Source organism: Equus przewalskii, chromosome X (assembly GCF_037783145.1).
Source record: "Equus przewalskii isolate Varuska chromosome X, EquPr2, whole genome shotgun sequence".
Classification (NCBI taxonomy): domain Eukaryota; kingdom Metazoa; phylum Chordata; class Mammalia; order Perissodactyla; family Equidae; genus Equus; species Equus przewalskii.
In genome coordinates this window covers 56,898,473-57,021,519 of record NC_091863.1, presented here as the reverse complement: position 1 = coordinate 57,021,519, position 123,047 = coordinate 56,898,473, and the positions used below count along the sequence as shown (strand labels likewise).

Here is a 123,047-nt window from a genome sequence, read left to right as displayed (position 1 = left end):
ATTATTGAGTGCCTCATGCAAGACTCTGTGGTTGCTGCTTTAAAGAATACAAAGATGAGTAACATATGATCCTTGCCCTCCAAAAATTCAGACTCATTGCAAAGACAAGACATACTCACAAATGAAATACTTTCAGAAAAATATCAGCTTAGTGCAGAAGAAAGAATAAGACTAAAAACCAGGAGTAGAGCTGGGGCCCTATTGGCTATTCCCTTATTTGTGATCTTAGGCAAATAATTTTTCTGAACGTGTTTCCTCCTCCTTGCTCCACCTAACTCATAGGGTTATGTAGTAGTTTAGATAAGTGAGAGAATTTACACATGTAAAAAAGTGTGAAATGCCAAACTCAAGTACCACACAGTTAGAATACCATATTATTATTGTGTTAAACAGTGTGGTTCAGACTATAGATGTGCCCTTTGGTTGCCACCATCACCACAACAAGAAACTCAGGCAAGAATTCCTGGAGGAAAGAGGGCAGTTCCCCTTTTCCCCTCTTATTTACCATTTTCTCCTTTTTTTTTAAATTTAATTTTTATTGAGTTAAGGATAGGTTACAATCGTGTGAAATTTCAGTTGTACATTATTGTTTTTCAGTCATGTTGTAGGTGCACCCCTTCACACTTTGTGCCCACCCCCCACCCCACCTTTCCCCTGGTAGCCACTAATCTCTTCTCTTTGTCTACATTTTTAAATTCCTCATATGAGTGGAGTCATACAGAGATTGTCCTTCTCTATCTGCCTTATTTCACTTAACGTAATTCCCTCAAGGTCCATCCATGTTGTTGCAAATAGGACGATTTTGTTCTTTTTTACAGCTTAGTATTCCATTGTATATATATGCCACATCTTCTTTATCCAATCATCTGTTGATGGGCACTTAGGTTGCTTCCACGTCTTGGCTATTGTGAATAATGCTGCAATGAACATTGGGGTGCATAGGACTTTTGGAATTGCTGACTTCAAGCTCTTTGGATAGATACCCAGTAGTGGGATAGCTGGATCGTATGGTAGTTCTATTTTTAATTTTTTGAGGAATCTCCATACTGTTTTCCATAGTGGCTGCACCAGTTATTTACCATTTTTTTAAAACCACTTTATGGATGTATGATTGACACACAAAAAGCTGTTCATATTTAATGTATACAACTTGATGAGTTTGAAGGTGAGTATACATCTGTGAAGCCATAACCACAGTCTGTGCCATAAACATATCTGTCACCTCCAAAACTTTACTCCTGCTGTTATTTTTTTGTGGTAGGAACACCTAACATAAGATCTACCCTCTTAGCAAATACAATACAGTATTGTTAACTGTGGGCACTGAGCTGCACAGTAGATCTCCAGGACTTATTCGCCTTGCATAACTGAAACTTTGTACCCTTTGACTAACACCTCCCCATCTCCCCCTCCCTCTAACCTCTGGCAACTACCATTCTACTCTCTGCTTCTATGAGTATGACTATTTTATATTCCTGATATAAGTGGTAACGTGTATTTGTCCTTTTGTGTCTGGCTTTCACTTACTATGATATCCTCCAGGCTCATAAGAAGGGACAATTCTTAGTAAGAAAATTGCTCCCTGTCTCCTCCATTCTCTTTCCTGGTGGCCTCTCTCCACACACACATGTATTTATATCCAGACAAAATCAATTTTTACTCAAAGTCAAGGGTAGTCTTTAAAAGTTGTGAAAGGCAGTCGCAAAAATATACCTTGAGGTATGTGGATGGGAATTCCCAATGTCTTCTTCCTACTATTTCCCATTTGGAGATAAAGAGATCTGAATTTGGCCTGGTCTTTGCCCTCAAATAACCTTAGTTGGCCAATCAAATATCTTCCAGAGGCCAGAGGAGTAACATAAATGAGTTAAGTCACCAGACAAATGACAGTAGGGAGTTGCAGAGACTGTGAGACACTAGAAAATGCATGCTCCATATGATGATATTTTTATTTGAAAATTGAGGCAACAGTGAACCTGAACACTAAACCTCAAAAGACCTGTCCACTTACCCCAAAGATCACCCTAAAAAGGCACTTGTTTGCTCTTTCATCTCTTTCTTGGCCGACTGGCACCCACACAGCCTAATCCCTTTCCAACTCTCTACATATTTTCCACTTAAAGAAAGTGGAGCCTGGCAGGGGCAGTGAGGACCATATAGGATAGGGAAACTGGAAACCTGGATTTTAGCCCCAGCTCTGACCCTGACTTCCCACATGCCTATTCCCAAGTACCCCATCCTAAATATCCTGCCCAGCAAGTGACAGTATGTCTTTGAGCCTCAGTTTCCTTAACTATAAAATAAAAGACTTTAATTTTGATCCCTAAATGCCCTTCAACTGAGACATTCTGTATTTAAGCTTGAGATGAGGAAGATGGAGTACTGATAATTCATTTTTTGTTACTGATGCCAGCATTCTCTCCTGTCCTTCATCCTGGGAAGAGCCCAACTTAACTTTGGATTGTCTCAGAGTCAGAGGAGTCAGATTTCACTGGACAAAAAGTTTTTTCCTCTCAACTTTGCCATCACTTGGAGAAGAGGGCTAACTGCTCAGGAGAAGACCAATCAATACCTCCTGGAGCCCCGGCCACTGCAAGCAGAGGAGACGAATTGGATACAGGAGGTGAAAGCAAAGAAGTGACACTTGAGGAAAGAAGTGGTGGTGGCAGCTGCAAAGATCTCTAAGAGATCTTTGGCTTTTGGCCCCCTTTGCTCTGCAGCCATGTGGCCCATATCCACCTCTGCCATGTCTTAGTTTTCTACCAACTTTCACCTGGTGCCTGTTCCAGAGTATTTCATCCTGGATAGCGCCCCCAGCAGGAGCATCAAGATGGTGGTGCTCGGGGGAAGCTGGGTAGGGATCGCTTTGTGAGTATGTGTGTTTGAGGCAGGAGGACAGAGGGCTGTGGAATCTGTGGTCACCTCTCCTCACCACACATTGAACAACTGAGAGGTCTGGCTGATGTGAGGAGGCTGTGAGGGGGAAGGCAAAGGAATTTCACTGGAAGGATTGCCACCAGTCGGGCTGAAGGAAGTGAAGTCCCAGAGCCTGTGGATAGGGCTATTTGTGCAGGAAACATAGCGAGGTAGGGGTTTGGGGCTGAAGGGGAGAGTTAGGTAGTTGAGCCTGGTCCAGGGGGCAGTAGCTGTGGGACAAAGAGTAGTAGCCCCTCCTCTCCAAACTCACTTAACAGATGGCTCAGCTGCCTGGGGGAAGGAGAGCTGCAACTCAGTGGTGCTCTCCAGCCCCAGGAATGCTCTCCGCATGGAGGGGAGATGTGTTGCTTTCTTGAATGCTTCTGTTAGTCTCCCTCTCCTGGGGCTTGGCTAAGAACTTTTAGGAAAATCATCATTCTCCAAGACTTGCCTGTCTTAGGAAGGAATAAAGTTCTACCCAAGATCAAACAAGTCAATCTTTCAACCCAAGAAACTGTCCCCACTCCAAGGGCTCCTGCAGAGAGAAGTCAAGAGGAAGGTAGGGTAGCATAAGGTGTTGTCTTTACCTTGTTGTGCAGCTCTGATGGTCAGCTTCCTCACTCACCATTTCACTGGAGAATATGAAGCCAATACTGGTGAGTGTATCTCCTGAGGCTCTTCTCACTACTACCCTCCTCAAAAAATAGGGAAAAGATGCCTGTGGAGAAACAAAAACTTCCTCTAGTTCCTCCTCCACCTCTCCCCACTCCCCATCCTGGAATTCCTCCAATTTATCACCATTCTTTCTCTCCAGCCTTTGTCTCTTTCCTTCAGATGAGGGCAAAGCATCAAAAGAGGTGAGGCATTCAAACCTGAACCTTCTAAGAGAGGGTCAATCTCCCCAGATCTCCATGGGTCTCCCTCTCCCAGAAAATCTATCCAATGATGTGAATTTAGAGGAGAAAATCTCCTGAGGGAGTAAGGATGAGGTTAAGCAAAAGTATACTTTTTCAGTCAGAATGGGCTGTCTAGGAAAGACACAGTATGTATATATATATATATATATATACATATATTTACATATTTTTACCCTCTGTGTGTGTCTCTATCTGCTATGTGTGAATATGTATCTAATGTGTATATGTGCATGTATTTAAATTATATTGTATGTGGTTATGAGAGAAGAATTTTAAACTAAGTTGCACATAGTATTGCTTTCCTGGCACTCTAGGAGTTATGCCAATCATTTTTCCAGGAAGAGATTAAATGACTAAAAGAATTATTTTTCTCAGATTTTCTAGGTTGGTACCATGGCAAGCTGACAGAAGATGTGCTAGCATTGCCAAGAGACAAGAGACGTACTGTGCTGGAAGCCCCAAGGGCAGCGAGTGGTAGGCTCACTGCAGCCAAGCTCAACCAACCCTCTCCCTTATGAAAGCTTTCTCCTGTGGACCTTGTCACGGTCACACAAAGCCCTGTAAGCAAATGTTCATAACACCTTTATTCATAATAGCCAAAAATTGTAAACAATTCAGATGTATTTCAGCAGGTGAATGGCTAAACAAACTATGATACATCCATACCACGGAATGCTACTCAACAATGAAAAAAGAATGAACTATGGATACATATGATAACTTGAATGAATTTCCACTGAATTATGCTGAGTGAAAAAAGCCAATCCCAAAAAGTTAAATACTATATGATTCCATTTATATAACATTCTTCAAATGGCAAAATTATAGAAATGGAGAACAGATTAGTGGTTGCCAGGCCTCAGAGTGTGTGTGTGTGTGTGTGTGTGTGTGCGTGAGCGGGGCGGTGGGACAGGGAGGTAGCTGTGGATAGAAAAGGCCAACAGGATCCATCCTTCAGGTGATGGGAATGTTTTGTATTTTGACTATGTCAATGTCAGTTTCTGGCTGCAGTATTTTACCATAGTTTTGCAAGATGTTACCACCGGGTAAAACTGGGTAGATAGTACATGGTCTCTCACTGTATTATTTCTCACAACTGCATGTTGATTCATCTACAATGATCTCAAAATTAAAAACTTGATATGAAAAAGTCAATTAATGCATTTCCACTCAATTCTAACGACAGCTACTCTTGCAGCTAAGGACAGGTTTAATGAATGATGCAAAAGAGCAGGGAAAAGGTGAAGCAGGAAATAAGTTGCCAAGGAGAGGTGCACAAGGCTTGAACAATGTGTACCTGTCTTTGAGGCTTGTAAATAGTTTTGGTTTTGAAAATGGAAAAAGACTTCTACATGACAGAGTATAAGTTTGTCATGTTTCTAGGGCATTTATGCTTAAAGCCACTTGGTTAATTAGCAAATGCTCTTTTGGAGTACAACAAGATTTAAGTGGAGCTGCACTGGAAGAGTTCTGTAGGTTTGCCTACTAGGTCTAGACCTGAGCTAGCTTTCAGGGACCTGGAATATCCTGTGAACAGGAGGCCAAGCTACAGACATGTTTATTTAAAGACGGGATTTGAAATGGACAGGGAACTCCGAAATCTGGGATCCTAGGAAGTGGGAGAGGGGAGCCCCAGTAGGTAGAGACAGAAACCCATAGAGAGGGTCAAGTTCCCTACTCACTACCTTTGTGATATAGCATATTCTTCTGATGCACTTTTCCTTATATATAAGTTTTTAAGGCCACTAAAGCCAAGTATTTCAGGATTTGATGAACATATCTGAGATCCTTAAATCCTGAAGTAACTACATGAAAACTGGAGTGAGAAGTCAATATTCATAGTTCCAACATTGCCTCAGCCCTCAATGCTCCTCACAGCTGTATATCTCCTGTCTACTTCTTCCTCTCAATTCTGTATGGTAAAAAGAATGCTAACACAGGTAGCTTTTGAGTGGGCCTGATTTTCAAGCATTGATAAGATGCTTACTTTGGTGCCCACCTTCTATCTCTCTTAGTACCTTGTTCTTCCTTTCAGTGCCCTAGAATCCTAAAACTACACTAATATACAATCGCTCGACTCTACCTGTACACAGACACAAATACACATGCAGACAGACAGACAGAAAGACAGAGAGACACACACGCCAATGCAGGTGTCTAGGATTTTAAAAATATAATGCATCCCTATTTTATTTTATTTATTTATTTTTCTGAGGAAGATTAGCCTTGTGCTAACATCTGCCAATCCTCCTCTTTTCACTGAGGAAGACTGGCCTTGAGCTAACATCCGTGCCCATCTTCGTCTACTTTATATGCGGGACGCCTACCACAGCATGGCTTGCCAAGTGGTGCCATGTCTACACCCGGGATCTGAACTGGCCAACCCTGGGCCGCCAAAGCGGAACGTGCTCACTTAACTGCTGCGCCACAGTGTCAGCCCCTAGACTATTTTGAATTTGACTGTATACTTACTCTACCAATGAGTTTTATACTTTCATATGTTTTCATGTTGTTAGCATCCTTTCATTTCAGCTTGAACTCCTTTTGGTATTTCTTGTAGGACAGGTCTAATGGTGATGTACTTTGGGGGCAGTCTTTATCTCTCCTAATTTACTAAGGACAGATTTGCTGGGTAAAGTATTCTTAGCTGGCAGGGTTTGCTTTCAGCGCTTCGAATAGATCATTCGACTTGCTCCTGGCCTGCAAGGTTTCCGCTGAGAAATCGGCTGATAGCCTTATGGGAGTTCCCTTGTATTAGATGAGTTTTTTTTCTCTTGCTGCTTTCAAAATTCTCCCTTTATCTTTGATTTTGACAATTTTATTTTAATGCGTGTCAGTGAAGTCCTCTTTGGATTGAATCTGTACGGGGAATTATGAGTTTCATGTACCTGGATATCCATATCTGTCCCCAGATTTGGGAAGTTTTCAGCCATTATTTCTTTCAATAAGCTTTCTACTCTTGTCTGTCTCTTCTTCTTCTGGGACTCCCATAATGTGAATATTGTTTTTTTTGACAGTGTCCCAAAAGTCATGAAGGCTTTCTTCACTCTTTTTCATTCTTTTTTATTTATTTTCCTCTGGATACTTTCAAATGATCTTTCTTTGAGTTCACAGATTCTTTCTCCTGCTTGATCAAGTCTACCATTTATGTTCCCTGTTGCATTTTCATTTCATTTATTGTATTTTTCAACTCCAGAATTTCTGTTTAGTTCTTTTCATTATTTCTATTGTATGTTAAACTTTTCATTTTGTTCATATATTGTCCTGATTTCTTTGAGTATCTGTGTTTGCTCTCTTGTAGCTCACTCAGTTTCCTTAAAACAATTATTTTGAATTCTTTGTCCAGCAATTCATAGATTTTCATTTCTTTGGGGTCAGTTACCAAAAAATTATTGTATTTCTTTGGTGGTGTCATGTTTCCATGACTTTTTGTATTTCTTGTGGTCTTGCTTTGATGCCTGTGCATTTTATGGAGGAGTCACTTCTTCTAGTCTTCTAGACTTTACAGACTGGTTTTGTTGGGAAAGACTTTCACCAGCTGGTAGATGTCAGGCTGGACGGAATGTCATGGATCTGGTTCCAGGAAAGGCCCAGAGCCACAGTCCCCATGCAATTCTGTCATCTGAGGACACTTTCAGCAAAAATTGCAGGTGCCTTCAATGGCCAGGGCTGCAGGTGTCCATAGGCATGGTGAGTGCTGTTGGGGGTCTTTGGTGGTGAAGTCTGCTGGGGACCTCCTGATCTCTTGTTCTCCCATGGGGAATGTCATGTCCTGGAGAATTCCTCTTGGTGCTAGGTCCAGCTTGTGGATGCCCTTGTGGTAGTGGTACCAATGTCTAATGTGCAGGTGTCCAGGGAGCAGCCTTGGAGCAGGAGTCTGGAGTGCAGGCACTCATGGAGTGATAGTGGCTCTGGGGTCCAGGGTGCTGTCTTGCTTGCAGAAGAGATGGCCCTGGTGCCTGAGACATGGATACATTCTAAGTGGCCATGGATCTGGGGTCTGGAGCACAGATGCTTGCGGAGAGACAGAAGTTCTGGGTTCAGGGCACTAGCTAGCCCACACTGGTGGTACTCTGGTGCCTGAGATATGGGTACCCATGGGGCAGCTGCATAGCTGGGATAGTAGCCATGGAACCAGAGTCCAAAGTGCAAGTGCACACAGAGCAGCCATGGCTTGGGGTCTGGAGAATACATGGAACTGGGGGGTGGCAGACCTGGTCCCAGGGCAGCACAACAGCAGCTCCTTGTGGGAGGTGTGCACCAGCATCTCTCTTTCTGGGGAGTCTATTGTGGTGATGATTGTTGGTTACCTCAGTGGTGAAAGATGCTGGTGTCTCTGCAGAGCAGGCTGCTAGGGTCTGCACTGATGAATACTATAGGGTCCTCCACTGTAAAAGTTTCAAGGAGTCCACAGCTCTCACAGGGGCTGTTGAAGTCCTCAGAGGCCAACGCGGCCAGAGTCCTCTGCAGAGCAGGCGACAGAAGATCATGATGGCACTTGCCATGTGACTGATTCTGATAGTCCCCATCCTTCTTTCTTCCTAGCTGTCTCCAGAGATCTCAGCTAAGTTTATCTCCCCAGCAATCCTTTCTGTGTGGTTATTCTCCACTTTTTGCTCCTGTGTGTCGGTGTAGGTTCCTTATTGGACTTCTGAGTCCTCTCAGGGCTATTTTCCCTCATGGACGGCTGGCTAATTGTTGTTGTCTATGGGAAGATGAAGGCTAGTATCTCCTACTTCACCATCTTGCTGACTTCACCTCTGCATCTCCTATTTTAAAACCCACAAGTTTCACTTTGAACCCAAGTTTCCTCTAGCTTATTTGATAATTTGCAGTGGGTATGGTTGATCTTCATACTTGGACAACAGGCTGTGTCATTGCTCTACCTTGCTATCTGTTCCCTGACAAAGACATAAAATAGCACTACACTATTTTTGCTGTAGGGACTTGAGGAACAGGACCTGAAAAAATACCATTGCTTGAAATAAGGAAAAGAACTGCTTAAGAACCTTTGAATTTTGCATAAGAAAAATCTTCATGGAGATAAAAGGAAACGACCTTATACTCACACTGAACTTACTTGGAAGATAACGGTGCCTAGGAATTTTTGTGGGGAGAGAGGAAGGCTTCATTTGGCAGGGAGGAAGCATTTTTCACAGGAAAACCATTTTTGAAGCAACTTTATGTAACACTTGTTTTCTTTTACACTGAGTCGGCATATAGAGCATACAGTACTTTAAATCTCAAAGGGTCAAGGGTTAAATTAGGATGGTTGTTTCACATGTTACAAAATTTATCAGTGTGGGAAAATCAGATATTAACTCTGGTTTGGGCCTCTACAAAAGCATTCTTAGACAAAGTAAGATAGAGTTAGGCTTTAAAAAGATGTATTTGGCAGCTCTGAATTTAAGCTCCTACTTTACTTTTATTCTTCCTGATTTAGGATCTATAATAGGGCTTCATGTGGCAGTTTGGTGTGGTTGGCACCCATGAGATAGGACAAGATTTTTAGAGATAATGTAAAGTAGTGCTTATATCATGGACTCTGGCATTAAGACCAGGTTCAAATGCCAGCCCTTCCCATTTCTAGCTTGTGGGACCCTGGGAAAGTCACCTCATACCCCTGAGATTGATTTCTGCATTTATATGATGAAGATGACTTATAATGCCTTTTGTAAGGATCAAAGGAAATAATATATTTAAAGATTTTGGCATGGAATAAGTGCCCAATATAAGGTGGTAGTCATTATCATTGCAGAGAAAAAAGGCAACACAATCAAACAGCTTGAAGTGATTCTGATGCTGCTGGTTTGATGGACTCACCACTCTTTGAAAAACACTGACCTAAGAGAGCTCATTAGATTGGTAGATATCAACCAGAAAAACAGCTCTATGTGAAACAGTCAAATATCCCAATTTGAATAGGATTAATCTGAGAGGTGATGAGAAAGAAATCGTGTATGGCTCTGAGTGGCAAGTATGGCTACTTTTTTTTCCCCCTGGTTGCCTAGGGTACTTAGAATTGGGACCAGGTCAATTTCTGGTGGATTATCTCATTCAAGGTTAAGCTTGTTGGTTGAATTCCTTTCTCAGAGGTGAGCTACAGTCTCTTCTTCTCTCATCCTATTTGAAAGAGTAAACTTGGATGTGCTGCGGAATCACCTGGGGCTATACTTATGTTCTTATTTTTTTGACTTCAAACATCAATAATTTATTATTTCTCTTGATTCTGCAGGTTGGCGGAACTCAGCTGGCTAGTTCTGATTTATGTGGCACTGTCTGGAGTCACTTATGTAGCTTCTTTCAACTGGGAGCTTGACGAGGGATGGAAAATCCGAGATAGCTTTAGTCACTAGTTTGGTACCTCAGCTGAGGTGGCTGGAATGGCTGGAAGCTGCTGCGCTTCTCACTCTATCAGGGTAGTTAGACATTTCACATGGTGGCTCAGGGCTCCAATTTCTCCATGACCTCCCCTAGTGTTTCCCCAACATTTTCTTTTTAAAAATTGTGATAAAATATACATAATGTAAAATTTACCATTTTAACCATTTTAAAGTGTCCAATTCAGTGACATTTAGTACATTTGAATGTTGTGCAACTATCTCCACTGTCTAGTTCCAGAACATTTTCATGAATTCAACACAAAACCTCTCTCATTGAGGAGCTACTCCCCATTCCCTCCTCCCTCCAGCCCCTGGTAACCACTGATCTCCCTTCAGACTCTATGCGTTTGCTTTGTCTGGATATTTCATATAAATAGAATGATGCAATATGTGGCCATTTTGTGTGTGGCTTCTTTGTATTAGCATAATGTGTCTGAAGATCGTCTACCTTGTAGCATGTCTTAGTATTTTATTTTTTTATTATTGAATAATATTTCATTGTATGTATATACCTCCTTTTGTTTATCTATTCATCAGTTGGTGGGCATTCAGGTTGTTTCCACCTTTTGGCCATTATGAATAATATTCTTAATTTACTTTTCAAATTGTTCATTGCTATAGTATAAAAATACAACTGATTTTGTATCCTGCACTATTGCTGAATTCATTTATTAGCACAGATAGTATGTTTCTGAACTCTTTAAGAAAGCTTTTACATATGTAAGCTCATATCATCTATGAAGAGAAATAGTTTTACATCTACTTTTCCAATTTGGATACCTTTTATATCTTTTTCTTGCCTAATTGCTCTGGTTAGAACTTCCAGAACAATGTCGAATAGCAGTGGTAAAAGCTGGCATCCTTGTCTTGTTCTTGATCTTAGGGGGACAGCATTCAGAATTTCACCTGATTCAGTGTAATATTAGCCGTGGCTTTTTTTTTTTTTTTAAATAAATGCCCTTTATCATGTTGAGGCAGTTCCCTTCTATTCTTGGTTTGCTGACTGTTTCTATGATGATAAAGTGTTGGATTTTATCAAATGCTTTTTCTGCACCAATTAAGATGATCATATTGTTTCTTTCATTCTATCAATGTGGTGTATTACATTGATTGATATTAATATTTTGAAACACCCTTGCATTCCTGGGATAAATTCCAATTGGTCATGGTGTATAATCCTTTTAATATGCTGCTGGATTCAGTTTTATAGTATTTTGTGGAGAACTTTTGCATCTATGTACATAAGGAATATTGGTCTGTAGCTTTCTTTTCCTTTGTGGTATCTTTGGCTGGCTTTGGTGTTACAGAATAAGTTAGGAGGTGTTGCCTTCTCTGTTATTTTTTGAAAGAGTTTGAGAACAATTGGTATTAATTCTTCTTCGAATTTTTGGTAGATTTCACTAGCGAAGCTACCTGGCCCTGGATTTTTCTCTGTTGGGAAGTTTTACATTACTGATTTAATTTCCTTAATTGGTATAGGTTTATTCAGGTTTTCTATTTAACAGTCTTTTTTCATTAAACACTCCTATGGTTGCTCTAAGTTGTTTTTTATAAGATTCCGGCATTCTGAAAAAGTTGATTCTGACAGTTTTCCCCAGCTGAACAGTTGCTTCAGTGGATGGATGAATCCTTGGAACTCCCTCTTCCGTTCTCAGTGATGTCACCTACCTCCCGTATTTCATTTTGAATAGGAAAATTTTCAGTCATGCAACAAAGATGAAAGAATAATACTGTGAAGACCCACCACATAAGTTCTGCCATTAAAATGCTATTATACTTGTTTTCAATCATATAACTATTTATCTATGAATCCCTATATTAACCCATTAACTTATCTTATGCTTTGATGCATTTCAAAATAAATTGCAGACTTCCATATATCCTCTGACACTTCCACGTGTATATCATTAACAGAATTCAATATTCCTTTGTAGTATTTTAAACTTTGATGTAAACAACATATACAATGAAATGCACAATTATTAAGTATACACTGACTGATCTTTGACATGTTTAACTCCATGTTCTTTTTTGATAAACATGAAAACCTCTCCCAACATCCTGACATACCTTTGAAAGACAGCATAAGTGGTGTGTGTGTGTGTGCCGTGGGGCAGGATTAGAGAAATGCCCCAAATACTCTGATGAAGTTCGTAGGATCTTGAGCTAGTTAGAAGATCCTTACAGGGCATGTGGCCCAACTTTTCTATCTGATGATTCTTTCCAAAGTAACCCCACAAAATCCAGCATTGGCTTGCATACCTTCAGGGATTGGCATTTCACAAGATCTGGAGGTATTCTGTTCCATCTTTGGAGCTCAGATTATTCAGACATCCTTATTTATATAGAGCTACACACAACAAGGCTTATCTCTTTCTCCCACTGCAGACAGTCCTTATGAGTTGTAAAGAGTCCTTCCCCAGGTTTCTCTTCTCCATATGTCCTAGTTCATTTAAATGCTTTTCACTACCTTAATGGGCCCCACCAGCCTGCTAATTGCACTCTGACTGCTTTATCAAAGTCCTCTTTAAATGGCACTGCATTGAAGGCAAGGACAAACTCTCACTAAGGAGGACTGTTCGAATTACAGGAAGTTAACTACTTTTCTTTCACTCTTTCTTCTGATACTGCACTTGTACGAATAAGACGTTTTCCCCTTCAACTCAGGCTTTATTTCGGCTTGGTATAAGACCTTGGCTCCTTTCCAGCAATCTGGCTCAGCGTTTCTTCGATAACTTCATGCTGCCATCTGGTGGCGAAATCAGGTAACTTCTACCTTTTTTTGAACCAGTCAAGCAGGGGAGAGGAAGTATAAGTTAGTTAACAAAGTGACTAGCCTGGAAGTAAAATAATCGGAATCTTCTAAAAAGAGGACTTGATTCCTTCCTCCATATAATTCCTGTTGTATGCCACGCGTTTGGGAGCCCAAAGTAGAAGATGTGGACACAGCAAAGGTATAGCCACAGAAAATACGCCTGAAACATCTCCATTTTTGTCCAGCTCTGACTAGCTAATTGACTTTGAGTAAGTCACTTTTTCTTCTAGTGTTCCAGTTTCCACATCTGTAATCCCAACAGGTTTACAAAATGAAGCGAAGCAGCAGTGAAGGCAAAGCCAGGCTGTGAAGAGAAGAAAGTGAAGGGGAGGACTGAGGGCTTGGTGGGGGAGGGGTGGAGTAGTGCCTGAGGGTGATGAATAGCAGAAGAGCGCATGGATGCTCCAGGGCATGCAGGACCCTAGGCAAATTCTTTTCGAGACTCCCTTCCTATCTAAGTAATCCGATTAAAATACATTATAAAATTCATGGGCCCATGTGAGGTGTAGTAATTTAGTAATGAAGATTTAGAATGAGTAGAGAATATATATTTATTTATTGAACAAACATATACTTCTTTATTGAACAGTTCATGTGAAAATTCTTCATAATGCCCATGTACCATCTCTTCTTTTGCAGGTCTAGAAACCATTTCTTCATGCTCTTTATTGTCAAATGCACCACACCTGGCTATTTTCATCTCTCTCATTATGAGAAAAGGTAGCAACACTGTTACTACTTCCAATGCAATAGCTCTTTGGAAACCTGTTTGTATTGAAATAATATAAATTTCTTGCCTCTGCAATTCTTTCAGCCGAAGTGTCAGCAGTGAGCCCTGGTAGTTTAGAGCCTGAAAATGTCCTGCGTCCGATGTGAGTGAGAGTCACCCAAAATCGGCATCTTATCACCATTTTGGCGGCCTAATCTCACCCGATTGATTCCATGCAAGAAGTTACTATGATAGCCAATGGTAGTAATCTGCTAGCCTGCCACCTCCTGAAGCCACGGCCTGACCGAAGAATCCCGGAACAACCAGTTTATGACTTGTCTTTTTACCTTTGAAGGTGCTTTTTTGAAACAAAAGTTTTTAATTTCAGAAAGTCAGATTTATTGACCTTTTGTACTCAATGTTCTTTGAGTTTTGTTTAAGAAAATCTTCCGTAACTCGAGGTCTAAAAAGTATAGAACATTTCCACGATTGTAAAAATTCTGTTGGACGGGCCTAGTTACCCTAATAATTGGTAGTCTGTGCTAAAGACACAACATTAGGTTAAATTTTATCGCGGGATTAGATTCCTGGTGATACTATTAGTTCATGGCCTATAGAGAAAGAGTTTAAGACTGGTCCAGGTGGCCCGATAGTCTTGCTGCTGGTGGTAGTTGGCTTGCTTTTTAGGTCCTGCTGGTTAGTTCAGGCTGAGACCCCAGGGTTAAGGGAATACTACTTATATAACCTTTTTTTTTTTCCCGATGTCTGAGTGATATCAAAACGTTTGTAGCCACTGCCTTTTACAGGTATGGTTGTTATTTTTCAAATATACGATGATCATTACCATAATTTTAAACTCCACACAGATTCCACAATTCTCACTAGAGAGATCTGACACGCAAGGCAGTCTTGTCAACAGTTATTTCACTAAAGTGCAACCAAAGTTATCCAAGTCCAAGGACCTCTACTCTGGGATCCTCATGCTGCCACTAGCTTTTAAACCAAAAGCGAAAAACTCACAATTCCTCAATCTCAATTTACATACAATGGAAGACTCCTTTCCCCCTATTTTTTTCACTAGAAACTTGTGAAAGCTTAAGTTAGGGTAGAAACATTTTAAAGTCATTCAGAATTTTATATATATACAAATTAATCCCACTTCCTCCCCCAAATCTGGAGAGTATAGCAGGTCTTGTTTGTAGGCTTTTGCTTCATAGTTTAATTTTGGGGTGTTCAGGAAGACTCCCGTGGAAAATTATCTTCCAGGCTGAAATTCTATTATTATATTCACTTTGCGTTAAGCATCGTCTTTTCAAGGGTACCACTTTTACAATGCAATATCTCTCATTTGGAATGACAAGTCAGATTAGAGCGTGTCCTTTAAGGGAGACCATTTTGCATACTTTATTATTTATTTGGAGACTGGATGGCATGCTTACCTGATAGTATTTGGGTTAATAGTTATACTTTCCAGTTCAGCTAGCGGGACGGCAATGTACCCTTTGACTTTCTAGGAGTTGTTGTGTGATAGTTTGTGTTGTCTCCCTCAGGTTCTCTATCGTCCCTCTGATAAACGATATAGGACAGTTTATGAGACAAAGTGCTTCTCACTGACATAGCCAGATTTCTGGGGGCAGCTTTAGCTTTTTCCTACTATTGAGCTTTTTCCTACTATTACTGCCAGTGGGTGAACTTCACTACTGTGCTCTTATGATTGGTTCGATGTTGGGGTCATCGGATTCACGGAGAAAGTAGAAAAATACTAAAGATTAAGGATTCGCAGTTTAAAACTTACAAACAGGTCAAAAACAGTACTCGATTATTTCGGGGCCAAATTGGCATTCTGTGAAATGCCTTCCTTTCCTTCCTCTCTTTTGCTTATCAATTAACTTATAAGCACTTCTAATCGCCTGCGATCAGGGGCCATACAAAGACTTCGTGTTGGAGTAGAAAATTTACTGTCTCAGAATCATAGCGTGCGACCTCATGTACGTCGTGTAACCTTTCTGACAACCTATAAAACAAAGGACTAGACCTTCACTATCGCCTTAGGTTATGGAAGGGGAAGTCCCTTGAAGAGGGTTCTAACCTTAATGTATTGCTCCTTCCTAGCTTCTTTGGTTCAAAAGTTTGGTAGGGAAGTTAGACATTCTAGCTGAATGAGGTATTTGGATACTTTATCAACATATCAAAGCTGTACTACTTCAGTCTTCCTATTTCAACACTAAACTAACATCTTTTCATTTGTTATGCTTTTTATGGAGGATTTTAGCATTAGTTACCTAATTTTATTCACTGAACGTCCCTATTTTGTTGAAAACCCATTGAAAACCCATTGAAGTTGTATCTCTTGGACTAAAAATGAATACTATTTCTAGTCTAGTGTTCTTGCTAATATGTTGCTGTTTTCTTCAAATACCCCTTTTTCTTGTTCCTAAGTAAATTTGGGGCCGGCTAAACCACAAAGATATATGGCTTTCAATCTTCTAGGCCACGCCTCTTCTACTTCCTCCACCCCCCAGTCCCCTCCCCCTCACTTCTTAAAGCGCTGCAATTTGCTGCTGCCGCCATATTTTTTCTTTTCCTAGGGTGGAAACTTGGTAACACTTGATCTCTTTGCCCGTGTGGTTCTTTCTGGAACATTTTCCAGCCCCCAACCACCCATTATGGCATATTTCTTTAGAAAAATTCACCAAAATTCCATAAAATATTTTTAAAGTTATAAACTTTCTCCTAGTATTTTCTTGACACCTCCTCCCTCTTTTTCAGGTATTTAAGATATTTTTAGGCAAATTTTCGTTTTAAAGGAATTTTCTTTGGAAATGACTTTTGGTTGACAACTCTGTTTTTTGTGGTTTAGTTTTCTGTTTTCTTCCCTTTTCTGTATTTTGCCCATCGGGGCTGCGGATACCTGATCTTCTTATTATTTTTTTGCCCAACGGGGCTGTGGATACCTGCCTTTTAATTTTTTTTTTTTTTTAATTTGCCCATCGGGGCCACGGATACCTGCGTTTATTTTTTTTTTCCCCCTCAGCCCATCGGGGCCTCGGATACCTGCTTTTTTCCTTAAATTTATTTTTTGGCCCATCGGGGCCTCGGATACCTGCTTCTATTTTTTTTTTTCCTTGCCCATCGGGGCCTCGGATACCTGCTCTCATTTTTTTTTTCCTTGCCCATCGGGGCCACGGATACCTGCTTAGATTTTTTTTTTCATTGCCCATCGGGGGTTTTTATGGATAGAAAATTGTTGGTTTTTGTGGTTCGTTGTACTATCTGGAATGTCTACAAATTTTTGCTGCTAATCGTTTGGTGGTGTGTGAGTGGACCTACGGCTTTGGCTGGGAGATGACTTTGCAGTTAGGCTAGGAGCTTGGTCAGGCTGGGGAGGAAAGATGGCGGCCACTTTAGATTTGCCGCCCAGCTCTGCTGACGGTTAGTTGCTTGTGCTAAGAATAAACGAGTGAGAAAAGATGGATAGCGGGACAGGCAGAGGCAGTTGTATGCGCTGCATCAGCTAAATGTTTACAATGAGCTTATTGGAGGCTCGTTAGGAGCTTTGTATGAATTAGGGTATCGTGAGGTGGAGAAACAGGATGGTCCTGTGTTATGTTAAAAGAGGCTAATCGAAAATGGGAGGGAGGAAACTTAGGCACAGGGTTCAAAATGGCGATTTTGACTTTGCGGCATTGCTCAGCATGGCTGCCTGCTTTGTTAGTGTCCAAAATGGCGGACACAGTTTTGCCGCAGTGTTCAAGTGGCGGGAAGGCCACATCATGGTGGTGTCTTTGTTCTAGTGCGCAGCATGGCGGTGGAAATATTCTGTTACATGGCAAAAGATGGCGGCTGAAGTACATGCCGCAGTATAAAATATGGCGGGCTTTTGTGTTTGCCGTGTGCATTTCCTGACAGGTTTTGCCGCAGGGACAATATGGCAGACCTTGTCATGTGGATATCATGGCAGTTCGTCACGTGGACGTCATGGCGGGGGGTTTTTGCCCGGTACATTCTTGGCGGGCTTTGCACCAGGTGGGCCTGCCGCATTGTTAAAGATGGCGGGGTTTGCCGCGTTTGCCGGGTTTGCCGCGTTTGCTGCGTTTGCCGCGAAAAGTGGGAGAAAGGTGGGGTGGACAGTGTTGGATTGCCGCACGACCCACCCAATCAGAAGGGGTGGTAGAATTGGGAACAACCAATTAGTAGAGGATGGAATTAGACTATGAGTTAGTGTAGCACTGCACTGTGGTCTTTATTCAGCCAGTCAGGTGGAGGAAGCAGAGAGGCCACGTCTCTACGTCGGCTCCCAGTGGGTGGTAACCAAGGTCTTTCCAAGGACATTTGGCCTTTCCACCTCCCTCCCCTCTCACTTGCTCCCTCCCCTCCGGCATTGACTCTTGCAGTGCTGGATAGCTGGCTGTGCGGGCTGAACCTCACCCCATTCCTCTGCGTTGCTGCTGTGGCCTCAGGCTAGTCTACTCCCCCCTGGCTTCTGCTCTTCCGCACTGTGGCCAGGGGCAGTGCTCCATGCCTGCCAAGTATGAATATGGCGGTGAGTCGTGGCCAAGACCAGAATGGATCGCAGATGATCGTTGGCCAACAGGTGGCAGAAGAGGAATCCCTGTCTTCCTCAAGAGGAACACCTACCCCGTGGCTAATGCTGGGGTCGGATTTTGATTTCTATTTCTTGGATGTCAGTCATATATAGTTTGATTATGTGGTTTGCTAGTGTTCGATTTAAGCCTTAAGTGACTATATGGAAATGTATTTAGGGGCTTTATTTGTAGAATTCGTTTCAATTACACTTAATGAGTTTTCACTTTTGGGTCCCTTAAAATTCCTTAAAGTTTCCAATTTCTTTTTTATAAATTGTTTAAACTTTTTTTTTTGGCTTTAGATATTCAAAGTAAAATGATTTGGCACTTAAAACATTTTTACTAACTTTTTTACTTTGAAATTGACTGAATAAACTACTTCCCTTCGGATTTTTGAAGAGTCTTATAGCACAGAAATAGTTAATTGAAAATTTAACTGTGAGACCCTATGTAAATAGGAATATTTGAAGGTCCCCTCTGGTCCAGGCCTTGCTTTGTTCCCATCCTTCATGCTGCACTAATTGATGACATACCTATCAAGCAGAAAACTTTAATTGCTGTGGACTCGTTTCCTCTATTGAAACTTATTATATTGGAATATTAATGCCCACAGTTTCAGTTTTCTATGGTTCCCTGCCTACACGGCCCGCAGCCCTTACAACGTCCCTACCCCAGCCCTCCCCCCAGCCCCAGCCCCAGCCCCTGCCCCTGCCCCTGCCCCAGCCCCAGCCCCAGCCCCAGCCCCTGCCCCGGCCCAGCCCCAGCCCCAGCCCCTGCCCCGGCCCCAGGCCCAGCTCCAGCCCCAGCCCCAGCCCCAACCCCAACCCCAGCCCCAGCTCCCAGCTCCCCCAGCCCTGCTTCTATCTAAAGCAATTTGCATTGGTTCAGTGCTAAAAATAAGTTGGCCATTGCTCATCCATTAGACTAGGTTACCCTATCTGCCTCTAGCCTTGCTGGTCTTCAGTGCTGACTACCTGAGTCATCATTTTCAATTAATGTACACAATCCCGTTTGTCCACTGTCCCATGATAGAACAGACTCTGTGCACCATTTGTGTTAATGTTAGGAAATGTTAATTAATCCAGAGTTTCATATCAGACAGTTATTGTCCATAATTCTAGTTACTCAACATCTCAATCTACTGCCCTTAAGGAAGGAGAAAACATTCCTTTGTCATTGCTGCAGTAATCACAGTCACAATTTTCTGGGCAGTGCTCATATACTGTGCTGACCACCTAAACTCTTTGTACTGAGTGGAATTCTCATTGTTGATAATTCTGCCCATTGGATTAGATCCCAGTCCAAAACCCTTTTACATTCAGCAGGGGGCACAGGAAACCCAAGCCCTGTTCAACAGTAAACGGGCTCAGTCCCACTTGTCATAACCTTGTCCATTAAACAAAGGCACCCTACTTTTTTGCCTAGCTTCTGGGGAGTCCTGCTGTTCTTGGACAATTAAAGTACCAAATTGTTATTGTACATTGTCTTGCTCATTAATCAACAACCCTCCATCCTCTTTGAATTGCTACTAGGCAGTACTGGCTACCTGAGACCATGTTCCTTGAATTATTGAGTAGAACCCTAGTTGTCCGTATCCCTGTTCCTTATACAAGTAACAGCTTCTTTGCACTATAGTAGAGGTGCTCACCCTTAAAGCTCTTTACTTTGGAATATTAATGGATACAATCATTATTGTTCATGGACCTGCCTAACAGATAAGACCCACCCATGCTCTCTCCATTGCTCCTGGGTAGTACTTAGCACCTTGCATAGTATGTAAAATCCTCATTGCTCATGGTCCCACCCATTAGTCTAGGATATTCCTTACCTCTGTGCCATTACTTCGGAGGTGTTCTGATTACCCAAGTTCCCTTCTCTTAAAGTTGATGTGCATAATTGCATATATTCATGGTCCTGTGTATTAAAAAAATGGGATCTCACTCCATCCCACCCTCTGTGGGATACTGCTAACAAGTGCATAATATTAAAAAACTCAGCTCTTGGACAGTTAATTTGCACAGTTGCAGTTGTCTAAAGTCTTGTCTATTTGAAAGAGCCACTGTATCCCATTTGTATGCTATAATGTGGGCCGATCACTCAAGGACCCTTCTCTTTAATTGAAAATGTCCATAATTGCATTTGTCCATGTCCTGGGAAGAAGCCATACCCACTCCCTTTGTACTCCATCCAGGGGCCTTTACTACTCAAGAACTCTGCACTAGGACAGTTTATACACATAATCCTAATTGATTAAAACTGAGCCTTTTGTATCAGGAACCCTGCACAATCTTTACTTTACATCTGAAAGGTGCAAATCACCTAAGGACCTTGTCCTGAAATTGTTCATGTGCAAAATTGATATCCCCAATATCTCTTGTTAAAACAGGGTCCCATCCCCACCTAACTCCTTTTGCATTACTGTAGAGGGCACTTAGGACAGTTAATGTGCTCCTTTACAGCTGTGGTCCCTTCTGTTAGTCTAGGATCCCATCCCCTTCACTTTGCATTATTGCAGAGGGTACCTGAGACTATTAATGTACTTAATTGCAGGTAAAGTCCTTTCCCTTAGTCCAAGATCCCATCCACTACTACTCACTTTGCATTACCATAGGATACAAGGGACTGCTAATGGGCTTAAATGCAGTTACAGTCCCTTATGTTAGCCTAGGATCTCATCCCCACCTAACTCCATTTGCATTACTGCAGAGGGTACTTGGGACTGTTAATGTGCTTCATTTGCAGTTACAGTCCCTTTTGTTAGTCTAGGATCCCATCCTCACCTACTCCCTTTGCATTACCACAGAGAGTACATGGGACTGTTAAGTGCTTAAATTCAGATATTGTCCTTTATGGTAGTGCATGGTTTCATCTTTTTCCAACTCCCTTGGCATTACCAGAGAGTACTGGGGACTGTTAGAGCTTAAGTGCAGATACTATCCCTCATGTTAGTGTAGGGTTCCACCCACTCCAACTCCCTTTGCGTTACAGCAGAGGCTATGTAGGACCTTTAAGGTGCTTAATTGCAGATGTGGTCCATTCCGTTTGTCTAGGATCCCATCTCCTCCTATCCCTTTGCATTACTGCAGAGGACACTTGGGACTGTTAATGGGCTGATTGCATCTGTGGTCCTTTCTGTTAGTCTAGGATCCCGTGCCCTCCAACTCCCTTCGTATTACACAGGAAATACTTGGGACTGTTAATGGGCTTAATTGCACCTACAGTCCCTTTTGTTAGTAGGATCCTATGCCTTCCAACACCCTTTGCATACAGAGAGGATATCTGGGACTGTTAATGAGCATAATAGCAGCTACAGTCTGTTCTGTTCATCTAGGATCCCGTGGCCTCCAACTCCTTTTTGCCTTACAGGGTGGTACTTGGGACAGAAAGACAGAAACATGCTTAATTGCGTCTGTAGTCCCCTCTGTTAGTCTAGGATTCCATGCCCTCTAACTCCCTTTGCATTACACATGGGGTTCTTGGGACTGTTAATATGCTCAACTGCAGCTACAGTCCCTTCTGTTTGTCTAGGATCTCATGCTCTCTAACTCCTCTTGTATTACTAGGTGGTATTTGGGACAGAAAGGTGCTTAATTGCATCTGTGGTCCCTTCAGTAGTCTGGGATCCCATGCCCTCCAACTCCCTTTATGTTACGGGGTACTTGGGACTGTAAATGTGCTTAATTGCACCCACACCCTTGTGTTAGACTAGGATCTTATGTCCTTCAATTGCCTTTACATATAGCAGGAGGTACCTGGGACTCTTAATGTGCTCAATTGCAGCTATAGTCTCGCTGTTAGTCTAACAACCCATGTCCTCCAACTCCCTTGCCTTACTGGCTGGTATTTGACACAAAGGTGCTTCACTGCATCTGTGGTCCCTTTTGTTTGTTTGGAATCCCATGCCTTCCAAACCCTTGGCATTACATGCGGGGTACTTGGGACTGTTAGTATGCTCAATTGCACCTGCAGTCCTTTCTGTTTGTCTAGGATCCCATGCCCAGCAAATCCTTTTGCATTACGCAGGGCGTCCTTGGGAGTCTTAAAGTGCTCAGCTGTAGCTACAGCCCCTTCTGTGCTTCTAGTATCTGATGTCCTCCAACTCCCTTTGTATTACACAGGGGACATTTGGGACAGAAAGGTGCTTGCTTAATTGCCTCTGTAGTCCCTTCTGTTAATCTGGAATCCCATCCGCTCCAACTCCCTTTGCATTACACAAAGGAATACTAGGGACTCATTCCCAAATACCCTGTGGTGCCCTTCAACTCCCTTTGCATTACACAAGAGGTACTTGGGACTGCAAATGTGCTTAACTGCAGCTACAACCTTTTGTTAGTCTTGGATCCCATGCCCTCCCACTCCTTTTGCATTACACAGAGGATACTTAGGACTGTTAAATTGCTCAATTGTAGCTACAGTCCCTTCTGTGCTTCTAGTTTCTGATGCCCTCCAACTCCCTTTGCGTTACACGGGATATTTGGGACAGAAAGGTGCTTAATTGCATCTGTGGTCCCTTCTGCTAGTCTGGGATCTCATTCTCTCCCACTCCCTTAGCATTACACACGGGAGACTCGGGACTGTTAATGTGCTGTACTGCAGTTACAGTCCCTTTTATTGGTCTAGAATCCTGTGCCCTCCAACTCCTTTGGCATTACTGGTTGGTTTTTGTGACAGAAGGTGCTTAATTGCATCTGTGGTCCCTTCTGTTAGTATGAGAGCCTATGCCCTTGAACTCCCTTTACATACACCTGAGGTACTTGGGAATGTAAATAGCCTAATTGCAGCTACAGTCTTTGCTATTTGTCTAGGATCCCATGCCCTCCAACTCCTTTTGCATTACGTAAGGGATACTTGGGGTTGTTAAAGTGCTCAACTGTAGCTACAGTCCTTTCTGTGCTTCTAGTGTCCAATGCCCTCCACTCCCTTTGCATTACATAGGGGATATTTGGGACAGAAAGGTGCTTAATTGCATCTGTGGTCCCTTCTATTAGTCTGGGATCCCATGCCCTCCACCTCCCTTGACATTACACGCGAGGTACTTGGGACTGTAAATGTGCTAAAATGCAGCCACTCCCTTCTGTTAGTCTAGGATCTCTCATCCTCCAACTCCCTTTGCATACAGCAGAGGGTACCTGGGACTCTTAATGTGCTCAATGGCAGCTACAGTCCCTTCTGTTAGTCTCAGATCCCATGCCCTCCAACTCCCTTTGCATTACACACGGTGTTCTAGGGACTGTTAATGGCCTAATTACAGCTGCAGTCCCTTCTACTTGTCTAGGATCCCATACCCTCTAACTCCTTTTGTGTTACACATGGGGTACTTGGGACTGTTAGTAGACTCAATTGCACCTACAATCCTTTCTGTTTGTGTAGGATCCCATGCCCTCCAACTACTTTTGCATTAGACAGGGGGTACTTGGGACTCTTAAAGTGCGCAATTGTAGCCTCAGTCCCTTCTGTGTTTCTAGTGTCTGATGCCCTCCAGCTCCCTTTGCATTACACAGGGGATATTTGGGACATAAAGGTGTTTAACTGCATCTGTGGTCCCTATGTTATTCTGGGGTCTTATGCTTTCCAATTCCCTTAGCGTTACACACAGGATACTTGGGACTCTTAATGTGCTCCATTGCAGCTGCAGTCCCTTCTATTAGTCTAGAATCCTGTGCCCTCCAACATTTTTGCATTACCAGGTGGTATTTGGGACAGAAAGGTGCTTAATTGCATCTGTGGTCCCTTCAGTAGTCTGGGATCCCATGCCCTCCAACTCCCTTTACATTACACAAGAGGTACTTGGGACTGTAAATGTGCTAATTGCAGCTACACCCATCCTTTGGTCTAGGATCTCTCATCCTCCAACTCCCTTTGCATACAGCAGAGGGTACCTGGGACTCTTAATGTGCTCAATGGCAGCTACAGTTTCTTCTGTTAGTCTCAGATCCCATGCCCTCCAACTCCCTTTGCATTACACACGGTGTACTAGGGACTGTTAATTGTTTTAATGGCAGCCACAGTCCCTTCTGTTTGTGTAGGATCCCATGCCCTCCAACTCCCTTTGTATTACGCAAGGGATATTTGGGACAGAAAGGTGCTTGCTTAATTGCATCTGTGGTCCCAAAACAACATATTGGCCTGAGATCCCATGCCCTCCAACTCCCCTTGCATTCCGCATAGGTTATTTGGGACTGTTAATGGTCTTAATGGCAGCCACAGTCCCTTCTGTTAGTCTGGGATCCCATGCCTCCAACTCCCTTTGCATTTCCCTGTGGTATTTGGGTCACAAAGGTGCTTAACTGCCTCTAGGATCCCCTTCTGTTATTCTGGGGTCCCATGCCCTCCAACTTACTTTACATTACACAAGAGGTACTTGGGACTGTAAATGTGCTAATTGCAGCCACACCCATCCTCTGGTCTAGGATCTCTGGTCCTCCAACTCCCTTTGCATACAGCAGAGGGTACCTGGGACTCCTAATGTGCTCAATGGCAGCTACAGTCCCTTCTGTTAGTCTCAGATCCCATGCCCTCCAACTCCCTTTGCATTACACACCGTGTACTAGGGACTGTTAATTGTCTTAATGGCAGCCACAGTCCCTTCTGTTTGTGTAGGATCCCATGCCCTCCAACTCCTTTTGCATTACGCAGGGGGTCCTTGGGAGTCTTAAAGTGCTCCATTGTAGCTGCAGTCCCTTCTGTGCTTCTAGTGTCCGATGCCCTCCAACTCCCTTTGTATTACACAGGGGATATTTGGGACAGAAAGGTGCTTGCTTAATTGCATCTGTGGTCCCAACAACATATTGGCCTGGGATCCCATGCCCTCCAACTCCACTTGCATTCCGCATAGGTTATTTGGGACTGTTAATGGTCTTAATGGCAGCCACAGTCCCTTCTGTTAGTCTAGGATCCCATGCCCTCCAACTCCCTTTGCATTTCCCTGTGGTATTTGGGTCACAAAGGTGCTTAACTGCCTCTGGGATGCCTTTCTGCTAGTCTGGGGTCCCATGCCCTCCAAATTACTTTACATTACACAAGAGGTACTTGGGACTATAAATGTGCTAATTGCAGCCACACCCATCCTCTGGTCTAGGATCTCTGGTCCTCCAACTCCCTTTGCATACAGCAGAGGGTACCTGGGACTCCTAATGTGCTCAATGGCAGCTACAGTCCCTTCTGTTAGTCTCAGATCCCATGCCCTCCAACTCCCTTTGCATTACACACCGTGTACTAGGGACTGTTAATTGTCTTAATGGCAGCCACAGTCCCTTCTGTTTGTGTAGGATCCCATGCCCTCCAACTCCTTTTGCATTACGCAGGGGGTCCTTGGGAGTCTTAAAGTGCTCCATTGTAGCTGCAGTCCCTTCTGTGCTTCTAGTGTCCGATGCCCTCCAACTCCCTTTGTATTACACAGGGGATATTTGGGACAGAAAGGTGCTTGCTTAATTGCATCTGTGGTCCCAACAACATATTGGCCTGGGATCCCATGCCCTCCAACTCCACTTGCATTCCGCATAGGTTATTTGGGACTGTTAATGGTCTTAATGGCAGCCACAGTCCCTTCTGTTAGTCTAGGATCCCATGCCCTCCAACTCCCTTTGCATTTCCCTGTGGTATTTGGGTCACAAAGGTGCTTAACTGCCTCTGGGATGCCTTTCTGCTAGTCTGGGGTCCCATGCCCTCCAAATTACTTTACATTACACAAGAGGTACTTGGGACTATAAATGTGCTAATTGCAGCCACACCCATCCTCTGGTCTAGGATCTCTGGTCCTCCAACTCCCTTTGCATACAGCAGAGGGTACCTGGGACTCCTAATGTGCTCAATGGCAGCTACAGTCCCTTCTGTTAGTCTCAGATCCCATGCCCTCCAACTCCCTTTGCATTACACACCGTGTACTAGGGACTGTTAATTGTCTTAATGGCAGCCACAGTCCCTTCTGTTTGTGTAGGATCCCATGCCCTCCAACTCCTTTTGCATTACGCAGGGGGTCCTTGGGAGTCTTAAAGTGCTCCATTGTAGCTGCAGTCCCTTCTGTGCTTCTAGTGTCCGATGCCCTCCAACTCCCTTTGTATTACACAGGGGATATTTGGGACAGAAAGGTGCTTGCTTAATTGCATCGGTGGTCCCAAAACAACATATTAGCCTGGGATCCCATGCCCTCCAACTCCCTTTACACTACACATGAGGTACTTGGGAGTGTTAACATGGTTAATTGCAGCCAGCATCCCTTCTGTGTGTGTAGTTTCCTATGCTCTCCTATGCTGTTTGGATTACAGCAGCATGTACTTGGTACTGTTAAACTGCTTAATTGGAGGTGTAGTCACTATCGTGGGTTTAGGATTCCCATGACCTTCAGTCACTTTACATTACCTGGGCAGTTTCTTGGATTGTTATGGTGCTTAAGTGCAGCTGCAGATCCCTTCTGTTACTCGAGGATTCTATCCACTCCCTCTACATTACTTGGGAGGGTTTTGGGTCTTTTAAATAGCTCAATTGCAGCTCCGGTCCCTTCTGCTAGTCTGGGATCCCATGCCCTCCAATTCCCTTCTCATTATCACAGATGGTACTTGGGCCTATTAATGGGCTGAATTGCAGCTGTGGTACTTTCTGTTGGTCTGGGATCCTACACGCTCCAACTCCCTTTGTGTTATAGGTGAGCGTGCCTGGGATTATTAACCGGCTAGACTGCAGCTGTTGTCTCTTTTGTTTAGGACCTCACACCCTTCTACTCAGCATTACAGCAGAGGGTATTGGAACTGTTAAATGTTCAATTGTAGCTGTGGTCCCTTCTGTTTTCTAGGATCCCATGTCCTCCACCTACCTTTACATCGCCTGGGAATATATTTGGGATGGTTAAAGTGCTCAATTGCAGCTGTGGTCCCTTCTGCGTATCTAGTTTCCCATGACCTCCTACTGCCTTTACATTACCTGGGAGTGCATCTGGGACTGCTAAAGTGCTTAGCTGCAGTATAGTCCCTTCTGTTAGTCTAGTTTCCCATCCCCTCCCATTCTTTGCATTACAGCAGAGGATACTTGGGACTGTTAAAGTGCTTAATTGCAGCTGTGGTCCCTTTTGTACTCCAGGATCCCATGACCTCCCACTTCCTTTATGTTACTAGGTGGGCATTTGGGACTGTTATGGTGCTTAATTGCATTTGTAGTCCTCCTGTTAGTCTAGGATCCCATTCCTTCCTACGCACTTTGCATTACCACAGAGGGTACTTGGGACTGTTAAGGTTCATCCCATCCTCTCACTCCCTGTTAGTATTACAGCAGAGGGTGCTGAACACCAAAGCTCTTCTTTTGCCCTGTTAATGTGCATAATTGCATTTGTCCCTCTTCCTCTGCAGTAAAGACCTCACTCATTTCCCTTGTATTCAGCAGCGGATGCCCTTTCCTCAAGACCTTTGTACTAGGATAAAGTGAACCATGGTAATTGATTGACCAAAACTATGCCTTTCATTTAAGACCTCTGTACTCTCTGTTTTACAAGAAGGTGTACCTACTACCTCAGTTACTTTTTTGGGGGACTATTTATGTGCAAAATTCCAATGTTCATGGGCCCCCCTGTTAAACTAATATCCCACCCTATTACATTATAGCAGGGGATGCTAGGGACCCAAAGTCCTTCTCTTGGGACTCTTAATGTGCCTGTGCCCTCCTGATAAGCTAATATCCTGACTTGTTAGTATTATAGCAGGAGGTACTGACCACCTGAAGTCTTTCTTTTGGACAGTCAACGTGCAGAGTTGCACTAGGATCCCATCCCCATCACACCTCCTTTGCATCAGGGGTGCTGACCAATCGTGGCTGCTTCTCCTGTACAGTTAATTGTGCATAATTACTGTAATCCCTGCTCCCTTATGTAAGAATAGGATCCCATTTCCTTGCCCCATTTACATTACTGCAGGGTCTTCTGACTAGCCAAGATTCATTTTCTTGGACTGTTACTATGCATACTTATATTTGCTCCTATGCTTGTATACCAGGTAAGGACTCTCCCCATTCTATTTATATTCTAGCAGGAGCTGCCTACTACTAAAGACCTTACACCCTGCTGCAGTTAATGTGCACAATCTTAGTTGTCTTGTACACACTCTCAGTTGTCTACAACTGTGCCTTTTAGATCAGGACACCTGCACTTATTGAAGCAGAGGTTACTGACTACCTTAAAGCCCTTCTCTTGGGAACGTGGATATGTGTAATTACAGTCATCCATGGTCCTTTGAGTTAACTTGGGTCCTTGAGTTTTCACACCCTCTTTGCTTTACTGCATGAGATACTGTGCACTTAAGGCCCCTTTCTCAAACTGTGAATGTGCATAATGATATTTACATTAGGATCCTTCCCCTTCACACTCCCTTTGAAGTACTGCAGGAATTCTGACCTAAGGTCCCATTTCTTGGCCTGTTAATATTCACTATTATATTTGTCTGGGTTCCTGTGCACTAGACAAGGGCAGCTCCTCTCCCCACTTTCCTTTTTTTCCAGCAAGGAGTGCCCTCTCCACAACACTATTACATTTGGACAATCAAGGTGCACAATTTTAATTGACCACACCTATGGACCTTAGATATTAATATGCATAATTGCACATGGCTCATCCCATTTGAATAAGATCTTACTTTCTCAGACCCCTTTTACAGTACAGCAGAGGTACTGACCCCTAAGGCCTTTTTTCTTGGCCTGTTAACATATGTGTGATTATGTTTGTCTGGATTCCTGTACACTAGACAAGCCTCCCCCCACCCCCCATCCCTGTCTTCCTTTCCCTTTCAGCAGGGGGTGCCTCCTCCATTATACCATAACTTTTGGACAGTCAAGGTGCACAATTGTAATTGACCACAACCGTGCACCTTAGACATTAATGTGCATGACTGCACATGGCTCAGCTCATTTGAATAAGAGCCTACGCTTTCAGACCTTTTGTTGTACAGCAGAGGTACTGATCACTAAGGCCTCTTTTAATGGCTTGTTATTGTGCATAATTGGATTAATACATGTTCCTGTACAGTAGATAAGGACACCCCTCTCCCCATTCCCTTTGCCTTTTAGCAGGGCCTGAGCACTACTTTAAGATCCTTATATTAACATGGTACATGGTTTTAATTTACCACACCGTGTCTGTTGGACGTTAATGTACATAATTGCAACTTAGTTCATCCTACTCTGTTGCCCTTCATTTGCAGTATACCAGGGTCATTGACCCCTCAATCCCCTTTCTCGATCTGTTAATGTGCATAATTGCATTTGTCTGGGTTCTTGTGCACTAGACAAGGACATGTCCCCCCACCTCCTATGCCTTCCAGCAGGTGGTGCCCACTGCTAAGATCTTTACATTTGAATAGTTACTGTGCAGAATTGTAGTTTTCCACAACCCTATCACTTCCAGGACTATTGTACCTCGTTTGTTCTACTGCAGGGGATACTGTTTTTCCCCAAGGCTCCTTCTAGTGGACAATTAATATACATAATTGAAATTGTCTATTGTCTTCAGGAGACTAAGGTCAAACCCCTTCAGCTTCCCTTTGTAGTACAGCTGATTGTGCTGAGTAACCAAGGCCCTCTTCTTTTGGACTGATAATACGTGCAATTGCATTTTTTCCTATTCTTTGCACTAGATACGGACCCCACCTACTTCCTTAGCATTTTCAGCAGGCAGTGCCCACTACTTAAGACTCTTTCACTTGGAAAGTTCATGTGCACAAGTGCAATTTTCCAAGCATGTCTTATTCCAGACCCCCGGACCCTCTTTGCTTTAGAGCAAGGAGATGCTATTCACTTAATGCCCTTTCTTTTGGACTTTAATGTGCATAATTGCAATTGTCCATCTCTTCTGCTGGACTAAGATTGCATCCCTCCATACCCCCTTTGCAGCAGGGGCATGTTAACCATGAATAAGTTCTTCTCTTGAGATTATTAGTGTTCATAATTGTACTTGTCTGTGGACCTGTGCAGTAGAAAGGATGCTCTATGTCCCTAGCGTTGCCTTTAGATTGCTGCTGAGGAGTGCTAACTATCATGACCTCAGCTCTTGGACACTTAATATGCGCCCAATAACAATTATCAAAAGTACTGGTCATTAGATATGACCCCTGAATCCTCTTTGTATACATCAGGGGTACTGACTAAGGCCCATTTCTTGGACTGTTAATGTGAATTTTTGCAATTATCTGTGCCTCCTTCCATTAGAGTAGGAAATCATTCCCTTACACCCCCTTTGCATTAATGCAGGGGCTGCTGACCACACAAAACTTCTGGGACTGTTAATGGGCACAATGGCAATTAGCAATGGAATTTCCCTTCCTGGCCTTGTTAGACAAGCACTCCCAGCTCCAATTTCCTGTGGCATAATAGGGTATAAACATTGCAGTGCGCCATGAACCAGTCCGTCAAACAGCGACCCATACTCCCACTCCTTTTGCATTGCTCTAGTGTATAAAATTCCAAATAGTCATGGTCTTAACTGTTATCTTCCCTTCTCCCACCCCTTGCCTGCCCTTGGACCCTCCTTATGGACTATTAATGCTCACAATTTTAGCTGTCCATGTATCCAGCCATTAAATAAGACCTTACTCCCTCACCCTGTCCCCCCTTCACCCCTTGCCCCTTTTTACATTGTTGCTGGGGAATGTTACCTGGGCTAGGCCCTTTCTCTTGGACTTAAAACGTTAACAATCCCAGATGTCATTGGTTTACCCACTTTGTACTGCTGTAATGCCTCAGTTACACTTTCCTTGATCCTGCCCATAAGACATGGACCCCTCTACTTCCTTCTTTGCATTGCTTATGAGTAGTGCTGACTACCCAAAGCCCCTTCGGTGTTATTAATTAACACAGTACTGATTGTCCCATTTTTCAGTCCATCAGCCCAAGATCTCCCTATGACTTTGATGTTGTATGTTTGTGCAGTGTTGACTACCAAAAGCAGGCCTGAACTAGGTGGATGGGCCTTCACTCCTTTTCCTGCATTTGTTAATGATCCCAATTCCAATTATTGTCACATTCTGGGGAGAGGAACCTTCCCTGCCCACCTCTGTTACTGACTTACTGGGCAAAAGGCTCAAGGCAAGTCAGGCCCAAGGAGCTGGATTGCCGCCCTTTAGTTTGGATTTTCAATATACATAAGTATTACTTGAAAATTTTCTCCCCAGGAAGGAAGGTTAGCACTCTCTGCATTCTTCCTTCCAGAGCAGATTGCGCAGCTAAGAATCTCTCCTCTTGTATATTGCTATTGTACAGTGCCAATTGCCAGGATACAACCAAAAAGTTGCTGTTAATTTTTTATTTTTTAAGAAAGACATCTGGTTTACAAGGTGGAATTGATAACCTGGTCATTAAATTTTTGAAGTCTAAAAACCCATTTATACTATGTACCTGATGACCAGTGTCTCTCATTTTAGTAAGGGTGGTGGGTGTGTGGATGGACCACTGTGACTCTTGCTATTTTGGTGTTACCAAAGGAGTTCTAGAGTGGAACTCTTAAGACCAGTATCTTTGGGCTCTACCACCATTTTAAAACCATTCCTTGTTTGGGCTTTACCACCATTCACTCTTAGAAAAACTACCTAAACGTTCTAGTCCTTAAATTTCTTCATGTGGAGCACCAACCATCCCCTACTTATTTCAAGAAGATTGCCGTAAAAAGATGAAATGAGAGAACGTATGCTGAGGTGCTTTTGAAAACCACAGGTCACGTTATAATCTATTATATAAAATGCACCTTGCTTAATTCTGCTCATTTAAAGTAGCCTGAAGCACCACACTGAAGTGAGGACTTAGAAATGATGGGACTAGTTTCCCTGTTTTATATTAAAAGAAAAATAAGCCAATATCTAATTATTCTTCTGGATACAAATTTCAACAGTCAGATAGCTGCCTGGTAAAAATGAATACTATCCCAGCCTCTAGTGTACAGGGTGTTTGGTGGCAGACAAGTATTTAATATGGAACTGCTGAAGCAAATAACTAGTCATCACAACAGCAGTTCTTTGTAATCACTGAAAAAGAATACTATTCCTCCATCGGCCCAGCTCAGGGTACAGTTGGCACTTCTAGCTCCTTGGACAGCTGTAAGAAGAGTCTCTGGCTCTTTAGAATTCTGTAAGTACTACTTTGTAGCTACTAAGTAATCTTTTCCCTGTTCTATTTTCTGTCTCTCAGATGTTACCCATAGAAAAGTCAGAGGGGCCTATAAGTCTCCTTTCCTGTTCCCACCTCATCTGCAATTTATATATATGTGTATTTCACCATATGAGTTAACCAACAGAATTACAGAATTAATATTGTGTACCTGGCCCGATACTAGGTCACACTGAAGTGAGGGGTGGAAATGATATAGTCCTATATAATCTCATCCCTGAGATGGCTGTATTGTTGAGGAGCTAATATAAGCACACTTTAAATAACTAGGAAATGATAAGCAAGTGCTGTCTTAATGTGTATTATAAGTTACAGAGTTTTAAGAAGAGAGCCCATTTGGGTTTGAAATTGATTGGATAAAGTTAAAGGAGGTGGGTTTACTTTTTCTCTTTGGTTCAGGATATGATTAATATTGCAGCCATCTGGGTAGTCCAGTTGGTTTATTTTAACGTCATTTGGTTTTACCTCTTTTGGCGGCATAGCAAGGGATAAAGCATAGCCATTGTGTTTGGCTATATGCTAAGGCTAGCAAATTGTCAATTGTTAAATCTCATTATAAACTTGAGCTTTTTGAAGTTCAAGTATTGGGGGTATAAATATGATTAGTTTGTTCTTTGTACCTTTTTGTTCTGTCTCTGCCGAAGAACAGATGAGAGTAGTGATGCCTTTTTAGTTTGAGATATTTGTGGAACCTATTTGGCAAGAGGGCAATGGAGAAGTCTAAGTTTTATAAGAAAACCCATTACCTTGCTTACTTTGATGAAGTTGAAATACCTTCTTCCCCTTTGTCTTTTTCAACAAGTACCTTGGTAAGCTAAAAAGCTTAGACTCTCCAATGTAAAACAAACACAAAGGTCCAGCTGAAAAAATGTTAACATCAAATTTGAAACATTTTTTGTGCACATCCCTGCATCTTAGCAGGAGCAAGAGGAACCATATTAATGAGCTGGGCTTTTCTCTTACTGCCCATTTTAGTTAAATCCATAATTCCTCACAGTTTGTTCCTCCTTCCCCCCATTGCCTAAAGACATTATTTGCCTGACTAACTGGGGTAATAAACAAATGGTCCTGAGCCTTCTTGGAAACATGGTCTATGCCATTGTTTCTCAAACTGAAGTAATCTGTCAGGATGAAACATCTTTTAAAGGAAAAAAATTTTTTGAGATCCTAAAGAATATATGTTTTGAGGAATAATGACTTAAGAAAGTTATTTGAAATGTAAACATGATTTCTAATTTCAAGATATGTTTGTCAAAGATATACAGTGTTTTATATATAATATATGTAGGACTTGGGGATCCATAAGAATATATCCACAAACCCCCAGGGTTCTTATCACCCCAATTTGAGAAACACTGGTCTACGCTTTATGAAATCTTTTATCGCTACTAATCAAATTATCGTTCAGTACTAACATACAACTATAACTGTTTACTGGAATTTGTTTTAAAGGGATGAATTCTCAGCCGGTTCTGTACCCCCACTTGAGGAAGGATGGACCAATTTTAGGTGGACTGAAGCCTGCGCTAGACAGCATCCAAAGGTGAATCTTGGAGTTGTATTTCAATTCATTGCTTGAAATAAAATCTCTAGCAGTTGTAAAAAGGGATGCTTTGGAAACGTGGGCATCTTCAAAATTGGGATAATCCTTGTGTCAATAAATAGTTATTGGGCCAGGCACTGGAGTCGATAGCAAAACCAAAGACATGATTCCTGTCAAGGAATTTGCTATATGATGGAAGATGCAGAAATGAACGAATCATTATGGTGTTGGGCAATACCATCAAAACGTTGGGACATTCTGTGGGGCATAGAGGAAGAAGAGTAAGGGAAACGTTCTTACTGAGCAAAGTGATGGCAAGGTGTGCCTAGGCAGCACCTTGGTCACTTGGCTCAGGGGATGTGTAAGCCAAGGGCTTACAGGCAGTACTCCAATATTCCTTGCTTTTTGCAAGTGCATTTTAAAGAAGCCCATGTTCTTTTAGATGGAGTGAATCACTATTCTTTTTCATGGGTTTGTGGGCAGAAGGAGATACTGGCAAAATTATGAAAAAGTTCTGAATTGGGAGTAGGAACACCTAGCCTTTGGACCTGGCTCTAACCTTGGATCAAATCACCATGAATCACAACTTCAGTGTCTAGGGACTGCTGATGAATTAAGACAAGGACTTGAATTGAATACCTCAACCCCTGAAAATGACATTTTGACATTTGGAAAATTTTCAATGGATCAAAAAGGAAAGCAGTTAAAATTCTTTGGGCATTTCTCTAAATGGTTATTGTGATTTCTAACTTTCCTCCTTATAGAACCTTAATATATAGATTGGAGGAAATTTTCTGACCCTGGTTTTGTGTATTTTTTCCCATACCCTTCTTCAGCTTTTCTACCTATCTTTCTGTAACCTATATACACATTTCTCTAACCACCTCCCTAAATTATAGAAGATCATAAGACCTAGAGCTGTTATGATTAAGCATTCATAATTTCTTTTCAGGGTTTCTGAGCCCTGGATATCAAATGTATACCTGAATAGGAGTTTGTGACTTGAAGTAAAGAATTAAAAGTTCAGGGCTGGCTCCGTGGCCGAGTGGTTAAGTTAGCGCGCTCCGCTGCGGTGGCCCAGGGTTCGGATCCTGGGCGCGGACATGGCACTGCTTGTCAGGCCACGTTGAGGCAGCGTCCCACATCCCACAACTAGAAGGACCTGCAACTAAGATATACAACTATGTACTGGGGGGTTTGGGGAGATAAAGCAGAAAAAAAAAAAAGATTGGCAACAGTTGTTAGCTCAGGTGCCAATCTTTAAAAAAAAAAAAAGAATTAAAAGTTCATCTGTGGTGGCTGCTAAATTATTCTTATTTGTGAAAGTGTCCTGGGAAAGTTTTCGCCAGCTCAAAGAGAAGCCAACTGATTATCTGAAGTGAGCTGTTTCCCCAAACTTTATAATCTTGGATGGCAAAGAGCACTGACGTGTATGGTTAAACAGAGCTAATACCTTCCTCTGCCTCTAGTCTTAGAAACTGGATTGGAAAAAAACTTGATTTTCCCACTACCATATTTTTAGTTACAGACAAGTAACATTTAACAGTGGTTTCCTTCAAAATCTAACTCAAGTTGGATCTCAAGTATTTGTTTAAGACTTAACTGACCTGCTGAATTTAACAAGTTAAACGTCAGTGGCCATGCACAGTTATATATTGTTGTATAGGTGCCATTGAGTTAACTATGTTAATGGTGTTTCAGGAAGGAGTGGAGTAAATATGTATAAATATGTATGAACTGCCATGTTGAACCAGAAGCCTGTATTTGGGATGAAGAATCTAATCTTAGGTTAAACAAGGATGGGGAAGGATGTTGCCAAGAGATTTTGAAGGCTGTTCTGCTCATATTGAGAACATCACAGAACTCCAGTTTGGTTTTACTGGACATGTTATCTAGAGAATAGAGTTGAATAAGTGATCTTTCACATACTACTGTTAGAGTTTGTTTGATACTGGCATAAAGGTCCTTATGGTAATTTCTGATCAAGCCATACTTGGTGCTTTCCACACCATACCATACCATATATAGTGTTTTCAAGATTGCAAACCTGGCTTAGACCTGCTTCAGTGAGCTCCTATCCTACAGTAAAGGCAGCTAGCCAATTATTAAAAATGGTCAAGGCACTCGTACCTCCAGGCAGTAGTAGCAATTGCTCTGCTACCTTGTATCTTGAAGTATTTTCAGCAAGAGGATGACCTTTAGGCCACAAATTTAGTCAGCTTTTAATAAGGTGGGTATTGGTTTCACCCATATTTTCATTTAGTTCTTTTCTACACTAGCTTAATCATTCTGTGATAGTGCCAGTGCTCGCCTTACAGGACGTTAGGGAGATCAAACAGGCTAGAGAGAAGAGACAGGAGACACCTATATCTGATGCTTCAGGTTAATACTTCCTAGTTTTTTTCTTGTTGAGGTTTTCTCAACAATTATATATCCCGCTGAACCCTGTCTTTCTTCTTCAGGACATTCAAGCATGTGAGACCTGAGGACTGCAGGCAGCTCTAAGAAGCTCCACATTCATCAGATCTTTCCTTCGGAGAATCTGGATAAGCTCCAACTGGTCTTAAGAGGATGGCTTGCAGGCCACCTGGAGAAAAAGGTAGTTTGGGGTGCTCGTTCTTGTGGGAATTCTGTCTTTGGCTTTAAGGGCTTTTAACTTCCTGCAGCTCTCCTTTTTAAAACAGAACATGAGCTAGTTCTTATCAATTCCTACACAGGTTTTTTTTTGGCATATACACATACATTTTAACTTTCAAGAATGAGTTTCATCTATTATTTCATTTATCCCTAAGAGCTAGGTTACAGTGAAGTCTGTAAGGGCAAGCATCTTGATCCCCATTTCATAAATGAAGAATGAGAGATGCAAAACAATAAATTACTTTCTTTCATATCTCATAGCTACTTAGCAGGAGATAGAGAATGAACCTATGCCTTCTGTTTAGTAGGCCTTGAAATTATTTCCACCTTCCTTTGGGAGACTGGTGGTAAGTGCTGAGTAGTACCAACTTATTTGTGTCATAGCCTTGTTTTGGCAGGCTTAATTCCACTGTCACTGTCATTCTCTTGTTTTAAGAAGTTGAGGGTTTGTTAATTTGAAAAACTATGAAATTGCTAAAAGGTAGAATAACAGAGACCCAAGGGCCTGTGTAACTAGATCCCTAGCTTTCTGTACCTTGTTTTTCCTTTTGCATAGATTTGCTTAGCTGTTGTGATAACTGGGGTTTTATATGCCTGTAATAAATCTTGACTTCTCTGAATATCCTGGGACTCTCATGGTGTCCCATTTATATAAGCTGTTTAAGAAATGTACCATGTAGGTTGAGTAGAAAACAATTCTGTTTACCTTGGCAGTGCTCCAGCATCTTACTACTTAACGTACAAATTAAAAGAGGAGAATGATATAAAACTAGGCAAGAGAGAGGCACTTTGAGTTAGATTGATCAGTTCTTAAAACTGAGCAATGTGAAGAAGAGTTCTTACAGGACTCAGAGGGTCAGACCACATCGTAGCTTTTCTAAGTAACTTGATGACTCTCTTCGTTGAGAAAGTGTTAGCTTCTCCTTCTGTTTTCTCTTGATTTCTCACCTTCACTATATTTCATGATCAGAACACTCAGACATTAATAATCTGCACTCTAGAGGATTGCTCATCAGTGGACACTGGAAAATAAAGCACAGTGTGGGAATTTTGGTAATTATTCAGCTCTTAATTGCTCTTGGAGATGAGGGGAAATAATAGAAGGAAAGGAGCTGGAATGAATAGAAAAATTTGCATGTTGCTAGGCTTGTAGCTAGAATATGGAGTTCTACACAGTTCCAAATCTCCACCCCTCAATCCATCTGAAGAAAAGGGTAGACATAGTTTAATTTAACCACTAGTTGCTCATTGGGATAGACTTTCCCACTGTATTGCATTTCAGTAATTTAGTTTTCTTTATCTCTTCTCTAGGTCTTCCTCAGAAGAATAGGCTTGTTGCTTTATGGTGTTAGTGACCCATTCCCTTTGACGATCCCTAGGTGGAGATGGGGCATGAGGATCCTCCAGGGGAAAGGCTCACTACCACTGGGCAACAAGCCTAGGCCAGGAGGTTCTATCAAGATTCTTTCCTGGGCCCAGGTAGGAAGATGAAGTCTCAAGACAGCTACCACACATCAGAGGTGGGTAAGCTGTCCCTAAAAGCATAATAAGTGGTCTTTAATTTTTTTTATGTGAGTCACCACCACAGCATGGCCACTGACCAGTGGTGTAGTTCCATACCTGGGAACTGAACCTGGGCCACTGAAGTGGAGCACACTGAACTTAACCACTGGGCTATGGGGCTGGCCCCAGTAGTCTTTAAGTTTGATCATGTTTTCCAGTATACATTTCACTTAGCTTTCAACTGAGATTGTTTTCATCATTATCAACTGTGTCTGCCAGCTCCTAACTAACCGGGGAAGGAACTGGGTATGAGATGGGTGAAAATGATGATGTGAAGAGAGTAGCAGGCTGCATGAGTTAGGATTTTAGGGTGGCACTATACTATTTGGTGGAGGGTTACAGCTAAATTGTTCTTTCTTTTAGGAGAACATGGACAACAACTGCCACATCTGTGACATTAATCGTGGGCAGATCATCATTCTGGACCCTCTGGTCCACAAAGTCTGCCTTGAGGCCCTGTTGGAGAACTTTGCCAGTCATTTACATACTTCAAGATGCCTTGGGACGTCTGCGGGATAAAACACAAAACAAGTTGTTTAAGAAGATAAATAAGAATTGTATCTTTGTATGCTGTGCTTGCTGATTGACGGAAGCTTCACAGCTACAAATGGGAACCTGACCAGAAATGGTACAAAGTTATCTACCGTCAGGGAGGATCTAAAGAACCAGGACCCTGGATACTCTAGGTCAGTGATGAGAGAGGCTGATTAAGGGGATGTAGGTTGGGAGATGGATGTAACCATTCTGTGTAGTAAGTCCTGATCATACCGGCTTTGTACAGATTAGTATTCATGTAAAGAAATAAGGCTAGATTGATGGTGCTGTTTCCAGTGGGTCACCAAGTGTTAGTAGGCAAGACATTTTCCTATTTATGCCCTAGTTTCCTATTCTGTTGAGTGAGGACGTTGTATTAGTTTTATCTCTAAGGACCTAAAAGCTTCAACTTTGTACATTTCTAAGCTCTGTAGAGAGTGTTTCTACAGCTCATTAATTTGAACCTTCCCCTAAGTCTAGCACGGTACTCAGTTAATACTTTTTTATGGCATTTATATGGTTTCCCTCTTGTTTTTTGTAGCTCCTGATTGTTCCCTTCGTATCTGCCGCATCATCCTTCCCAAAAGCAGTGCATAGAGTGAGAAATTTGAATACACCAAAAGATCAACGTGCCTGACACTCTAGCATTTTAACATAGCAGAATGAAGTAAGTTGTTGATGTTGTAATCCCGTGAGGATCACTTTAGAGCTAATAGGTGTTTGTTGGGGGTTTGTGTGGGATGGGCTATGGTGATCTAACATGGAGGGTGGGGCAAACATGAGATGGGAGGATGATCACTAATCAGTATTATCAACTGAGTTCACTGAAGGAACTCAAAGATATTACGGTCTACATACCAGTTGTGTCACAGAGTAATTTAGTTTCAACTAACCTGTCCTTTATCTTCACTGCCTAGATCCTTTGCCACTCTTAAAGGCCTAAACATATGGAAACCAAGATAAAAAAGAATTTTTGTTTGTTGCTGAGAGAGTGGCCCTTTCTCACCCTCTATTGTGAGAGAATCTATCTGCAGTTAAGATTTAGCGTTAAAGGAAACCCAGTCCCTGAAGCTGCCATTGTAATTGTGAAGGGTGTGAAAATCAAGTCAGTTTTCTAAAGGGATGGGGAAAGGTGAAGCTATATAATGAGGAGATTGATCAGATGCTCTCTAAGGGCTTTTTATTATAATATTCACTCATCTGTGGCATCTCTTTTGGCTCTCTGGAAATCCTTGTAAACAGTTGTAGCAGAATGTTAAGAGGCACATGTTCTGTGTTTAAATCCTCTGCTACTCATTAGGTGGATGGCCTTTGGCAATTTAGAGTCTCTGTTTAGACTTGTCTGTTTGTGAAGGTTAAATGAAATCATGTATGTACATTGCTTAGTATAGTGCCTGACATATGGTAAGTAAAAGGTAACCCAAAAAGTTTTATTAGTTCGTGTGACACAATGCAAACGACCACTAAGACTATCAAGTGGCAGGTAGAATTAGCATGTTTTGGTTCTGTGTAAGAAATTCCTAAGGTAAAAGTTTGTAAGTGGAAGAACATCTATGTTGGTGATTGTTATTGTTATAATTATTATTATTGTCAGTAATATAAGTAGTATTTGTAGTAATGATGGCTTATTGTAATTACTAATGCACTTTTTGGTTTTCTTTTGTTGTCTTCTCTTTGTGATGTGCCTGTTGTGCCCCTCGCTGTATCTTGTTTCTTCTACCTCCTACCCTCTTCCTCTGAATGTCTGCCTTTGCTTATCTCTTTCACTCAAAAGTGTGTATTTCTTTGCTTGTCTGTTTCTTCCTTGAATGTCTTTGGTCTTTCTTCTCTATCTAAAGTGTGTCTTACCCATTTCTATAATTCTCTTGTTAGTTTCTTCTCTGTGTATCTTTGTCTCATTGTTTCTTTTGTTGCTGAGTGGTCTGTGCCTTGTCTTAGATCTCTCTCTCTCTCTTTTCATTTTGTTACTGATTCCCTGTGCTCTCCTAGATCTGGCTCTTCTTTCACTGTTCTTCCCTTTGTGTCTCTGAGTCACATGCTGTGTGCTTTTTGCTCATTACTTGTTATGTCTACCTCTCTTCTTTTTCTCCTTGTGAATTCTGATTGTTTGTCACTTTCTCCCTTTCTTGTTGGTTTGACATTTCACTTTTTTCTGATTCTGGCCTCCTTTCTGCTGTTTCTACTCCTTATCTTGCATTTCTCTTTTCTACATATCCTTTCTGCCTCTCTTGGGCCATTTTCTCTCTTTTTTTCCTGCTTTGTGTGCTTCAGTATCTCTGCTCTTTGTGATTTTCCATTTCAGCATTCATCTCTCTGTTCTTTTGTTTCTTCTCTGCTTTTTCCCTTCTACTCACCTTTGAATATTTCAGTCTCCTCATGAGTCTGTGTCTCCCCTTCTTTGGTTTCATACAATCCTCTCGCCTTGCATGTTTATTGTGGCTGTGTATGTGTGCGTGTTTGTGTGTGCTTGTGACAAAGGGGCTTCCTAACCCCTTCCCAGTAGGTGCAGAGTGTCAGCTATCAAAATAAGTACTGCAGCACTGTTCCTTCTGCCACGCTGCCCTGTGAGACGATCCAAGACCAATAGAAGGCCCAAGGGTCAAAACTGAAGGAAAGCTGAAGACCTAAGATGGACAGAAAGGGAAGGCCCATAATGGGTAGAAGGCCCAACATAGAAGACAGATGGTTTGAGACTTGAGTCCTAAAGACTAAAATGGAAAACCCATGTCCCACGATAGATGGAATCCTCAGGCCTGAGACCGTCAGAAGCCCTGAGAGCCATGATGTGCAGAAGGCGGCCCTTATTGTATAGAAGACCTGGCTGAGTTGGATGGAAGGCTCAAGTCCTGAGTTAGACAGAAGGCTGAAGACCCAGAATATGAGCGCCTGAAGGCCTGAGACCTAAGATACAATGCCTAAGACCTGCGATCAAAAGGCCTTAGCTTGACCACCTAAGACCCAAAGATAGAAGGCCCCAGACAGACTAAAGACCCAAGACGCAAGCCTCTCCAGAGGGACAGAAGGCCCCAGAGAGACATATATATCTCAAGACTAAATCAAGCAGGAAGCTGGAGGCCCATGATCTAAAACCCAGGAAGAATAGAAGCCCCAAGACCAGAGGAATTTCAATGATGAGAACCTGAGGCTCACCTCTTTTCTATTGCTATTCTTCCTATTCTTGGACATTTTCAGTTCTCTCTTTCCAGTTCTCATATCTCCATTTAAGCCCACTTCTTTTGAGATATCATTTTTGATGTTCCTGTTGCCTTAAGGAAACATATCTTTAGATCGGCAGTATTATGCCCGGGCCAATCTTAAGCCAATTTTTAGTCACAGTTTTGAGCCATTTATTAATTTTTTGGTATTTTTTTAAACTTCCATTTCTCTTCATCTCCGCTCCACTTGAAAGAGACATATAGATGACACTGTATTTCAGTCTTCCCTTTTCCTCAGAAGCTCTAGGCTGACGAGAAGAGGAAAATATCAGGCTGTTGGGGGAAAAAACAGTGCCAGGCTATCTAGAGAAAATGTGAAGAGATGCTCCAGGCTAATGAGAAGAATTAGACAAGAAATACACAGATGTCCCAGCCTGCTAAGAAGCACCAACCAGCAACACCTTACTTCTTTGAGCTTGGGTGAGCAGGATTCCTGGGGTTTGGGATTCCTAGTGATGGTTACAAAAAAAGATAATTGGGCCTGGGACAGAGTGAGGCCCCAAGGAGACAGCCTGAACTCCCTGCTCGTAGTAGTGGCCTAATAATTTGGTAGACTTTGCCAACCCTGCCCCTGGGTTTAATACCCACCTCTAGGCTTAAAGGTGAGAGAACTTGGGAATATTTAGCAAGTTTAATCATTTCCTTGATTTTTTTCCCCCTTACCATGAGGGAAAAAATTTAAATGATTGAGAATATATATGAAAGCACCAAAAGACACAGAAAAAAGCAAGGCGTTCTCATTAATAGTGTATTGACGGCCATGCACAGCTAACATTTGAAAGTGTACTGTCAATTGTGAAGCGTTATGCAAAGCAGGGCTCATCACACCCTTTTTGTAAAGGGTAAATGTGAGATGGTAAACATTTTAGTTCTTTGTGGGCCATATAGTCTCTGTTGCATCTTTTTACAACCTTTAAAGAGACAAAATTATTCTTAGCTTGCGAACCAAGTGGATTTGGTCTGTGAGCCATAGTTTATCACCATGGATGTAAATGCCAGGGACTGTATACTGAATAATATTAATTTCTTTCTGTTCACCTGTCCCTGTGCTAGGCACTAAGGATGCAGTGATTATTTATGATCACATCCAGGTGACCCGAAGAAAAATATGTGAATGTGCCTTGTAAACTACAAAGCATTTAAAAACTTACAAATTTCAGAGTTGATGAATGAATATTGATTACGTAGTATATACATTCTACTGTGCTATGCACTGTGGATACAAAGATTTTAAAAAGTGTAAATAAAGTGCTTTATCAAAAGTATGTAATACTATGCAGATATTAGGAATGAAGTGTTTGATAAGTGAGTAATTCATATATTTGTGGCCATTGTGTTTCTGCTGCTGTGGCGATTTTGAGTAAAAATACAGTATTCTAGGTGGCAGAAAAGAAAACACCTAGAAACTGCTTTTAAACTATAAAATATACTGCAGACACAGGGGATTAAGCTATTGTGATCACTTGTAATGTGCCAGATACTATGCTAGGCACTACAGATGTCAAAAGAAAAAAAAATGTGTTCCCATTATAGAATTAAAAATTTCAGATAAGAAGTATGTATTAAAGTGCTTGGTAAGCTAAAGCGCTATATAAATACCAGTGGGCTACATGTTTATGAATGAATGAGTAAATATTAATTGCCTTTTATGTGCCAACTATTGTTTTGGGTACTGTGAAATCCAGGATAATGCTCCCAAGTTAGAAGAAGGAAGTTTTGTCCTATATTATTTAGATGTAAGGAATTAGATATTGTTTATTTTAATTAATCAAGACTTTACTGGTGATGTCAAATTAAATTATTACCAGTATATTTTCCTATGTTACAGGAAAATGTAATGAATGAGATTATACTTTCTAAACTATGAAGTGCTATATAAATGTAAGACATTAGATGTTTTCTCTGTGAATAAAACTTTGTGAGATTGGCATTGTCGCCACAAAATTGTCATTGTGTGGTTGACCCATTATGAGAAAGGTAATATAGTTATACAAACTGAGGGTTTAAATATTTGTTAAATGAATGAATTAATATCACTTGCCTAGTATGTGTAGTCATTGTTACAGGCACTAAAGATATACATAAATTTATAATTTTATTGTGCCTACAGCTGAGAATAAAGTATGTTAGCATTTTGTGAACTCAAAAGCACCATACGAAGGTAACTTGATTTTCTCTTTTGGTGCAGAGTATGTGGTTTATAAAATTTTATCATAGTTATCATTATACTATGAAAAAAAGTCTGAAAAAATTTGAGGAAGTATTGTTAACTATTCAACACTCTGATTATAATATGTAAAGGATTAAATAGCTGATGAATGCAAGGCTGGATAATAACTGTCTATTATGTGCCAATCTCCTTGCTAGGCATCAGAGTGTGAAGATAAACCATCTTTATTGTGTCCTGGGTAGCAGACAATAATGTATAAAATCAATTTATAAGTCTTAAACTACCATACATATATAAGCAATATCTGCTGAATGAGCATTAATTATTTACTCTCTCATCCCCAGAGATAGCAACTGGGGATGCAAAAATTTATTAGCATTATTATAGAACTTGCAGCAACAGAAATCTATGTGTAACTTTACAAAACTTACAATTTTATACAGATAAAAGGAATTAACTGTTGGCTTAATGAATGATTACTAATTACTTTCTCAGAACTGCACATAACCTAGAATATAAAAATGATTTTATCCTTATGGGGTGCTCACGGGAGGAAATGAGGTAATAGATGTGAGACCCAGACTAAAAGTTACTTAACCACTGCTAAGTTTATTCAATGATGAAACCATGGGAGAAACAGAATTGTGCAAGGCAGTATGCTAAATGCTGAGCTAGGTGGAAAGATGAAATCCAGGTCAGAAGGCTACTTGCTCCTTGGCCTGAGTGAATAGATGGGATTTCTTTTAAAAAAAGCAACATGTTGTGGTTCTCCATCAGTTTTTTAAATGCTGAATGCTGAAGATGGAGGTGAATTAGATCCACCTTGGCCTGGCTTAGAGATGTTAAAGGCATAAAAATAAATGGCTCTGGTTTGCTTTTAGATTAATTTAACAGAGCATCTTTTATGTGGAATACATCATTCTAGGTCCTGAGCATAAGAGAAGTGAAATGGGCCTAGTCTAAAGAGCATTAGATCACAGACCATAGCTGAAGATATGAAAACATGTTTGATTTTTGAGTAAATATTTGAATGCATGTTCTCTGGAAGGTACTATGCTATATGAATTAGTTGAATAGGTTTGGTCCAGAAAAGCCATGGATTTGCCTTGGAAATTAAGAAATAGGATAAAAAAAGGCATGGTTCTTTCATTATAAAATGAAGACGTTTTTCCTAGTTCTAGAAAGTCCTAACATCACTTGTTTATTGACCCAGTTTGAAGTTAGGAGACTGATAAAAGGGCTCAAGTTTTATCCTTTAATTCATTAGTTTAACGTTTTCCTTTTATTATAGTTAAATGGTTTAAGATGAGAATTAAGATGAAACAACTGGTTTTAAAAGTATTTGCTCATTGGCTTGGCTTAGAGTCAAGAAGCCACTTGAGCAATAAAAAAGATTCTAGATATTCCGTATTTTGTAAAAATGTATTCACTCTGAATAAAGTACTCTTCTTAAGTGCTGAGGAGAATGAAGAGATTTAAAAGACCTAGACGAAAATGCACTTTAAGCTCACTAGCTTATCGTGGAAACACAAGAAGAAATTTAATAAGAGACTACAGTTCTTCATTAGTTGAAAAAACTTAATCATTGAGGAGCAGTGATATTAAGACACTGAGAAGGAATGATTAAATAGATTACCTTCTCTTTGGCATGTTTCGTAGAGTGGGAATAAGAGAGAACTTTTTCTTTATTCATTCTTAGAAACATTGAAGAAGGTGATGCTAAATGAAATAGATGTGGTACAAAAGGCACTTAATCTGTCTTGGAGATGCAATTAAAACAAAGAACAAATGGAATGAAATTCTCCACTAAGCAGAAGTGTCTGTTTCCAGGCATTGTGTTAATTCCTAGACAGAAAACAAAAAAGATCTTGACTGAAAGACACTTGCTTTTTAATTGGCTTGGAGACTAGAATATAAGAGAGGGGTTACTGTTCATTCATTTTTTAATTTATTCATTCATTCTACAAGTATATTTGAGTGCCTATTGTGCATAAAGTTCTTTGCTAGGTTCTCAGTTGGCCCCAGAGACATGAAAAAATGAATACTTCCCCAGAGAACTTTTAAAACTTTGCCTTTGGTCTGGTTTCTGGTTAGGGGCATAGCTTAGTCCCAGAATAACATCGTGGGGCTTAATTCCTACTCCATATTTCTTCTACCACTCTGGCCACTACAATAAGCAGGGTTTTCTACTGAGCTTGCTCCTTAAGTTGCAGGAACCCTCCTTATAATAGACACTTCATTCTTCCTAGCCCATCCCTCATGAAAAATAGCTGTGACCAGTGCTGGTCAGAAGGAGGGATAACAAATAATTTCCAAACCCCAGTGTCATTGGTACCAGCCTTGGGAAACCACTCATACTCGAGCCACAAGTGGTTTTGAAACAAATTTACCAGTTTTGTCTATTTTTAATTCTTTACGTTTACATTCTGAAAAGTATACACTACCTAAATAGATCTCTTTGAAGAACAGTCTTCAGATAGTACATGGCAACACTGGTGATGGAGACATGATTTCTCTTTTGCAACAGCTTCTTAACTTACACCTTAGAAATCTCCTCACCATCAAAACCTGCTCAAGAAAGGACTTGTTAGGGTAGGATAATGTCAGTGAATGAAAACACCTTAACAATTTTACTATGCTTACGTTTTAAGAATAATAAAAGTTAGAACTAATTGGCAAAAATTGGAGGAAAAAAATACCAAAAAAAACCCGCTAAATCTAGGCCTAACTGGGCTTTGACCTTTTCTATTTTTAAATCACTCACAGAGGGTGGGATAGGAGGCAGAGTGAAAGAAAAGGTCAAAGCTATTTCTAAGGGCAGCCTGCCTTGGTTCTGGATTGGTCTTAAGAGCATTACTACCTCCAGATGTAACTTGGGGATTGCTTTTTCTGGTTTAATGCAATTCCAGTAACTGGTCACTGTTGAGATAAGGACAAATTCCTTTGTCCTCACTCATTTTTGTAAGTTTTGGGGAAACAATTTTTGGCTGAATAGTTATCAACTAAGCCTTGGGTTAGATAATTATGGGATTTATTAATTAAATCAGTGTGACCTCTCTATCATAAGGTTGTCTTAAAGCTGAAGTCAAAATTCACTGCAAAGAAAGAGGACTTTATGGTTCACTGTAATTGATACATACTTTAAAAGCATCTAAACTTTAGTTTACATGGCAAACCAATAATAACATCCATAAGTGCAGAAGGAAATTGATGAATGGCAACAGAATATTGGTGGAGGGAGCAATATTGAGGAGGATTTGGGTGTGATGTTTCTAGATTTTGCTTTGTACATTTTTATTTATGCATGAGAAACATGCAAAATATTAATACTGTTTGGCTTTTGATACATGGCATCAGCTGGACTCAGTAATGCCCCTTTCTCAGGTGGGGTGGGGGGTGCATTATTGGGAAGTGGAAAGGAGAAAGTAACTAAAAGCCTTCCTTTCGCAGTTTCTGGCATCCTAAGACTACCACTACTGATAAAACAAGAATAAGAGAACATGCTATCATCATCTGATTTTTGTGGCATAAATGAAGTTGTGAACCAATCTGCTTTTAAAGGAAATGACTTCGTCTCTACCCTTCGACCTCAAAGGGAACCTATGCCAAAATGCTCTGATAAATGGAAGACACACTGACTTATGAACTGATGTGAAATTCAGAATCTCTGGGCCTTGACGTTTTGTAACGATTGAAAAATCTTGCTCAAGATGAGTGAACACCCAAAAGCAACTGAGACAAATTGGGGGGGGTGTTGTCTAATGTCAAATAAAATGTACTGTTTTGAAAACTTTTACTTCACTGTCCCTTCCTAATCATAACAGTTACCTAAAAAAAAAAATTTCTTTTTCGCTACCTTAATCACCCAGCTTGGGTAAATGATTTGAGATCTCATTTCTTTCTAGCTTCAGTTGCTTTGGTTAGAGATTACCGAGAAGCACAAACCCAATAAATACATGTGAGAAGCAAAAAAACTATTGAGGAACAGGGGTGGGATAGAAGTAGGGCATAAAAAAACTATTAAGTTGTGAGAAGTAGGATATATTCAGGAAGGAAATCACTGTAATTAAAGAAGTTAACAGGTCCAATCCGTGAATAGATGAAGTGATCTTTAGTGTTCCTAGAATTTTGCATGATTAAATAACCAGATGTTAGATTGGTGACTTCATAGGCATGTGACCTAGTGCAGTGTTTATAGGCAGGAGTTTCTACTCCTTTGCTTGCAATTAGGGTGGCAAGTACTATCTTTGGCAGAAAGCCTTAAGCTGCTCTGTGCTAAGTATTCAGTACATGTGCTTTTAATATTGATGCCAGTAAATGTGCTTGTAATATTCATGCCTGAAGAACTCTTGCTTTATGTGTTTCAGTCAAATCTTCTTATAAATGAGTAGGGTGTGAGGTGATAAAATTGACCCATATCCTGGTGTGTTACTTCTGAAGAGGAGTGGGTCTGGGTAGACTTTGCTTATTTCTTTTTCCCTTCAAGGCTAGTTGTGTGGGACAGGGGAAAGTAGGTGGGAAAACCCAGTGGAGAGGTTAGAAAGTTCCTCATCAAGTTATCCTTGGGTGTAATCCGTGGCTCTGACTCGGTTGGCAGCTCTGATAACCAGGGCCTGACTTCACCAGTCCCCTTGTCATATTTGCTGTGCTTATGCTTAGGTTTGTGGTACCCTTGGTCCTCAACATTCTGATTCTGTGGTGTAATCCTTTAGTAGAGAGGAAATGAAAAGCACCATGTCTTCTGGTTAGTGAAGAAAGGTCAGACATGGCAGTTTTAAAGGGACAGCAGGAGTATTTATAAAATGTCAAACCATTTGACAGTATATTCCCCGCTTTTGTTCTTTTTATGGGGTAAGGATGGGGTGACCACTGTGCGCCCCTAGTTATGTTTGTTTTGTTCCAGGCCAAGCCATACCCACAGATTAATTTGTGCCTCTTGTCAAGTTACTCTTCTTCCCTTGATCATGAGACGTTTTCCTCCTTTATGTTTCTTTGGAAAAGGCAGTGTTACTGGGACTAGGAGACTTAAGCAATCTTCTATCATTTGCATTTGAAAGTTGTATAGTTTAAATTGGGTCTAAAATTGAGCCAGCCATTCTATTTACTGTGAGCGAATGAGCAGGAAAACTTCTAGTTATAGATGCAACTTCTAAAAAAGATGAAGGGGGCCAGGAAAACCAATTGAAGAACCAATTGAAGTTCCTAGGAATTATACAAAATGACGGACCACCAAGACAGTTACATGGTTGCTAGGCAACCATAAGACTAGGTCTCACACCTTTGACCTCAGCCATATTGCTTCCCTGGGCTTGGTAAAGGTGACCTTTTGAGGGGTTCTTACTGCCAGTTGTCCCTGGTTTTGCCACAGTCTTTCTCCCAGCACCAGCATTCCTAATGTTCCATTTACCCACTCGGGTTTCTTTTGCATGTGTACTCTGTTTCAAAATCGTGACTCTTCTCTAGAGTGGTAGAATGAATGCATGCCCTCATGATTTGAATGCACAAGGAAAGATAGGGGGAAAAGGGAACATAAAGTAGGGTGAGAAAAATAGAGATTTGAGCAGCCTTGCAGGTGGGTAACTAAGATAGAACCTGTCACTTTTGGGGGAATGCGGTGAGGAAGCAGTATTTGTGGGTAGGATGAAAAAACTTTTGTTTCTCTGGAAGAAAAGTACGTGGAGTGGAAGAGGAACGTAACAGGTAAGATGAGCTGTGAGGACCTCACTTTTGTAATTTACAAGAAACGATTAGATATATCCCCCAGGCCTAGAATAAACTTCCACCCCTTTTCCTTTCAGAATTGTTTTAACAGTCAGTCCTTCTGAAAATATCCCAGGAAGACCAACTGCATTATAGTGAGAATAGAGGAAGAGATGTGGGATCTCCCTATGGCAATGAACTATTGTGTCCTCCTCCCACTCCCTGGGGACATTTGGCAATAGTGCTTGAGATCGAGAACCTGCTCTTCTATTACTATGCAGATAGTGTCATCTGCATAGCGTGGTGGTTTTACTCCTTCCACTTAAATTCCACTGGATTTTATTTTGTTTTGGTGCACAAGGGAGTTACCCCTGTAATTCTCATTAGAGTAGTTAGAATTGTGTATGTAAATGCTCATAATAAAGATGAAGCATCTGAAGTCCAGAGAACATGACCTGCTCAAAGTCACAATGCAAATACAGCTGAGGTGAACCTAGATCTAAGGTCACTTGATTTCTAAACTAGTGCTTTTCTCACTACATATTCTATAAAGCCTCGTTTCTGAGAAGGAATACATTACCAGCAAAGAGTTTGGCTTATGAGTAGTTTATAGTTGGGAATAGGTCTCCCTAATCATAGCTAACCTCCAGAAGACTACTTCCTGTTATTATGCTTATAGGGAAGTAAAGTCACGGAATATCCCGAGGCAGGGATTATAGTGATTGTGAGAGCAGGCTTAGGAATCATATTACCAGAATTTGTATTTTGTTATTGCCACTTACTGAATATAAAGTCACTAAATCTCAGCTTTTGAGTCCTCATCAGTAAAATGAGGATGGTGATAGTACCTGTCTCTTAGAGTTGTAGTGTGTTTTAAATTAAAAAATGCACGTAAGCACAATTAGTGTTGTCACATAGTAAGCAAATGAATGCTAGATATTGTAATAACTTTAACTATATGGTTGACTACCTTTTGGTGATTCACCCTGGCTCATTATAAATTAATTCCTACTGGGAATGGGGGTCGGAAGACGTGGTGAGCATTTTCCTAAGGAATGGCCCAGAAAGCCCTGGAGAAGCCACTGTTTGCCCACGATCTTCAGGTTATTTTTATGCATGTGCTCATCTTGGACCTGTAGAGAAGAACTTGCCATTTTTTCTCTTTGTAACTACATAGTTCCAAGGGGACAGATTCTATTCAAGTGAGAGAATTGTGAAAAATATGTGAGCCTTCCTATCAATGAGAGGATTTGAAGCTTGGAGGTTTTTTTTTATATCTCCTCTCCATGTGTGAGCCACATTTTATCTCGATGCAGGGAACTGCCTAGCAAATCTTATAGATCAATTGGAAAACAAATGCAGTGATATTCAACTCCTTTTGAGAACGAAGCACCTCTAGTTAGAATGAATCTTCCAATTTTAGAATGGGATTGAACCTAGAGTTGAAAGTGAAGGAGTTATGAGGGATTTCCTTTTGGCACTGATAATTAATTTCTAGTCCTGAAGACATGAACAAAAATGGATAGTTAAGGATCCTCTTACAGAGGATCATAATCTTTGCTCTCCCAGACACTAGAGAATCCTGCAAATAATGCCTCCCACTCCACCGAGTGAGGGTGGTTGTGGCTCAAATTGAATTCCTAAAACAAAGCAATCTGAACAGCTTGAAGGAAGATAGGAAAATATTCCATCCATCTCCCTTCTCCCAATTCTGGCCCCAAGCCTCCCCTAGCTCAGAGAGGTAGGGTCTGAAGCAAGCAAAAAACAATTTTTCTTCTATTACTACTAGTCTGCTGAAACTTACCAAAGTACTCTTTGACCCCTCCACTTTCTCTTTACTCCCTTTTTTATATCCATTTTTGTGACTGTTAGTGTATCACTACAAAACAAGAAGTGGCTGTGAGTAGGCAAGGATTGAAATGTGGAGCTGGCAGTCTGATCTAGAACCTTACTTGCACTTGCTCATGGCTAGAATCTAGTCATTGTACTGCTCCAATCATGGCCTATAGTACTCCCAGGTGCTACTGCCTGAAGAACTGGAGGCCTTGTCTGGCATAGTAGCCCATGGTATTTGGCTTGTGGACATAGGAGGATAGTTGAAACCTGAGTCTGCAGGGAGGTAGTAAGACCAGGAGGGAGAGGCAGTTGTCAGAGTACCTTGGAAGATATCATTTTATAATCCCAAATCTATCTTCTTACTGTCACCCCTTTCTGGCTTGAATAATCATTGGAAAGAATGGATGTTAGCTGGGAATTAAGTTACTCTTGAGCTATAAGAAGTGGTGAGAAGAGAATAGATATGGATTCTAGCTCTCCTCCCAATACAAAGCTGTTGCCTCCAAAGGGAAGAGAATGAAGAAGAATACAGCTGGCACTGACTAAGATGGGTTCAACCACACTCCGATGAAAGAGACTTTCTGTAAAAGCTACTATCTGTTTTTTGATATAGTAACTAGACATCTATTTTTGGGTTCTAGGACAAGGGCTCTGGCCATGGGCAGCTAAGGGCCGAGAAGCAGGACATGAGATATGGGACTTTCTTGAACTATAGCCAAATGGAAATGACCACTGGTTACTGTAAATGGCAGGTTGGCTTTGGAGAGAACCCAGAATAAATAGTAAATCCCATTATTCTCAGCATAACAGAGTCTTCTGGAATTCTACAAGGTTCATAAAAAAATAGCTCCAGTAGCAATAGCCCCATTATGCACAAGGTTGGTTATCAATCGGTTAGATTGGTTACCAGTTCCCAAGGTACAAGAGTCATACCATTAGCTAATCAGAAAAGGCTAAGCAAATGCCAAAAGAGGAGAAAAAGGTCCAACCAACTATGACTTCCCTTCCAAATCTAGTCTGGAATCAGAGGTCCCTTTATTTCTTCCTTTCTCCCTCTTGCCCTTTCCCTACTTGTTAAGAGAGTGCAGTGGCCAGAGAAAGTCTGGATATCTACAAATAGCCCGTAGATCAAGTAGTGAACAAATACACTGCATGGAAAAAAATAGAATAGTCCCTTCTAGTCAATATCAGGATTATTATGCTAAGTCAGGCACTTGTCCCATCTTATGCCATTCTTAATCAAGTCAGAGACAGTGCTCACCTCCCTCTTTCCAATGCCAATCCTTGTACGCCTTTTCTGCCATCAACGTTTTTTTACTTGTCCATCTTTGGAGTAAGACATGCTGGAGGAATGGCCAGTGTTAGAGGAAATAAGCCTGTAAGGCAAGGTGCGGAAGAGGCAGCAGGACTTAGGATAACAAGGCAGAGAAGGACCCTGTAATCAAGCAAGGGCTCCCATATCCTCGAGGCCCAACACAGATGTTAATTTGGTGGGGAAGAGAGTGCCATTTCGTTGCCTCTAGAACCCTTGCCCATATTCTGATCCTTTCTCAACTTAGTGTTTGCAGCTTTTACCCTGCCAGGTGCTGTCTCTGTCCATTTCCTAATAATATCTCTGAAACTCCACGATCTCACTTTTATAGAACTAGACTTATATATAGGAGGAGCTGTATAGTGCCTGTGTGATGTGACTTCCAGGGTACAAGAAGACTTTATTTCTCAAGTCTGTATTTCCCCTTCTTGATAGCTGATGTCTGAAATTCCATTATCCAGAAATGAGTCTTTGGTTCTTCAATATGTGATAAAGCAGGGAAGATGTTTATTTTACTTTTGTACCTGCACAGAACCTAACCACAGTGCCTTGCCAATAGGAGATGCTCAACAAATATCTGTTGAATTAGACTTAAAACTTCAGCACCCTCTAGAAGACATGACTTTCATTCCACACATTAGGCAAGATCAGCTTATACACTACAGTTTCTTTCTCTCAAACCATGGCTTATAGTATTAAATAATCCTGGGGAGTGACGTGAGCATCATGGTGGAGTGAACTTGCCTGGGGCTCCCTCACCTCCAACATACAACAAAAAGGGGCAACCGTACTCCACCAGAGAACATCCTAACAGCACAGAAACTTCTGAGAGACACACCCGCACACACCGGAGGGCGGAGAGGTTGGAGGCCCGGGCGGAGGAGCTGGAAGAGGGTAAGCGAGAACTTCGCTCCCTCCCCTAAAGACTGTGTTCACCACCGCGTGAGGATCCATGAGGGAAGGAATGGGGGTGGGGTCACTCATTCGCGGGATCACCAAGGCCTCCCTAGGGCCCTTGCAGCCTAGAGGCACGTCCTCTAACGGGGCTAAAGCTTTCGCGGGGGGTAATCTCATCTAGCCAACACTCTAGGAGACCAGACAGGAAGAGCTGATTGAGAAAGCCCAGAGTGTACGCAGGAGAAAGCGCCCTTCCCCACACCTGCGCTGTGTCTCGCCGTTCCACTGCCTGGGATCTCGGCTGAAGGTGGAGGGTTCAGAATACATGGCTCTCGACCCCCATCCAGTGGTTATAGGTGGTAACTGCAACCGAATAATATCAGACTGCATAAGACCCGACCTTCCAACATCAGACACTACATCAAATCTCCAGAACAGAAAGAAAACGACAAGCACCTAGAACTCAGTCCTGAGGACGCAGAAATATGTAATCTAAATGACAATGAATGCAAAATAGCTGTCAAAAAACTCAAGGAGGTAAAAGAGAATGTAGAGAAACAAGTCAATGAGTACAGGAGCTACTTCACAAAAGAGATTGAAACTATAAAGAATCCATCAGAAATATTAGAGGTGGCTGGCCCTGTGGCTGAGTGGTTAAGTTCGTGTGCTCTGCTTTGGCAGCCCGGGGTTTCACCGATTCGGATCCTGGGTGTGGACATGGCACCACTCATCAGGCCATGCTGAGGTGGCATCCCACGTGCCACAACTAGAAGGACCCACAACTAAACATACACAAGTATGTGCCAGAGGGCTTTGGAGAGAAAAAAGAAAAAATAAAATCTTTAAGAAAAAAACCCCAAAAATATTAGAGATGAAAGACACAATGGAAGAGATAAAACAAAATACCAATTCCCTGAATGCTCAAGTGGATATTATAGAGGAGCATTTCAGCATAATTGAAGATAGACATGTTGAAATGCTCCAGACAGAGGAGGAGAGAGAACTGAGACTAAAAAGAAATAAAGTCTCTGAGAAATATCCAACTCAATGAGGAAATGCAACATAATAATTATAGGTATTCAAGAAGGAGAAAAGAAGGAGAATGGAACAGAAAGTGTGTTCAAAGAAATAATAGCAGAGAACTTCCCAAACCTAGAGAAAGCTAGGGAAATCTGTGTGGAAGAGACTTCCAGATTTCCTAGATTTGTCGATGTAAAAAGATCTACTGAAAGGCCTATAGTAGTAAAGTTGGCAAAAACGGATGACAAAATAAGAATGCTAAGGGCATCAAGGTAGAAGAAAATAACCTACAAAGGAACCCCTATCAGGCTTTCAGCAGATTTTTCTGCAGAAACCTTACAAGCTAGGAGAGAATGGAACCACATATTCAAATCTTTAAAAGACAAAAATCTTCAGCCAAGAATACTTTATACAGCAAAAATATCCCTCAGATATGAGGGAGAAATAAAAACTTTCCCAGACAAACAAATGCTAAGGAACTTTGTAGACACAAGTTCCTCCCTACAAGAAATACTCAAGAAGGCCCTCATACCTGAAAAAAAAAAAAGGGAGAAGGGGGACACAAAACACAGAATAAGGGGATAAATAGGTAGACAGAACCAGAATAAGATAGCAAATATTCAACTATACCATTAAGCTAGAGGGAAAGAAACCACCAGAAACAAAGATAATCCTGTAATTTTAACCACAAACTCACAACACAAGATGAAATAAGATATGAGGAAAACAACTTAGGAGGGGTGGAGAAAAGGGACTGAATCGGTTTAGACTAAGGAAATAAGAGGCCATCAGAAAATGCACTATCTTATACACGAGATTCTGAATACAAACCTCAGGGTAACCACTAAACAAAAAAGCAGAACAGAGACACAAAGAATAAATAAAGAGAAAACAAAGAAACACATCATAAAAAACTACATATCTCAATGGGTAGACCAAAACACACAGGACGAGAAACAAAGGAAATGCAGGAGAACTGGAAAACGAGTGACAGAATGACAGCATTGAGCCCTCGTACATCAATAATCACCCTAAACGTAAATGGAAAGAGATTCCACGCACATGTATTGGAAGAATAAACATAGTTAAAATGTCCATACTACCCAAAGCAATCTACAGATTCAATGCAATCCCAATCAGAATCCCAATGACATTCTTCATGGAAATAGAGCAAAGAATCCTAAAACTCATATGGGGCAACCAAAGACCCCAAATTACTAAAGCAATCCTGAGAAAAAAAAACAAAGCTGGAGGTATCACAATCCCTGACTTCAAAACATACTACACAGCTATAGTGATCAGAAAGGCATGGTACTGGTACAGAAACAGGCACACAGATCAATGGAATAGAACTGAAGGCCCAGAAATAAAACTGCACATCTATGGACAGCCAATCTTCGACAAAGGTGCCAAGAACATACAATGGAGAAAAGACAGTGTCTTCAGTAAACGGTGTTGGGAAAACTGGACAGCCACATGCAAAAGAATGAAACTAGATCATTATCTCATGCCATACACAAAAATAAACTCAAAATGGATCAAAGACTTGAAGATAAGTCCTGAAACCATAAAACTCCTGGAAGATAATATAGGTAGTACACTCTTTGACGTCGAACTTAAAGGATCTTTTTGAATACTATGTCTTCTCAGACAAAGGAAACAAAAGAAAAAACAATCAAGTGAGACCTCATCAGACTAAAGAGCTTCTGCAAGGCAAAAGAAACTAGGATCAAAACAAAAAGGCAATCCACCAACTGGGAGAAAATATTTGTAAATCATATATCTGACAAGGAGTTAATCTCCATAATATATAAGGAACCCAAACAAAAACAACAAAAAAACAAACAGTGTGACCAAAAAATGGGCAGAGGATATGAACAGACGTTTTTCCAAGGAAGATTTACAGATGTCCAATAAACACATGAAAAGATGTTCAAAATCACTAATTATCAGGTAAATGAAACTCAAAACTACACTAAGATACCACCTTATGTCTGTTAAATTGACTATAATCACTAAGACTAAAAATAACAAATATTGGAGAGGGTGTGGAGAAAAGGGAACCCTCATATACTGCTGGTGGGAATGCAAACTGGCGCAGCCGCTATGGAAAACAGTATGGAGATTCCTCAAAAAAACAAAAATAGACCTACCATATGACCCAGCTATCCCACTACTGGGTCTCTACCCAAATAATTTGAAATCAACAAACCAAAGTAACATATGTACCCTTATTGCAGCACTATTCACAATAGCCAAGACATGGAAGCTATCCAAGTGCCCATTGACTGACTGATGATTGGATAAAGAAGGTGTGTTATATATATACAGTGGACTACTACTCAGCCATAAAAAAGGACAAATTCATCCCATTTGCAATAACATGGAAGGAACTGGAGGGAATTATGCTAAGCGAAATAAGCCAGTCTGAGAAAGACAAACACCAGATGATTTCAGTCATATGTGGAATATAAACAAATACATGGACAGAGAAAACAGTTCGGTGGTTTCCAGGGGAAGGGGGGTGGGGGGTGGGCACAGGGGATGAAGGGGAGCATCTATGTGGCCACAGACAGGAAATAATGTACAACTGAAATCTCACATCAATGTAAACTATTATGAACTCAATAAAAAAAAAAAAAACAATCCTGGCACTTATTCCTTCTAAGCCTAGTCCCTAGAGACTGCTAGTTGCCCACCAAAATACATTCTCCCCTTTATGCTTAACATGTGGCTGCCCAGCTAGAATACACTTCCCAGCCTTCTCCTTTGCAGTTTTGTGTATTCAGATGATTGTTAGAACCAATGAAATGTGAGTGGAAGTTACATGTGCTATTTCTGGGCCTGGTTCTTAAGACTTAGGGTATCATTGCCTCTCCACTCTCTTACTTGTTCCCACCAGCTGCAACCCAGACATAAGGGTTATCCACCTTCAACCACACAGATGACCATCATTCCCTATGAGATCGAAATACAATGACTTGGAAAGAAAAAAGAAAAGTCCCTGAATGACTCTTAGAAACAGAGTTGCCCTTTTGACCTGAACTTTTTACATTGGGACTATCATGTAAGAAAGAAATAATATTTCTTTAAGCCACTGAATTGTTGATTCTTATTCTTACAGTAGCACAGTGTTCTTACCATAACTAAAAACAACTGGATGCAGCCCCACAATCTTTCTTTACACAGCATTTCAGGTAGCTACTATTAATAATTTAGAGTCAACATAAAGATATCTTATAATTTTGCCAGAGTTAACACCCACTCTTTGGGTGTGCTGACAGTCCCTAATGAAGACACAAGCCATCAATCTAAAACAAGGGTTGGTCATCACAACCAGATTCCACGTTTATGTGATGTCTGGCTTCATATATCTATAACCTGTCCAACTGGTGGTAGTGTTGGCATTCCCACGGCCAGCTATTTCTTCTATAACTCCATTTACATTTGAGTTGAATTTCACTTCCAGCACTATCACTTTTAGTTTCTTTCTTGAACTTTCATCTTAATTGGCCAATTCTCTCTTTCATTATACATTTTTGTTACATGGGTTTATCACTGAGAAACGGAGACGCAACATAAACATATGCTTTGCTCTCTGCACATCAACTGAATGGATGCTCAGTGACCAATCACCAAAAGACTGGAAAAAATAATGTCATTGGTCATTGATCTGGATGTACATCTGTTATTTACATAGTTATTTACGTACTGAATAGCTAACAGAAGTTTGTACTTTATTCAATTATGGACAGTCAATATACCATGGTAAATAAAATTTGAACTATGTTGGAGGACTAGTATTACTTAACTAAACCATGGTAACTGAAATCCATGCATTCTGGAACTGTATAATGTGAAAACTACCTGTGTTTTTAGTATTTGCTTTGAATATTGACCATTTTATTATGTATGTGGATATATATGTGAAATTGTGTCTTTTTTTAAACAGTGAAATGTCAATTATAAGCTCTCATATGTTTACTATTTCAAAATAGACCCTCTGTAGAGTATAATAACATGTAGATTTTAATAGATGGCTCTATTTACATTGCCCTAACTGACACACAGTAGATACCTGCTGAATGAAAGAAAAAAGTTTATCTGGCTATTTTAGGCATGCCAAAGCCTGTCTGCAAGGCAAAAGTCTGAGTTTTGTAGATCCAGAAACTCAGTTAACACCAAAACACTCACTGTTTACCAGACCTTCCGGGATTGATTCATTTTATTCAAAATAGCAAGAAAGACATTGAAAAGCCAAATAAACATTTTGAATTGCCTATCAGAAATATGATCGTGAATTGGATGAAAACTGTCATGGTGGGTTTCTAGTATATTCTTTTCCTGATAGGAAACTCAACCTTACTTTTAGTTGATCATTTTGTGGGCTTGAACCAATAACAGAAGTTAGAGGGATTTACCTTCAAAGAGAAAGTGATCTCATGTTCCCATTGACTAGGGCCTCTTCAGAGGCAGTATGTCTAATATTTAAAATAAAATATTCTAGGGCATCATGACCCAATATGATAGCCACTAGCCATATATGGCTATTGAGTACTTAAAACATGGTTAGTCTAAACTGAGATGTGTTATAAGTGTAAAATACACACTGGATTTATTTAATAAATAGTGTAAAAATATAAATAATTTTTATAGTGATCACATGTTGAAATGATATTACTTGGATATATTGGTTTAAATGAAATATAGTATTAGAATAACAAAACAAAATGAAACAGGGGTTGGAAGGCTATGGCTCACCACCTGTTTTTGTATGGTCCACAAGCTAGGAATGGTTTTCATACTTTGCTTGGAAAAAATAAAAAAGGATAATATTTCATTGCATGTGAAAATTACATGAAATTCACATTTCAGTTTCCATAAATAAAATTTATTTTATTTTATTTTTTTAAAGATTGGCACCTGGGCTAACAACTGTTGCCAATCTTTTTTTTTTTTTTTGCTTTTATCTCCCCAGACCCCCCCTGCACACAGTTGTATATCTTAGTTGCACGTCCTTCTAGTTGTGGGATGTGGGACGCCGTCTCAACGTGGCCTGACGAGCAGTGCCATGTCCGTGCCCAGGATCTGAACCCTGGGCCGCCGCAGCAGAGCGCGCGAACTTAACCACTTGGCCACGGAGCAGGCCCCAATAAAATTTATTGATAAGTAGCCACGCACATTTGTTTATGTATTGTTGATGGCCGCTTTTATGCTACATGGCACTACTGACTAATTCTGACAGGGGGTATATGGACTGCAAAGCCTATACCAATCATTCTCAACCAGGAGCATTTTTGCCCCATAGGAGATATTTGGCAATATTTGGAAAATTTTTTGGTCGTCACAACTGGGGTTTTGTGCTACTGGCACTTAGTGGGCAGGAGCGAGGGATGCTGCTAAACATTCTACAGTGTACAGGAAAGCCCACCACAACAGAATTATCTGGCCCCAAATTTTAATACTGCTGAGGTTGAGAAACCCTGGCCTAATCTTTTTACTCCCTGGCTCTTTACAGAAAAAGTTTTCCAATCCTCGGTCTACAAACAAATCATTCAGTTTATAGATATGGCAGCAGAGGCATTGTACTGATTTGCTGACTAATGGGTATATGTTACTTTTGAGAATTTAGCTGTGTTATATTCATATATCCAATATTATATGTCATGAAAATGAGAAAAAGGGGCTTAGATAAGTGGTCAGTTTGTCTGCAAGGTACCTAGTTTAAAACTGAGCCCACAGGGGCTGGCCCCGTGGCCGAGTGGTTAAGTTTGCGCGCTCCGCTGCAGGTGGCCCAGTGTTTTGTTGGTTCGAATTCTGGGCGCAGACATGGCACTGCTCGTCGGACCACGCTGAGGCAGCATCCCACATACCACAACTAGAAGGACCCACAATGAAGAATATACAACTATGTACCAGGGGGCTTTGGGGAGAAAAAGGGAAAAAAAATCTTAAAAAAAAAAAACTGGGGTCACATATTTTCTTATTTTATCCAATCATATTTGGATAATCATATCCCATTGAAAGGGTAAAGAATTGCCAAGACACGACATCTTTGGGGAATGTGAGCACGCTTTACCTCTGTCAAACCCTTCTAATAAAGTTGAGGCTGACTTACCTTGGGAATGGAGCATAAGTGGCACTGATGAAACTGAAAGAGAAGAGTGGAGAAAATGTGATAGTGAATGTCCAGTGATTGGGAAAGGTGGAGGGCCAGATGAGAGTGCAAGCTGTAGCTGTTGCTGAAAAGGCATCTGAGATGGAGAGTGAAGCTGCTTGGGTGGTGGTGGAGGTGGTGATGGTATGGCGGTAGTAGCTGCTGACAAAATTGTTGCTTGTTTTCATGATTCCCAAGACCCTTTGAAAAGAGGGGGTGCGTGGGTGGAATATGAGAAGAAAGATGGTGCAAAGGAAGCATGCAACTGTCTATAAGAGTGTATGACTCTTTTTTTTTTCCTTAAAGATTGGCACCTGAGCTAACAACTGTTGCCAATCTTCTTTGTTTTTTCTGCTTTTTCTCCCCATATCCCCCCAGTATATGGTTGTATATTTTAGTTGTGGGTCATTCTAGTTGTGCTATGTGGGACGCCGCCTCCACATGGCTTAATGAGCGATGCCATGTCCGCGCCCAGGATCCAAACTGGGGAAACCCTGGGCCACCGAAGCAGAGCACATGAACTTAACCACTTGGCCACAGGGCCAGCCTCAAAAGTGTATGATTCTTACACCCAAAAGATCATCACAGAGTCTTCTTGTACTTTTTTGGGGGTTGAGGAATGTCCTGATGACCTGCTAGGGTGTTAGCTACTAGAGACACTATTCAAACAAAGTAATCTTTGTATTTACATAGTTTGGGTGAGGAGAGAGCTTAAAATACATTTGTTTAGCTGAGAAAAGAGACAGTTGGAAAAAATGCTAACTTTATAAATTATCTAGTCAAATCTCTTTATTTTAAAGTTTAAGACCCTGAGGTCTGAGAGCTTAAATTAGTTACTTGACATTTGAGATAATTTGTACAGAGCAAGTAGGACGCAGACCTATTAAATATCTGTCTGGTCACCATGTTGCCACCCTTCTTTACCTTCCCTCTGACTTCTGTATATAATTCCTAGGAATAAAATAAATAGCCTGGAAAATCCACATTCTAGGTTCTCAGTTCTGGAGTCATAAATGATTGTAACTGTAACTACTTAAAAAGGAGAATTTGGGATCTATAAAAGAGTTCACTCCTCTGTAGAAGCAATGGAATAAAAATGGTATAGGAAATGAACCTTGAAAACGAACAAAAAGAAAAGAAAACACAGCTCTAGAGGAACGTGAGGATTGCTTTGGGGAGGATAAGAACAAAAGTAGAGTTAAGTGGTATTAAACATATGTAAAGCTAGGCCTGAGCTTGTTACCCGGCTGGGGTTCTTCCCAGCATGTTTGAAGTGAGCCTTCCTTCTATTCTCCTAATAAATCCTGTTTTTCCACCGATCACATTACTTGTTCCACTTAATTTCCTGATACCAAAGTAGATATGTTTCTCAGTATGTAATTACACATTCATCTGTGCTATCATTTGATTAATGTGTGTCCTCCTCCCTCTCCAGTCTGGAAGCTTGCTGAAGACAGGGGCCAAGGTCCATGTTTAACCACCTTTGTATCTCCATTATCTGGCACATTGAGGCTTTCAATAAATCTTTTTTGCCTGAATGAATGAATAACCCATCAATTCAGCCCAATGTGATATCCAGGTTCCTGGTTTGATTAGAATTGCTATTCATAATCTACATCTTCTCTCTCCATATCGCTCCATCTCTAGCCTAAAACCCTTTTCTTTCTCTCATATCTTCATCCCTGCAGAAAAGATGCCTCACAGGGAAGTTCTTCAGAGACTTAATATCTTCACTTTACTATTTCATTCCTCAATCTACTATAATTAGCCTGCCACCTCCACGACTCCACTGAAAGAGTTTTGCTAAAAGCCACCAATAATCCCCCTATCTAATAGACTGTATGCTCATCTGAATTGGTTTCTCTTTTTCTGTTGACATACTCCCCTCCTCCCTTTTTAAAACTCCTGCCTCTCTCCCTTGGTTGCTGTAACATCTCCCTGTACTGGTTTACTTTCAATCTCTCTGGTCATTGTTTTTGAATCTCCTTTGGCTTTTGCTTGAAGGGTTTACCACTGTCTTTCCAGATTAAAGTGTTTTAATCACAGATGTCTCAACTTTATAATGACAGACTCAAATTAAAATTTGCCTATACTAAAGGCTTCTGGAAGAAAACGTAGGCAGTACACTCTTTGACATCAGTATTAAAAGGATCTTTTCGGACACCACGCCTTCTCAGAGAAGGGAAACAATAGAAAGAATAAACAAATGGGACTTCATCAGACTAAAGAGCCTCTTCAAGGCAAACGAAAACAGGATTGAAACAAAAAAACAACCCACTAACTGGGAAAAAATATTTGCAAGTCATATATCTGACAAAGGCTTAATATCCATAATATATAAAGAACTCTTGCAACTCAACAATGAAACATCAAACAACCCAATCAAAAAATGGGCAGGAGACATGAACAGACATTTCTCCAAAGAAGATATACTGATGGCCAATAGGAACATGAAAAGATGCTCATCATCGCTGATCATCAGGGAAATGCAAATCAAAACTACACTAAGATATCACCTTACACCCATTAGAATGACAAAAATATCTAAAACCAATAGTAACAAATGTTGGAGAGGTTGCGGAGAAAAAGGAACCCTCATACACTGTTGGTGGGAATGCAAACTGGTGCAGCCACTATGGAAAACAGTATGAAGATTCCTCAAAAAATTAAAAATAGAACTACCATAGGATCCAGCCATCCCACTACTGGGTATTTATCCAAAGAGCTTGAAGTCAGCAATCCCAAAAGTCCTATGCACCCCAATGTTCATGGCAGCATTATTTACAATAGCCAAGACATGGAAGCAACCTAAGTACCCAGCAACAGACGAATGGATAAAGAAGATGTGGTACATATATACAATGGAATACTACTCAGCTGTAAAACAGAACAAAATCATTCCATTTGCAATAACATGGATGGACCTTGAGGGAATTATGTTAAGTGAAATAAGCCAGCGAGAGAAGGATAATCTGTGTATGACTCCACTCATATGAGGAATTTAAAATTATGGACTAAGAACAGTTTAGTGGATACCAGGGGAAAGGTGGGGTGGGGGGTGGGCACAAAGGGTGAAGTGGTGCACCTACAACATGACTGACAAACATTAATGTACAACTGAAATTTCACAAGATTGTAACCTATCATTAACTCAATAAAAAAAATTTGCCTATACTATAACATGAAGAATAAATATTAGCAATGAGAAAGAACCTACATGTAGAGAAGGGGCGCAATGTTAATGTAAAACTACCTAGATAAAGAAGATTACATACCTTACTGATTTAGTTAAAACTGATATATCTGGGGGGAGTTTAGTTTGTCTAGAAGCTAGAATCTTGATTAGGTGACGTGTAGAATATTTTTTCTATCCCTAGCATTCTACCATTTATGCTACATTGTACGTGTCTTTTAAAATCCCCCACAGCAGCTGCTGACTCTACTTCCATGTTGGGCAGTGGTCCCCCCTTTAATTGCTCATCCACAAAGGGACTGAAATCTGTATTAAGCTCTTTCCCAAAGACGTTCTCAGGATCCTTCTCCACATTGCTTGTGTGAGTCAGGAAAAAAAAAAGCAGTAAAGAAAGATAGCACTGAACAATGGGTTTTCCATACATATGGGATGCTGGCTTAGGGAATGCCCTAATATTAGAATCAGGGGATGTGATTTCCACTAGCTACTCTGCTGTCATAGACTTTATGTCTTCTGGGGGAAAAAATGAGGCCATAATTGTCTTCTATCTAGGTGTTATGGACTGACTTGTGTCCCCCTCGCCTAATTCATTTGTTGATGCCTTAACTCCCAAGGTGACTGTATTTGGAGATAGGTTAAACGAAGTAATAAATGTGGAGTCCTTATCCAGTAATACCGACGTCTTTATAAGAAGAGGAAGAGGCATCAGAAAGATCTCACTGTCTCTCTCTGCTCATGTGTGTTACAAGGAATGGCCATGTGAGGATTCAGAGACAAGGCAGCCAATTGCAAACCAGAACAAAAATCTCACCAGAAACCAAACCTGATGGCACCTTGATCTTGGATCTCTAGCCTCCAGAACTTTGAGAAAATAAATGCCTGTTGTTTAAGCCACCCAATCTGTGGTATTTTGTTATGGTAGCCTAAGACTAATACACTAGGCAAAGGTGATTTATAGAGAATTGTAAAAGATACATTTTTCCATTCGTTATACACTAGCCTTTCCATGTCTCTTCTGGCTGGGTCCATAAACCTCCTGAACTCCCTGTAAGAGGATATAAATACATAGCACAATAATCACAGGGGCATTGTGTTAGTTTCCTACTGGTGCTGTAACAAATTATCACAAATTTGGTGGCTTAAAACAACACAAATCTATTATCCTACAATTCTTGAGGTCAGAAGTCTGAAATGGATCTCACTGGGCTAAAATCAGGATGCTGGCTAGGCTGTGTTCCTTCTAGAGACTCTAGGGGAGACTCTGTTTCCTTGCCTTTTTCAGCTTCTAGAGGCCACCCATGTTACTTGACTTCTGGCTCCCTTCTATCTTCAAAGCCAACAGTGGTTGGTAGAGTCTCATGCTGTATCACCCTGACACTGACTCTCTGCCTCCCTCTCTCACTTATGAGGACCCTTGTGATTACATGGGGCCTACCCTGCTAATCCAGGATAATCTCATCTGAAGGTCAGCTAGGATTAGCAACCTTAATTCCTTCTTGCCATGTAACATAGTATAGTCACAGGGATTAGAGCATGGACATCTTTCTTGGCCATTATTCTGCCTACCATCAATGTTTGTTTGTCTCCATTAATACAGGGAAGAAGATGCATAAGTATTACAAAACCGAAAATTCCCAAATCGCTCTTCTCTCCTATATTTAAATACTCAACATTAATTTTCCTTTCTAAATTGTACCCCCTCCTGAGCCCTATTTTTGGTAACCTTTCATTCATCTGAGCACTCCGAGTATAGCAGAAGGTATGTGGAGTGCCCATGATACCATGGACTATGAATTTGAAGAAATAAACTAATGAAAAACCTTTCGTCTTGGGCTTTTGGTGCCAATGGATTAAACAAGCACTTGGACTACTGTTGAATTTCAATTAGGTCATAGCTAGGATCATTTTGCCCCTCAGAAGCAAAAAGAACCAAGAACTAAAATGCCTAGTCTTAACTTTTAGTGCCTCTCTTATATAATAGAGTGTGCAGTATAAGATGCTCTCAGTTATTTCAAACGCTGCCAGTGCTTTTCAGCTTTAGCTAATCTGTGGTTTAGCTTTAAGAATGAGCATCCACCCTTACCCCTTTCCTCTATTCCTTAATTCTTTTTTAATGGGATTAAAACACTCAGCCGTAAGTAAGTTTTAATCCCAAGGTATGCAGTTAGAAAGCTTACATGTTAGGGATGAAAACACACTGTTTTCCAGGAAGATATCAAAGAAGAGTGCATTTGAATTCTCAAATCTGATTCTAAGATGAGCTGATAATTTAGCCATAAGGATTTGAGAAAGTTATTCCACTAACTTCAAACTGAATTCTCTACCCTATATCCTACATATCAAATACTCACACTTTGGTAATTCCCTCACAAAACCTTTGGACAGAAACTGAGAAGCTTGATTTGCTATTTGTATGGTTATGGCATTTGCTTACATAACTTTCAGTTATGATCTCATAAAAAAAGTCCCTCCTTTATTCCTCACCCTACTTTCTTCAATACATGTAAGATTTTAGCTGTGCTGTTGAGGTCAACTACTAAGTTTTCCACTTTGTTTCCCAAGAAAATCGGAAATTCCAGAACTCAACTATGATAAATTTTACATCCCATAGACCTATCATCAAGTTGTTGTCCATGAAGTGGAAAGGGGGAGGGGATGGACCTAGGTTCATCAAGCCATGGACTTGGCACAGCTTGGCACAATAAGCCTTCTAAGTGTCTTCAGTAAATCCATAATTAAATAGTCAGATGGATCAGCACCTTCAAATAAAAAATTAAAGCCCAAGGGGGCAGAAGGAAGCTGAGTATTACATTTAACAAATTATTTATTGAATACTTGCTAAGTGATAATAAGTGTTAGGCACTGGTGAGTAAAATCCCAACAGACATTGTCGTGACAAATGGAACTTAAAATCTACTGGAGGAGACCAACAGTAATCAAGGAAACATAAACATATAATTATCCATTGTGATAAGAACATTAAAGGGAAATAGGATGCAGTGATAAAGAAGGCAGAGGAGCATATTTACTTTAGAATGGGTGGTTAGAGAAAGAATCTGTGAAAAGGGAACATTTAAAGCCAAACTTGAGGGTAAAGAAGTCATCCACAAAGGGAATGGGTTGTACTTGCTATGCAATGTAAATAAACTTGTAGCAATAAATGTGAGTAAATTACAGCTCGTGGGCTAAATCTGACTCGCTGCATCTTTTTTGTATGGCCTGCATCCTGCATCCATTGTACACTTTCAGATAGTTAGAAGGAAAAAAACCTAAAGAAGAAGAATATTTCATGACATGTCAGTACTATATGAAATTCAAATATCAGTGTCCGTATATAAATCTTTTTTTTGGACTACAGCCAAGCTAATTTATTTATGTATTGTCTATAGTTGCTTGATGTTTCAATAGTTGAATAGTTCTAACAGAAAACATATGGACCAAATGTTTAAAATAATCATCATTTGGCCTTTTGCAAAAAATGTTTGCCAACCCTTGGGCTAGACTATAAAAAGAAAGGATAATGGCATGAGATAAAGAACAAAATCATGCAGGACCTTATAGGCAAAAAGAGAGAGAGAGAGAGAATTAGTTCAAATTTTATTATTTTTAAAATTTGCCGTACAAAATGGGAAAACACTGAAAGATAGGAAGCAAAAGAGTGTCATGATCCAATTTACGTTTTAGGAAGATGATTCTGGCATTTAACTTTAAATCATAATGTATGTAAAAGATAGTGAAAGACCATCATCCTCACCATAACAACTAGAAAAAAACTAAACAAATAAAATACAAATAGACACTAGGAATTTCTAGATTTCACACAGGATATAGAAAGCTGGAAGAGGTATCACTCCTACCATAACAAGAGAAAGCCAAATAAACTATAAAATCATAACTTGAATCCATTACAGAGCTGAGGTTGCAGGGCAACTGATTAGCCTGAATCGTGAGGAAAGTGTGTGCTTCTGAGAAAAGACAGAACATGAGCACTGGCTGACCTACGGCAATGGCAAGAAGATGAGTCCCCCATATAAGCAGGTAATAAGAATTCGACTAAAAGTTTAAACAAATTTCTAAAGGTCAAGTATGGGCTAGTATGAGAGCATAGAGCCACAGAAGCAAGGGGAATTCACACCCTTGCAGGTTCTTCTCTGTGGACCTCATTGAGAGCTTATGAGAAGAACTGGGGAAAGGGCAAGAGAGTAGAAATAATCACCCTTGGGTAAAGGCTTGGAAGAGAGGAGCAGACACGTCTATGAGAAAGGCCTGAAGCTCCACTGAAAACCTTTTACCATAAGAAAGAAATGCCTTTAAGACACTGGGGAAAGTGAGTAAATTTCATTGCCCCTAGGACACAGGTGAAGACCCATTACAGCTGCAGGAAGAAAAAACCCTCTACTCCTGAGGAGGGCCAAGAAACACTCCTGGGACCAAAGCTTCAGAGGTTTTTCCTACCACTGGAGAAAGGTCAGGATCACCAAGACGCCACCACCTTCAAGAAAAAGGGATACAGCATCTGCCAAAACTGTGGCTAAAGGAGGACAACGGAAAATTCTGCCCTCAACAGGGTAGGAAATACTAAGCAACAAGAAGCAGCAATCTACCACTGGTTGAGGGGCAAGAATATGCAATAAACCTCACCAAAGGAAGGCCTAATGCTGAAGAAGGAGTAGGAGCACTGAGAAGAAATCTTTGATAAACCAATTCTCACTTAGGCATAATGTAACGCTAGAGAAATTTGCAGCTAGTGGAGACTTAAAGGTAACTAAAATAGTAACAAAACCCAAAACCGACTCAAGTCCCAATTAAATTGACTCAACACATCACACTAATGGCCTAACAGCAAAAGAAGGATGTTAATTTCTCTATAAATAATCTTTACCTTCATCTCTATCATTCTACACACTATGTATAGCAATCAATTTAAATTGCAAGATGCACAAAAAAGCAGGAAAAACAACTCAAGAGACACAGCTCTCAACAGACTCAGAGATTACTTAGAATTGAAATAGCACTCTAATTAATATATTAAATGGTCTGGTGGAAAAAGAAGACAGCATGGATAAAAGGAGAATTTTAAGAGACAGGTGGAAGCTATTAGAAAGTTTCTAATAATGCTAGAAACAAATATGGGAACAGAGATGAAGAATGCCTTTTATAGGATGGACCTTGAGGGAATTATGTTAAGTGAAATAAGCCAGATAAAGAAGGACAATCTCTGTATGACTCCACTCATATGAGGAATTTAAACATGTGGACAAAGAGAACAGATCAGTGGCTACCAGGGGAAAGATGGGGTGGGGGGTGGGCAGAAAGGGTGAAGGGGTGCACCTACAACACGACTGACAAACCATAACGTACAACTGAAATTTCACAAGATTGTAACCTATCGTTAACTCAATAAAAAATAAAAAAAAAGAATGCCTTTTATAGGCTCATCAGTAGACTAGACATAGGCAAATGAAAAAATCAGTGAACTTGAATATAGATCAACAGAAAATTACAGAAACTGAAACACAAAGAGAAAAAGTAGTAGTAATAACAACAAAACTCCCCACACAAGCATGCACCCAAGAGTTTTGGAACAAAGTAAAGCAGTATAACATATGGTTAAATTTTCTCCCCAAAGATAATGAAATACCTTAATGCACAGAATCAAAAAACAAAAAACAAAACAAAACAAAACCCAAGCAGGATTTTTAAAAAAATCCCAAATCCTAAACTCATATTCAAATTGCTGAAAACTAAAAATAGAGAGACCATTAGAAAGCATTCAGGAAAAAAGCAACATTGCATACAGAAAAACAAAGATAAGAATTACAGTAGACTCGGTATATATACACAATGGAATACTACTCAGCCATAAAAAAAGACGAAATTGGCCCATTCACAACAACGTGGATGGACCTCGAGGGCATTATGTTAAGCGAAATAAGTCAGTCAGAGAAAGACGAACTCTATATGACTCCACTCATAGGTGGAAATTAGTATATTGAGAAGGAGATCAGATCGGTGGTTACCAGGGAAAAGGGGGGGTGGGGGGAGGGTACGGAGGGGGAAGTGGTGTACCCACAACATGACTAACAAAAATGTACAACTGAAATCTCACAAGGTTGTAATCTATCATAACATTAATAAAAAAATAAAATAAAATAAAGAGAAGACATTAATATAAAAAAAAAAAAAAAAAAGAATTACAGTAGACTCTTACCAGACATCATACAAACCAGAGAACAATGCAGTGGATTTCTCTAAAGCACCAAAAGAAAAAACGTCAGCCAGAATTTTTTACATAGTGAAACTATCTTTCAAAAATGATAGAGAAATCTAAAAAATAGCTTGAGAAAATTCACAACCAGATAAACTGCACTACAAGAAATATTAAAGGAGTTTCTTCAGGAAGAAGGGCTAGGATACCAGACAGAACTTTCAATCTATACAAAGAAGTTAAGATCTCCAGAAATGGATAAAGTGAAGGCAAATTTAAAAGGTATTTTTACTCATTTTATCACTGTCAAGTAAAATTGATGGCAATGATGTCCTTTCAAATCACCCCTAATCAACATTTTACTAGCTGTCTCAGCCAGTGCAATAAGGAGAGAAAAATAAAATGCACATATAGTAAAGGAAAAAAATAAAATGCTATGTGCATATGACATGATTGTCAATGTGGAAATTCCCACAGAAACCACATCAAGCTACTAACTTTAATAAGAAAATGTAGCAAGGTAATAGGATACAAGATTAATGCCTAAAATAAAATTTATGTCTAAAAATATTAATGAATAAACTGAAATTACATGGTACCCCAAAATATGAACTACTTTGCTATGAATCTAAGAAAATATGTGCAAGACCTGTATGTTGAAACCTAGAAAATACTGATTAAAGAAAGTAAAATAAATGGAGAGGGATATAGTCATCAGGAATTGGAAGAGTCACATTGTTGAATGATGTCACATTTCCCCAAATGCAATGGAATCATATATTATTCACTCTTGTGTAAAGCTTTCTTGATTTAGCATTAATTTTGTAAATATAACTGATGTATAGTTACAAACATTCAACTGTATCCATTTAAAAGTGTATAATTTGGGGAATATAGGCATATGGATGTGCAATAAACTAATCTATTAGTGGTAAAAAATCAGACCAGTGGTTACTCTATCAGAGTAGTGGTGGAGATTCAAAAGGTCATGAGGGAACTTGCAGGGGTGACAGTTATGCTCTCTATCTTGATAAAGGTTCATGTTGCATCAGTATGTTTATTTGTCAAAACTGACTGAAGAGTACAATTAGAATTTGTGCATTTCTTTGTTTACAAAATTTACTGCAAAAAGGACCAAAAATATATATTAAATTGTACTTAATAATATGAAATTAAAATACAATATGATTTATAATAATATTTGCAAACATAAAATAAGGATAAATTTAACAATAAAATGCATAAAACATCCTAAAAATTATACCATATTGAAAGAAATTAAAGAAAGTTTAAATCAATGAAATGGGACCTTGAATTGTTAGACTCACTATTGTTAATTTTCCCTAAAGTGAGCTGTATATTAAATGCAATACCAATAAAAATCCCAGCAGGCTCTTTTGTATAAATGATCAAAGTGATTTGAAAATTTTGTGGACATGCAAAAGACCTGGAATATCGATAACAACCTTCAAATAGAATAACAAATGCGGAGCACTTTACTTGACTTTAAAACTAACTATAAATCTAGTAATAAAAATAGTCAATCACTTTGATACTCATGATCAGATGAACAAACATTAATTGAACTCAGTGGAACAGAATGGTGAGTTTAGGAATAAACCTACAGTTTGTCAATGGTACCAAAGAAATTCAACAGAAAAAAAAAAATCTTTTCATCAAATGTCGCTGGAACAATTGGATATCCAAATAGAAAACGTACTTTGATCCCCACATTACATCACACAACAATTAATTTGAGATGAGCTATTATCTAAACATAAAAGCTAAAAATATAAACCTCCTGGTAGAAAACATAGGAGACTATATTCCCAATCTTAGAGGCACAAGGACTTCACAGGCCTCAAAAAGCACTAATCATAAAAGAAAATATTGCTGAATTGGACTTCACTAGAATTAAAATCTTATTCACCAAAATATACCATTAAGAGTGTAAATAGGCAAGCTACAGACAAAGGGGAAACATTTGGAATATTTATATCTGAGAAAGGACTGTTTCAAAAATATATAAAGAACATATGCAAATCAACAATAAAAGGATAAGTCAATACAGAAAAACTGGTAGAGTGGGGAACACTAAAAGTATGTCCTTCTACAAAATCAAAAATTAAGCTCGCACAAATTGTCAGAATTAACTTTTCAATTGAATCAAACCAAAAGCTTACAGGAGAGAGACATCAGAAAGATGGCAGACTAAGAAGTTTCAGGTCCTCATTCCTCCACAGAAACATTAAATAAACAATTATAAGACTGAGTAAAACAGCTTTATAGGAGCTCTAGAAATCAGGCAAACATCTATAGCAATCATGTAAATGCTTAATCAAGGAAAATGCCACATTTAAAATGGCAGAAACTTTAGTGGAATCTTTATTTGCCCCTGTACCATCCCTGCCCTTTATGGCACAGTGCAGTTGAGATAAGTAGTGGTTTGATCCTCAGTCACTTTTTGTGAAGTAGAGAGAGCTGGGCGGACTGGATTTGCTATCTTCTAACTTGTCTGTGCACTGTATGAGGGAATGATATCTGTCATGCTTAACTCAGAGTTCAAAGTGCCCAAAATGGCTTGGATCTCAGGCTAAGGGAAGGTGTGGGAAGCTGAGGGCATGGTTATTGAAAACCCCCACCAGATGTCTGGATGCAAGAGATTACTGCTTGAGGAAAACAGTAGAACAGCTAAGGCCCTGAGTAGAAACACTCGTGAGCCTCTTAAGAAAATGAAGACATTCAAAAGCAACCACGTGTACACCTCCTGATTCAAAACTTACTACAGAACTACAGCAATTAAGAGTGTGGTACTGGCATAAAGACAGACAGATAGACCAATGAAGTGGAATAGAGAGCCCAGCAACATAAAGTCTTCCATACATGAGCAAATGATTTTCCAAAAGGATGCCAAAATCATTCAACAGAGGAAGGTCATTTTTCCAACAAATGGTGCTGGGAAAACTGGATATCCACATGCAAAAGAATGAAATTGGACTCTTACACCATATATGAAAACTAATTTAAAATGGATCAAAGACCTAAGTGTTAAGAGGTAAAATTATGAAACTTTCAGAAGAAAATATAGGGGGAAGGCTTCATGATATTGGATTTGGATATGATTTCTTGAATATGACACCAAAAGCACAGACAACAGAAGAAAAAAATAAAGTGACTACATTGAAATAAACAGCTTTTGTGTATCAAAGGACAACAGAGTATAGAGGCAATCGATAGAGTGAGAGAAAACATATGCAGATCATATAGCTTAGAAGGCGCTAGTATCGAGAATATAAAAAGAACTCCCTCAACTCAAAAAGAAAGACAAAAAACAAACCTATGAAAAAATGAGAGCACCTTAGCGGTGAGGGCACCACGCGGCTGCGCCATCTTGGCTGCCTCGCCCCCTCCGCCACTTTCAACTTCTTGCCACCGTCTCTGCCACCGTCTCCCCTCGACTTATTCCTCGCCCTACCCCGCGTCAGCTCAGCTCTCGCCCTTCAACCCCGCAGCAACCCCGCAGCTGTTCTCGCTAAGGCTCCCGCACCAAGTCGGCTCTGCTCAAGCCTCCTGGTCCCACGGCAAGCGGCGAGCTGTTGAGCCGCTGACATTCCACATACCTTGGAAGCGGCTTCTGCTCTGCGACTTCCTCAGCGGCCGCGACCGCCGCTGCCGCTCTGGATCCCGGCACCGAGGGGCCTCGTATCCCGGGAAGCCTCTAGACGTCCGGGAGCTGCCCCGAAAGCGCAAAACTGCTGCGGCGGTTATGACTGAGCCTAGGGCTTCGCCCAGCAATCACCGCGACAACGGAGATAACAGCACCCCAGGCGGCAGGGAGAGTGAAGGCCATAGCCTGGAGACAGGCGAGCCTCTGGAGCTGCTGTCGCCCATGCGGCCCCGCGTCCTGGGGGAGCAGCCGCGGGGTGCCTGAACCCCAAGGGGCGGTAGCAATAACAGGGTGGGGGCGCTCGGAGTCCACGCGGGGAGCCTGGGGGACCGCACCGCGACAGCTCAATGAATTTTGGCAGAATAATACCTTTCAGTACTAGAGGAGTCTTTTACCACTTACTGATCTGGCAGACATTGAAAATGTAAATGAAGACAACAGAAGAAACACTTCAGGGCGATAATGAAGTCGTTGAGATTGACAGGGAGTACTGATAGAAGGAGCTGAGGAAATGGTTTTTTTCTGAATCTGAGGCAACATCTCCAAGTGAATTTATGTATTCTTAAGCAAAAAAGTTATTTCCCATACTTGATGTGATATCATTCCCAAACCTGTAAAATGAGGAAAAGTTGCTTTAAAGATAAATGCTTGCAGTCACTACTGAACCTCCCAATAGGGATTTGTTAAGGATATAGTGCTGTTATGTTATAGGGGAAGTATTTTATGTATGCATTCTTAAAACAATGAGGAAAGAGATTGAGTAGACAATTCTATGAAGATGTACAAATCTCCAATAAGCCAATGAAAAGGTGCTCAACATCACTAATCATTAGGGAAATGCAAATCAACCTCACAATGAGATACCACTTTGCATCCGTTTTTTTTAAGTAAATAAATGTTGAGAAGGGTGTGGAGAAATAGGAACCCTTGTGCATTAATGAATGGAATGTAAAATTATCCAGCAGCTATGGTAGTATGTCAGTTCCTCAAAAAAAAAAAAAATCAAAAGTAGAATTACTGTATGATCCAGCAATTCCACTTCTGTTATCTACCTAAAAGAATTGAAACCAGGGACTTGAAAAGATGTTTGTAAACCCATATTCATATCAGCATTATTCAAAATAGTCCAAAAGTGTAAGGAAAAAGTCAACAGAGTAAAAGCAACCCATGGAATGGGAGAAAATATTTACAAACCATATGAGGTCTGATAATGGGTTAATACCCAAAATATATAGGGAACTTCTCCAAGTCAATAGCTTAAAAATAAACAACCTGATTAAAATATAGGCAGAAGACTTGAAACTTGTCCAAGGAAGACATTCGAATGGCCAACAGGTATGTGAAAAAGTGCTTGGTGTCATTAATTGTCAGGGAAGTTCAAATTAAGACCACAATCAGATGTCACCTCACATCTTATTAGGACGGCCATGATTTTAAAAAACAAAAGAGGGGCTGGCTCCATGGCCGAGATGTTAAGTTCGTGCGCTCCGCTGAGGCGGCCCAGGGTTCGGATCCTGGGCACGGACATGGCACCGCTCCTCAGGCCACGTTGAGGCGGCATCCCACATCCCACAACTAGAAGCACCTGCAACTAAGATATACAACTATGTATGGGGGGGTTGGGAAGATAAGGCAGAAAAAAAAAGAAGATTGGCAACAGTTGTTAGCTCAGGTACCAGTCTTTAAAAAAGAAAAGAAAAGAAAAGAAAATGGGTGTTGTGAGAATGTGTAGAAATCAGGACCCTAGTATGCTGTTGGTTGGGATGTAAAATGGTGCAGCCACTATGAAAAACGATGAAGTTTTCTCAAAAATTGAAAAATAGAAATATCATATGATCCAGCAGTCTTACTTTTGGGTAAAATTGCAATCAGGATCTCGAAGAGATTTGAACTCCCATATTCATTGCAGCATTATTCACAATAGTCAAGATGTTGAAACAATCTAAATGTTTTATTACAGATGAATAAAGAAAATGTGGCATATATCTACAATGGAATATTTTTCAGCCTTAAAGATGATGGAAATCCTACTACGTGCAATAATATATGGATGAATAGTGAAGACATTATGCTAAGTGAAATACTCCAGTCACGGAAGGACAGATACGGCATGATTCTACTTATGTAAGGTATGTAAAATAGTCAAACTCATAGAAGCAGAGAATTAAATGGTGGACACCAGGGCCTGGGGGATGGGAAAGTGCAGAGTTGCTATTCAACAGGTATAAAACCTCAGTTATGCAAGATGAATAAATTCTAGAGGTCTGCTGTATAGCACTGTGCCTATAGTTGACAATATGTAATTGTATACTTAAAAATTTATTAAGAAGTTAGATCTCATGATAAATGATCTTAACACAATAATAAAAATGTACAGATGGGTAATATAATTAGACACATGGAGTCTCTAAGCAAGAATGAAAAGGAAATGCTAGAAATTGAAAACATAACAGAAATGAAGAATGCTTTTGATGAGCTCACAAATAGATTGGATTCAAATAAGGAGCTGTCATTAATAGTCACTTAATGGGAGTATTTGAAGGAGAGGAGAAGAAGGAACAGAAGAAATATTTGAAGACATTATGACTGACAAATTCCCAAAGTTAGTGATAGGCAACAAACCACAGATCCAGGAAGCTCAGAGAACAACAAGAATACCAAAATTTGTACACCTTGGCACATCATATTCAAACTGGAAAAAATAAAAGACAAAGGAAAAATCTTGAAAAAATTCAGAGGAACAAAACACCTTATAGAAGAGCAAGGATATGAATTACATTGGGCTTCTGTTCAGAAACCATGCAAGCAAGAAGAAAGTGCAGTGAAGTATTTAAAGCATTGAAAAAAAAGCCCCACCAAATTATGTATCCAGCAAAATTATCCTTCAAAGGTGAAGGAGAAATAAAGCCTTTGTTAAACAAAAATTGAAGAAATTTGTTGCCAGCAGTCTTGCCTTTCAAGAAATGATAAAAGTTCTTCATGAAAAAGGAAAATTTTGTAAGTCAGAAACTGTGATCTAGATAGAGAAAGCAACAGTGTTAGAGAAGCAATAAATGAAGGTAAAATAAACACTTTTATTTTTATTCTTGACTGATATAACAGTTTGTTCAAAATAATACCAATAATGTGATTATAGCTTACGGATAAATGAAATGAATGACAACAATGTTATAAGGAATGGGAGGGAGAAATTGGGGATTCTTCATAATAAGGTAGTTACACTACTCATGAAGTGGAATGCTGTCGTTTGAAAGTGGATGTGAAATAGTTGTAAAAGTGTATTGAAAACTCAAAGGCAACCACTAAAAAAAGTGTAACAAAAGACATATGATAGATGTGCTAAGAGAGGAGAAAAAGTGGGATCATATAAAGTGCTCAATTAAAACGAGAGAAGGCAGAAAAAATATGAAGGACAAGGAAACAAACGAAAAAACCCCAAGGACAATGAATAGAAAACAGTAACAAATATGATAGATATTCCAAGTATATCAATAATGATTTTAAATAGCAATGGTATAAATACACTAATTAACAGACAGAGACTTTCATAGTGGGAAAATAATTCTAGAAACCTAAATATGTTGTTGACAAGAAATCAATTTAAATATAAAGACTCATATAGATTAAATGTAAAGGGATGGAGGAAGATATGCCATGCTAACACTAATGAAAAGATAACTGGAGTAGCTATGGTAATTTCAGTTAAAACAGTCTTCAGAGAAAGAAAAATTTTCGGAGAGTAAGGGGGGCATTACATAATGATAAAGTGGTCAATTCTCCAAGAAGACATAACAATTTTTAATGTTTATGCATCTAAAAACAGAGCATCAAAATATTTGAGGCAAATCTGATGGAACTACAAGTTGAAATAGATGAATCTACTATTACAGTTGGAGATTTAAACAGCCTACAATTATTAATTATCTGAACGAGCAGGGAGAAAAATCAGTCAGGACGTAGTTGAACTGAGCAACATCATCGATCAATTGGATCTAATTTACATTCATAGAATACTTAATCCAACAACAACAGAATACCCATTTTTCTTATGTTCACACTGAACATTCTGCAAGATATACAAAATCCTGGGCCCTAAAACCTACCATAGCAAATTTAAAAGAATTAATATAATAGAAAGTATGCTCTCAAATCACAATGGAATTGAACTAAATATCAATAACAGAAAGACAGCTGAAAAATCCCAAATATTTGGAAAATAGATCGCACACTTCTAAATGAACTGTGGGTCAGAGAAGTTTCAAGAGAAATTAAAAATTTTTGGAGCAAAATCAGAAATTTCTGAAAAAGGAGACATTACACTTGATGCCAGAGAAATATAAAGGGTCAAAAAGTGACTACAATGGACAATTATACACAACAAATTAGTAACCCAGAGGAAGTGGATAAATTCCTACAAATATACAACCTACCCAGACTGAATCATGAAGAAATAGAAAATCTGAACAGACATATAACTAGAGAGGAGATTGAACTGGTAATCAAAAACCTCCCAACAAATAAAAGTCTTCACTGGAGAACTGTACCAGACATTTAAAGAAGATTAACACCAATCCTTTTGAAATTCTTCCAAATAATTGCAGAACAAGGAATACTTCAAAATTCATTTCACGAGGCCAGTATTAAAGCTGGAGGCATCACACTTCCTGATTTCAAAATATATTTCAAAGCCATAGTAATTTAAATAGTATGCTAGCATAAAAACAGAGATATAGATCAACGGAATAGAATAGAGGGCCCAGAAAAAAATGCATATATGGTCAAGGGTGCATATTTGAGAAGGGTGCCAAGAATACACAATGAGGAAAGGACAGTCTTTTCACCAAATGATGGTGGGAAAACTGGATATCCACATCAAAAGTATGAAATTGGGCCCTTATATTACATCATAACAAAATCAACTCAAAATGAATTAAAGTTTTAAATGTAAGATCTGAAACTATAAAATTCTTGGAAGAAAACGTAGGAGGGAAACTCCATGACATTGGGCTTGGCAGTGATTTCTTGGATATGACACCAAAAGCACAAGGAACAAAAACAAAGATAGGCCAGTGGGAATACATAATTTCAAAAGCTTCTGCACAGCAAAGGAAACATTCAAGAGAGTGAGAAGCAGCTTATGGAATGAGAGAAAATATTTGAAAACCTTTTGTCTGAAAGAGGATTAATATGCAAATTATGTAAGGAACTTCTGCAACTCAATATCAAAAAATCCAACTAACCTGGGGCTGGCCCCGTGGCCGAGTGGTTAAGTCTGTGCGCTCCACTGCAGGCGGCCCAGTGTTTCGTTGGTTCGAATCCTGGGCACGGACATGGCACTGCTCATCAGACCATGCTGAGGCAGCGTCCCACATGCTACAACTAGAAGGACCCACAACGAAGAATATGCAACTATGTACTGGGGGGCTTTGGGGAGAAAAAGGAAAAAGTAAAAATCTTAAAAAAAAAAAATCCAACTAACCTGATTTAAGAATGGATAAAGGACTTGAACACATTTCTCCAAAGGAGGCATACAGATGGCCAATAGCTGGTTGAAAAGATGCTCAACATCACTAATCATCAAGGAAATGCAAATCAAAACCACAATAAGATACCACCTTGTACCCCTTAGCTTTGCTATTATTAGAAAAAAAAGCAAAAGGTAAGTGTGATGATGTGGTGAAATTGGAACTATTGTACATGGTTGGTGGGAATGTAAAATGGTGCAGCTTCTATGGAAAACAATGTAAGATTTCTTCAAAAAATTAAAAATAATATTACCATATGATTCAGCAATCCCACTTCTGGGAATATATCTAAGAGAACTTAAATCAGAATCTCCAAGAGATATCTGCACTCCCATGTTTATTGAAGTGTTATTCACAACAGCTAAAATATGGAGACAACCTAAATGGTCTATCAACAGATGAATGGATAAAGAAGATATCATATATACATACAACAGCATATTATTCAACCTTGAAATTGAAGGAAATCCTGCCATATTTGACAATATGGATGAACCTGGAGGATATTCTAAGTGAAATATGTCAGTCATAGAAGAATAAATACTCCATGATTCCACTTAAATGAGGTATCTAAAATAGTCAAACTCAGAAACAGAGAGTAGAATGGTGGATGCCAGGGGCTAAGGGGAAGAGGACACAAGGAGTTGCTGTTCAAAAGGTATAAAAGTTAAGTTATGCAAGATGAATTATCTCCAGAGACCTGCTATCTCTACATTGTGTTTACTGTTAACAATAATGTATTGCATACTTAAAAATGTAAGAGATTAGATCTCATGTTGTGTTATTACCATAATAAAATATATTTTAAATTAAATGAAAATGAAAATACAACTCATCAAAATTTGTGGGATGCAACAAAAGTAGTGCTGAAGGGTGAAAATTATAGCATTAAATGCATATATTAGAAATGAAGAAAGATTTAAACTAAATAATCTTCCACTTTAGGAAACCAGAAAAAGAAGAGTAAATTAAATCCATTATAAGGAGAACAAAAGAAATAATAAATATTAGAGCTGTGAGGGTATCTACTCTCATTACTCCTACTCAACCTCATACTGGAATTCCTAGCTAATGCAATAAGACAAGAAAAGGAAATAAAATATACAGTTGGGAAAGAAGAAATAAAATTTTTTCCTCATATTATGTGATTATTAAACTTGAAAACCTCAAGGAATCAACAAAATATCTCCTGGAACTAATAAGAGATTATAGGAAGGTTTAAGATACAAGGTTAATATACAAATATCAATGCTTTCTTATAGACCAGTTATGAACAATTGGAATTTTAAACTATAAATACAATGCCATTAACATTAGCAACAACAAAATGAAATACTTAAGTGTAAGTCTAATAAAATATGTGAAAGATCTGTTTGAAAAAAACTATAAAACTCTGAAGTAAGTAATCAAAGAAGATCTAAATCAATATTGGCTCATCAATTTTTTTTTGGCTGAGGAAGATTTGCCCTGAGCTAACATCTATTGCCAATCTTCCTCTTTTTGCTTGAGGAAGATTCACCCTGAACTAACATCTGTGCCAATCTTCCTCCACTTTATATGTTGGTCACTACCACAGCATGGCTGAAGAGTGGAGTAGGTCTATGCCTGGGAACCAAACCCAGGCTGCTGAAATGGAGCACACTGAACTTAACCACTAGACCATAGGGCCATCCTTTCTTCAATTGTTTAATAAAGAATTAACCTCAATCTTTCTCAAACACTTTCAAAAAACAGAGGTGATTCGAACACTCTAACTCATTCCATGAAGCCAGTATTTACCTTATACCAAAGCTAGACAATGATATCACAAGAAAAAACTATAACCAATACCCTTTATGAATATGGATGCAAAAATCTTCAATGAAATTCTAGCAAATAAAATCCATCAGTATATTAAAAGGATTATTCACCATGACCAGAAAGGATTTATCCTAGGAGTGTGAGTGTGGTTCAATATACAGAAATCAATAAGTGTAATACACCACATTAACAGAATGAAGGAAAAAACCCACATGGTCATCTATATTGATGCAGAAACAGAGTTTCACTATATTCAACACATTTTCATGATAAAAGTGACTTAATAAACAAGGAATAGAAGGTATATTAGTTCTCCAGGGCTGTCATAACAAAATGTGACAAACTGAATGGCTTAAAGAACAGAAATCTATATTCTTACAGTTCTGGAAGGTAGAAGTCCAAATTCAAGATGTCAGCAGGTTTTTTTCCCCCTGAGTCCTTTTTGTGGCTTGCCTTCTTACTGTGCCCACACATGGCCATGTGTGTGCATATCCTTGGTGTGTCCAAATTTCCTCTTATGAAGACACCAATCAGATTGGATTAGAGCCCACCCTAATGGCCTCATTTTAACTTAACCTCATCTCTTTAAAGGCTTTGTCACCAAATACAGTCACATTCTGATGTACTGGGGGTTAGGCTTCAACATATGAATTTTGGGGATACACAATTCAGCTCATATCAAAAGGCAACTTGCACAACCTGATAAAGTGCCTCTAATGAAAAACCCACAGCTAACATATTCAGTGGTGAAAGACTAACAGACTAGTTCCCTAAGATTAGGAATGAGACAAAGATGTTCACTTTCACTACTTCTATTCAACATTGCACTATAAGATATAGCCAGAGAAATTAACCAAAAAAGTAATAAAGGCATCCAAACTTAAAAGGAAAAAGTAAAACTATCTTTTTTCCCAGATGACATACATATATTTTTTTGGTGAGGAAGATTGGCCCTGAGCTAACATCTGTTGCCAATCTTCCTCTTTTTTTTTCCTCCCAAAGCACCAGTACATAGTTGTATATCCTAGCTGTAGATCATTCTAGCTCTTCTATGTGGGATGCCACCACAGCATGGCTTCACAAGCAGTTTGTAGGTCCACACCCAGGATCCTAACTGGCAAACCCTGGCCTGCCGAAGTGGAGCATGCAAACTTAACCACTCGGCCACAGGGCCAGCGTCAGATGAAGTAATCTTATACATAGAAAACTTTAAAGAATTCACAAAATATATTTCAGATTATAAACATATTCAGCAATGTTGCAGGTTACAAGGTCTACATAAAAAAATCAGTTGTATTTCTATACACTAGAAATGAGTAATCCAAAACTGAATTAAGGAATGTAGTCCATTAATAATAGCATTAAGAAGAATAAAATACTTAGGAATAAATTTAACGAAAGAGATGCAAGACGTACATTAAATATTGCAAAACATTGAAAGAAATTAAATAAGATCTAAATAAGAAAGACATCTGATGATTATGAATTGTAAGAATTGATGTTGTTAGTTGGCAATACTTCCCAGTGATCTGCAAATTCAGAGATCTATATCAAAATCTCTACTATCATTTTTGTAGAAATGGGCAAGCTGATCCTAAAATTCATATGAAATTGTCAGGGACCGCTAGCAGCCAAAACAGTGTTAAAATGAATATAGTCGGAGGACTCATCATTTTTTATTATAAAACGGACTGTAAAGCTACAATAATCAAATCACTGTAATAGGCATAAGAATAGATATATAGATCAATGGGATAGAATTGAGAATCCAGAAACAACCCCATACATTTATGGTCAATTGATTTTTGACAGGGTGCCAAGACCATTAAACCATCAGCATATGGTATTGGGATAACTGGATATACCCTTGAAAATAATGAAATTGGACTCTTACCTTACACTTTATTCAAAATTAACTCAAAATGGATCAAAGTAATGTAATGTAAGAGCTCTAAATGTAAGAGTTAAAAGTATAAAAAATTTAGAAGATATCTGGGTAAATATTTTTTTTTTTAAGATTGGCCCTGAGCTAACATCTGTTGCCAATCTTTCTCTTTTTCCCCCCTCAACCCTAGTACATAATTGTTTATCCTAGTTGTAAGTCATTCTAATTCTTTTATGTGGGATGCTCCCATAGCATGGCTTAATGAGCAGTGTGTAGGTCTGTGCCCAGGATCCAAACCAGCAAACCCTGGGCCACTGAAGTGGAGCATGCAAACTTAACCAATCAGGCATGGGGCCAGCCCCAAGAAGAAGATATCTGGGTAAGTCTTAATGCACTTGGATTTGGCAATGGGTTCTTCGATATAACACCTAAGGGGCAAGAAATGAAAGAAAAAATAGATAAATTGGAGTTCAGCAAAATTAACATTTGAGCATCATAGAATGCTGTCAAGAAAATAAAATAAAACCTATAGAATGAGTGGAAATATTTGCAAATCCTGTATCTGACAAAGGTTTGGTATCTAGTATATATAATAAACTCTTACAACTCGAAAAATAAAATACAAACAACCCAGTTAAAAAAGTGGGCAAAGGAATTGAAGACATTTCTCTAAAGAAGATATACAGGTAGCCAATAAGCACATAAAAACATGTTCAACATCATTAGTCATGAGAGAAATGCAAATCAAAACCACAATGAGATACCACTTCACACATACTAGGATGACTAAAATAAAGAAAATGGAAGAAAACAAGTGTTGGTAAGGATATGGAGGAATTGATACCCTCATACATTGCTGGTGGGTATATATAAAATGTTGTAGCTGCTGTGAATACCTTTTAGTTGTTCCTCAAAAAGTTAAATATTGGGGCTGGCCTGGTGGCGCAGTGGTTAAGTTTGCATGTTCTGCTTCAGCGGCACTGGGTTCACCAGTTCAGATTCCAAGTGTGGACATGGAACCACTTGGCAAGCCATGCTGTGGTAGGCGTCCCACATAAAATAGAGGAAGATGGGCATGGATGTTAGCTCAGGGCCAGTCTTCCTCAGCAAAAAGAGGAGGATTGACAGTAGATGTTAGCTCAGGGCTAATCTTCCTCAAAAAAAAAAAAAATTAAACATCACATTATCATGTGACCTGGCAATTCCACTCCTACATCTATACCCACAACTGAAAACTGGTGTTCAAAGAAATAGTTGTACATGAATGTTTATAGTAGCACTATTCACATTAGCAAAAGGCGAAAACAATCCATATGTCAATCCACTGATTAATGGATAAACAAAATGTAAATCCATAAAATGGAATGTTACTCAACCATAAAAAGAAGGAAATGCTGATATATTCTAAAACAAGAATGGGTCTCAAATGCTTTATGGTAAGTGAAAGAAGCCAGACACAAAAGGCCATATATGATTCAATTTATATGTGAAATGTTCAGAATAGGTCAAATCAATAAAGACAGAAAGCAGATTAGTGGTTGTCAGGGGCTGGGGGGAAGAGAAAATAGGGATGGCTGCTTAACGAGTATGAGGTTTTTCGAGTGCATTTGATGAAAATGCTCGGAAATTAGACTGTAGTGATCATTCTACAACAATGTGAATGTTCTAAAAACCACTGATTGGTTGACACTAAAATGCTTAGAAGCGTGAATGTTACCTTAGGCTAAGTTTACCTGAATAAACAAATGCACTGAGCAATCCTGCAATTAAAGGAAAGCTAGTTTGGTTTCGTTTAACTGATAGATCAGAAATTAAAATAAAATATAGACACCTACAAAAATAGTCAAAGGCTTGAGTGGACACTAATGATCTTGTTTGTAACAAATGGAAAATAGAAAGTTTCGGCAAAGAATTACAAGATATAAAGAGGAACCATTATAGAAATTTTAGAAGGAAAATTCAATAACTGATGAAAACACTCAATGGGTGAAGTCAGCCTCAATATAGAGTGGACATATGAAATAATCAATGAAACTAAAGTTACAACAATCAAAATTACCCAATCTAAACAACAGAGAGAAAATAGATTGAACAACAACAATAAAAAGAACAGAGTTTCAGGAATCTGTGTCACTATAACAAAAATATAACATTCAAATCACAGAAATAAAGAAGAATATGTATATAACCAAATAAATATTTGAAGAAATAATGACTAAAAATTTCTAAAATTTAGCAAAAGATATAAAATTACAGATTCAAAAAGTTGGGCAAAGCCCAAACAGGAAAACTGAAAGAAATCCTTGCCAAGACACATCAGAATTGACCTTCTGAAAACTAAAAATAAAGAAAAAAAATTTGAAATCAGCAAGACACTTATAGGGGGAAAAGAATTCGAGTGACAGTGGTTTTCTCATCAAAAACCTTAAAGGCCCGAAGGAAGCATCACAACAATAGCAAGGAGGGAATGCTTTTTTTTTTTTATTGTGGTAACATTGGTTTATAACATCATATAAATTTCAGGTGTACATCACTACATTTCGATTTCTGTGTAGATTACATCATGTTCACCACCCAAAGACTAATTACAATGCATCACCATACACACATGCCTAAGCACCCCTTTCACCCTCCTCCATCCCATCTTCCCCTCTGGTGACCACTAGGAATTCTTGAAACAAAAAGAAATGATAAAAGAAGGAATCTCAGAACATGAAGGAAGAAAAACAATGTAAAAGAAAAAATGGATATATACAATAGACTTTCTATCTCTTCTTGAGTTTTCTAAATAATGTTTGATGGCTAATGCAAAAACTGTACCCCTGTCAGATATGGTTCTAAATCCATGCAGAAGAAATATTTAAGGTAATTATAAACAGGGAATTTAAAAGGATTTGAAGAGGTGTAAGGTTTCTACACTTCAATCAAATTAAACTGACAAAATGTGAATGCCACTAGACTTTAATAAGTTAATCACGTATAATGTAATACCCGAAGCGTCCTGAAGTAACAAATACCTGAAGTAACAAATGTGTAAAGATACACTCAAAGAACTATAGATAAAAATCAAAGTGAAATTCTAAAACATGTTCAAACAACTTACAGAGAAACCAAAAACAAATGACAGGGAACAGAAAAAAATTAATAAAATGGTAGATTTAAATCCCAACATATCAACAATTACCTTAAATGTAAATGGTGTTAATACATCAATTATAAATACAGAGATTGGAAGAATGAGTAAAAATTTGACCCAACTCTATTCTATCTTCAATATACTCACTTCAGAATTGTAAAAGCTGCAAGAGAAAGGCAACAAGTGACATACGAAAGAAAACGCAGAAGTCTATCTGTGGACTTCTCAGCTGAAACCCTACAGGATAGAAGAGAGTGGTATGACTTATTTAAAGTGCTGAAAGGAAAAAACCTACAGCCAAGAATATTCTATCCAGCAAGGTTATCATTCATAATGGGAGGAGAGATAAAGTTTCCCAGACAAGCAAAAACTAAAGGAGTTTATCACCAAGAAACAAATTCTACAAGAAATGCTGAAGGGACTTATTTAAGTGGGAAAGAGAAGACCACAAATAGGGATAAGAAAATTATTTTAAAAAAAACCCAAAACAGACAATAGAATCACTGTAAAGGCAAAAATACAGTAAAGGTAGCAGATTAACCACCTATGAAGATAATATGAAGGTTAAAAGACAAAAGTACTAAAATTAACTATTTCAATGATAAGAGGGTAATGGATAGACACACACAAAATAAGAGATTAGATATCATTTCAAAAACATAAAATGTGGGAAAAGGGGAGTAAAAGAGTAGAATTTTTAGAAAGAGGTCAAGCTAAAGAGACTATAGATTGCTATGTGCAAAGAATATTATATAAGAACCTCATGGTAATCACAAACCAGAAAACTATAATAAATAAACAAATAAGTAAGAGGAAAGAAATCAAACATATTACTAAAGAAAGCCATCAAACCACAAGGGAAGAAAGCAAGAGAAGAAGAAAGGAACAGAGAAGAACTACAAAAACACCCAGAAAAAAGTAGCAAAATGGCAATAAATACGTATTTATCAATAGCTACTTTAAATGTCAGTGGACCAAATGCTCCAATCAAAAGGCATAGCATGGCCAACTGGAGAAAAAAACAGGATCCGTATATATGCTGTGTACAAGAGACACACTTCACACCTAAAGACACTCACGAACTGAAAATGAAAGGATGGGAAAAGATACTCCATGCAAATGGAAAAGAAAAGAAAGCTTGGGTAGCAATACTTACACAAAATAGACTTTAAAACAAACGCTGTAACAAGAGACAAAGAAGGGCACTACATAATGATAAAGAGAACAATCCAACAAGAGGATATAACACTTGCAAATATCTATGTACCCAACATAGGAGAACCTAAATATATAAAGCAATTATTAACAGACATAAAAGGAGAAATAGACAGGAACACAATAGTAGTAGGGGACTTTAACATTCCACTTACACCAATGCATAGATCATCCAAACAGAAAGATCAATAAGGAAACATTGGCCTTAAACAACACATTTGACCAGATGGACTTAGTGGATATAGATAAAACATTCCATGCAAAAACCACAGAATACACATTCTTTTCAAACGCCCATGGAACGTTCTCCAGGATTGATCACATATTAGGCCACAAAACAAGTCTCAATAAATTTAAGAAGATCGAAATAATACCAAGCATCTTTTATGATCACAAAGGTATGAAACTAGAAATCAATTACAGGAAGAAAATTAGAAAAGCCAAAAATAAAAGGACATTAAACATAATGCTACTGAACAGCGATTGGGTCAATGGAGAAATCAGACAAGGACAACACAAAAAATGAAAATTACAAGCCAATATCACCGATGAACATTGAGGCAAAAATCCTCACAAAATACTAGCAAACAGAATACAACAATACTTTAAAAAGATCATACATCATGATCAAGTGGGATTTATTCTAGGGATGCAGGGATGGTTCAACATCTGCAAATCAATCAATGTGATACACCACATTAACAAAATGAAGAATAAAAATCGCATGGTCATCTAAATAAACGCAGAGAAAGCATTTGACAAGACACAACATCCATTTACGACAAAAACTCTGAATAAAAGGGGTATAGAAGGAAAGTACCTCAACATAATAAAGGCCATAAATGACAAACCCACAGCTAATATCATTCTCAATGGAGAAAAACTGAAAGCTGTCCCTCTAAGAACAGGAACCAGACAAGGATGCCCACTTTCACCAATCTTATTTAACATAGTATTGGAAGTCTTAGCCAGAGCCAGCAGGCAAGAAAAAGAAGTAAAAGGGATCCAAATTGGAAAAGAAGTGAAATAGTCACTCTTTGCAGATGACATGATTTTATATATAGAAAACTTTAAAGAATCCACTAAAAATCTTTTAGAAATAATAAATGAATACAGTCAAGTCACAGGATACAAAATCAACATACAAAAATCAGTTGCAAGGGGCCGGCCCTGTGCCTGAGTGGTTAAGTTCGTGCGCTCTGCTTCAGTGGCCCAGGGTTTCGCCAGTTTGAATCCTGGGTGCAGACATGGCACCGCTCATCAGGCCACGCTGAGGTGGCATCCCACATGCCACAACTAGAAGGACCCACAACTAAAAATACACAACTATGTACAGGGGAGCTTTAGGAGAAAAAGGAAAAATAAAATCTTTAAAAAAAAATCGGTTGTGCATCTATACACTAACAACGAAGTAGTAGAAAGAGAAATTAAGAATACAATCCCATTTACAATTGCAACAAAAAGAATAAAATACCTAGGAATAAACAACCAAAGAGGTGAAAGATCTGTACACCAAAAACTATAAAACTTTGTTGAAAAAAATTGAAGAAGACAGAAAGAAATGGAAAAATATTTCGTGCTCTTGGATCGGAAGAATTAACATAGTTAAAATGTCCATACTTCCTAAAGCAATCTACAGATTCAGTGCAATCCCTATCAAAGTTCCAACAACATTTTTTACAAAATAGAGCAAAGAATTTTAAAATTTATCTGGAACAAGAAAAGACCCTGAATAGCCAAAGGAAACCTGAGAAAAAAGAAAAAAGCTGGAGGTATCACACTCCCTGGTTTCAAAATATGCTACAAAGCTATAGTAACCAAAACAGCATGGTACTGGCACAAAAACAGACACAGAGATCAATGGAACAGAATTGAGAGCCCAGAAATAAACCCATACGTCTATGGACTGCTAATTTTCGTCAAGGGAGCCAAGCACATACAATGGAGAAAGGAGAGGCTCTTCAATACATGGTGTTGGGAAAACTGTGGGAAATACATGTATTTCCCAATACATGGTGTTGGGAAAAAGTATGAATGAAGTATGAAAGAATGAAAAGAATGAAAGAATGAAAAGTATGAAAGTATGAAAAGAATGAAAGTAGACCATTATCTTACCTCATACACAGAAATTAACTCAAAATGGACTAAAGACTCGAAAGTAAGACCTGAAACCATGAAACCTCTAGAAGAAAACATAGGCAGTACACTCTTGTACATCAGTCTCAGCAGCCTTTTTTCAAATACCTTGTCTGACCGGTCAGGGGAAACAATAGAAAAAATAAATAAATGGGACTACATCAAACTTAAAAGCTTCGGTACAGCAAAGGAAACCATCAACAAAATGAAAAGACAACCTAAAAATTGGGAGAAGATATTTGCAAACCATATATCAGAAAGGGGTTAATATCCAAAATATACAAAGAATTCATACATTTTATACGGAAGGCCAACAGGCACATGAAAAGATGTTCAACAGCATTAACTATCAGGAAAATGCAAATCAAAACTACAAATGAGATATCATCTCTCTCCCTTCAGAATGGCTATGATTAACAAGACAGGAAACAACAAGTGCTGGAGAGGATGCGGAGAGAAAGGGGATCCTTGTACACTGCTGGTGGAAGTGCGAACTGGTGCAGCCACTATGGAAAACAGTATGGGGTTTCCTCAGAAAATTAAGAATAGATCAACAATATGATCCAGCTACTCCACTACTGGATATTTACCCAAGGAACTTGAAAACACAAACGCATAAAGATACACACACCCCTATATTCACCTCAGCATTATTCACAATAGACAAGACTTGGAAGCAACATAGATGCCCATCAAGGGACGAATGGATAAAGAAGATGTGGTCTATATACACAGTGGAATACTACTCAGCCATAAGAAATGATGAAATCATGCCATTTGTGACAACATGGATGGAACTTGAGGGTATTATGCTCAGTGAAATAAGTCAGAGGGAGAAAGTCAAATACCATATGATCTCACTCATGGGTAGAAGATAAAAACAACGACAAACAAACACATAGCAACAGAGATTGAACTGGTAGTTACCAGAGAGGAGGGGGGAGGGAGGGAGGCGAAATGGGTGATTAGGCACATGTGTTTTGGTGATGGATTGTATTTAGTCTTTGGGTGATGAACATGATGCGATTTACACAGAATTCAAAATATATAACGATGGACACCTAAAATTTATATAATGTTATAAACCAATGTTACTGCAAAATAAATAAATATTAAAAAATAAACACTTCAAATGTAACATTATAGGTGGATTGAAAGTTAAAGGATGGAAAAAGTCATACCATGCAGATATTAATCAAATGAAAGGAGTGGCTATGTTAATATCATATAAGGTGAACTTTAGATCAAAGAAAATTGCCAGAGACTGAAAATTGCCAGAGACAATACATAAGGATAAGAGAGTCAGTTCACCAAGAACCACAATAATGTTAAACATGTTTAGCAAACAACACAGCTGAATGATGTGAAAAAATGACAGAAATTAAAGGATATATACAGAAATCCATAATTATAATTGTGCACTTCAACAACTCTCTCTCAAGCGATACAATCACTATGCAAAAAGTCATCAAACACACAGAAGAACTCAAAAACACCTTACATAACATTCCACCCAACATCAGCAGAAAACACATTCTTTTCAAGAGCCCATGAGACATTATCCAAGAGAGATCATGTGCTGGGACATAAAACAAACCTCAACAAATTTAAAAGAAGTGAAATCATACAGGGGTTTTTTTTTTGGCCAAAATAAAATCTAAGTAGAAGTCAATACTGGAAAACAATAGAAAAAACTCCAAACATTGGAAAGCATAAAACACATTAAAAATAACTCATGGGTGGAACAAGAAGTCTAAAATTTAAAAACATATTTAATTTACTTTAAATGAAAATACAAAACATAAAAATTTGTAAGATGTAAACAGTAGTGTATTGAGGGAAGTTTGTATCACAAAATGCTTACAGTAGAAAAGAGAAACAGTCTGGAATCAATAATTTAACCTAGAAAAAGAAGATAAAATACATTCAAAGCAAGCCAAAGGGAGGAAATAAAGATAAGAGCAGAAATCAGTGAAACTGAGAAGAGAAAAACATTAGAAAAAAGTCAATAGAACAAAACATGGTCCTTTAAAAAGATCAATAAAGTTCACAAATCTCGTAAGACTGACAAAGAAAAAATATAGAAAGCCCAAATTACGAATATCAGGAATAAAACAGGATATAGCTATAAGCTCTGAAGACACTGAAAAAAGATCATAAAGGAGTACTGTGAAAAATACACATAAATTTGACAATAGATGAAAACGATCAACTACTCAAAAAGTACAAACTTCCACAACTCACCAAATATAAAAGAGATAATTTGAACATCCCTGTAATTATTAAAGAAACTTAATTCCTATTTTAAAATTCTCAAAAAAGAAATCTCCAGGCCCACGTATTTTCACTGGGAAATTCTACTGAACATTTAAAAAAGAATCAACATCAATCTTTTCAAGAAAACAGAAGAAGATATAACACTTCTCAACTAATCTTGAGAAGGTAATTTTGCTCTGATACCAAACCCAGACAAACACAGTTAGAAAAAAACAAAGAAAACTATAGACCAAATAGTCCTCATGAATATAGATATAGAAGTACTTAAAATATTAGCAAGTAGAATTAAACAATATTTAAAAAGAATATTCCACTATGACCAAGGGGGGGGGGTTTATGCAAGAGACACAAAGCTGGTTCAACGTTCAAAAATCAATCAATGAGGTGGAAACGACTCAAACATCCATCAACTGATGAATCAACAAACGATGATAAATCCATATAATTCTACTATAAAAAATAATGAACTACTGATATGTGCTACAACATAGATGAATCTCAAAAACATCATGCTTAGTTAAAGAAGCCAGGTACAAAAGGCCACACATATGATTCTATTTATATGACATGTTAAGAATATGTTAAGTCCATGGTGACAGAAAGTACCTTAATGGATGCCAGGGGCTAGAGAGAAGGAGGAATGGGAATTGACTGTTTAATGGGTACAGAGTTTCCCTTTCGGGTGATGAAAATGTTTTGAATCTGATAGAGTTAATGGTTGCACAACACTGTGAATTTACTAAATGCCACTGAATTGTACACTTAAAGTTAAATGCTGAATTTTATGTTATGTGAATTTAATCTCATAAACAGAATGGGTACTGTAGTGCTGTGTGATCTAATGGGGGAAAAGAACTTATGCTCATGGGATGTATTATACATTTTTCTAAGTTTCTGTAGAGAGAATATTTCCATAATAAAAAAGTTCTAAAAAGGAAAAATAATGTAATTCACCATATTAACCGGCTAAAGAACAAAAATCTCATGACCATATCAATTGATATATAAAAACCATTTGATAAAATCCAACACTCTTTTATGATAAAAACTAGGCAAAACTAGGAATAGTGAAGAACTTCTTCAACTTACTAAGGAGCATCTAAAAAACCTACAGCTAACGTTACACTACATTGGATGTTGAAAGACGAAATGCTTTCTCCATAAGCTTGGGAACACAGCAAGGACATCTGCTTTTACTATGTTTATTCAACATAATACTAGCCAGTGCAATAAGGCAAGAAAATAAAATAAAAGGGATATAGATTAGGAAGGAAGAAATAAAAAAGTCCCTATTTTCAGAAGATATAATGGTCTATGCATAAAATCCTAGGAATTTAGAAAAAAACTTCCTAGAACTAGTAAATTATGTCAATGTTGTAAGATACAAAATCAACATACAAAATTTCAATCACACTTCTATATGCTTACAATGAACATGTGGAAAGTGAAAAAGTACAATATCATTTACGAATGCTTAAGAAATGAAATACTTCGGTATATATATCAAATAAAAGTTGTACAGAACTTGTATGCTGAAAAACTTAAATGCTTGTGAAGGAAATCAAGGAAGATCTAAATAAATGGAGAGACATAGTGTGTTCATGGATTGGAAGACTCAATATAGTAACTGTCAGTTCTCCCTAAATTGATATATTGATTTAATGCAAATCCTTCCAAAATCCCTGTAAGACCTTTTGTAGACATAGACAAGCTAATTCTAAAATTTATGTGAGAAGGCAAAGGAACAAGATAAACTAAAACCATTTTGAAAAAGAAGAACAAAATGGGAAAAATTACTCTGATTTCAAGACTCATTTTATGGGTGTAGTATAAAGACTGTTTAGTCTTGGTGGAAGAATAGACACATAGAACAATGGAACAGAAAGGAGAATCAAAAATAGACCCACATAAGTACAAGCAACTGACTTTCTTTTTTAATAGAAGTATAAAGGCAATTCAAGGGAGGATTCTTTTCAACAAAATGGTGCTGGAGCAATTGGATATCCACAGGCAAAAAATGAACCTACACCTAAGCCTAATGCTTTATACTAAATACTGGTGAGGATGCAGAGAAACTGGATACGTTATGCGCTGCTGATTTGATTATAAAATGGTATAGCCACTCCAGAAAATAGTTCAGATCCTGGGTGTGGACATGTCACTGCTCACCAGGTCATGTCGAGGCAGCATCCCATATAGCACAACCAGAGGCACTCACAACTAGAATATACAACTATGTATGTACATACAACTATGTTTGGGGAGAAGAAGGAAAAGAAAAAAAAAAAAGATTGGCAACAGATGTTAGCGCAGGTGCTAATCTTTAACAAAAAAAAAAAAAAAGAAGAAGAGAGTTGAATCTTGCTTATATCACTTGGGAAGTGTTCCCAATTGAGGGATCTTCTGGGTGACATTGTACCACTTCTTACTGAATTAACCATATTTATAGCTTTGATCAGAGAGATATGCTGGCTCAAAACATCACAGCTCTATATTCTTCCCATTCTCCCAACCCATTCCATTTTACCTTTTCCACAACACTAATCCTCTGCTGCAGACAGAATAGTATCCTCACTTTCCGTGGCACATAGCCAGCTCATTCTCACTCCCATTCCACTGTTCTTCACATGTCTAGCTTCCTTATTTTCCTTTTCTCTTCCTCTAGTTCTACCATCCCTCAAAATTCATCCGAAGACCTATTTGAAGCTTTCTCAAACCATTCAAGTCAACTCTAATTTCCCCTTCCCTAAACTCTTACGGCACTGATAGTCTGTCTTATATAATTAGTAATTGACCATATATGGTCTTATCTTCTCTTGTTTCATGTGTGTATTTCTACAATTACTTTGGTGACAACAAGAGACAATGTCTTTTCTTTCCTTTTAACACAGGTTTAGACACACAGTAAACACAGATTACTTCTGAGCCCTGGCATCCTACTTTTCTTCTTCTCTCTCACTTCTCTCATTTGCTATTCTCACTTCACAAAGGAAAAAACTAAGAACTATAGAAAGAAAGCTGTCATCTTTCAAATCCCATGATAGAACCCAGTTACAGCCTCTGCTGCTCGCTATAATTAATAAAAATAATTTGCCCTAATGTTGCCCTAAGCTTCTCTCTCTTTCCAAGTTGTACTATACTAACTTAAAATTTGAGTAGGTTTGGATGGCACCACATACCCTGTCATCTGCTTAAGTGTTGTGCCATGTGTCATGATGCATTTGGAGCACTGGTAACACTACGCATCTTGCTGAAGAATCCCATCTTGTTTCGTAGTCAACCTTATATGGATGCTGATCTTACGTCTCTTGAGCTGAAGCATGTTAGCTTCCAGGATACATTTCCAGCCTATTACTGCAGATTCAGTCTCATTATAGGAACAAACTATTTCTCAGAGCTACTATATATAGTTTCAGTTACCCTCAATGATCACTTTGTACCTGCATTTGAAATTTTTACTACACAAAAATGTTTTAAAGTTTAATCACTGGCATCAGGTATTCCATGGATTTATGGATATCTAGAATGATGATCAGAATAATTTTTTCATTGTGTAGAAAAAATTAAAATTGCTTATTTTTACAACTTACTTTTTCCTGATAGTTCAAATTAGAATGTATTGAAATCTAACATGGTGGGTTAAATAACTCAACCTTCTAGAGAAGTAGCCTATAAGTTCAAATATTTCTAAAGCAGTGGTTCTAAAAAATTTAATATATATATTTTCAAATAAAATCTTATATACTCTACCCCCAAATAAAGCAAATGAATGTAGTGATGTTCTGGTTCAATTCATAAACATTTATTGATTGCCTACTTGTCCTACATGCCTGGTAGTATACTAAGTGCTAGGGATACAGCAATAAAGAAGGTAGTCACACTTCCCTGCTGCCATGGACATTATAGTCTAGTAGCAGGAGTGGAGGACCTCGGGAAGGGTGGAAAGAGGCTGGTGACATATACACCTAGCATCCCTTTGTTGATGGTTCCTGAAAGAAATCTATGAGGAACTTTAGGGTTCTGTGGAATAAACAAGGTTTGAAAATGGAGGGTGTAATAGCAGAGGAATAAGAATTCTTCACTACTTGTCTGGAAATAATTTACTAGCCCTGATCCAGCATGTTATGATGCATGCTGGAGTGACCCTTCAAGGGAGGCTGAGCAATTTCCTTCCAATCTGAACACTTCAAGGCCTAGTTTAACCATACTTCCTCCAGTGAGCCTTCCTTGACTAGATCAAACTTTCTCCCCTGAATGCCTATTGCATTTTTTGCCTACACCAACCATTTGGAGACCTGGCAAACATGCTCTAGACGTTGAGATTTTTATATTGTTATTTAAGTATTTTGTGATTATTTCCATTTTCTGTGCTTATATATTGTCTTCTCAACTAAACTATGAGATCTTCAAGGTCAAAGTTACGCTTTATTTTTGTATCTTCTTAGTCCTGGGCTCATTATGTGGTAATTGCTCAATCAAGATTTGGTGAATACTTGGCATAAGGAAGATTAGGTAAGAGAATAGTAGAGACGACTCTGTTAGCTTAATACCCAATTAATAGAGAGATACTTTCAAAATTGCAGAATCAGGAGCTCCATGCACCCCATGAAACAACCATAACTGGTGAAAAGTATATTGTAAAAAAAAAATTTAAAATCTCTGGAAGTTGTCCTAGGGGCATACTGCAAATGGGTACATATTTATTCAAGAAAATATACTAAATCTGGGTAATAGCAGTGAGAGTCTTTGGCATTTGAACCACGACCTACTACTCCTTCCACAACCACTACAACTTAGCATGACAGATGCTATATTCTGGGTGGATGCAGCCAAGAACTCAAAACTCACTTTTACCACAGCTCCCAGTCTAGGGCTACCTCCTCCCAAGGAGGAGCAGACCACCAGTATTTCTCATCTTCCTAGGTCTGTGTTGCCAAAGCTCTATTACAGATAAAAAAAGCTAGGAAGTCTGCACTTTTCCTCCACTCAACACTGACTCATAGGGCAGAAGCTCTACCTCAGGCATAGCAGGCCAGGGATACTGGGCCTTGGTCAGCTGCACCTCAGGTCATCTGTAGGAAAAGAGGTTACATGCTGGGAGAAACAAACTGAGAAAACCAGAAGCTACTACTCCCTCTTAGTACACCACTCAATAAGCATGGGTGTCACTCCAAGAGAAGTGGACCACTGTCCTTGTACCCAGCTCTGGAGCAGTAGTAAGAGGCTTTGCTAGAGCAGAGAGACAGAACATGAGAACAGGGAGCTCCATAACTCTCCACAAGGGACTGATTTTATTTAGAACAGAACATGCAGAAGTTCAAGCCTAAGTGTACTGCCAAAAACAATGGAGATCTTAGTGGCAAGCAATTAAGAAGAAGCTGGTAATTCCATGAAAGCAACAAGCTAACCTGTAGATCAGCTAGAAGTTTACCAGAGAGAATCAGGGAAAGAGTCATCCTGGGGTCATAACAAACCTCAAAGACTAAGTGCAAAGAACACCCTGTAAATGAGCCTGAACTTAATTGGATTGAACTACAGAGCAACTTATGCCCCAGGCCATTATCAAAAACAATACAGTGATCAGATGGAAATTATTGAACACTAACAGCTAGCGGAGATATCAACAGAGGCAAAAAGTTTAACAGAGAAACCAGGGAAAGAGACATTCAAAAAGAGCCCTACTAAAACACCATGATCACAGGGTGACCATACACATGCCCATGGCTGTGCCTTCTGGAGACCAACATCAGAAGTTTCACACTGCAGAGGAAACAGACTTCACTGAAATAGTCTACTCAAGTCATTAGACAAATAAACAAAAACAAGCCCCAGAGAGAAGGGGGGGGTATCAGAATGCAGAGTTATTATAATATATTATCTAAAAAGACAAGTTTTCAACAAAAAATTATGAGATATGCAAGGTGATAAGAAGGTGGGACCCATACATAGGGAAAAAGAAGCAGGCAACAGAAACTGCATTTGAGAAGGTCTAATCATCAGATCTAGCAGACCAAACTTTAAAGAAATTCTTATAAATATGTTCAAAGAACTAAATGGAATCATGCTTAAAGAAGTAAAAAGGTAGGTCTTATGATGATATCTTATTGAATAGAAAAAATCAACAAAGAGATAGAAATACTAAAAAAGAACCAAGTGAAAATTCTAGAGTTGAAAAGTACAATAACTGAAATGAAAAATTTACCAGAAAGACTCAACAGTAGATTTGACTCAGGAAAAGGAAAAATCAGTGAATTTTAACATAGATTAATAGAGATCATGCAATCTGAAGAAGAGGATGAAGAAAAATGAACAGAGGCACAGAGATATGCAAGAAACTACTAAGTATACCAATACATGTATTATGGGAGTTCCAGAAAAAAGGAGTTGGGAGGGGGCGATGTTCAAAGAAATAATGATAAAAAAGCTCCCTAAATTCCATGAAAAAATATTAATTTATACATCACAAAGCTCATCAAACTCTAAGTAGGAAAAACACAAAGTGATACATATCCAGACACGTCATAGTGAAAATATTGAAAGCCTAAAACAAAAAGAAAATTTTGAAAGGGGCAAAAGAAAAACAACTTGTCATGTACAGTAGAATCATGATAACATTAAAATATGACTTCTCATCAGAAACAATGGAGGCCAGGAGACAGTGGGATGACATATTCAAAGTGTTGAAAGAGAAAAACCATCAATCAATAATCTTATATTTCTCAAAACTATCTTTAAAAAATGAAGATGAATTAAAGACAGTCCTAGGTAAACAAAAACTGAGAGAATTCCTTGCTAGCAGACTATCCTTATAAGAAATAGTAAAGGAAATTAGTCAAGTTGAAAGCAAGTGTGATAGGCTGAACAATGGGCTCCAACATATCCAGGTCCCAGTTCCCAGGATCATTAATATGTTACCTTACACGGTAAAAGGGACATTGCAGGTGTGATTAAATTAATGATCTTGAGATGGGGAGATTATTCTGGAATACCTGGGTAGGCCCAATGTAATCACAAGAATCCTTATAAGAGGAAGTCAAGAAAGTCAAAGGTAGTAGGAGATGTGACAGTGGATGCAAGAAGTTGCAGCGACATGAGGAAGGGGTCATGAATCAAAGATACAAGCAGCCTCTAGAAGATAAAATAAAGGCAAGGAAATAGATTCTCTCTTGAGTTCCAAAAAGAACACAGCCCTGCTGAAACTTTGATTTTAGACTTCTGACTTCCATAAGTGTAAGAGAATATACTTGTGTGTAGTTTTAAGTCACTAAATTTGTGATAATTTGTTACAGCAGCAATAGAAAACTAATACATGTGAATCCAGATATAATTAAAATTCACATGACACAGAGTGCAGTAAAATTAATTATGTTAGTAATTCCAAAAGACAGTGTAATTGAATATTTTAACTTCTTTCTTCTCTTAACTTATTTAAAAAGCAATTGCATAAAACAGTTTTTATGTAGTTGTATTCTTGAAGTTATACCATATAGAAATATAATATATTTACCAATAACAACATAAAGGAGATGAGTAAGAACAAACCTGCATTTTAGTAATGAAATGTCACCAGATTGTAACTTAAATCCACAGGAACAAATAAAGAGAACCAGAAATGACAAATAAGAAATTTAGTATAAGAAAGTATAAATATACATTTGTTCTCCTTTTTATTCTAAGCTTTTTAAAAAACATAAAATTATATAAATAACAAGTTATAACTATATGTTGTTTTTTGTAAAATATATAGATGTGATATGTATAACAATAATAGGATACAAAAGAAGATGAGAATTGAGCTATATAAGAGTAACATTTTTGTATCTCACTGGAATTAAGTCAATAAATATGAAGCAGATTTTGATAACTTCAGATGTATATTGTAAGCCTGAGAGCAAACACTGAGAAAATAAGTAAAAAAATATAGTGCATGAATTGTTAAAAGAATTTAAATGTTACACTAAAAAATATTCATCTATTGTAAAATAATGCAGTAAAGGAGAAATAGGGGAACAAAAAAAGATGTAGGACACATAAAAAACAAAAAGTAAAATGGCAGAAGTGAATCCAACTATATCAAACATAACATTAAATGTAAATAGATTAAACAATTCAATCAAACAGCGGAAATTGTCAGTTCGAAAAAATCCCAAATCCAACTATATACTGTCTACAAGAGACACAGTAGATTCAAAGATACAAATAGGTTGAAAATAAAGGACAGGAAAATCTACATCATGCAAATAGAAGCCATAAGAAACCTGGAGTGGCTATACTAATATCCAAGAAAATAAACTTTAAAACAAACAAGAAAACCATTAGTAAGATAAAGAGAGACGTTCCATAAGGATAAAAGGATCAATGTATCAGGAAGATATCATAAACCTATATGCATATAAGAAGAGAGCTCCAAAATACATGAAGAAACAAGTGACAAAAATGAAGGGAGAAATGGACAACTCAATGATAATAGTTGGAGTTTCCAATACCCTACTTTAAAAAATGGATCAAACAGGGGCTGGCCCAGTGGTGTAGTGGTTAAGCTCGCACTCTCCACTTGAGTGGCCCAGAGTTCATGGGTTCAGATACCAGGCATGGACCTACACATTGCTCATCAAGCCATGCTGTGGAGGCATCCCACATACAAAATAGGGGAAGATTGACACAGACATTAGCTCAGGGCCACTCTTTCTCAAGCAAAAAGAAGAAGATTGGCAACAGGTGTTAGCTCAGGACCAATCTCCCTCTCTAAAAAAAAGAAAAAGAATAAAACTATGCTTTTGCCTCATTGATGTTCTTATCATCAAGGAGATAGAAGACTTGAACAGCAATGTAAACACACTAGACAAAACAGACATCTACAGAACAATCTACTCAACAAAACTATATAAACCCTTCTTCTCAAATGCACATGGAACATTCTTCTGGGTAGACCATATAGTAGGGCATAACACAAATCTCAATGAATTTTAAAGAACGGAAATCATGCAATGTATGTTCTCCAACCACAATGGGATGAAATTACAAATCGACAACAGAAAGAAATTTGGGGAACTCATAAATATGTAAATACTAAACAACATATCCCTAAATAACCAGTGGGCCAAAGAAGGAATCACAAAGGAAATTAGAAGATCTTTTGAGATGAGTGAAAATGAAGACATAGCATAAAAAAAACTAATGGGATTCAGTGAAAGCAGTGATTAGAGAAAAATTTGTGGCTGTAAACATCTATATTATAAAAGAAGAAAAATTTCAAGTCAGTAACCTAACTTTCTACCTTAAAACACTGGAAAGAGAAGAGCAAAATAGCCTAAAACAAGCAGAAGAAAGGAAATAATAAAGATTCTAGGGGAAATTAATGAAATAGAGAATAGAAAATTAATGGAGGACATTAATGACACCAAAAGTTGGTTCTTTGAAAAAATCAACAAAATTGACAAACTTTTAGCTAGACTTACCACTATAAAAAGAAGAGAAGAAAATTGGTAATGAATATGAAGATGTCACTACCAAACATTACAGAAACAAAAATGATTATAAGGGAACATTATGAACTGTATTTCAACAAATTGATAACTTATATGAAATGGAGAAATGACTTGAAAGTCAGAAAGTACCAACATCGACTCAAGGAGAAATAGAAATAGACCTATAAAAACTAAAGAAATTGAATTAGAAATTTAAAACTATCCACAAAGAAAAGCCCATGTTCATATGGCTTCACTGGTGAATTCCACCAAACATTTAAAGAGGAACTAGTATCAATCTTTACAAACTGTTCTAAAATATAGAAGAGTCAGCACTTCCAAACTCGTTTTATGAGGCCATTATTACTCTGATACCAAAACTAGACAAAGCCATCACAAGCAAAAAAACCTAATATCCCATATGAATATAGAAGTAAACATTCTTAACACAATAGCAGCAAACTGAATCCAACAACATAAAAAATGATAATAAACTATGATCAAAGGGGATTTATTCCAGGAATGTAATACTGGTCTAACATATGAAAATCTATCACTGAAATACATCATGTTAATTGAATGAAGGGAAAAAAGCATACATGATCATCTGAATTGATGCAGAAAATGCACTTGATAAAAATCCAACATCCTCTCATGATAAAAAAAAAAACACTCAACAAACTAAATAGACAGGAACTTCCTCGAGCTGCCAAAGGGTGTCTACAAAAAATCCACAGCTTACATCATACTCAATGCTGAAAGATTGAATGTGTATTACGTTAAACTATCAACAAGGATATATGATCTTGCTATTTTTATTTTCATTTTACCGTAGGTTCTAGGCAAGGCAATTAGGCAAGAAAAAGAATTTAAAGGTATTCAGATTGGAAAAGAAGAGGCAAAACTATATTTGCAGATGATATGATCTTATATTTAGAATATACTAAGGAATCCAATAAAAACATTAGAAGTATTAATTTCAGCAAAGTTACAAGATACAAAATCAACATAAAATATCAATTGTGTTTCTATATAGTAGCAATGAAAAATCCAAAATTAAAATTAAGAAAATTCTATTTACAAATACATCAAAAAGAATAAGATCTTTAGGAATCAATTTAACAAAAGAAGTGAAAAACTTGCACTCTGAAATCTTTAAAACATTGTCAAAAGAAATTAAAGAAGATCTAAACAAATGGAAAGACATCCCATGTTCAAAGATTATATTGTTAAGATGGTAGTACTCTCCAAAGTGATCTATGGATTCAATGCAATCCCTATCAAAAGCCTAGCTGGCTGTTTTGGAGAAGTTGACCAGTGCATCTTAAGATTCATATAGAAATGCAAGGGACACAGAATAGCCAAAACTGTCTTTAAAAGTTTAAAAGTTTTAAAAATAAAGTTGGAGGACTACAACTTTCTAATTTCAAGTCTTACTATGAAGATACAACAATCAAGACAGTGTGGTATTAGCATAAGGACAAATGTCTAGATTCATGGAATACAATGGAAAGTTCAGAAAGAAATCCTCACATTTGTGGTCAATTGATTTTCAGTAGAGTGCCAAGACAATTCAGTAGGAAAAGATAGTCTTTTCCAAATAGTGCTGATAAAACTGGATGTGTATATGCAAAAGAATGAAGCGCAACACTTTTTTTTACACCATACAAAAAATTAACTCAAAATGGACCCTAGACTTACGTGTCAGTGCTACAACTTTAAAATTTTTATACAAAAAATCACAGTAAACCTTTATCACCTGTGGTTAAGTAAAATTTTCTAAGATACTACACCAGAAACACAAGTGAAAAAAGAAAAAATACATAAACCAAATTTCATAAATATTGAAAAATCAAAGAACTGAATAAATGGAGAGACATTCCATGTTCATGGATAGGAAGACTAAATATAGTCACGATGTCAGTTCTTCCCAAATTTATCTATAGATTCAAAGCAATCCCAATCAAAATCCTAGCAAGTTATTTTGTGGATATCAACAAACTGATTCTAAAGTTTATGAAGAGGCAAAAGACCCAGAATAGCCAATACAATATTGAAGGGGAAGAACCAAGTTGGCAGACTGCCACTACCCAACTTTAAGACTTACTATAAAGCTACAATAATTAAGACAGTGTGGTACTGGTGAAAGAATAGACAAGAAGAACAATGGAAGAGAACAGAGGGCCCAGAAATAGACCTACGTAAAAATAGTTAACTGGTCTTTGACAAAGAAGCAGACAGTGCAAGGGAGCAAAGATGGTCTTTTCAACAAATGGTACTGGGAGAACTAGACAGCCATATGCAAAAAAATGAATCTAGACACAAACATTACACCCTTCACAAAAATTAACTCAAAATGGATCACAGATCTAAATGTAAAACACATTACTAGGAAATTCCTAGAAGATAACAATGGAGACAATCTATATAACCTTGGGTATGGTAATGACTTTCTAGATACAACACCAAAGGTTTGATCTGTGAAAGAAAGAACTGATAGGTTGGATTTCATTAATATTGAAAACTCTTGCTCTATGAAAGAAAATGTCCAGAGAATGAGAACACAAGCCACATATTGGGAGAAAATATTTGCAAATCTGATAAAGGACTGTTATCCAAAATATACAAAGATCTCTTAAAACTCAATAATAAGAAAATGAGCAACCCTCATTAAAAAAATGGGCAAAAGATCTGAATAGAAATCTCACCAAAGAATATATACCGATAAAAAAGAAGCATATGAAAAGATGCTCAACATCATATGTCATCACAGAAATGCAAATTAAAACAACGAGATACCACTATACACCTATTAGAATGGCCAAAATCTGGAATGCTGACAACACCAAATGCTAGTGAGGATGAGGAGCAAAAGGAACTCTCATTCATCACAGGTGGGAATGCCAAATCATATAGTCAGTTGGAAGACAGTTTGGCAGTTTCTTACAAAACTAAACACACTCTTACAATATGATCCAGCAATTGTACACCTTGGCATTCATTCAAATGAGTTGAAAACTAATGTCCACACAAAATCCTTACATGGATGCTTATAGCAGCTTTATTTATAACTGTCAAAACTTGGAAGCAACCAAGATGTCCTTCAGTGGGTGAACGGATAAATGAACCATGGTACATCCAGACACTAGAATATTATTCAGTGCTAAAAAGAAATGAGCTATCAAGCCATGAAATGACACGCAGGAAATGTAAATGCACATTACTAAGTAAAAAAGAAGTAAATCTGAAAAGGCTCCATACTGTATGATTCCAGCTATCTGACATTTTGGAAAAGGCAAAACTATGGAGACAATAAAAGATCAGTGGTTGCTGGGGTGGGGACGGGGAGGAGGAGGGATGATTAGGCTGAGCACAGAGGTTTTTCAGGGTGGTGAAAATACTTTGTATCATACTATAATGAAAATACATGTCATTACATTTTTGTCTTACCCCATAGAATGCACTTCAAGAGTGAACCATAAGGTAAACTATGAAGTTTGGATGATTATGATGTGTCACTATAGGTTCACCAATGATAGCAAATATATCATTCTTGTGAGTGATGTTGATAATGGGGGAGGCTATGCATGTGTTAGGGCAGGGTGTCTATGGGAAATCTCTGTAACTTCCTCTTAATTCTGCTTTGAACCTAAAACTGTTCTAAAAATAAAATCTTTAAAATAAAATTTAAAAACAAAGACAGCGAATTTTAAAATTTTTACATGAGTTACAAATAGTATTGGAGTTATGAGTATAAGGCAAAAGTTTTGAATATGGTACTTGGATGATTTGGTGTATGAACAACTACACTACAAGACTAATATTTTTTATAATTCAGTAAGAATTTGTAACTATCCAGCCATAACTGTGAAGGGAAGAGTTGTACCCACTCAGGAATATACAGCAGCCTTGGTTGAGGAGATGGCTCATCAGGTCACATGATACTCACTTGATTAGAGAAAAAAATGTATATATATAATGTGACCCGAAAGTTAGCACATACCACACACAGAAAATTGTTGTTATAAAATATATGTGTGCATAGATATACATATATATCTCTCTATATATATCCATATTGAAACTATAATTACAATTAGTCCCATACGTGACATTATGTGGAAGCAACATACTTTCCAGGGATAACCTGGCAGTTACTAAATCCTCTTGATAAATTAAAAATATTCACTTGCTCATTGAAATTGTTGCATCAGATGATATTAGCATTTGATGGGCTCTCAAGAGATTATGTGGGAAAGGATAGTCTCTTCAACAAATGGTGTTGGGAAAACTGGATAAACACGTACAGCAATGAAACTGGATCCCCATCTTATACTACTCACAAAAATTAACTCAAAATGAATCAAAGACTTAAACATAAGACCTAATACCCTAGAGGAAAACATAGGGAAGAAGCTTTTCAGTATTGGTGTTGGCAATGAATTTTTGGATCTGGCATCAAAAGCACAAACAACAAAGCAAAAATCAGCAAATAGGACTACATCAAACTTAAGAGCCTCTGCACAGCAAAAGAAACAATTAACAAAATGAAAAGGCAACATACGGAACGGGAGAAAACATTTGCAAACCATGTCTCAGATAAGGGGTTAATATCCAAAATACGTAAAGAACTCATACAACTCAACAAAACAATACGATTAAAAAATGGGCAGAGGAACCAAATAGAAATTTTTCCAAAGAAGACATCCAAGGGGCTGACGGGTACATATAAAAATGCTCAACATCACTAATCTTCAGGGAAATGCAAATCGAAACCACAATATCACCTCATATCTGTTAGAATGGCTATCTTCAAGAAGACAAGAGGTAGCAAGTGTTGATGAAGATATGGTGAAAAGGGAACCCTTGCACACTGTTGGTGGGAATATAAATTGGTTCAGCCACTATGGAAAACAATATGGAGGTTTCTCAAAAAATTAAAAATAAATCTAGCACACAATCCAGCAATTCCACTTTTGGGTATATACTCAAAGAAAATGAAAACAGGATGTCGAGGAGATATCTGCACTCCCATGTTTATTGCAGCATTATTCATAATAGCCAAGATATAGAGACAACCTAAATGCTCATCAATGGATGAATGGATAAAAAAAGATGTAGCATATTTATCACAATGGAATATTATTCATCCATGAGAAAGATGAACATCCTGCCATTTGTGACTACGTGGATGGACCTTGAGGACTTATGCTAAATGAAATAAGTCAGACAGACAAAGACAAATACTGTATAATATCACTTAAATGTGGAATCTAAAAAAGCCAAACTCATAAAAACAGAGAGAAAAATGGTAGTTACAAGGGGATGGGGAGGTGCTGAGATAGGACAGATGTTTAAGGGTACAAACTTGCAATGATTAATAAATAAGCCCTAGAGATCTGATGCACAGTATAGCGAATATAGACAACAATATTGTATTATAATCATCAAACTTGCTAAGGGACTAGAACTGATCATTCTAACTGCTTAAAAGAAATGAGAATTGTGTAATGTGATAGAGGTGCTGATTATCACTACAATGGCAATCATATTACAACACATAAATGTATCAAATTAACAGGCGGTACACCTTCAATTTACAAAATGTCATAAGTATATTTCAATAAAAAAAGAGATTATGGAACTTAACCTCCTCCCTTTAGGCAAATAAATTATTATAGGGTTCATTCTGTAGACTTAATAAAACTGAGATTCGGAGAGGGGATGTGACTTTCCCAAAGATTACTCAATTAGTTAACAGGAGATTTAGGAATGAAATAAAATTCTCCTAGCTCCAAACCAAATTGTCTTTCTACTAAACCGTGAAGAATCTGATGCATTTACTTGTCAAGTACAGAAAATGAAAATATACTTACTGCTGAAAAAATTAAAAAATTTAAAAATTTGTGCTTCAAAGGACACTATCAAGAAGGTGAAAAGACAACCCAAAGAATGGGAGAAAATATTTGCAAATCATATGATATGATTTGATATGGATCTAGTATCCAAAATATATAAATAACTCTTGCAACTAAATTAAAAAAACCCATAAAATTAAAAAGGTGACAAAGAATTTGAATAAACATTTCTCCAAAGAAGATACACAAAAGGCCACTAAGCCTGTGAAAAGATGCTCACCATCATTAGTTACTCATTAGGAAAATGAAAATCAAATGAAAAAATGAGATACCATTTCACACCCACAAGGATGGCTATAAGCAAAAAGATATACAATAACAAGTGTTGGTGAGAAGGTAAAGAAATTGGAACCTTTGTATAATGCTGGTTGGAATGCAAAATGTGGTACAACTACTGTGGAAAGTAGTTTGGCAATTCCTCAAAAAGATAAATATAAAATTACTGTCTGACCCAGCAATTCTACTTCTGGGTATATACCCAAGAGAACAGAAAACGTCCACACAAAAGCTAGTACACTAATGCTCATAGCAGCATTATTAATAACAGTGGAAATAATCTAATGTCTATTAGTTGAATACAAAAGGTGGTATATCTGTGCAGTGGAATGGACTGTTATTTGGCAATAAAAGAAATGAAGTACTGCATCACAGATGACCCTTATAAACATTTGCTTCATGTGAAAGAAGCCAGTCACAAAAGATCACATACTATATTATTCTATTTCTATGGAATGTCCAGAATAGGCAAATCCATAAAGACAGAAAGTAGATTGGTGTTTGCTTAAGGATTGGGGGATTAGGGCAAAATGGAGAGTGACTGCTAATGGGTATGAGTGTTTTTGGGGGGGTTGATGAACTCTTCTAAAATTGATTGTGATGATAGTTGTACCACTCTATGAATATACTAAAAACCATTGAGTTGTACACTTTACATAGATAAATTTTATGGTACATGAATTACATCTCAATAATGCTGTTCAAAATCCAGTTAATAAAATGAATTCAAAATGATTAGCACAAAGCCCCATGGGGTCAGGATGCTTAAAATCACATCCTATATCCTCCATTATTACCTTTTTTATAGCAAAGGGGAGCAGTCCTGGAACTATATATATTCTCTCTCTCTCTATATATATATCTATCTATCTAAATATTGAAAGTAGTTTAAGTAATATGAACGCAATAATGAGAAGTCAGAGACAGGCATAGGCTTGTATTTGTAATGACAAATATATTTCCTAGCTTCAGGAATTAATCTTCACCACATTCCTGTGCCATCCTACCCCTTAAAACACTCCACCTGATTTTCTCCAAGGTTTGTCTTCAAAAGATTCCAAGTCCACTCTTATGACAAGTATTCCACTGATGATGCTGGAGAATTCAGAGCAGTGCTTTTTGATTCTAGTCTACCTTAGGAATGAAAACAAATTAGCAAAGAAAGACAAGAACATTTGTTGTGGAAGCAATGAACATTTGAGGACATGAAAGTCGTATTTCAGGCAATACTCTGTCATGCAGCTTCTAGGGAAAATTGGCATCTACAAAAGGCAAATCATAGCAGTTTAATCTCTACTGTACATTTCTGGGACATATCCCTAAAGCACTATAAGCGTATTACATTTTCTCATTCATTTCCCTGGATTTGAGGTTTTCTACTTAAAGATATTATGGTTACATCAGTCAGAAAGCCTGCTTTACACTGCTGCTTTGTAGTTGGTTTGTGGGAGGGCAAATAAGTCATAAGGGGCAAGGTTGGAGATCTTTTGAATTAAAATTCAATTTAAAAAGCCAATACAGGTAGTTCTGTTGTTTTTCTTTTTCAGACTGTAGGTATTTAATAAGCACCTCTACCTATCTGGGTCTTCTCTCTGAAGTTTCTACAATTCTTTTGAAATGCTTTTGTTTTACATGTATTCAAGATTTTTCAGCCATCAATGAAGTTCCATGTCACAAAATTCTGAAAACCAAGCTAAAAAGGCAAGAGCTATAATTTTTTCGTAATTTGCCCTTTTCTTGAAAACAATAGATGACATTTTTTAGCCCTTACTTTATGTCAGCTATATATTAAGTGCTTTACATGCATTATCTCACTTAATCTTCTGAATAACTTTATGAGTACATTCTATCATCATGCCCATTTAAATGTGAGGAATGTGAAGTTCAGGGAGGTTCAGTAAAATTGTCTAGATAGCATATGGTAAAACCAAAATTTGAATAAGGCTGTTCTTGTTTCTCCAAAACTGAGCATGTAACTACTACCTTATTCATCTCAATTTTAATATCTCTAAGAAACAGGATAATAATACAAAGGACTAGAAGTTGAAGGCCTGAGTTCTAGTGCCAACTCCTACTCTTATTAGCTGCTTATTTTATTTTTTAAAGTTCTTTTAAAAAATTTTGATTGTTGTAAAATACGCATAACATAAAAGCTACCATTTTAACCATTTTTAAGTGTATAGTTCAGTGGCATTAGTTGCATTCACACTGTTGTGCTCTCATCACAACCATCCATCCATAGAACTCTTTTCATCTCGCAAAACTGAAACTCTGTACCACTAAACAACTCCCCATACTCCCGTGCCCTCAGCCCTGGCAACCACTGTTCTACTTTCTGTCTTTATGAGTTTTTTCTCCAACGTTATTGAGATATTATTGAGATATAACATTGTGTGAGGTTAAGGTGTACAACGTTTTGGTGTGATGCATTTATATATATTCCAAAATGATTACCACGATAGGATTAGCTAACCCCTCCATCCCATCACGTAATTACCATTTCGTTTTTGTGGTGAGAACATTTAAGATTTATCCTCTTAGCAACTTTCAAGTATGTAATATAGTATTATTAGCTATAATCATTATGCTGTACATTAGATCCCCAGAACTTATTCATCTTATAACTGGAAGTTTATACATTTTGACCAACATCCCATATTTCCCCAACCCCCCAGCCCTTGGCAACCATCATTCTACTCTGTTTGTGTGAGTTTGGCTCTTTTAGATTCCATATATAAGTGATACTATGCAGTATTTGTCTTTCTCTTTCTGGCTTATTTCACTTAGCATAATATCCTCAAGTTCCAGCCACCTTGTTGCAAATGGCAGAATTTCCTTCTTTCTCATGGATTAATAATATTTCATTGAATATATACATATATATACCCCATATTTTCCTTATACATTCTTCTGGAGACAGACACTTAGGTTATTTCCATATCTTGGCTACTGTGAATAATGCTGCAGTGAATATGGGGGTGCAGAACTCTCCTCGAGATAGTGATTTTATTTCCTTTAGATATGTACTCATCAGTGGGATTGCTGGATTATGTGGTCGTTCTCTTTTTAATTTTTTGAGCAAGCTCTATATTGTTTTCCTTAGTGCTATGCCAATTTATACTCCCACCAACAGTGCACAAGTGTTCCGTTTTCTCCACACCTTCACCAGCACTTATTTTCTCTTGACTTTTTGATAATGGCCATTCTAACAGGTGTAAGGTGATATCTCATTGCGGCTTTGATATGCATTTCCCTGATGATTAGTGAAGTTGAGCATCTTTTCATGTACTTGTTGGCCATTTATATTTCTTCTTTGGAAAAACATGTATTCAAGACCTCTGCCCATTTTTTAATTGGATTGATTTTTTTTCTATTGAATTGTAGAACTTCCTTATATATTTTGGATATCAACCTCTCATCAGATACATGGTTTGCAAATATTTTCCCCAATTCTGTAGGTTGTTTCATTTTGTTGATTGCTTCCTTTGGTGTGCAGAAGGTTTTTTAATTTGATGTAGTCCTACTTGTTTATTTTTGCTTTTGTTGCCTGTGATTTTGGCATCATATCCAAAAAAATCATTAAGACTAATGTAAAGGAGATTTCCCCTATGTTTTCTTACAGGAGTTTTGTGGTTTCAGGTCTTATGTTTAAGTCTTTAATCCATTTTGAATTAATTTTTGTGAGTGGTATAAGATAGGGGTCCAATTTCATTCTTTTGAGTATGATTATCCAGTTTTTCCAGCACTATTGAAGAGACTATCCTTTACCCATTGAGTACTCTTGGCTCTCTCGTTAAACATTAGTTGGCTGCATATGTAAGGGTTTATTTCTGGGTTCTTGATTCTGTTCCATTTGTCTGTTTGTTTTTATACCAATACCATACTCTTTTGATTAGTAGAGCTTTGTGATATAGTTTGAAATCAGAAAACGTGATACTTCCAGCTTTGTTCTTCATTCTCAGGATTGTATGGGCTATTGTGGTCTTTTGTGGTTTTATACAAATTTTAGGATTGTTTTTCTATTTCTGTGAAAATGCCATTGGAATCTTGCTAGAGATTGCATTGAACTTATAGATGGCTTTGTACAGTATGGACATTTTAACATATTAATTCTATTGATCCATGAATATGAGATAGCTTTCCATTTATTTGTGTCTTCTTCAGTTTCTTTTGTCAAACTCTTATAGTTTTCAGTGTAGAGATCTTTCACCTCCTTGGTTTAATTTATTCCTAAGTATCTTATTGTATTTGATGCTGTTGTAAATGGGGTTTTTCAAAATTTCTTCTTCACATAGTTCATTGTTATTGTATAGAAATGCAACTAATTTCTGTATGTTGATTTTGTATCCTGAAATTTTACTGAATTTGCTTATTAGTACTAACAGTTATTTGTGGATTCTTTAGGGTTGTTTGTATATAAGATCACATTATCTGAAAACAGAGACACTTCTACTTTTTCCTTTCCAATTTGGATTCCTTTTATTTCCTTTTCCTGCCTAATTGCTATGGCTAGTACTCCCAGTACTATGTTGAGTAGGAGTGTTGAGAAGGGGTACCCTTGTCTTGTTCCTCATCTTGGAGGAAAAGCTATCGGTGTTTTACCCTTGAGTATGATGTAAGCTGTTGGATTGTCACATACCTTTATTGTCATATACCTTTATGTCATGCCTTTATTATGTTGAGGTATGTTTCTTCTATACCCAATGTGTTGAGAAATTTTATCATGAAAGGATGCTGTATTTTGTCAAATGCTTTTTCAACATCTATTGAGATGATTGTATGATTTTTATTTTTAATTCTATTAATGTAGTGTATCACCTTTATCGATTTGAGTATATTGAACCACGCTTGAGTCCCAGGATAAATTCCACTTTGCCATGGTGAATGAATCTTTTAATGTGCTGTTGAATTTCATTTGCTAATATTTTGTTGAGAATTTGCATCTATATTCATAAAGGATATTGGCCTTCTTTTCTTGTAGTGTCCTTATCTGACTTTGGTATCAGGATGCTGGCCCTATAAAACGAGTTTGGGAGGTTCCCTCCTCTTCAGTTTCTTGGGAGAGTTTAAGAAGAATTTGTGTTAATCACTTAATTGTTTGATAGAATTCACTAGTGAAACAATGTGGTGCTGAGCTTTTCATTGTTGGGAGATTTTTGATTACAAATTCAATCTTCTTACTTGTTATTCATCTGTTCAGATTTTCTACTTCTTCATGATTCAGTCCTAAGTAGGTTGTATGTTTCTAGGAATTTATCTATTTCTTATAGGTTACTCAATTTGTTGGCATATAATTATTCATAGTAATCTCTTACAATTCTTTGTATTTCTGTTGTATCAATTGTAATGTCTACTCTTCCATTTTGATTTTATTTGAATCTTTTCTCTTAGTCTAGTTAAAGGTTTGTCAATTTTGTTTATCTTTTGAGAAATCATCTCTTAGTTTTGTTGACATCGTCAATTATTTTTCCCATATTGATTTTGTTTATTTCTGCTCTGATCTTTGCTATTTCCCTCCTTCTGCTAAGTTTGGGCTCAGTTTGTTCTTTTTCTATTTCCTTGAGATGTGAAGTTAGATTGTTTATTTGATATCTTTCTTTCTTTAATGTGGGCATTTATCACTATAAATGTCTGTCTTAGAACTGCTCTTGCTAAATCCCATAAGTTTTGGTATGTTGTGTTTCCATTTTCATTTTTTCAATATATTTCTTGATTTCCCTTTGGATTTCTTTTTTGACCCATTGGTTGTTCAAGAGTGTATTGTCTGCTTTCCACATATTTGTGAATTTTCCAGTTTTTCTCCAGTTACTGATTTCTAGTTTTATACCATTGTGGTCAGAAAAGATATTTGGTATTATTTCAATGTTCTAAAATTTGCTGAGACTTGTTTTGTGACCTAGTATATGATCTATCCTGGACAATGTTCCATGTGACTTGAGAACAATGTGTACTCTGCTGTTGTTGTGTGGAATGTTCTGTATAAGTCTCTTAGTTCCATTTTGTCTAAAGTATATTTCAAGTCCAACATTTCCTTATTAATTTTCTGTCTATCCATTGTTGATGATCTATCCATTGCTGAAAGTGGGGTATTGGAGTCCTCTTCTATGTTGTTGTTTTTTTGTCTATTTCTCCCTTCAGATCTGTTAGTATTTCCTTGTATATTTAGGTGCTCCAATGTTGGGTGCATATGTATTTATGATGGTTATATCCTCTTAATGAAGTATTCTGTTTATCATTATATAATAAACTCCTTTGTCTTACCATTTTGGCTTAAAGCCTATTTTGTTTGATATAAGTATAGCTAACCTCTCTCTCTTTTGGGTTTCACTTGCATGGAATGTCTTTTGCCATCGCTTCATTTTGAGCCTACGAGAGTTCTTAAAGAAAAGTGAATCTCTTATAGGCAACATATATATGGATCTTGTTTTTTTATCCACTCAGCTACTGTATGCCTTTTGAATGGAGAGTATAATCCATTTGCATTTAAAGTAATTATTGATAGATAAGGACTTACTAATGTCATCTTATTAACAGTTTTCTGGCTGTTTTTAAGTTCCCTTGTCCCTTTCTTCCTCTTGTACTGTATTCCTTTGTGAATTGATGATTTTGTGTAGTGGTATGCTTTGATTTCCTTCTCTTTATGTTTTGCATATCTACTGAAGTTTTTTGCTTTGTGGTTACCATGAGGCTTATGTGAAACATTTTGTAGAAATAATAGTCGATTTTAAGTTGATAACAACTTAACTTTAATTGCATACAAAAAACACCCTTTTACACCCCCCTTTTTATGCTTTTGGTATTACAATTTACCTCTTTTTCTATTGTGTCTTCATTAACAAGTAATTGCAGGTATAGTAATTTTTAGTAATTTTCTCCTTTAACCTTATTAGTAGAATGTAAGTGGTTAACACACTACAATATTACAGTATTAGAGTATTTTGTTTCTTTAATACAGTATTTTTATTTGTTTATTTTATTGCGGTAACATGGGTTTATAACATTATATAAATTTCAGGTGTACATTGTTATATATTTCAATTTCTGTGTGGATTACATCATGATCACCACCCAAAGGCTAATTACAATCCATCCCCACACACATGTGCCTAGTCACCCCTTTCACCCTCCTCCCTTCCACATTCCCCTCTGGTAACTGCCAATTCAATCTCTGTTTCTATGTGTTTGTTTGTCATTGTTTTTATCTTCTACACATGAGTGAGATCATATGCTATTTGACTTTCTCCCTTTGACTTATTTCACTGAACATAATACCCTCAAGGTCCATCCATGTTATCACAAATGGCTGGATTTCATTATTTCTCATGGCTGAGTAGTATTCCTTTGTGTATGTATACCACATCTTCTTTATCCATTTGTCCCTTGCTGGGCACCTACATTGCTTCCAAGTCTTGCCTATTGTGAATAATGCTGCAATGAACATAGGAGTGCATGTATCTTTATGCATTTGTGTTTTCATGTTCTTTGGATGAATACCCAGCAGAGGAATAGCTGGATCATATGGTAGTTCTATTCTTAATTTTCTGAGGAATTTCCATACTGTTTTCCGTAGTGGCTGCACCAGTTTGCACTCCCACCAGCAGTGTATGAGGGTTCCCTTCTCTCCACATCTTCTCCAACACTTATTGTTTCCTCTTTTGTTAATTATAGCCATTTTTACGGGAGTGAGATGATATCTAATTGTAGTTTTGATTTGAATTTCCCTGATAGTTAACAATGTTGAACATCTTTTCATGTGCCTATTGGCCATCTGTATATGTTCTTTGGAGAGATGTCTGTTAAGTTTTTTTGCCCATTTTTTAATTGGGTCATTAGGGTTTTTTTTGGTTGTGACATATCAGTTCTTTGTATATTTTAGATATTAACCCCTTATCAGATATATAATTTGCAAATATCTTCTCCCAATTGTTAGGTCGTCTTTTCATCTTGTTGATGGTTTCCTTTGCTGTGCAGAAAGTTTTTGGTTTGATGTGGTCCCCTTTATTTATTTTTTCTATGGTTTCTCTTGCCCAGTCAGACATGGCACTTGAAAATATGCTGCTAAGACCGATGTCAAAGAGTGTACTGCATATGTTTTCTTCAAGAAGTTTAATGATTCCAGGTCTTATATTCAAGTCTTTAATCCATTTTGAGTTAATTTTTATGTATGGTGTAAGATAACGGTCTACTTTCATTCTTTTGCGTGTGGCCCCAACACGATTTATTCAAGAGACTTTCCTTTCTCCATTGTATGTTCTTGGCTCCCTTGTCAAAAATTAGCTGTTCATAGATGTGTGGGTTTGTTTCTGGGCTCTTGATTCTGTTCCGTTTATCTGTGAGTCTGTTTTTGTGCCAGTACCATGCTGTTTTGGTTACTATAGCTTTGTAACATATTTTGAAACCAGAGAGTGTGATACTTCCAGCCTCATTTCTTTTTCTTAGGATTGCTTTGGCTATTTGGAGTCTTTTGTTGTTCCATATAAATTTTAGGATTCTTTATTATTCTGTTTCTGTGAAAAATGTTGTTGGAACTTTCATAGGGATTGCATTGAATCTGTAGATTGCTTTAGGAAGTATGGGCATTTTAACTATGTTAATTCTTCCAATCCAATAACATGGAATATCTTTCCGTTTCTTTCTGTCTTCTTCAATTTCCTTCAACAAGGTTTTATAGTTTTTGGTGTATAGATCTTTCACCTCTTTGGTTAACTTTATTCCTAGATGTTTTATTCTTTTGTTGCAATTGTAAATGGGATTGTATTCCTTATTTCTCTTTCTGCTACTTCATTGTTAGTGTATAAAAATGCAACTGACTTTTTTTTATTGAGTTAATGATAGGTTACAATCTTGTGAAATTTCAGTTGTACATTAATGTTTGTCAGTCGTGTTGTAGGTGCACCACTTCACCCCTTGTGCCCACCCCCCACCCCACCTTTCCCCTGGTATCCACTAAACTGTTCTTAGTCCATAATTTTAAATTCCTCATATGAGTGGGGTCATACACAGATTATCCTTCTCTCGCTGGCTTATTTCACTTAACATAATTCCCTCCAGGTCCATCCATGTTATTGCAAATGGAATGATTTTGTTCTCTTTTACAGCTGAGTAGTATTCCATTGTATAGATGTACCACATCTTCTTTACCCATTCGTCTGTTGCTGGGCACTTAGGTTGCTTCCGTGTCTTGGCTATTGTAAATAATGCTGCAGTGAACATTGGGGTGCATAGGACATTTGGGATTGCTGACTTCAAGCTCTTTGGATAAATACCCAGTAGTGGGATGGCTGGATCGTATGGTAGTTCTATTTTTAATTTTTTGAGGAATCTCCATACTGTTTTCCATAGTGGCTGCACCAGTTTGCATTCCCACCAGCAGTGTGTGAGGGTTCCTTTTTCTCCACAACCTCTCCAACATTTGTTACTATTAGTTTTAGATATTTTTGTCATTCTAATGGGTGTAAGGTGATATGTTAGTGTAGTTTTGATTTGCATTTCCCTGATGATCAGCGATGATGAGCATCTTTTCATGTGCCTATTGGCCATCCGTATATCTTCTTTGGAGAAATGTCTGTTCATGTCTCCAGCCCATTTTTTGATTGGGTTGTTTGATGTTTTGTTGTTGAGTTGTGAGAGTTCTTTATGTATTATGGATATTAAGCCTTTGTCAGATATATGACTTGCAAATATTTTTTCCCGGTTAGTGGGTTGTTTTTTTGTTTCAATCCTGTTTTCATTTGCCTTGCAGAAGCTCTTTAGTCTGATGAAGTCCCATTTGTTTATTCTTTCTATTGTTTCCCTTCTCTGAGAAGGCATGGTGTCCGAAAAGATCCTTTTAATACTGATGTCAAAGAGTGTACTGCCTACGTTTTCTTCCAGAAGCCTTATGGTTTCAGGTCTGAGCTTTAGGTCTTTGATCCATTTTGAGTTTATTTTGGTGAATGGTGAAAACGAATGGTCAATTTTCATTCATTTACATGTGGCTTTCCAGTTTTCCCAGCACCATTTGTTGAAAAGACTTTCTTTTCTCCATTGTAGGCCCTCAGCTCCTTTGTCAAAGATTAGTTGTCCATAGATGTGTGGTTTTATTTCTGGGCTTTCAATTCTGTTCCATTGATCTGTGCACCTGTTTTTGTACCAGTACCATGCTGTTTTGATTACTGTAGCTTTGTAGTATGTTTTGAAGTCAGGGATTGTGATGCCTCCCGTTTTGTTCTTTTTTCTCAGGATTGCTTTAGAAATTTGGGGTCTTTTGTTGCCCCATATGAATTTTAGGATTCTTTGTTCTAATTCTGTAAAGAATGTCCTTGGGATTCTGATTGGGATGGCGTTGAATCTGTAGATTGCTTTAGGTAGAACGGACATTTTAACTATGTTTATTCTTCCAATCCATGTACATGGAATGTCTTTCCATCTCCTTATGTTGTCATCCAATTCTCTCAGAAAGGCCTTGTAATTTTCATTATATAGGTCCTTCACTTCCTTAGTTAAATTTACCCCAAGGTATTTTATTCTTTTTGTTGCGATTGTGAATGGTATTGTGTTCTTGAGTTCTTTTTCTGTTGGTTCATTACTGGAGTATAGAAATGCTACTGATTTATGCAAATTGATTTTATACCCTGCAACTTTGCTGTAGTTGTTGATTACTTCTAACAGTTTTCCAATGGATTCTTTGGGGTTTTCTATATATAAGATCATGTCGTCTGCAAACAGTGAGAGTTTCACTTCTTCCCTCCCTATTTGGATTCCTTTTATTCCTTTTTCTTGCCTGATTGCTGTGGCCAGGACCTCCAGTACTATGTTAAATAAGAGTGGTGATAGAGGGCATCCTTGTCTCATTCCTGTTTTCAGGGGGATGGCGTTCAGTTTTTGCCGATTGAGTATGATGTTGGCTATGGGTTTGTCGTATATGGCCTTTATTATGTTGAGGTAGTTTCCTTCTATGCCCATTTTGTTCAGAGTTTTTATCATAAATGGCTGTTGGATCTTGTCAAATGCCTTCTCTGCATCTATTGAGATGATCATGTGGTTTTTATTCCTCAGTTTGTAGATGTGGTGTATCACGTTGATTGATTTGCGGATGTTGAACCATCCCTGTGTCCCTGGTATGAATCCCACCTGATCATGATGTATGATCCTTTTGATGAATTGCTGAATTCTGGTTGCCAAAATTTTGTTTAGAATTTTTGCATCTGTATTCATGAGTGATATTGGCCTGTAGTTCTCTTTTTTTGTGGTGTCCTTGTCAGGTTTTGGTATCAGCGTGATTTTGGCCTCATAGAATGTGTTAGGAAGTGTTCCATCCTCCCTAATTTTTTGGAATAGCTTGAAAAGGATAGGTATTAAATTCTCTCTGAAAGTTTGGTAGAATTCCCCAGGAAAGCCATCTGGTCCTGGGGTTTTATTCTTTGGGATGTTTTTGATTGCTGTTTCAATCTCTTTCCTTGTGATTGGTCTGTTCAAATTGTCTGCCTCTTCTTGAGTGAGCTTTGGGAGATTGTAGGAGTCCAAGAATTTATCCATTTCCTCTAGGTTATCCATTCTGTTGGCATATAGTTTTTGTAGTATTCTCTTATAATCCGTTGTATTTCTGTAGAGTCTGTTTATTTCTCCTCTTTCATTTCTGATTTTGTTTATTTGAGCTTTCTCCCTTTTTTTCTTTGTAAGTCTGGCTAGTGGTTTGTCAATTTTATTTATCTTCTCAAAAAACCAGCTCTTTGTTTCATCGATCCTTTCTACTGCCTTTTTCGTTTCAATAGTATTTATTTCTGCTCTGATTTTTATTATTTCTCTCCTTCTGCTGACTTTGGGCTTCATTTGTTCTCTTTTCTCTAGTTCAGTTAGATGTACTTTAAGGTTGCTTATTTGGGATTTTTCTTGTTTGTTAAGATGTGCCTGTATTGCGATGAATTTTCCTCTTAATACAGCTTTTGCTGTATCCCATATGAGTTGGTATGGCATGCTATCATTTTCATTTGTTTCCAGGTATTTTTTATTTCTTCTTTAATTTCTTCAATGATCCATTGCTTGTTCAGTAGTGTGTTGTTTAGTCTCCACATCTTTGTGCCTTTCTCAGCTTTTTTCTTGTAATTAATTTCTAGCCTTATAGCGCTATGATCGGAGAAGATGCTTGTTATTATTTCAATTTTTTTAAATTTGTAGAGGCTTGCCTTGTTTCCCAACATATGTTCTATCCTTGAGAATGTTCCATGTGCACTTGAGAAGAATGTGTATTCAGCTCTTTCAGGGTGAAGTGATCTATATATGTCTATTGAGTCCAATTGTTTTAGTTTTTCATTTAGCTCCACTGTTTCCTTGTTGATTTTCTGTCTGGATGATCTGTCAATTGATGTGAGTGGGGTGTTGAGGTCCCCTACTATTATTGTGTTGTTTTTAACATCTTCCTTTAGGTCTGTTAATAGTTGCTTTATGAATCTTGGTGCTCCTGTGTTGGGTGCATAGATATTTATAAGCGTTATTTCTTCTTGATGAAGTGTCCCTTTGATCATTATATATTGTCCCTCTGTGTCTCTCTTTACCTGTCTCATTTTGAAATCCACTTGGTCTGATATAAGAATTGCAACACCTGCCTCTTTTTCCTTGCTATTAGCTTGAAGTATTGTCCTCCACCCCTTCACCCTGAGTCTGTGTTTGTCCTTGGGGCTGAGGTGTGTTTCCTGGAGGCAACAAATTGTTGGATCTTGTTCTTTAATCCATTTTGCCACTCTGTGTCTTTTTATTGGAGAGTTCAATCCGTTTACATTGAGAGTGATTATTGATGCCTGTGGACTTAATGCTGTCAATCTATCGCTCATTATCTTGTTTTCCCGCGTTTCTTTTCCTGTGTGCTTTAGACTACCCATTTAATACTGCAATTTCTTATGCTGGGTTTCTTAGATTTTTCCTTATTTATGATTTGTGACTCTGTTCTGTACTTTATTTTAGTGTCTACCTTGAAGTTTGTATTTCGAATCTCGTGTATAATATAGTCTATTCTCTGGTGGTCTCTTACTTACTTGACCAATACTGATTTAGACCCTTTGCTCTTCTCCTCCTAAATAATTATTTTCATTTTTATTCCAACTCGTCTTATGAATTTGTAGTTAGAGTGATAAGATCGTCCTTGCTTTGGTAGTTTCCTTACCTTTACCTTAATGCTATAGTTGAATATTTGATTTCCTGTTCTGGTTCTATCCGTCGGTCTCCCTAGTCTGTGGATTGTGTCCCCTTTCTCCCTTTTTTCTTTCAGGTATGAGAGCCTTCTTGAGGATTTCTTGTAATGGAGGGCTTTTAGTTACAAATTCCCTTAACTTTTGTTTGTCTGGAAAAGATTTAATTTCTCCCTCATATCTGAAGGAAATTCTTGCTGGATAGACAATTCTTGGCTGAATATTTTTATCTTTTAAAGCTTCGAATATGTCACTCCATTCTCTCCTTGCTTGTAAGGTTTCTGTAGAGAAATCCGCTGACAGTCTGATAGGGGCTCCTTTATAGGTTATTCTCTCTTTTTTTCTTACTTCCCTGAGTATTCTTTCCTTATCTTTCCTTTTTGCCAATTTTACTACTATGTGCCTTGCAGTAGGTGTCTTTACATTGACAAATCTAGGAGATCTGAAACTTTCCTCTACACACATTTCTCTGTCAATCCCTAGATTTGGGAAGTTCTCTTCAATAATTTCGTTAAGCACACTTTCTGCTCCATTTTCCTTTTCCACATTCTCAGGAATTCCTATGATCCTTATGTTCTTACTCCTCATTGAATCCGTTATCTCTTGGAGATTTTCCTCATTTTTTTAAATTCTTAGTTCTCTTTCTTCCTCTGTCTGGAGCCATTCAGTCTGTCTACCTTCAATTATGTTAATTTTCTCTTGTATGGTGTCTACACGGGCGTTCAGGGAATCCGTATTCTGTTTTATCTGGTCCATTGTGTTTTTCATCTCTAGTAATTCTGTTTGATTCTTCTTTATGATTTCAATCTCTTTGGTGCAGTAACTCCAGAACTCGGCTTGTTTCTCTATCTTTCTCTCTACCTCATTGAGTTTTTTGATTATAGCTGCTCTGAACTCATCATCACTTAGTTTACCTAATTCCAAGTCCTCAGGACTTAATTCTATGTTTTTATTGTTTTCCTTCTGGTCTGGGGCTTTTATAAATTGCTGGATGGTAGAGGAGCGGTTTTTTCACATGGTGGTAGAATTCGGTTGCAGTTACAGCCTGTCGCCACTAGGTGGGCGTCGAGAGCGGCATGTTATGAGCTCTCTGCCTTGGGGCAATATGGCTGCGCCCACTTGCTTTGCCGGGAGGGAGGGGCTGTTACTCTCACGCGCCGGTCTGGGTTCAGATCACTTCTGTTCTCTGGTCTCCCGAGGCCCTTGGTTTATGGGGTCCCCACGGACGGAAGCTTTCCCCCCGTCAGCAGGTTTCCACTGAACCAGCAGCAGGAGTCCTGGGTGATCCCGGGTCGCGCAGCCCCTACCGTGCTCCTTCCCGACCCGTGCAGCAGCGATCGCAGACTCTAGGGGAGGGAGCGATGTTCTCTCCTACCGTTCCAGCGCCTCCAAGGCTGTAAGTAGGGTTTATGATCTCCGCCTTCTTGGTATTGTAGGTCTCTCACGTGCTGGCATTATGTTTATTCTCTGAAATTCAGTTTTTCCAATCCTTTGTTGTATTTTGGAGGGGAGAGAATCCCGGGTCAGCTCACCCCGCCATTTTGCTCTGCCCCTTCTCCTCAAAATGCAACTGACTTTTGTGTGTTGACTTTGAATCCTGCAATTTGACTGTACTCATTTATTATTTCTAAAAGTTTTTTTGGTGGATTCTTTAGGATTTTCTCTATATAAAATCATGTCATCTGCAAATAGTGACAGTTTCACTTCTTCCTTTCTAATTGTGATCCCTTTTATTTCTTTTTCTTGCTTGATTGCTCTGGCTAAGACTTCCTATACTATGTTAAATAAGAGCGGTAAAGGTCATTATCCTTTTCTGGTTTCTGTTCTTAAAGGGATAGGTTTCACTTTTTCTCCATTGAGAATGACATTAGATGTGGGGTTGTCATATATGGCCTTTGTCATGTTGAGGTACTTTTCTTCTATACCCATTTTATTGAGAGTATTTTTAAGTCATAAATGAATGCTGTATCTTGTCCAATGCTTTTTCTGCATCTATTGAGATGACCATGTGATTTTTATTCTTCATTTTGTTAATGTGGTGTATCGCATTGATTGATTTACAGATGTTGAGCCATCCCTGGAATAAATCCCACTTGAACATGGTGTATGATCTTTTAAATGTATTGTTGTATTCAAATTGA

The 123,047-nt window shown here is 38.4% G+C and overlaps 2 long non-coding RNA genes and 1 pseudogene across 3 annotated transcripts; all 3 read left to right on the top strand.

Moving 5' to 3' along the window:
* Positions 1–4,208: 4,208 nt before the first annotated feature.
* LOC139081137 (uncharacterized) lies at positions 4,209–14,095 on the top strand. The gene is made up of 4 exons (XR_011536190.1): positions 4,209–4,393; positions 12,884–12,981; positions 13,671–13,751; positions 13,846–14,095. It is a non-coding gene; the product is annotated as an uncharacterized lncRNA (long non-coding RNA).
* A 2,180-nt stretch (positions 14,096–16,275) lies between these two features.
* On the top strand, positions 16,276–47,908 carry LOC103543463 (uncharacterized). Of its 2 annotated transcripts, none has more exons than XR_011536188.1 (8): positions 16,276–18,396; positions 33,909–33,999; positions 36,462–36,598; positions 37,948–38,156; positions 38,563–38,885; positions 39,275–39,400; positions 40,508–42,368; positions 47,569–47,908. It is a non-coding gene; the product is annotated as an uncharacterized lncRNA (long non-coding RNA). The 2 variants fall into 2 exon arrangements; XR_542909.2 differs by lacking the exon at positions 16,276–18,396 and adding an exon at positions 22,888–32,417.
* A 13,192-nt stretch (positions 47,909–61,100) lies between these two features.
* Positions 61,101–74,602, top strand: LOC139080864 (uncharacterized protein C9orf40 pseudogene; annotated as a pseudogene).
* Positions 74,603–123,047: the final 48,445 nt, after the last annotated feature.